Raw genomic sequence first — 104363 nt, forward strand, 5'->3', positions numbered from 1 at the left:
TCTTGCTTTTTAGATTAGAATCAGTCTAAACATGGCACAGACAGAGAACACAGGGGCTAACATCTTCAACATATTACTGGATTAGTGGTGCTGGAAGAGCACAGCAGTTCAGGCAGCATCCAACGAGCAGCGAAATCGACGTTTCGGGCAAAAGCCCTTCATCAGGAAACGTCGATTTCGCTGCTCGTTGGACGCTGCCTGAACTGCTGTGCTCTTCCAGCACCAATAATCCAGTATTTGGTTTTCAGCATCTGCAGTCATTGTTTTTACCATTTGTTATAGTTAACCTGAGAATGTCACTTTTAAAAAAAGTTTTGTGATTTACACATGAAAAAAGTGAAACTATCATGGTATTTGAATAGATGAATGATTCAACAAACAATCAAGGTATTTTTCAATGTATAATTTCAGTTACATCACGCTGTAAACTTTTGCTATAAATTCTGTGTCTTACGATTGTGTCCTCCACAACCACCTGATGAAGGAGCGACGCTCCGAAAGCTAGTGTGCTTCCAATTAAACCTGTTGGACTATAACTTGGTGTTGTGTGATTTTTAACTTTGTACACCCCAGTCCAACACCGGCATCTCCAAATCATGACAGTCCACCCACACAGCCAACCCTCCAGGATCAGCCTGAACTGTCTAGGCCATTGAAATGAAATGAAGGCCGGGGGGGGAGAAACTATGGTTGCTGAAGGTCTATAACAAACACAAAGACTGCTGGAGCAACTCAGCATGTCTGGCAGCATCTGTGAAAGAGAAATCAAAGTCAACGTTTTGGGTCTGATGACCCTTCTTCAGAAACCAATTTTCTCCCATCACTACGTTTTGCCTCCCATCTCACCTGCTGAGCGCCAAGCTTTCCAAACAACCTGCATCATTCCCAGTCTCAGTTGAAACAATCCATCAATTGACCAATCATTCTAACCTCCACTCAAAAAAACCAAACAGCTTCCTTCTTCATACCCCCTGAAAATCAACCAGTTAATGTTTTGATCTTTCTTCAGGGCATCAAGACCATAAGAAATAGAAGCAGGAGTAGGCCATTTGGTTCCTCAAGCCTGCTCTGCCATTCAGTAGGGCCTGTCAGCTCCGACATTTCTTGTGTACACTTTCCTGTGCTTTCCCTTTATTCCCCAACTGATCTGTCTCTCTCAGCCTTAAATATACAAGGCTGTCTGTGGTAAGGAGTTACAAAGACACACAACCTTCTGAGACAAGAGATTCCTCCTCATCAGTCTTATATTGACAATCCTTTATTCTGAGATTATGCCCTCTGGTTCGAAACTGTTCCATGAGGGGAAACGTCCTTTAAGCATTGACTCTGTCAATCCCCTTAAGAATCCAATATATTTCAATGAGTTCACCTCATTCTTACAAACTCCGATGAGCAGAGTCCCAAACTGTTATCGCCTTTGCTCACAAGACAATTCCTCTATACCAGGACTCATCCAGTGAATTTTTGATAAACTGCCTCCAATGAAACAATATCTTTCTTAAATAAAGTGACCAAAACTGCTCACAGTACCCCAGATTTGGTCTCACTAGCATCTTCTATAGTTGCAGCAAGCCTTCCCAACTCTTACATGCCAACCCACTTGAAATAAGGGTGGCGCTGGAAAGGCACAGCATGTTAGGCAGTATCTGAGGAGCAAGAGAGTTGACGTTTTAGGTATAAGCCCTTCATCAGGAATCTTAAACCTGAAACGTTGCCTCTCCTGCTCCTCGGATGCTGCCTGACCTGCTGTGCTTTTCCTGCACCACACTTTTCCACTCTGATCACCAGCATCTGCAGTCCTCACTTTTTCCCTTGAAATAAAGGTTAACATTCCATTAGCCTTCCTGATTACTTGCTGCATCTGTGTGCTAACTTTCAGTGTTTTATGTACAAGTTTCCCAAACCCCTTTGTGTTGTAGTTTTCTGGATTTTTTCTTCATTCATATTGTTGTGTCCAACCCTGGAGGTAAAAAAAAAGGAATCATAGGGGCTTCAAGTCATTTCCTTTGAACTTTCCTCCTTACTAACATATGAATTAGGAGCAAGTGTAGTCCATTCAGCCCCTCAAACGTGCGCTGCCATTCAATAAGAACATAGCTGATCTGATTATAACTTCAAATCCACATACACACACAGTTCAGAAGGAGGGTCACTGGACTCAAAAGATTAACTCTGTTTCTCTATTCACAAATGCTGCACACCTGTTGTGTTTCTCCGCAAGTTTTTGTTTTTGTGTGTTTCAGATCAATCTGCAGTTGTTTGTTTTAGTTTTTTTTTAACAATTCTCTTGGTGAGTGAGAATTTTGAGTCAAATTGGTCTAAAGTTTTCCAATGGTTTTCAGCTGGGTTGAATTCCTCTTTTTGCATTGTTGTATATTTTTCACCTTTTTTTGCAGGTTAGCAATAATTCCTTAAAGCTGCTGTATCATGAGGTCACTTTTGTAGAATGTATGTTCACCTCATACAGGAGGTCATCTAGGAGGTCAGGTAACAATAAATTAAAGAAAGCTAGACACTATTGAAGATCATTCTTATTTAGAGGAGTTGGCATGCTTTCTATTGCACATTGACCAGGATGCAGGCCCACAGTTGATTAACTGTGATAATCAAAATTGATTGAAAGCTGGGTATTTCCTTGGTTCATACAGAAGACCACCCCTTCCACATATTAATCAATGTTTGGGTGTTCTACTGATTGTTATTGAAAAATGTGGTGGACTGCAGATGCTGGAGACCAGAGTTGAAAAATGTGGTGCTGGAAAAACACAGCAGGCCAGGCAGCATCCGAGGAGCAGGAGAATCGACGTTTCGGGCATAACCCCTTCTTCAGGAATGAGGCTGGTGTGCCAAGCAGGCTGAGATAAAAGGTAAGGGGAGGGAATTTGGGGGAGGGACACTGTGAATACGATAGGTGGAAGGAGGTGAGGGTGAGGGTGATAGGCCAGAGAGGGGGTGGGGGCGGAGAGGTTGGGAAGAAGATTGCAGGTCAAGAGGCGGTGCTGAATCCAGGGGTTGGGACTGAGATAAGGTGGGGGGAGGGGAAATGAGAAAGCTGGAGAAATCTATATTCATCCCGTGTGTTTGGAGGGTTCCTAGGCGGAAGATGAGGCGCTCTTCCTCCAGGCGTCGTGTGGTCAGGGTCTGACGGTGGAGGAGGCCAAGGACCCGCATGTCCTTGGTGGAGTGGGAGGGGGAGCTAAAGTGTTCAGGTAGTTGGGTTGGTTGGTCCGGGTGTCCCAGAGGTGTTCCCTGAAACGTTCCACAAGTAGGCGGCCTGTCTCCCCAATGTAGAGGAGACCACATTGGGTGCAGTGAATACAGTAAATCATGTGTGTGGAGGTGCAGGTGAATTTGTGACGGATATGGAAGCATCCATTGGGGCCTTGGAGGGAGGTGAGGGTGGGGTGGGGGGGGTGGGGGGGGTGGTCGTGTGGGCGCAAGGTTTGCACTTCTTGCGGTTGCAAGGGAAGGTGCCAGGAGTGGAGGTTGGGTTGGTGGGGGGTGTGGACGTGACGAGGGAGTCGCGGAGGGAGTGGTCTTTCCGGAATGCTGATAGGGGAGGGGAGGGAAATATATCCTTGGTGGTGAGGTCTGTTTGGAGGTGGCGGAAATGACAGAGGATGATGCGATGTATCCGGAGGTTGGTGGGGTGGTAGATGAGGACCAGTGGGGTTCTGTCCTGGTGGTGATTGGAGGGACGGGGTTCAAGGGCGGAGGAACGGGAAGTGGAGGAGGTGCAGTGGAGAGTGTCGGTGACCACATCGGAGGGGAAATTGCGGTCTTTGAAGAAGGAGGTCATTTGGGTAGTTCGGTAGTGGAATTGGTCCTCCTGGGAGCAGATGCGGCGAAGGCGAAGGAATTGGGAATATGGGATGGTGTTTTTACAGGGGGCAGGGTGGGAGGAGGTGTAATCTAGGTAGCTGTGGGAGTCGGTCGGTTTGTAGTAAATGTCTGTGTTGAATCGGTCGCCCGAATAGAAATGGAGAGGTCTAGGGAGGAGAGAGAGGAGTCTGAGATGGTCCAGATAAATTTGAGGTCGGGATGGAAGGTGGTAGTAAAGTGGATGAACTGTTCAACCTCCTCGTGGGAGCACGAGGCAGCGCCAATACAATCATTGATGTAGCGGAGGAAAAGGTGGGGGGTGGGGCCAGTGTAGCTGCGGAAGATGGACTGTTCCACATATCCGACGAAGAGGCAGGCAGAGCTGGGGCCCATGTGGGTGCCAATGGCTACTCCTTTGGTTTGGAGGAAGTGGGAGGATTGGAAGGAGAAGTTGTTAAGAGTGAGGACCAGTTCAGTCAGTCGAAGGAGGGTGTCAGTGGAAGGGTACCGGTTGGGTCGGCGGGAGAGGAAGAAGCGGAGGGCTTGGAGGCCTTCGTGATGGGGGATGGAAGTGTATAGGGACTGGATGTCCATCGTGAAGATCAGGCATTGGGGGCCGGGGAAGCGAAAATCATGGAGGAGGTGGAGGGCGTGGGTGGTGTCCCGAACGTAGGTGGGGAGTTCTTGGACTAAGGGGACACGACAGTTTCGAGGTATACAGAGATGAGTCTCTACGAATGAAACCTAACACATCATATGCCTTCTTAACAACACTATCCACCTGGGTGGCAACTTTCAGGGATCTGAGTACACGGACTCCAAGATCCCTCTGCACATCCACACTACCAAAAATCTTTCTATTAACCCAGTACTCTGCCTTCCTGTTTTTCTTCCCAAAGTTCATCACCTCACATTTATCCGAATTGAACTCCATTTGCCACCTCTCAGCCCAATTCTGCAGTTTATCCCCCTGCAACCTGCAACATTCTTCCACACTGTCCATTACTCCACCAACTTTAGTGTTGTCTGCAAATTTACTAATCCATCCACCGATGCCTGTGTCTAAGTCATTTATAAAAATGACAAACAGTACTGGTCCCGAAACATATCCTTGTGGCACACCACTAGTAACTGGACTCCAGACTGAATATTTTCCATCAGCCACCACTCGTTGCCTTCTTTCAGAAAGCCAGTTTCTAATCCAAACTACTATATAACCCTCAATTCCCTGCCTCTGCATTTTCTCCAACAGCCTACCATGTGGAACCTTATCAAAGGCTTTACTGAAGTCCATGTACACCACATCAACTGCCCTACCCAATTGTTGCTTGCTAGATGAGTATAAATCTTATCTCTTGTAATCCTTTCAAAAATCTTTCCTACATCAGAAGTAAGGCTCACTGGTCTGGATAGAATCCACTGAGTCCTAAGAATTGAAGCACCTCTTTCTTCGAGGTTGGTTGCAGAAATTCTTCGATGGCCTTCGTCTTTGCATTCTGTCGGGGTCAACCTTCCATTACTGATGTTATGTCTCAAGAATGTCACCTCTGTTTTCGCGAATTCCATTTTATTTAAGTTTATCACCAATTTTGTTTCTCATAGTCATTCAAAGAGCTCTGCCAACTGTACCATGTGATCTTTCCAGGACTTACTAAAGACCACTACATCATGCAAATAGACTGCACAGTTTGTTAACCCAGCCACAACTCTGTTCATGAGTCTTTGGAATGTGGCGGGTGCGTTCTTCATTCCAAAGGGCATTACTTTAAATTGATATAGCCCATTTGGGGTTACAAACACAGAAATTTTTTTCGCCAACTCAAGGTACCTGCCAGTAACCAATCATTAATTTCAACTTAGTGATGTAACTGGCTAGTCCGACCTTCTCGATACAGTCCTCCAATCTAGGAATTCGATATGAGTCCGATTTTGTAATGGCGTTGACCTTCCAATAATCCATGCAGAATCATTGAATCCCGTCTGGTTTGGGAACTAAGACAATTGGTGAACTCCATGCACTCTGGATTGGTTTGATGATGTTCTCGTCGAACATGGCCTCCATCAACATCTGCACCTGTCTGTCTTTGAAAGGATTAAGCCGATAAGTATGTTGTTTTATTGGAGCAGTATTCCCTATGTCTACTTCATGTATTCATCCTCCCCATCTGATTCTTACATATGCCCTTGTACTGTAATAATAAACCTTTCAACTCTGTTCTATGCTCCTGAGACAGATAGCTTACTAATCTATCCCGTTCCTCAAGGACTTCTTCAGTTTTTAATCTACTTTGAGGTACTTCACAATCCACATCACCTGGAATTGATTCCTCACTCTGCAGGGCAGTAACCAACACCTGTTTCTCCAGTTCTTTCTGTCTAGTATAATACAATTTCAACACGTTCACATGACATACCTGAGAGCTTTTTTCCCTGTCTGGCATCTTTACTAAATAGTTCACCTGACTCAACTTTTCCTCAGTTTGATAGGGACCACTAAACCTGGCTTTGAAGGGATCTGCTATCACTGGTAAAAGTACTAACATACAATCCCCTTGGGAAAACATCTGTGTCTTAGAGCTTTTGCCTGCCACCTGTTTCATTCTATACTGTGCCCTCTTTAGGTGCTGTTTAGCTAACTCACCTACTCTATTTAATCTCTCCCTCACCTCCAATACATAATCTAAGTGTGAGATCTCCAACTTTGGTCCTGTCAATTTTTCATTAACTAATTTCAATGGGCTTCTCACTTCATGACCGAATATTAACTCAAAGGGAGTAAATTGAGTAGAGTCATTTGGGGCATCTCTAATGGCAAACAATACAAATGGGATACCTTTATTCCAATCATTCGGGCAATCCTGACAGTATGCAGTTAACATGGTCTTCAGGGTCTGATGCCACCTTTCTAAAGCTCCCTGGGATTCAGGATGATACCCACTGGATTTAAAGTGCTGTATACCTAAGCTATCCATAACCTCCTTAAACAGCCTAGCAATAAAATTTGACCCTTAGACTGAATCTCTCTGGGTAGCCCATACTGTGTGATGAAAGCTACTAACTCCTCTACTATCCTTTTTGCCTTGATACTTCATAATGGAATTGCCTCCGGAAATCTGGTAGACACATCCATTCTGGTGAAAAAGTATTGGTTCCCACTTTTAGTTCTCGGGAGGGACCTACACAATCAATGAGAACCCACGTGAAAGGTTCTTCAAATATGAGAATTGGTAACAAAGGTGCCAAATTTATTACTGCCTGTGGCTTACCTACCATTCGGTACGTATGACACATGCGGCAACATTTAACCACATCCTTGTGTATCTCAGGCATACCTTAGCCTGAGTCTTTCGTACCCACATGTGACCTCCTACAGGTAACACCTCCTGTCTGTATGCTATCAGCAACACCATTTGGTACACTTCTGCCTATTTCTCATGATTTGGAGATGCCGCTGTTGGACTGGGGTGTACAAAGTAAAAAATCACACAACATCAGGTTATAGTCCAACAGGTTTACTTGGAAGCACACTACCTTTCTCCTCTGCACTAACCTGATGTGGTCTCCTTTTCCGTCTGAGAGTTCTATCTGAGATAATAACCCTCCAGAATATATTCTCTGCCTTCGTTTCTGAGTACGCATCCACATATATACCTTTTATCATCTTGTCTTGCTGTTACAACCTTTCAGGATTAAAAACTTCTGTCTGACCCTCTGCCTGTTTAGGTTTTTCCTGCACCATTACGTCAACATGGGTATCCACTAACGGAACCTCAACTCCTTCAGCTTTCTCTTTACTTTTTGCTTCGTGCTCTGACTTATGATAGTGTGATTTGGTTACCACACAGCCTGGGAAAATACCAGGATATTTCTGTTTTGACTTCTCAACTTCTTAGTTTTCCTTGGGCTTTTCCACAACAAGGAGCATCACTCCCACCTTGGATCCTGCCAAATCATTCTCAAGAACAAACTGAATTTGTGGAACTGACAATCTGTCAATCACTCCCAACGTAACTTCCCCAGTCTTAAGTTGGCACTCCAAACTGACCTGACATTGGGGAATGCTACATTTCTGTTAATCTATCCCACAAATTACCACACTCTCAGGTAACAGATCAAAAAGAGTGCATTTTCGCTCATCCCTTACTATCAGAGACTGGTCAGATTCTGTATCTCTCAAAATTGTAACTTTTTGTCCTTCTCCCCCTGTTCTTTCTGAGTAAACTTTACCCACAGTGGCTAATTCTTTGTAGAGATCAGGTACTAACTCCATACCCAGTCCCTGCCTAGGCTGTGTACTCTCCTGCAGCTCCTTGGCTCTTCTTGGGGTTTCCTTTACTATCTTCACTATTGCAAAAGGAGAAAGTGAGGACTACAGATGCTGGAGATCAGAGCTGAAAATGGGTTGCTGGAAAAGCGCAGCAGGTCAGGCAGCATCCAAGGAGCAGGAGAATCGACGTTTCGGGCATGAGCCTTTCTTCAGAAAATCAATCAGGGTTTCCTGAAGAAGGGCTCATGCCCGAAAAGTCAATTCTCCTGCTCCTTGGATGCTGCCTGACCTGCTGTGCTTTTCCAGCAACACATTTTCAGCTACCTTCACTATTGCCACTGGCTTAGCTTCTTTTACTACACCTTTTCCTACAGTGCCTTTCATGAAGGATCAGCACTGTGACTTTATGTGTCCCACTTTACCACAGTGGAAACACCTGAAGCCTTTCACCTCCCGTCCACCCTCTTGGGCTTCTTTTTTATCCTGCGGTAAATTCTTACCAGTGCTCCCTACTCTTGGTTTCATAGTGTAGGATCTCCCTTTCACCCAATTTCTATCCCTCACAGGATGAGATTCTGGCCGGAAGCTTGTCTTATGCACCAACGTGTACTCATCTGCTAATTCTGCTGCCCTTCTCACTTCCTCAACTTTCTGTTCCTCCACGCAAATTCTTACCATCTCTGTAAGTAGGGTTTTAAACTCCTCCAGCAGAATAATCTCTCTTAGAGCCTCAAAGGCCTTATCTATTTTCAAAGCATGCACCCATTGATCAAAATGACTGTGTTTAATTCTTTTGAACTCAACATTAGTCTGATCTGGTTCCTTCTTTGTGTTTCTGAACCACTGTCTATATGCTTCTGGTACCAATTCATAAGCACTTAAAAACAGTCTGTTTAACCTCTTCATAATCTCTTGACACCTCATCTGACATCATGGCAGATATCTCACTAGCTCTGCCTACCAGTTTAGTCTGAACTAGCATTACCCATAAATCCTCAGACCATTCCATCTGTCTAGCCAATTTTTCGAATGAAATAAAGAAGGCTTCAAAATGTTTCTCATCAAAGTGTGGCAGAGTTTTGACATGTTTATATATATCACTACCTTCCCTTTTAATCTCCATCCTGTTAACTTGACTTTGCTGACTAAGTCGCAACTTCTCAAGTTCAAATTCTCTCCCTCTTTCTCTCTCCCTTTCTTCTGTCTCTCTTTGCTCAGCCAAGAACCTTCTGTCTCTCTTTTTCCTCACTCCTTCTCTCTTTTTGTTTATCTTCTAACTCCATTTTCCTCAACTGTAATTTAAGTTTTTCTACCTCTACTGTACTTGTCTGTTTCTCTGACACACCAAAGTGTTTGAGTAATTCCCTCACAATTTCAGCTTTACTTTTGTCCTTGGTTAAAGCCAAATCTAACTTCTTTGCTAATTCTAAACGTATGGCCTTTTTCTTTCTTCCTCAGCTTTCTTGGAAAATTTGAGAATCATCTTCAAATCAAAGAACCTCTTTAGCAATTTTAAGAGCCATTTCTCTCACTTATAATTTAATCAACCCCAAGTCACCAAAATTAAACAAATTATCTCACCTACATTTTAGTTAAAGATCTAGGACACTAACCTGCACGTGTTGGGATTTTTTTGTAACCCCAAATCTGTCTAAACCAGTTCAAATCCCGGACGAGCTTCCAAACTATTATGTGACAGGGGTAAACCCTCCTGCTTAATTTAAAACCAGCAACACAGAAAAGATTTATCTTCTGCAGTAATCTGTAAAAGTTCAAGAGGCCAAGAACTACGTAAAGTAAAAATTAACAACTTTATTTCTTAAAGTATAACAGGCAATAATTAACTAACTATTAACTGAGGAATGGAGAGAGGCAAATGTAATTCCTCTCTTCAAGAAAGGAAATAGGGAAATCCCTGGCAATTACAGACCAGTCAGTCTTACGTCTGTCGTCTGCAAGGTGTTAGAAAGCTGAGTACAGGATTAAGGATAGGATTCTTGGTAGTGTGGAGGAATAGAGGGATCTTGGTGTGCAGGTACATAGATCCCTTAAAATGGCCACCCAAGTGGACAGGGTTGTTAAGAAAGCATATGGTGTTTTGGCTTTCATTAACAGGGGTATTGAGTTTAAGAGTCGTGAGATCTTGTTGCAGCTCTATAAAACTTTGATTAGACCGCACTTGGAATACTGCGTCCAGTTCTGGTCACCCTATTATAAGAAAGATGTGAATGCTTTGGAGAGAATTCAGAGGAGGTTTACCAGGATGCTGCCTGGACTGGAGGGCTTATCTTATAAGGAGAGGTTGACTGAGCTCGGACTTTTTTCATTGGAGAAAAGGAGGAGAAGAGGGTACCTAATTGAGTTATACAAGGTAATGAGAGGCATAGATAGAGTCGATAGCCAGAGACTATTTCCCAGGGCAGAAATGACTAACACGAGGGGTCATAGTTTTAAGCTGGTTGGAGGAAAGTATAGAGGGGATGTCAGAGGCGGGTTCTTTACACAGAGAGTTGTGAGAGCATGGAATGCGTTGCTAGTATCAGTTATGGAGGCAGGGTCATTGGGGACATTTAAGAGACTCCTCGACATACATATGGTCACAGAAATTTGAGGGTGCATACATGAGGATCAGTGGTCGGCACAACATCGTGGGCTGAAGGGCCTGTTCTGTGCTGTACTGTTCTATGTTCTATGTTCTACTATTTATAATTTCTTTTTCTAACATATTTGTTACCTTCCCTTCTATAATACTAGTCCAATAAAACTCCAATGAAGATTTACAAAACAATATTTCTTGTCTCAAAACCAGGCAGCTGTAGGATCTTGTCTTCGGAACTTCTTGTGTCTTCTTTTCTCCTTGTTAGGAATTACTGTGTTACAGGTTACTGATCGAAAATGGACTTTTAAAAGAGATTTTTTTTTCAAGCAGTCTGCATGCTAGCGTTGTGGGGAAAATCATCAGCCTGGGAGTCAGAGTCGGGGTTCAACGACAAAGCTTATTGTACAAGGAAATACCGGAACTCCAGGGAGAGAGACACCAACAGCACAGTGGCCAGCTGCGAGTCTTCTCTCAACCCGGAGAACATGTCAAGATACGTTTATACATTCTGTAATATAATAGATCAGTGATGAGATTTTTGTCTCTGTAACATAGTTTATTTATTGTAAGCATTGCAGAATCATTGATATTTTCAGTGCAGTCATTGTCAGTTCCAGCGTAGCCTTTGTTAATTTCACCGTGTTCGTTGTCAGTTTCAGTGCAGACGTTGTCAGTTTCAATGTCTGCACAGAACTCCATTACTGTAGTAATGGGTGCTAATCGCTTTTCCTGAGAAGGACGATTACTGCAGCCCTGGCTATTAACATTTCATATTGAGTCCATATCAAACTGGTAGCATTTCTATCAAAGGTGTTGGTTGGACCCAGACAATTCAGCGGGTAGTATATGCTATCATGTGTATTCTCTCCTCCACCTGCCTTAAGCTAATCAACTAGGTTATGAGTGCATTGTGCTGGCATCCTGGTTGCCTCAGGCAGTGTCTGTGTTTGCTCTGCCATCTCTACCCATGTTGTGTGTCAAGTAGCCAATTTATGGCTCAGCGGCCATCTTTTGTGTCCATGTGCCTAGTGTCACCCTGACCCGTGCCATCTCCCACTTCAATAGGGCTTGGCAGTTCTCCTCTCAAATATCCAATTTTCCCCAGTCTTATACCCTCAAAACATCAGATTATGTCATTGACTATTAAGATTTTCAATATATTCAATTCAAACTGGATTGGAGTTTGGTATTTTTCTCGGGACATAATTTAAACTGATTGGCCTAATTCAAATCTGTTTTGTTGTTTCCAGGCAACCAAGTTACCTAATCAAGTTATTTGACCAAATTAACATTATATTTCTTTCAGAACACCTGGTTCCATCAGGTAGTCCTGTTGCTTTTAACTCTCTTAAAGGTACAGAATACCCACATCTTCATAACAATAATGTTAAAGTTCATTGTTAATTTTAGTCACAGGTAGATAGGATAGTGGTCAGAGTATTGAGTACTGGAGTTGGGAGGTCATGTTGCAGCTGTACAGGACATTGGTTAGGCCACTGTTGGAATATTGTATGCAATTCTGGTGAGGCTGAGGGGTGACCTTATAGAGGTTTACAAAATCATGAAGGGCATGGGTAGGGTAAATAGATAAAGTCTTTTCCCTGGGGTGGGGGAGTCCAGAGCTAGAAGGCATAGATTTAGAGTGAGAGGAGAAAGATATAAAAGAGACCTAAGGCGCAACCTTTTACACACAGGGTACGTGTATAGAATGAGCTGCCAGAGGAAGTGGTGGAGGCTGGTACAATTACAGCAGTTAAAAGGCATCTGAATGGGTATATGAATAGGAAGGGTTTGGAGGGATATGGGCCAGGTGCTGGCAGGTAGGACTAGATTGGGTTGGGATATCTGGTCGGCATGGACGGGTTAGACCAGAGGGTCTGTTTCCATGCTATACATCTCTATGACTCTATGACTCAGCTCAGTTCTAAAGGGTCGTCTGTTCACTCTGAGGTAAATAAATCAAACTGAGAGTTCTATTCTCTGAAAAAATATACCTTGCTGATATGATTTGGAAAAGACTATGGCATAACAATTTAAATATGACTTTACATAAACTGCAGTACAATTAAAATTCTTTCAGTACAGTATGCAGCATTCTGAAGGGTCTCATTACTCTTTGTTTCATGTAATGTGTTTAATTTTTTCCACAAACTAAAGTGACAGCTTTTACAATAGAGATAGAAGTCACTTGATTATGGTCAGCCATTTTGTAAAAATAGTTTTCTGCAAGCATCCCCCTTTTCATTAAAAACAAAGCTTGTGTTATCATTTGAAATTACAAGTTATCCAAGTTATACATGGATGATCACACACTGATGACAAATTCAGCAAGAACTTTGTTAGAGAGCTCACAGTTCCAACAGCTTTCACATCTATTAGTTACTGCACCTCTTAACTTCTGGAGAAGTCCTCTCACCGTTAGTACATGACTTATGTAACAAAAATAGAAATTGCTGAAAAAGCTCAGCAGGTCTGGCAGCACCTGTGGAAAGAAATCAGAGTCAATGTTTCAGGCCGGGTGACCCTTCTCCAGAACATGACCTATGTACCTGGCTTCAAGTATCTTCCTGAAGAAGGGCTCATGCCCGAAACGTCGATTCTCCTGCTCCTCGGATGCTCCCTGACCTGCTGCGCTTTTCCAGCAACACATTTTCAGTTCAAGTATCTTCAACTGTATCTTCTTGTTCTGCTTTTTGTTTCTTATCAAGCTTTTTCTTCTGCTGTTCTGTGATGACTGCCTCTACTGCTTTTTCTTGCTTGTCATCAGCTTCCAGCTCCTCAGAGCATAGTTTCTTGGTCTTCTTAATGCATTTTTCTGTTTTTCAAAAATTCCTTCAGTTGGATGTGCCACCAGTGTTTCTATCACGTGCTTCAGGCTGGCCTTGAGGGCAGCCGAAACATTCCGAGGCAGGTGCTGATTTGGTCTTTCACTCCCATCTACTTTGAACCAGGAAGATACCCTGTTGAAATATTCTTTTAGGATATAATCTGCTGTCAATAGCTGAGTAGCCTGCAAATCGCTTCTGGCATAGTTAAAAATCACACAACACCAGGTTATAGTCCAACAAGTTTATTTGGAAGCACTAGCTTTCGGAGCCCTGCTCCTTCATTAGGTGGCACCTCCCAAACACCTCTGGTGTATGTTGTCTAAACTTTAGAGTCATTTCAGTTGAACTGATTGGTTTTTGCTTAACATCATTGACATCCCAGAAGCAGAAATTAACCAGGAAATTAAACAGAGGGAGGAACTAATCACGAGAGAATTAGTCCTCAGCAAATTGTTGGAACTGCAGACTAACAAGTACAGGATCTGATGGGGACTGATGCATTGGTTTCCATTTTTCAAAACTCCCTTGGGGGAGCAAGTCCATTAGGTTGCAAGAGAGTGAATGTAACTCCTTTATTCAAAAAAAAGGCAGCTAAGAAGCAAGAAACTACAGGCCAGTTATCTTAGCATCTGTCACAGGGGAAATGCTAAAAGCTAAAGAAGTTATAGCTTTGACATTCTAGCTAATGCCCTGCTCCACTCCTAATTGATATTTATCATATCTATCTTTGCTATTTATTTTCATATGTAATACATTTGGAAGTGGACATTGAGAATACTGAACCAGATAAATAAAAATTGGCACTAAAGAGATCAGAGCTGGAGTTCCAACAAGAAAAAAGGAAAGAGATTTTGGAAAGCTGAGTTTTTAAAATTTCTGTATTTTTGATTGTGCACTCAAATGTGTTGCAGCAAAAAAACTGAGGAAGGGATTGCTGCATTTTCAAAGAGCAAGTTAGTGAAACTCACCGTGAGTTGTGTTTACACTGCTTTTTGCTCAAGTGGTGGGAGAGGTTATTTCCAGGGATGTATTTAGGAGAAAGTGAGGATTGCAGATGCTGGAGAGTCGGAGTCGAAAAGGGTGGTACTAGAAAAACACAGCAGGTCAGGCAGCACCTGGGGAGCAGGAGAGTCGATGTTTCGGGCTTAAGCCCTTCATCAGGAACATTCTTGATGAAGGGCTTATGCCTAAAACATCGACTTTCCTGCTCCTCAGATGCTGCCTGACCTGCTGTGTTTTTCTAGTACCACCATTTTCGACCAGGGATATATACAAAGTGAGATTTGGTTGGCAATAGGTTTGGTGGTTGATTTGTGGAGTTGTGACCAGATGTGATTGCCAAAGGCCAGCAGCTTGGCAACAATTATATGATTGGCTCCTGGGTAACTGAACTTGTGGGTGTGAGCAATACGGGCAGAAGTCTTTGGATCTTTTCTAAAGGGCAGATGGTATGTCTTTCTCTCCATTAAAATAGCTAAAACCTGACAAAAGCCAGCTTATTTTCCCTCATCAGTTGCTGTAAGCTCTCGCCTTTAAGCTGTCACGAAGAGACTTTGTAGTTAGTGTACCGATCACCTTGTGCCACCCGTGAAGAGTGGAAAGAATTCAAGGAAGAGAGATCTTTGGCAAGTAAAAGGACCATCAGAGAGTACAGTGACAAGTGACTGAGAAGGATTCTGGGAGAGATTTTCCTTCTTATTAGCAGCATATAAAAGAAAGTCATACTCTAGCTTCAGTGACTGCTTTGGAGAAGGGCTCTGAGGTCAAAGTGCTGCTGCTGAGGTCAAAGTGTAGGATTTAATGAGTGTCAGGCTTTGCTGAGGAGGGAGAGCAGCATGAAGGTAAGGTAAGGTCTTTTCTCTTAATCCACTAATTACTGGTGGGGTAGGTGTCATGGGAGAAGTCAAATGGCCCTGGCAACTCTGATGGCAGGAAGTATGTCCACCTGCAGCTCTTCTCAGACTGCATGGATTGCTTAGAGTGGCAAATGTGCTCACTGAGGAGCATGGAGGAGGCAGAAAGCTTTATGGATAAGAGTCTCAGAGATGTGGTCGCATCAGAGATTTAGCCAGATAGGTGGGTGACCACCAGGAGGAACAGGCAGGCAGTGCAGGAGTCCCCTGTGGCCAGTCCCCTTTCAAGCAGCTATATACTGTGTTGGATACTGTTCAGGGAGAGATAGCCTCTTAGGGGAAAGCAGCAGTAGCAGCAGTCAGATCAGTGGCACCACAACTGGTTCTGTTGTACAGCAGGGAGGGTTGAAGTGTAGACAGGCAGTAATGATAAGGGACTTTATAGTCAGGGGCACAGAGAGATGTTTCTGAAGTCACAGGATGGTGTGTTGCCTGGGTGAAGGATGTTTGTGAGCAGGAACAGGATATTCTGAAGAGGGAGGGTGAGCAGCCAGAGGTCATGGTCCATACTGGCACTAACGACATTGGCAGGAAGAGAGATGAAGTCCTGCAAGGAAAATTTAGGGAGTTATGTATCACCCTGTTTTAATCTCAAGATTACCTCCAGTGCCAGATGCTAGTGAGGCCAGAAAGAGGAAAATAGTATAACTGACTATATGGGTAAAGAGTTAGTATTGGAGGGAGGGCTTCAGGAATGTGGATCACTATGATGTCTTCTGGGGCAGGAGGGATTTGTACAAGAAGGACAGGTTGCACCTAAACTGGAGGAGCACCAATATTCTGGTAGGGAGATTGACTAGGAACACTCAGTAGGGGTTAAACGAGTGTGGCAGGTGTAAGGTAGGAACTAGAGCAATAGGCCAGCATGTGGAGTGTTTGAGGAGAAGTTAAATCTAATAGGACAAACAGGCAGGGCCACGTTAATGAACACAGAATCAGTGCTAGAACCATAGATTTCCTACAGTGGAAAAAGGAGCCATTTGACCCATTAAGCGTGCACTGACCCTCGAAAAACATGACAGTAGATAAGTCCCCAGCACCTGATGGGATCTAGCTCAGGATACTGAAGGAGGCAAGGGAGGAGATCTACAAATGAGGTCTCAGAAAACTGAAGAATAGTCAATGTTGTTCCTTTGTTTAAGAAGGGCAACAGGGATAATGCAGGAAGTTATAGGCAAGGTAAGCCTTGCATCAGTTTGAGCAATTATTGGGGAGGGTTTACTCGCCTTTAGAGTCATAGAGTCATACAGCACTGAAACAGACACTTCAATCCAACTCGTTCTCACTGACCATTTGGAAAAGAAAGGACTTGTTAGGGGTAGTCAGCATAGCTTTGTACAAGGCAGATCTTGTTATACAAATTTTATTAGGCTTTTTTAAGGAAATTATGAAAATGATTGAGGATACAGTAGTGTACGTAGACCACATGGACTGTATTTGACAAGGTCCCTCCTGGTAGGCTGGTCCAGAAGATTAATTCACATGGGATCCATGGTGAATTGGTAAGTTGGATACAAAATCCACTTGGTCACAGAAGACAGGGTAGTTGTGGAGGGATGAGCCCTGATTCCTGATGAAGGGCTTTTGCCCGAAATGTTGATTTTGCTGCTCCTTGAATGCTCCCTGACCTGCTGTGCTTTTCCAGCACCACACTCTTGACTATAAAAGTTGGCAAGTCATGCTGCAGCTGCATAAAACTTCAGTTCGGCCACATTTGGACTATTATGTGCAGATCTGGTCACCACATTATAGGAAGGATGTGGAGCCTTTGGAGAGGGAGCAGAAGGAGATTTACCAGGATGTTTCCTGGATTGGACTGTATTAGCTATAAGGAGAGGTTGGACCATCTTGTATACTTTTCACTAGGGCATCTGAGGATGAGGGAATACCTGATGGAAGTATATAAGATTATGAGCTGTATGAATAAGGTGGATAGATTGGATTAGATTACTTACAATGTGGAAACAGGCCCTTCGGCCCAACACGTCCACACCAACCGTCCGAAGCGCAACCCACCCAGACCCATTACCCTACATTTACCCCTTCTCCTAACACTACGGGCAATTTCCCATGGCCAATTCACCCGACCTGCACAACTTTAGACTGTGGGAGGAAACTGGAGCACCTGGAGGAAACCCACACAGACACAGGGAGAATGTGCAAACTTCACACAGACAGTTGCCCAAGGCAGGAATTGAACCCAGGTCTCTGGTGCTGTGAGGCAGCAGTGCTAACCACTGAACCACCGTGCCGCCCCTAGTCAGTCTTTTTCCCCCAGAATTTTAACCAGTGAAGTTACACATTGATAAAGACAGAGATGGGGAGGAATTTCTTCTTTCAGATGGTAGTGAACCTGTGGTATTCTTTATCGTGGAATTCTATAATTTCCTGCAATATTCCTGTTGGCCTTCTTAAACAAAGGAACAACATTGGCTATTCTCTAACCTTCTGGGACCTCATCTGTGGCTAAAGAGGACACAAAGGTCTCTGTTAAGGCCCCAGCAAACTCTTCCCTTGCCTCTTTCAGTATCCTGAAATTGGGTTATGAAGTATATTCAAGACTGAGATAGACAGATTTTTCATTATTAAGCGAGCCAAGGGTTATGGGGAAAATGTGGGAAAGTGGAGTTGAGGATTATCAGAGCTGAGTGGAGCAGACTTGATGGGCTGAATTGCCTACCTCTGGTTCTACATCTTATGGTCTTTGTTCCCTTTTGTTATAGTTTCTACCCAAGATATTTCTGCAGAACTGCCTTGTTTGTGAATGAATGTCTGTGTGTGTCTCTGTGTGTGTGTTGCCAAGGAGGTTGGAGGATCTGAGCTACAGGGAGAGGCTGAATAGGCTGGGGCTGTTTTCCCTGGAGCGTTGGAGGCTGAGGGGTGACCTTATAGAGGTTTACAAAATCATGAGAGCCAGTGGACTTCCAGAAGGCCTTTGACAATGTGCCATGCAGGAGGCTGCTAAATAAGACAAGAGCCCATCATATTAGGAGCAAGGTACTGGCATGGTTAGAGGATTGGCTGACTGGCAGAAGACTGAGACTGGGGATAGGGGGGTCTTTTTCAGATGGCACCCAGTCACTGGTGGAGCTCCACAGATACATTAACAATCTGGATGAAGGAACTGAGGGCATTGTTGCTAAATTTGCACATGACACAAAGATAGGTGGAGGGACAGGTAGTGTTGAGGAAGCAGGGTGTAGTGATTATAACGAGGTCAGCCAGCTGGATGTCATAGAATATGAGCCCCCTGATTGGGGCTGGTAATCTGGTCCAATCAGGGAACCCTGGCTGATGGAAAAAAAGGGGAGCGTCAGAGATACTGCCATTTTGATAGTTGACTCTGAAGAGATAGTAGCTGAAAGTGTGTTGCTGGAAAAGCGCAGCAGGTCAGGCAGCATCCAAGGAACAGGAGAATCGACGTTTCGGGCATCAGCCCTTCTTCAGGAAGGGATAGTACTAACATCAAGGGCTCTTCAGGTGTAAATAAAGGGTGTCTGGTGACAGAATAACAGCCTCTGTGGAATTACTTCAGTAGTGATGAGAATAAACTGAAGAAACTTGGTCACAACAGTCATCTTTGTTAGAGTAAGCATTTTTTCAACATCTTCAATAGAATCCTTAAAGTGTGGAAACAGGCCCTTCAGCCCAACAAGTGCACACCAGCTCTCTGAAGAGTATCCCAACCACATCCGTTCCCCTATACTTACCCCTGACTAATGCACCTAACCGACACATCCCTGAATGCTATGGGGCAATTTAGCATGGCCAATTCACCTAACCTGCACATCTTTGGACTGTGGGAGAAAACTGGAGGAAACCCAAGCAGACACAGGGAGAATGCGCAATCTCCACACAGACAGTCACCTGAGGCTGGAATCAAACCCAGGTCCCTGGCACTGTGAGGAAGCAGTACTAACCATTGAGCCACCATTAAGTGCTTTTGTTTGGAAAGCTTGACTCTTTTAACCCTGCTGTCGAAGACTTGGCCCAATGTGAGGAAAGAATGTGTTTTTTTTTCTGGGTAGTGACATTGTGGCAGATGAAAAGTAATGAGCAAATCTCCAGATAGTCTGTGGAGGCGCAGCCTTTTGGTTATTGGGAGCCTAACTTTTGCTGAGGCACCAGATACTAAAACGTTTCAGGAATTGATGGACATGGTTAAGGAATATTACGACCCTAAAGCCTGCTCTCATTCTGGGATGCTATGGGTTTTACTTGGCAATTCAAGAACCAGGAGAATCTGTACCAGGATTTTTAATGAGTTTAAGAAGCATGTGACTTCAGTTTAACCTCTATTGAGATGTTTAGAGACTGTTTAGTATGTGGGAATAATGATGTAATCATGCAGAAGTGTTTATTAGCTGAAGCCCAACTGGATTTCAAACTGTCACGATTACTTCGAGGCTTAACAGGCTGGGACTGTTTTCCCTGGAGTTTCGGAGGCTGAGAGGTGACCTTATAGAGGTTTACAAAATTATGAGGGGCATAGATAGGGTAAATAGGCAAAGTCTTTTCCCTGGGGTCGGGGAGTCCAGAACTAGAGGGCATAGGTTTAGGGTGAGACGGGAAAGATATAAAAGAGACCTATGGGGCAACTTTTTCACACAGAGGGTGGTGCATGAGCTGCCAGAGGATGTGATGGAGACTGGTACAATTGCAACATTTAAGAGGCATTTGGATGGGTATATGAAGAGGAATCGTTTGGAGGGATATGGGCCAGGTGCTGGCAGGTGGGACTAGATTGTGTTGGGATATCTGGTTGGCATGGACAGGTTGGACCGAAGGGTCTGTTTCCATGCAGTACATCTCTATGACTCTATGACTCTAATTCAAAAGGGGCCTAAGGGACAACGTTTTCACTCAGAGAGTGCTGAGTGTATGGAATGAGCTGCCAGAGAAAGTGGTTGAAGCTGGTACAATTAAACATTTAAAAGGCATCTGGATGGGTATATGAATAGGACTAGTTTAGAGGGGTATGGGCCAAATGCTGGCAAATGGGACAAGATTAGGTTAGGATATCTGATCGGCATGGACGAGCCAGACCGAAGAGTCTGTTTCTGGGCTGCATGTCTATATTACTGTATTACTTTGTTCCTTTCTACGTATGTTTGTGTGCATCGAATGTTGAAACTTCATTTGCTTTCTTGGGGTTAATGAGCAATAAAATTCTATTTTTACTTGTAACTGGCTTCTTAACGCTTTGTGTGAGCTAGCTAGTGATATGTTGATTTGTATAGCTGCAAAAGAACATTAACACTTTGTTGTGGGTGTCATTGTTTCCGATTGTCTGCCCCTCTGTTGTGGCTCTGTTTGTGCCCGAGAGTTGTTGGAGATGAAATACAGTGTCCATCAACACACACAATACCCCTTGTGGTGCCCACCTCTCTCTCCAAAAACAAACTGTCTTATCTCCCCTTCCAACTCCACTTTGATTGAGCTCTCCTCCTCTCTCTCTCACCTTTGGTGTTATTGCCTTTAATGGGCCCTGCGTGTAAATTGAAAAGTTTGGAACCACGCCAGATTTAATGGTAAATTAAAAACCGAAAGAACTGCAGCTGCTGTAAATCAGAAACAGAAACAGAAATTGCTGGGAAAGCTCAGCAGGTCTGGCAGCATCTGCGGAGAGAAATCAGCTTTACCAGCAATTTCTGTTTCTGTTTTGTGATGTAATGGTGGTGGTTAATAGATAAAAGATGCCAAAGGTATTACGGTGTTGGTGAAAAGCTTTTTGGTTGTGTGCGATAGCACATCTGGATATATATTAAAGGATTAAATATTTGTTGAAAAGAGGTAAGTTGATTCACCTCTCCTCACTTTATCGTATCACCATCGTAACCCACATCAAAGTGATCTGTGAAATTCCTGATGTTGCCAGAAGACTTGGTGTCCATCTCATACTTCCTATTCACATTATGATGTAGTTACCATTATAAGAGTCACCAATTATGGAGCACCTTTCGAACTGATAATGTGAACTTGTTGGAGATAGATGACACATGACGTACAGTACAAGGCAGCTCATATATCACCGAGGCAAATGTGAGCACTGCAGCTTCTGGAAACCTGGGTCTAGATCAGGGTGGTGCTGGAAAAACACAGCAGGGCAGGCAGCATCTGAGGAGCAGGAAAATCGACATTTCAGGCAAAAGCCTTTCATCAGGAATAGAGGCAGGAAGCCTCCAGGGTGGAGAGATAAATGAGAGGGGAGTGGGGTTGGGGAGAAAGTAGTAAAGAGTACAATAGGTGAATGGGGGTGGGGATGGAGGTGATAGGTCAAAGAGGAGGGTGGGGGCACCACTCTGATCTAAGCTTGTGTATTATGAGAACTCCAAACACACCTTTATTGTTTACACATCATGTTTACATTTCAAGTCAAATAAGCGTTGGTACTTCTGGCCTGACTGGTTGTGGTTGGGTTAAGAACACTGGTTAAGGAGCAGCGCTCCGAATGCCTGTGATTTTAAATAAACCTGTTGGACTATAGCCTGGTGTTGTGTGACTTTTGTCATCGAACCTTCGTGGAGGCTGCTCCACATTTTAATGTGTTTGTCACGATATCTTGGAATGTGCCAGTTTCAACATTTCAGTCAATGGTAACTCTTTGCACTGTAAGGCTACCCAGTTTCAGACAGGTGAAAGAGCATCTTTAACCAAGGTGCTGATGATCCAGCCAGGAGGAGAAGTTTGTAACTTTGAGAAGCCCTGCAATCACACTGGAACAGGAAGGTCTTCTCTTCCAAGATATACTTTATTCTTAAAATTTATGAAAGTGCATTATACAGCAGTTCACATTTGACATCACTTAAAATGAAAAAAAGTCATAGAGATATACAGCACGGAAATAAACCCTTTGATCCAATTTGTCCATGCCGACCAGATATCCTAAATTAATCCAGTCCCATTTGCCAGAATGTGACCCATATCCCTCTAAACCCTTCCTATTCATATACCCATCCAGATGCCTTGTAAATGCTGTAATTGTAACAGCCTCCACCACTTCCTCTGTGTGAAAAAGTTGTCCCTTAGGTCTCTTTTATATCTTTCCCCTCTCACCCTAAACCAATGCCCTCTAGTTCTGACTCCCCCACTCCAGAGTAAATACTTTGCTTATTTACCCTATCCACGCCCCTCATGATTTTGTAAACCTCTATAAGGCCACTCCACAGCCTCCGACACTCCAGGGAAAATAGCCCTAGTCTATTCAGCCGCTCCCTGTAGCTCAAACCCTTCAATCCTGGCAACATCCTTGTAAATCTTTTCTGAACACTTTCCAGTTTCACAATGTCTTTTCTACAGCAGGGAGACCTGACTTAGACACAGTATTCCTAAAGTGGTCTAACCAATGTCCTGTACAGTCGCAACATGACCTCCCAACCCCTATGCTCAATGAACTGACCAATAAAGGAAAGCATACCAAATACCTTCTTCACTATCCTGTCCACTTTCATGGACTCTACACGAGATACTTTATTACTTTTGCCATTAGAGTTTGTCATTACAAAACTAACTTACATTTAATATTAAACATTCCAGGAAGCAAACAGCCCAAGGGAATTTGCATAGTTAGAATGAAAAAAAAAATTGACGCCCATTAGAGGGATACACAGGGTGAAGTTCTAATGAAAGATCATCAGCCTAAACTATTGACTGTTTTTCTCTCTGCAAGTATGCTGCCAGATCTGCTGAACTTTTCCAGCACTTTATGTTTCCATTTAACATTTCCAGCATCTGTAGATTTTTCCTGCTATTCTCTTGAGAGAGTGACGAATTTTAAGATTGGGACTGGGACCCAAATGTAGTCTAAGTGATCAGTTTTCAGATTCCAGCTCTCCGTAACTTTGGAATGCCAGTTAAATTGATCACGGGGGAATCCTCGTTAATCCCAGAACAGCAAAGCTTCCAGCAGTGGCCTACATTTTTTACTTCATTTAAAATTCTTAACTCTCTCCCCGGTTGAGAATGTCACTGCAATTTGAATATGTCAAACACTGATCCCACAAAACTTACTAAACCCTGTGGACAGGGTGGAGATTGTGGTCACTGAAGTTTTGCATGTACAATTTTGCTGATGTCAGTGTAGATTGTGGACAGTGTAGATTGTGGACAATGTGCGTGTCTGTGTGTGTATGTGTGTGTGTCTCAGTGCCCAGCTCAAGTATCAATGTCATCAGTTGCATCCAGGCAACAGAAAGATCCCAAGCCTGAGATTCAGGCCGCAATGTTCACTGGGATTGATAGCAACTTGGAAGGTTACAAGCAGGGGCCTTCATTTCTTTAACAGCTCCTGGCCACTATCTGCTGACCCAGCTGTGATGTGTGTGTGTGTGTGTCAGTATCTGTGTCTGTCTGTGTGTCTGTGTCTTTGTGTGTGTCTGTGTCTGTGTGTGTTTTTGTGTCTGTGTCTGTGTCTGTGTGTCTGTCTGCGTGTGTGTGTCTGTGTGTGTGTGTGTGTGTGTTGACACTTGGTGTGTGCCTTTATCTCTGTCGGGTGGGTTGGGTCTGGAGGGGTTTTGTTACTGTGAGCCTGGACATGTTTGTCCTGCAGCAATGCATCTGAACGGAAAATCAATGAAGCTGAAAATCAGGGAAGAAATGTAAAACTTTGGGGTGACTTCACTGGTATCAATTATTTCATAATCATCAGATGATTTGGCAGAACTCAACAGGGAGAGGGGAAAAAATCTAACAGTGGGAAGAGATCTGCATTTAAGCATCACTAGTTATTGCTTGAGGAGTTGATCCAAAAATAGAAAATGCTGGAGGAACTCAGAACCTCCGTGGTTAGCACTGCTGCCTTACAACGCCATGGAACTGGGTTCAATTCCACCTGCAGGCAACTGTCTGTGTGGAGTTTGCACATTCTCTCCGTGTCTGTGTGGGTTTCCTCCAGGTGCTCCAGTTTCCTCTCGCAGTCCAAAGATGTGTAGGTCAGGTGGATTGGCCATGGGGAATGCAGGGTTACCATGGGTAGGGTAAGGGTAGAGTGTGGCTGCGATGCTCTTTAAGGATTGGTGTAGACTCATTGGGCAGAATGGCCTGCTTCACATTGTAGGGATTCTATGCGGACAGGAGCTGAGCAGACCTCCCAGTCACTGCCCATTTCAAATCCCATTCCCACTTCCTTTCCGACATGACCATCCTTGACCTCCTCCGTTGCCACAATGAATCAGACAGGAAATTTGAGGAAGAACATCAGTAAGGTATTGGAGAAGGTTCCCCATGGGAGACTGATTAGCAAGGTTAGATCTCATGGAATAGAACATAGAACATAGAAGAATACAGCGCAGTACAGGCCCTTCGGCCCTCGATGTTGCGCCGATCAAAGCCCACCTAACCTACACTAACCCACTATCCTCCATATACCTATCCAATGCCCGCTTAAATACCCATAAAGAGGGAGAGTCCACCACTGTTACTGACAGGGCATTCCATGAACTTACGACTCGCTGAGTGAAGAACCTACCCCTAACATCAGTCCTATATCTACCCCCCCTTAATTTAAAGCTGTGCCCCCTTGTAATAGCTGACTCCATACGTGGAGAAAGGTTCTCACTGTCAACCCTATCTAAACCCCTAATCATCTTGTACACCTCTATCAAGTCACCCCTAAACCTTCTTTTCTCCAATGAAAACAACCCCAAGTGCCTCAGCCTTTCCTCATAGGATCTTCCTACCATACCAGGCAACATCCTGGTAAACTTCCTCTGCACCCGTTCCAGTGCTTCCACATCCTTCCTATAGTATGGCGACCAAAACCACACACAATATTCCAGATGCGGCCGCACCAGAGTCTTATACAACTGCAGCATGACCTCAGGACTCCGGAACTCAATTCCTCTACCAATAAAAGCCAGTACGCCATATGCCTTCTTCACTGCACTATTTACCTGGGTGGCAACTTTCAGAGATCTGTGTACATGGACACCAAGATCCCTCTGCTCTTCCACACTACCAAGTATCCGACCATTAGCCCAGTACCCCATCTTTTTGTTACTCTTACCAAAGTGAATCACTTCACACTTAGCTACATTGAACTCCATTTGCCACCTTTCTGCCCAGCTCTGCAGCTTCTCTATATCCCGCTGTAACCTGCCACATCCTTCCTCACTGTCTACAACTCCTCCAACTTGCGTATCATCCGCAAACTTGCTCACCCAACCTTCTAACCCTTCCTCCAGGTCATTTATAAAAATGACGAACAGCAATGGTCCCAAAACAGATCCTTGCGGAACACCGCTAGTGACGGCACTCCAAGATGAACCTTTGCCATCAACTACTACCCTCTGTCTTCTTCCAGCCAGCCAATTCCTAATCCAAACCTCCAACTCACCCTCAATGCCATATCTCTGTATTTTCTGCAGTAGCCTACCATGGGGGACCTTATCAAACGCCTTACTAAAATCCATATATACCACATCTACCGCTTTCCCCTCATCTACCTCCTTAGTCACCTTCTCAAAGAATTCAATAAGGTTTGTGAGGCACGACCTGCCCTTCACAAAACCATGCTGACTATCCTTGATCACATTATTCTTATCCAGATGTGCATAAATCCTATCCCTTACAATTCTCTCTAAGACTTTGCCCACAACAGAAGTGAGACTCACTGGCCTATAGTTACTAGGATTATCCCTACTCCCCTTCTTGAACAAGGGAACCACGTTTGCTAGCCTCCAGTCCTCTGGCACTACTCCTGTAGACAAAGAGGACACAAAAATCAAGGCCAATGGCTCTGCAATCTCCTCCCTTGCTTCCCAGAGAATCCTAGGATAAATGCCATCAGGCCCAGGGGACTTATCTATTTTCACCCTTGCCAGAATTTCCAACACCTCTTCTCTACATATCTCAAAGTTATCCATTCTACTTATTCGTGCCTCAGTATTCATATCGACAACATTGTCCTGTTCCTGAGTGAATACTGACGAAAAGTATTCATTCAGTGCCTCCCCAATCTCTTCAGCCTCCACACGCAACTTCCCATTACTATCCTTGATTGGACCTATTCCTTCCCTAGTCATTCTTTTATTCCTAACATACCTATAGAAAGCCTTAGGGTTTTCCCTAATCCTACCAACTAAGGACCTTTCATGTCCCCTCCTTGCTGCTCTTAGCTCTCTCTTCAGGTTCTTCCGGGCTACCTTATAACTCTCAATCGCCCCTATTGAACCTTCACGCCTCATCTTTACAAAGGCCGCCCTCTTCCATTTAACAAGGGATTCCAATTCCTTATTAAACCACGGCTCCCTCACACGACCCTTTCCTCCCTGCCTGATAGGTACGTACTTATCAAGGACACTCAATAGTTGCTCCTTGAACAAGTTCCACATATCAATTACGCTCTTGCCTTGGAATCTACTTTTCCAATCCACACATCCTAAGTCATGCCTCACCGCATCATAATTTCCCTGCCCCCAGCTATAACTCTTGCCCTGTAGTACACACTTATCCCTCTCCATCACTAGAGTAAAAATCACCAAATTGTGGTCACTATCCCCAAAGTGCTCACCTACCTCTAGTTCTCATACCTGGCCTGGTTCGTTACCCAGAACCAAATCCAGTATGGCCTCACCTCTTGTTGGCTTATCTACATATTGTGTCAGGAAACTCTCCTGCACACATTGGACAAACACTGACCCATCTAACGAACTTGAGCTATAGCTTTCCCAATCAATATCAGGAAAGTTAAAGGCCCCCATAACAACCACCCTATTACTGTCACTCTTCTCCTGAATCATCTTCGCAATCCAATACAGGGAGAACTAAACATTTGGATACAGAACTGGCTCGAAGCTAGAAGACAGAGGGTGGTGGTGGAGGGTTGTTTTTCAGACTGGAGGCCTATGACCAGTGGAGTGCCACAAGGATCGGTGCTGGGTCCACTACTTTTTGTCATTTTATATAAATGATTTGGATATGAACATAGGAGGTATAGTTAATAAGTTTGCAGACGACACCAAAATTGGAGGTGTAGTGGACAGCAAAGGTTACCTCAGATTACAGCGAGATCTTGATCAGATGGGTCAATGGGCTGAGAAGTGGCAGATGGAATTTAATTCAGATAAATGAGGTGCTGCATTTTGAGAAAGCAAATCTTAGCAGGACTTATACACTTAATGGTAAGGTCCTAGGGAGTGTTGCTGAACAAAGAGACCTTGGAGTGCAGGTTCATAGCTCCTTGAAAGTGGAGTCACAGATAGGATAGTGAAGAAGGCGTTTGGTATGCTTTCCTCTATTGGTGAGAGCACTGAGTATAGGAGTTGGAAGGCCATATTGTGGCCAATGGTTAGGCCACTTTTGGAATATTGTGTACAACTCTGGTCTCCTTCCTATCGGAACGATGTTGTGAAATTTGAAACGGTTCAGAAAAGATTTACGAGGATGTTGCTAGGGTTGGAGGATTTGAGCTATAGGGAGAGGCTGAACAGACTGGGGCTGTTTTCCCTGGAGCATCGGAGGCTGAGGAGTGACCTTATAGAGGTTTATAAAGTGATGAGGGACATGGATAGGATAAATAGGCAAAGTCTTTTCCCTGGAGTGGGGGAGTCAGAACTAGAGGGCATAGGTTTAGGGTGAGAGGGGAAAGATGTAAAAGAGACTTAAGGGGCAACTTTTTAACGCAGAGGGTGGTACGTGTATGGAATGAACTGCCAGAGGATGTGGTGGAGGCTGGCACAAGTGCAGCATTTACAAGGCATGTGGATGGGTATATGAATAGGAAGGGTTTAGAGGGATACAAGCCAAGTGCTGGCAGGTGGGACTAGATTGGGTTGGGATATCTGGTCAGCATGGATGAGTTGGACCGAAGGGTCTGTTTCTGTGCTGTACATCTCTGACTCTATGACTCTATAATACCTCATTTTCCGTCTGGTCAGCCTATAGCCCAGAGGACTCAACATTGAGTTCTTCAATTCCAGATAACCTCCCTTTCATCCCCTGACTCCCTTTCCCAGCTCCTCCCCCTCCCTGCCACCTCTCCCTGCCACCAACTGGATTCGTCCCATTGGCTAAACAGATTGTAGCCTCGACCTGTCTTCACCTATCCCCACTTCACCACCCTGCCCCCACCTCCCCCTTTATCTGCAGCTCCCCCTACATCCACCCCCAGTCCTGAAGAAGAGTTCCACCCAAAACATTGACTTCTGCACCTTCTGATGCTGCCTGGCTTGCTGTGTTTGTCAAGCCTCCTGCTTGTATACTTTACACTCGATGAGGTCTTGCAGCATCCATGGAGAGAGGAACAGAGTGAACAAGTCTAATCTAACGGATTTTTTTAAAAGACTAAGGATTCATTTTTGGGTTTGAAATGTTAACACCGTTTCTCGTCCCACCAAGATGCTGCCAGACCTGCTGAGTTTTTCCAGCATGTTTCTGATCTCCAGCATCCACTGTATTTTGCATTCATAGTTGAAGAGTTTTAGTTCCTGATACTTTGCTGTCACTGTGTGGTGATCCTGTGAATTACCTGTGAGAATTAAACTCCCCATTTTGTCTTAACCGTGCCCCTCATGATTTTGTAAACCTCGATAACGTCACCCCTCAGCCTCTGATGCTCCAGGGAAAACAGCCCCAGCCTATTTGGGATTTTCAAAAATGGATTAAGTTTGCTAAGAAGAATAGAAATGGTAGTTGTTGAATAGGGCAATATTTCTAAAAGGATTGATATTGGAGTCTGCAGTAAGATTTCCCTATTGAAGGATGTTATACTGGCATGTGTGAGGATAAGGGCAAAATGAGGAAGACATTGATTAGACCACTGTTGGAATACTGCATTCAGTTTTCATCGCCCTGCTATAGGAAGGATGTTGTGAAACTTGAAAGGGTTCAGAAAAGACTTACAAGGATATTGCCAAGGTTGGAGGTTTTGAGCCAAGGGAGAGGTTGAATAGGCTGGGCTGTTTCCCCTGGAGGGTCGGAGGCTGAGGGGTGACCTTATAGAGGTTTATAAAATCATGAGGGGCATGGAGAGGGTAAATAGACAAAGTCTTTTCCATGGGGTAGGGGAGTCCAGAATTAGAGGGCATTGGTTTAGGGCGAGAGGGGAAAGATACAAAAGAGACCCAAAGGGTAACATTTTCACTCAGAGTACGTGAGTGGAATGAGCTGCCAGAGGAAGTGATAGAGGCTGGTACAACAGCAACATTTAAAAGGCATCTGGATGGGTATATGAATAGGAAGGGTTTAGAGGGATATGGGCCAACTGCTGGCAAAGGGGACTTGATTACGTTGGGATATCTGGTCAGCATGGTTAAGATGTTTCTGTGCTGTACACCTCTATGACTATGAGTGTAGACCTTAGTCTATAGGTTATCTCAGAGTCAGAATAACAACGTCCAATTAATTTTTATCACTTAGACAATAGACAATAGACAATAGGTGCAGGAGTAGGCCATTCAGCACTTCGGGCCTGCACCGCCATTCAATATGATCATGGCTGATCATCCTTAATCAGTATCCTCTTCCTGCCTTATCTCCATACCCCTTGATTCCACTATCCTTGAGAGCTCGATCCAACTCTGTCTTAAATGAATCCAGGGACTTGGCCTCCACTGCCCTCTGGGACAGAGCATTCCTCACAGCCACCACTCTCTGGGTGAAGAAGTTTCTCCTCATCTCTGTCCTAAATGGTCTACCCCTTATTTTTAAGCTGTGTCCTCTGGTTCAGGACTCACCCATCAGCCGAAACATGTTTCCTGCCTCCAGAGTGTCCAATCCTTTAATAATCTTATATGTCTCAATCAGATCCCCTATCAGTCTTCTAAACTCAAGGGTATACAAGCCCAGTCGCTTCAGTCTTTCAGTGTAAGGTAATCCTGCCATTCCAGGAATTGACCTTGTGAACCTACGCTGCACTCCCTCAATAGCCAGAATGTCTTTCCTCAAATTTGGAGACCAGAACTGCACACAGTACTCCAGGTGTGGTCTCACCAGGACCCTGTACAGCTGCAGAAGCACCTCTTTGCTTCTATACTCAATCCCTCTTGTTATGAAGGCCAGCATGCTATTAGCCTTCTTCACTACCTGCTGTACCTGCATGCTTGCCTTCATTGACTGGTGTACAAGAACACCCAGATCTCTCTGTACTGCCCCTCTACCTAAATTGATTCCATTGAGGTAGTAATCTGCTTTCCTGTTCTTGCCACCAAAGTGGATAATTATACATTTATCCACATTAAACTGCATCTGCCATGCATCTGCCCACTCACCTAACTTGTCCGGGTCACCCTGTAATCTAACATCCTCATCACATTTCACCCCGCCACCCAGCTTTGTATCATCAGCAAATTTGCTAATGTTATTGCTGATACCATCTTCTATATCATTAACATATATTGTAAAAAAGCTGCGGTCCCAGCACGGATCCCTGCGGTACCCCACTGGTCACTGCCTGCCATTCCGAAATGGAGCTGTTTATCACTACCCTTTGTTTCCTATCAGCCAATCAATTTTCAATCCAATCTAGTACTTTGCCCCCAATACCGTGCGCCCTAATTTTACTCACTAACCTCCTGTGTGGGACTTTATCAAAAGCTTTCTGAAAGTCCAGGTACACTACATCAACTGGATCTCCCTCGTCCATCTTCAGAGTTACATCCTCAAAAAATTCAAGAAGATTAGTTAAGCATGATTTCCCCTTCATAAATCCATGCTGACTCTGTCCTATCCTGTTACTACTATCCAGATGTGCTGTAATTTCATCCTTTATAATTGACTCCAGCATCTTTCCCACCAACTGAGGTCAGACTAACTGGTCTATAATTTCCTGTTTTCTCTCTCCCATCTTTCTTAAAAAGTGGTATAACATTAGCCACCCTCCAATCCTCAGGAACCGACCCCGAATCTATCGGACTCTGGAAAATAATCACCAACGCATCCACGATTTCCCAAGCCACCTCCTTCAGTACCCTGGGATGTAGACCATCAGCCCCCGGGGACTTATCAACCTTCAGACCTAACAGTCTCTCCAACACCAAATCCTGGCAAATATAAATTCCCTTAAGTTCAGTCCTTCAGCCACTGTTACCTCAGGGAGATTGCTTGTGTCTTCCCCAGTGAACACAGATCTGAAGTACCCATTTAATTCTTCTGCCATTTCTTTGTTCCCCATGATATATTCCCCTGTTTCTGTCTTTAAGGGCCCAATTTTAGTCCTAACCTTTTTTTTGCCTTGCACATACCTAAAAAAGCTTTTACTATCCTCCTTTATATTATTCACCAGTTTACCTTCGTACCTCATTTTTCCTCTGCTTATTTCCTTCTTAGTAATCCTCTGTTGCTCTTTAAAAGCTTCCCAGTCCTCAGTTTTCCCACTTATCTTTGCTATGTTATACTTTTTCTCTTTTAAATTTATATGTTTCTTAACTTCCCTCGTCAGCCACGGCCGCCCATGCCTCCTCCTGGGATCTTTCTTCCTTTTAGGAATGAACTGATCCTGCATCTTCTGCATTATACACAGAAATATTCGTCATTGTTCCTCCATGGTCATCCCTGCTAAGGTATTGCACCATTGAACTTTGGCCAGTTCCTCTCTCATAGCTCCATAGTTCCCTTTATTCAACAGAAGTACTGTCACTTCCGACTGTACCCTCTCCCTCTCAAATTGCAGATTGAAGCTTAATGTATTATGGTCACTACTTCCCAATGGCTCCTTCACTTCGAGGTCTCTGACCAATTCTGGTTTGTTACACAATACCAGATCCAGAATTGCCTTCTCCCTGGTCGGCTCCAGCACCAGCTGCTCTAAGAATCCATCTCTGAGACACTCCACAAAGTCTCTTTCTTGAGGTCCAATACCATCCTGATTCTCCCAGTCTACCTGCATGTTAAAATCCCCCATAACAACTGTAGTAACATCTTTGTGACAGGCCAATTTCAGCTCCTGATTCAACTTACATCCGACATCCAGACTACTGTTTGGGGGCCTGTAGATGACTCCCAAGAGGGTCTTTTTACCCTTAGTATTTTGCAGCTCTATCCACACTGACTCTACATCCCCTGACTCTAGGACCCCCCGCGCAAGGGACTGAATATCGTCCCTTACCAACAAGGCCACCCCACCCCCTCTGCCCGTCAGTCTGTCCTTACGATAGCACGTGTAGCCTTGAATATTCATTTCCCAGGCCCTGTCCACTTGAAGCCACGTCTCAGTTATCCTCACAATATCGTATCTGCCAATTTCCAAAAGAGCCTCAAGCTCATCCATCTTATGTCTAATGCTTCGTGCATTCATGTATAGTATTTTTAATTTGTAACTGCCCTCACCCTTCCCATCAACCCCTATTTCACTCAACCTGACTTCATGATCCCTTTCTGAGTTTTCTGCCTCATTGATACAGTCGTCTTTCTTGACTTCCCTTGTTCTAACTTTCCCTTCAATTTTCTTTTTAAACATCCAGTTTGTCCCCTCCCCCCCGCTACTTAGTTTAAATGTAGTGGTGTTGCAGTAAAAAACCTGCCTGCCAGAATGCTGGTCCCTAACCTTGTAAGGTGCAAACCGTCTCTCTTGTAGAATTTATGCTTGCCACAAAATATACCCCAGTGATCCAAGAATTTAAATCCTTGCTTCCTGCACCAGTTCCCCAGCCACACGTTCAAGTCCATTATCTCCCTGTTTCTGGCCACACCAGCCCGAGGAACTGGAAGCAAATCGGAGATAACCACCTTGGACGTCCTGCTTTTCAGCCTTCTTCCTAGTTCTCTAGTTGCTAATTTGATAAATGTAATTTTTAAAAATTTATTCATGGCATCTCTGGCTAAGCCAGCATTTATTACCCATCCCTAACTGCCCAGTAGGCATTGCCTCAAAATAAGGGGGAGCAGATTTTGGACTGAGTTCAGGAGGAACCTCTTCACCCAAAGGGTGATATTCCCTGTCCAGTGAAGCAGTTGAGGCTATGTCATTGAATATTTTTCAGATGGATAGAGTTTTGAACAGTAAAGGAATTACGAGTTATGATAAATGGGTGGGTACGTGGGACTGAGAACACGAAAAGATCAGCCATGATCTTATTGAATGGGGGAACAGACTCGAGGGGCCAGATGGCCTACTCCTGCTCCTGGTTCTTGTGTTCTTTTATTCAAGAAGGTCAACAGGGATCATCCCAGGAAATTATGGGCTGATGAGCCTTACATCAGTGGTAAGGAAATAATTGGAGAAGATTCTTAGGGACAGGTTTTACTCGCATTTGTAGAAGAATGGACTTAGAGATAGTCGGCATGGCTTTATGAGGGGGAGGTCTTGTCTCAGAACCTTGCTGAGTTTTTTGAGGAAATTATGAAGATGATTGATGATGGAAGGACAGTGGATTTTGTCTGTATGGACTTGACTAAAGCATTTGACAAGGTCCCTCATGGTAGGCTGGTCCAGAAGATCAAATCACGTGAAATCAGTGGTGAGGTGGGAAGTTGGATACAAAAGAGGGTAGTTGTGGTGTTTTTTTTCTGACTGGAAGCCTATGACCAGTGCTGGGACTTCTGTTGTTTGTAATTTATATAAATGATTTGGATAAATATGTAGGTGATCTGATTAGTTGGTTTGCAGATGACATGAAAATAGATTGGGTTGTGAATAGCGAGGAAGGTTGGCAAAAGATGCAACAGTACATAGTCCAGCTGGAAAGTGGGTGGAGGAATTTAATCCAGACGAGTATGTGACAATGCATTATGGGTAGCACTGGGATATCTGGTCAACAGGAAGTTCTTCTGGTTACTGTGAGTGGCAGAATCAGGTGGGCATTGAATGTGAAGGGTGCAATAGGAGCAGGGTATGTCATTAATGAGGGGCGTTTAGGATGATACAACGAGAAATCCAGTTCTTCATTTTTTAAATTTCAGGTTAAAGTCATATTGGATTTGAAATATTAAATTTGTTTCTGTCTCCACAGGCATTTCCAGAAATGGCAGCCAGCAATAAGAAAATAAAGAAATGGAACTTAAGAAACAAATCCTTAACCACCAGCAGAAGTGAAGTGTTGGACAAAAAAAATCACCCAAGACCATAAATAAGAACTAACTGGAAATGTTAGCCAACCACACAAGGTCATGGGTGACTCAAATGACTCTAAAAAAAACATTTAATTATTTCTGGTAAATGGACACCACCAGACATACAATCAGTCAGAGCTAACCAGCATTTATGAGGATACAGTAAGCAAGACGTTTGAGAACATCTATGCTGTTGTTCATGGGGCTCAGCAACAAGCCTGTAGCATTAGAGGAAGAATAAGAGGCAAAAGGCGCCAATAAAATGGAGTATTTATGACAGTGCTTTCCAAAACTTTCCCCACTGTTCCGTGTGAGAGACAGAGATGAGGGCAAGGAGCCTTATGAAAGTAGGGGAATAGGGGTTGTTCATTTTGTTTTAATCCACTCATGGGACATGGATGTCACTGGCTGGGTCCGTATTTATTGCCCGTCCCTAGGTGCCCCTTGAGAAGGTGGGGGTGAGGTGCCTTCTTGAAGCGCTGCACTCCACCTGCTGTGGGTTGACCCACAATGCCCTTAGGGAGGAAGTTCCAGGATTTTGGCCCAGCGACAGCGAAGGAATAGCAATGTATTTCCAAGTTAGGGTGATGAGTGGTTTGGAGGGCAACTTGCAGGTGGTGTTCTCATGTTGGTGACACCTTCCATTACTTTACTGATGATTGAGAGGAGACTGATAGGATGGTAATTGGCTGGGTTAGTTTGTCCTGCTTTTTGTGCACACAACTTACTGAGCAATTTTCCACATTGTCTGGCAGATGCCAGTGTTGTAACTGTACTGGAACAGCTTGGCAAGGGGAGCAGGTCTTCAGTAATATTGCCAGAATGTTGTCAGAGCCCATAGCCTTTGGAGTGTACAATGTCTCCCACCGTATCTTGATATCACATGGCGTGAATGGAATTGGCTGGAGACTGGTGTCTGTGATGCGGGGGACCACTGGAGGAGCCAGAGAGAGATCATCCACTTGGCACGTCTGTTTGAAGATTGCTGTGAAAGCTTCGGCCTTATATTTTCACTGACGTGCTGGGCTCTTCTGTCATTGAGGTTGGGATATCTGTGGAGCCTCCTCCTCCAGTGAGTTATTTAATCATCCTCCACCATTCATGACTGGATGTGGCAGGACTGCAGAGCTTCGATCTGATCTGTTGGTTATGGGATTGCTTAGCTCTGTCTGTCATTTGCTGCTTGTGCTGTTTGGTGTGCAGGTAATCCTGGCTTCACCAGGTTGATACCTCATTTTCAGGTGGTGCTCCTGGCATACCCTCCTACACTCTCCATTGAACCAGGGTTGATCCATTGGCTTGATGGTAATGGTTGAGTAGGGGATATGCTGGACCATGAGGTTACAGATTGTGCTGGAGTACAGTCCTGCTGCTGTTAATGACGCGCAGTGCCTCATGGATGCCCAGTATCTGTTTGAAGTCTGTCCCATTTAGCATGGTGATAGTGCCACACAACATGATTGGTCCTCGCAGTATGAAGGTGGGACTGGGTCTCCACAAAAGATTGCGGTGGTCACTCTACACCACCATGTATAGATGCTTCTGCAGCTGGTAGATTTGTAAGGATGAGGTCAAGAGTGTTTTTCCCCTCTTGTTGGTTCCCTCATCACCTGCTGCAGACCCAGTCTAGCACCTTTGTCCTTTAGGACCTGACCAGCTCGATTAGTGGTGCTGATGACAAGCTACTCTTGGTGTTGGACATTGAAATTCCCTGCCCAGAATATATTTTACTGCCATGCCACCCTCAACATTCCCCCAATGGTTGTCCTGTACAATCATAGGACAAATAGGTTCCTGGGCTCCCAGGACACCCTATAGTCTTGGGAATCTATCCATATTTAAGCTGTAGCAAGCTGCAGCCCTTTTCTAAGGGGGCCAATTCTAATCTGTTTGCTTCTTGCTCAATCTCCCACACTTTGTCTTTGTACGTTCAATGGGAGAAGGGCGGCAGATCTGGGTGTATTCCTGGACCTGGCCGAGGAGGCCATTCATAAGCCCAGGTAAGCATGCTGTTGGGGAGTGGGGTTGTTGTGTCTTACTGCCCACCTTTTGCCTTGCCAGGGTGTCCTGAAAGATGATACATGTAGTGTCTGCCGATTCACATCAGACTGATGGGGGCTTGGGTGCATCATCATCTCCTAAATTTGAATTTCTGAATTTCCTTTTGAATATTTGCTTGTTCTACAATGCCCTTCTGGGGCTGTTGATCCTAATTTTTCTTTAATCCAGTTAATGGTTTATTGCAAAATAGGTGGAAAGGAGGACTGGTGGCAGCAAAGTTATCCTGGGTACCAGCTGGTAGTACCCAGAGCCCAATACAACAGGTGGCACAAAATGGGCATTGGTTAGCTCAGTTGGTTGGAAAGCTGGTTTGCAATGCAGAGTGATTTCAGCAGCATAGGGTGAATTCCTGCACAGGCTGAGATTACTCGAAAAGATTCTCCTTTTCAACCCCTCCCCTTGCCTGAGGCATGGTGACCCTCAGGTTAAATCACCAACAGTTATCTCTCTCTCTCTCTCTTTCTCTCTCTCTCTCTCTCTTTCTCTCTAAAGAGAGAACAGTCCTATGGCCTGATAGGACAATGGTGATTTCACACAACTATCCTTTTGACTGAGAGACATCTTACAGAAACTATAAACATTTTATTTACTTTTTTTGTATTAAAGGTATGTTATTTATTAATCTGTGAAAGCACCAAAAACTTGACTGTCACCGAGGGGAGACTAAACATGAGCAGCAGAAAAAGAGCACAGAATCCAGAGGGTCTGCTCACTCACCTCCTTAAACACCAACCAATCGAAAAAACCAAAGATCAGCAGATGCTGGGAATCAGAAACAAAACTAAAAAGTGCTGGAGAAACTCAGCAGGTCTGGTAGCATTTGTTTTCTTTCATTGAACACCAGCTGTCCAACGTGCGGCAGATTCTTTGGCTCCAATGATTCAGAACCCACCAACTCCATCCCCTCCTTGACTGTGAGGGATGCCAGAGAGGAGGGCTGAAAGTGTGGCTGGCCATGGTTGAGAGATGGGGGGGGGATGTGCAGGAGAGTCGAATTGAAAATGTTGTTGCACTGGAGGAAGTCACGGAGATGGAAACAGTTGTGAGAGCTCTGTCATTTACCTTCAGGCTTTTGCACACGAGGGTGTGAAGCTCATAGTTTTTATAGCAACAAAGTGTGAAAATTAAATGACTGTCACAACTCGCACAGACAAGGTGGAAAAATGAGTGAACGTGTTTGGGTTTAGACCTAAGCAACCAAAGACTTTATAATGCTTAATTCAATGCTCTCCTGCTTTGGTACTGAGCATAATGGACATGTTTTCAACTCGATCCCTCCTGAGTTATTCCACTTCAGTTAATGCAGCAATAAAGGCGCTCTGAATTCGAGATGTTAAACTCAGCCAGAGTTCCTGCTGACCGTGCAGAGTCACTTACTGTGGTGTGGTTGGATATAAATATCTGGTAAAGACAAGTAAAGGTTGAGATGTGACGGTCGGAAAGGCAGACAGTACTCAGCAAGCTCCTGCTGAAACAGCAGCCACTTCAGCAATGTTCCAGTACTTTCCAAATTGTATCTCGGGATATGACCTTATCTGGCAAACGTAGCATTTATTGCCCATCCTTGTTTGCCCCTTGAGAAGGTGGTGGTGAGCTGTCTTTTCAAACCACTGCAGACCGTGTGGTCAAAGTGCTGTTGGGTAGCCAATTCAGACCACACGACATAGGAGCAGCAGTAGACCATTCAGCCCATTGAGTCTGCTCCTCCATTCAATGTTAGATTAGATTAGATTACTTACAGTGTGGAAACAGGCCTTTTGGCCCAACAAGTCCACACCGCCCCGCCGAAGCGCAACCCATCCATACCCCTACACTTACCCCTTACTTAACACTACGGGCAATTTAGCATGGCCAATTCACCTGACCTGCACATCTGGTGGGAGGAAACCGGAGCACCCAGAGGAAACCCACGCAGACACGGGGAGGACGTGCAAACTCCACACAGTTAGTCGCCTGAGGCGGGAATAATGTGATCATTTGATAATCCTCAACTCCACTTCCAATTTTCACAGTCTTGATCCAGTGAGAATGAAGGAACTGCCAATATATTTCCAACAGATTCGGATGGTGTGTGTGACTTGGGCATGACACTACTGTACATTTGTTGCCATTGTCTTTCTGGAAGGACTGAGTCACAGAGGTTCACTTGGTTCCTAGTTCAAGATATTCCCAATGTTTAAATCCCTTCAACACCTTCCCCCGCTGTAGCCTTGTCCTGCCCAGCAAACCTCGAAAATCGTGAAGCTCCTCCAATTTTGGCACCTGCATATTCCCATTTTGACTTGTTCCCTCATTGGGGGCCATGCCTTCAGCTGCTGCGTGCTTGGCTCTGGAGTTCACTCTCCTAAGACTCGTATGTTCTCCATAAGGTGCTCCTTAAATTCTAACTTGTTGGCCCAGCTTTGAATCACATGCCCAATGCGGTGTCTCAGTGGTTAGCACTGCTGCCTCACAGTGCCATGGATCTGGGTTCGATTCCTGCCTCGGGTGACTGTCTGTGTGGAGTTTGCACATTCTCCCTGTGTCTGTGCGGGTTTCCTCCCACAGTCCAAAGATGTGCAGGCCAGGTGAATTGGCCATGCTAAATTGCCCATAGTGTTAGGCGCATTAGTCAATAGAAAATATAGGGTAGGGGAATGGGTCTGGGTGGGTAACTCTTTGGAGGGTCGGTGTGGACTTATTGGGCCAAAGAGCCTGTTTCCATACTGTAGGTAATCTAATTTAATCTATCTCCTTATGAGGTTGACTTTCAGTTACAGTTTAATGATTCATAGCAGATGCATTGGCGATTTACCATGTTTAAGTCACTATATAGATACAAACTGTTGTTATTCAGCTAGGAGAAAGTGAGGACTGCAGATGCTGGAGTACCAGAGTTGAAAAATGTGGTGCTGGAAAAACACAGCAGGCCAGGCAGCATCCAAGGAGCAGGAGAGCTCCTGGTCCTTGGATGCTGCCTGGCCTGCTGTGTTTTTCCAGCACCACATTTTTCAACTCTGTTGTTATTCAGCTGACAATTATGAATGAGTATTGGGATGAGGGTATTTCAGAGAAACTCAGCGTCTTTAGGAGATGGGGGAAGGACAAAAAGAGGGAAACCAGAAATAAAAAACAGGAAATGAGAACTGCTTGAGATTCCTGCACATGGAATAAAGATGTGTACATTGACCTCTTTAATAGTTCCTCTTTAATAATTCCAGTGAAACTAGTTAATCAACAAAGAGAACTTTATTTATTTATGACAAGATTTCCTTGATCCTCAACTTCAGTGCTCAGTACAACAGTGAAGTTATCATAGGATCCCTACAGTGTGGAAGCAGTCCATTCAGCCCATCAAGTCCACACTTACCTTCCGAAGAGCATCCCTCTCAGACTCATCCCCCTACCCTGAAACCTTGCATTTCCCATGGCTAATCCACGTACCCTGCACATCATGGGCAATTTCCCATAACCAATCCACCCTAACCTGCACATCTTTGGATTGTGGGAGGAAACCAGCGCACCCAGTGGAAACCCACGTAAACACGGGGAAAATGTGTGAACTTCACACAGATAGCCACCCGCGGGTGGGATTGGACCTAGGTCTCTGATGCTGTGAGGTAGCAGTGCTAACCACTGAAACACACTCACAGAGGTGACAGGGGAATCCAGAACTCTCCTTTTACATTTGGCCAGGATAGACCTTGCAGCTTAAATTTCTGAATCTGTGATGATTGACTGGGAATTTCAAACTGGACCATGATCGACCACAAATACAATGCTACAGTTACCCAGCGTGGTCCTGACCCTCTGGTCAATGACAGGGTGTCAAATTAATTTCACTGTTCCTTGGGTTTCAGGAGAGATAAAGGGTAGCTCAGGTAGCCTTACATTTCTTCCAGCTTCCCATCATCAGTGTTCCTGTCCATCTTTCCTCCTCATTTACCCTATCTTTGACACTTCCTGCATTGCCCTCTCTATCATCAGGTTCAACTTCCTTCACCTACAGCACTCCATATGTGACTCCTTCCTCCACTTCCATTCTATCCTCCCAGCCCTCACTTGTTCTTGTCCCCATCATACCTCCCCATTCCCATCCTTTATAATTCTCTCATTTCCCCCACCTCCCTTCACCTCTCCCCCCATTCTCCTCATCGCAGTCCCTCTGCTCTTTCCCTTGATATGTTCCTTGCTTTCCTTTCACACTTTCCTTCCAACAACCCCCTTCATCTCAAAAATCCTTTCCCCATCCCCATCTCTTGCCCAAAACCCTTCAACCTGACTCTGCAGCTTAACTTCTCCCACATTCCCTCCCCCCCAACGCAAGCCTTTTTGCCCATCTCCATTCCTGCATATTACTCGCTCCTGACCACTCATCTCCGTGCCCCACCTGGGTATGTTTCAGACACACACCCCTACATCCACTTGCTTACCATACAACCTCCAATCCCAAACTTCCACTCCTTCTTCTCATCCAACATATCCTTCCATGCCACTGGGAAACATAAACCTCCCTCCCTGAGCTCACTTGACCTGACCCCCACACTCTATTTCCTATCATCTCCCTTCCCTATCTCCTCCTCCTTTGACCCAAGGTGGCTTGTAATCTATATCCTTTAGGGAAGGAAACTGCCATCCTTGGTCTAGCTTATATGTGAAACCATACCCACAGCAATGTGATTGATTCTTAATCAATTAGGGGTGGGTAATAAATGCTGCCCTTATCTATTCTCACACCAGTATCTGTACCTTGGCTCCTACCCTGTCATACCCCAGAGCTCTCATTGGTCACAGAATTCTTACTGCACAGAAAATGGCCCTTCTGCTCATCTTGTCTGGGCTGGTCACTAAACAACACTCTACAGTATTCCAGTCAAATTTTCCAGGACTCAGCCCATGTGCTAATAAATTCTAGTCACCCCTTTTCCCTCAACCTCCAGCTCACTTCGTACCTCTTTCTCTGCCCTTCCACACCCCCTCACCTTAAATCCACTCCGCAAACATTAAATCCTACTCCCCCACCCTTAAACCTCACTCTTCCCCCACATTAAATCCCCTCCCCCACCTTAAAACACATTGTCCTCACCTTAAACCCCACTGCAGCCACCTTCAACATCACCACCCCGAACATCAACCACTCAACTTAAACCCCACCCCCTCAAATAAAAACCCACTCCCCTCACCTTAAACCCCATTTCCCACACCTTAAACCCCACTTCCCACACCTTAAACCCCACTCCCCACCTTAAACCCCAATCCACCTCAAGTTAAACCCACTCCCCTCATCTTAAACCCCAATCCACCTCAACTTAAACCAACTCCCCTCGTCTTAAACCCCACTTCCCTCACCTTAAACCCCCCTCCCTCACCTTAAACCCCAATCCACCTCAACTTAAACCCCGTTCCCCATTATCTCAAACCTCCCCTCCCACCCCCAAAACCCTCTCCCTAATTCCTCCACAGTTCTCCCTCCCCCCTCATCTCCCCCCTGTATGGCCCTCCCCTGCTTGCGGAAGGCAGAGGGAGGGAGCAGCGGATTGAGGGCGGCGCACGGTCCGCCCGTTTGGTTAAAATCGGGCGGAGCGGAGCTGGGGCGGAGAGGGGCTGGTCCGGATCGACGAGCGATGATGACCCGGGTGAAGGCAGTGGTTTCTCAGCTGGTGGGGGGCCAGGCGGCTGCTGGCTCCAGCCCCCAGTTGGGGTACAGCCGCCCGGTGTTCCTGCAGCTCAGCCCCGAGGAGAGGGAGCAGGCGGCGGATCACAACCGCAGGAACGTCATTAGCCCCGGCTCGGAGAGCGCCAGGAGGCGGCTTCTACTGCCCTGGGACACGGGATACGCCGAGTGAGTGAGTCTCAGAGCCTTCCCTACCGCCAGGCTGGCTCCTCCAAACACTCCCTGATAAATTACAGGGCATGGGACAGACATAAGCTGCAGGGAGAGGGGTAAATGCAGGAGGTTGGCAATAGGTCAGAGAGCTAGCACGGCCACGATGGACCGGACGGTCCCCTTGTACCACCGTAACAACTCTGAGGAGCAGAGAGCAGGGACATACACAACCAGCGTTAAACTTCCTCTCAGCAATGCCTACAGGCTGGAAGGTTGTCTGAGCACAGTGAAGAGATAAGGAAACTTTTCTCTCTCTCTCTCTGAGGGTTGTGAGTGCTTGAATTCCCTTTCTCAGAAGTCTGAGTCTGTAAAAACAGAAGGGAACTCAGCAAGTCTAACGTAAATATGTTTTAAGGCAGGGCTTGTAGATTTTTCATAGAATCTTTACAGTGCAGATCAAAGCCAGCACCAACTCTCCAAACAGTATCTTCCCCTGAAATGGATTTTTAAATTATGGCTAATCCACCTTGTCTGCACATATTGGGCAATTTAGCACAGCCAATCTACCTAACCTGGACATTTTTAGACTGTGGGAGAAAACCAGAACAATCTCACATTGACATGGTGAGAACATGCAAACTCCACATGATTTGGAGATGCCGCTGTTGGACTGGGGTGTACAAAGTTAAAAATTACACAACACCAGGTTATAGTCCCAACTGTTTAATTGGAAGCACACGAGCTTTCGAAGCGCCACTCCTTCATCAACCACAAGGAGCAGCCCTCCAAAAGCTAGTGCTTCCAATTAAACCTGCTGGACTATAATCTGGTGTTGTGTGATTTTTAACTGTTGTGGTTCTGTTCACCGAGCTGGGAATTTGTCTTGCAAGACGAATTCCCAGCTCGGCGAACAGAACCACAACAACGAGCACCCGAGCTACAAATCTTCTACCAAACTTTGATTTTTAACTTTGTAAACTCCACAAACCCAGGACCCACACACTTGTGAGGCAGCAGTTAGCTAATCACTTTGCCACCTTACTGTCCTGGCAGGTAAAAGGTTATACATGTATGTAGGTAAAAACAATGACTGCAGATGCTGAAAACCAAATACTGGATTAGTGGTGCTGGAAGAGCACAGCAGTTCAGGCAGCATCCAACAAGCAGCGAAATCGACGTTTCGGGCAAAAGCCCTTCTGAAGGGCTTTTGCCCGAAATGTCGATTTCGCTGCTCATTGGATGCTGCCTGAACTGCTGTGCTCTTCCAGCACCGCTAATCCATGTATGTAGGGCTGAGACTAAAATCAGGATGTGATCTTCTAGACTTTGGAGCAGGTTGGGACAGCTAAGTGACCTACTTTGGTTCCTATAATTTATTCCAGGTCTTCACAACTGTGAATGGGTTAACTAAGGAGAGAATGTTTGCAGATAGGAGGGTCTCAGTGACCAGGGAACACAAAGTGAAGATAATTGGCAGATGTTGCCATCTGAAACTTTGCCTGTGCAGTGGGTTGTAGTAAAAACAAACAGATGCTGGAAACCTGAAATAAAAACAGAAAGGAACTTAGCAAGTCTGGCAGCATCTCTGGAAATAGAAATGGTTAATATTCCTCGCCTGATATTACACTTCTTTGATACCTCACTTCTGAAGATGTCATATAGGCCTCGAAATGTTAACTCTGTTTCTCTCTCCAAAGGTGTTGCCAGACCTGCTGAGTTTCTCCAGCAATTTCTGTTGTGATTGGGAAAGTGGGGTGGAAGTAGATGGAATCAGAACTTTCATAAAGTAACTGTAGACCATTAACAACAAGGACAGGAGGAGGCCAGTAAGCCCCTCAAGCTTGCTCCGTCACTCAGTAGGATCATGGCTGCTCTGTTATTCCTAAAGTCCATTACTCTGCATTTTCCCCTAACACTTGATCAAGTATCTTTGTGAGCCTTCAGCAGAGTGGCTCCTGTGGTGCAGTGGTAATATCCCTACCTTTGAGCCAGGAGATCTCGGTTCAAGTCTCACCTATTAGGGTGGCACAGTGGCACAGTGGTTAGCGCTGCTGCCTCACTGCACCAGGGACCCAGGTTCAATTCCTGCCTCGGGCAACTGTCTGTGTGGACTTTGCACATTCTCCCTGTGTCTGTGTGGGTTTCCTCCAGGTGCTCCGGCTTCCTCCCACAGTCCAAAACCATGCAGGTTAGGTGAATTGGCCATGCTAAATTGCCCGTAGTGTTAGGTGAAGGGGTTAATGTAGGGGAATGGGTCTGGGTGGATTGCTCTTCGGCGGGTCGGTGTGGACTTGTTGGGCTGAAGGGCCTGTTTCCAAACTGTAAGTAATCTAATCTATTTCCATGGAACATTTCAAGAAGCGTCTCTGGGGCACCCGCACTAACTAGCCCCACTGCCCTGTAGCCAAATACTTCAACTCCCCCTCCCACTCTGCAGGTCCTGGGCCTCTTCCACTGCCAAACTCTAGCCACTTGATGCCAGGAGGAAGAATGCCTCATCTTCTGCCTTGGGACCCTTCAATCACATGCAATCAATGTTGATTTCACCAGATTCCTCATCTCCCCTCCCTCCCACCTTATCCCAGATCCAACTTGGCACTGTCCTTCCTCCACTCTGACCTATCACCTTCAGTCACTATCTTTATCTACCTATCCCATTCCCAGCTTCTCCTCCCATTTATCTCTCAGGCCCCTTGGGCCTGCCCCACATTCTTAATGAAGGACTTGCGCTCGAAACGTCGACTGTCCTGCTCCACAGATGCTGCCTGACCAGCTGTATTTTTCCAGCATTGCGTTGTTTTACTCTGTTCCAGAGGTATGTATTAACGTCTCTGAACAGGGTGATTAGCAAATAGCTGGGTTTTTTTTTCAAAATACACAAGATCTCACACCCCACAGCTCTCTGGGGCAAGGAGTTCCAAAGACACTCATCCCTCTGAGAGAAAAAGTCCTCCTTGTCTCCCTCTTAATTTGATGCTTCTCTTATTCTGAGTCTCTGCTGTCTGGCCTTAGACTCTACTCTGAGGGGAGTCAGTTTTTGAAGACAGAAAACACAGAGCCATGGGGAAAGAATAGAGGCAATGGGATTTTCAATAACTATTTTGAATGACTGATCAGACATGATGGGCTTTATTGTTCTATCGATAAATATAAACATAGAAGATGGAGCAGGCCATTCAGCCCTTTGAGCCTCCTTCACTTTCTAGATTATCCACCTTGACACCATATTCCTGTGTTATCTCCATATCTCCTGATGCCATTAGTACCTCGAGATCTATCAATCTCTGTCTTAGGTGTGCTCAGTGACTGAGCTTTCACTGCCCTCTGCGGTGGAGAATTCCACTCTCTGTGTGAAGAATTTCCTCACCCCCCCCGCCTTAAATGGCTGGCTCCTTATCCTGTTTCCCTGGTTCCAAGTGCTGGCTACCTGAGGTAGTTTTAGTTTATGTTTAGTTTTTTATGTCAGCATTTTCTGTGAAGTTTTGTTCCTTAGGAAAATGAAAGATGATTAGTTTTCTTTCTTATTGTATTCTTTTATGGAGCGTGGGTAGGGCCAATTTCTGTTGCCCATTCCTACTTGTCCTTGGATTGAGTGGCTTCTTTAGGCCACTGAGCCAGGATTGCTTTCTAGCAGTGGTGAGCACTGCTGCCTCAGAACACCAAGAGACCCAGGTTCGATTCTACCCTCAAGCGACTACCTGCACATTTTTTCCGTGTCTGTGTGGGTTTCCTCTGGGTGCTCTGATTTCCTCCCACAGTCCGAAGATGTGCAGGTTAGGTGGTTTGGCCATGCTAAATTGTACATAGTATCCCGGGATGTGCAGATTAGGTGGATTAGCTACGGGAAATGCAGGGTTACAGAGATAGGGTGGGTCTGGGTGGGATTCTCATTGGAGGGTCAGTGTGGACTCGATGGGCTGAATGGCCTGCTTCATATTGTAGAGGTTCTGTGAAGTACATACAAGACAGGTGTATGATAAGTCGATTCTTGTCAATTAGGAATATGATAATGTGAAAAGATAGAGCTCGGATGGAAAACCAGCCATGACCTTACTGAATGGTGGAACAGGCTTGACGGGCTGAATGGCCTACCCCTGGTCTTATGCTCCCTCTGTGTGGAAAACAATTTGGCCAAATATCCCCCATCATTGATCTGTGATGGAATTCAGAAGGTTTTGGTTCAAGCTACCCTTTGGACTTCAGTTTAGCCTTTAATCTGAACGTTCAGCGTCAGCAACACCCTCTGTTCTCTGAATAATATTCCTGACACTTGGAACCCAACATGCAGGCTTGGTCGATCAGCCTTGGTAACTGCAGATATGGAGTGGGTCTGGGTGGGATGCTCTTCGAAGGATCGTTGCGGACCTGATAGGCCAAATGGCCCTGTTCTGCACTATCAGGAATTTTCTGAATTAAGAGTCCACCGTGCTCTAATCCAGACTGTGTCATGATGCCACATTGCCTTTGCAAAATTACTGGAGGGCCAGCCTGGTATTTTACACGTTTTTATGGGTGAAATCAGGAAGTAATTCTTCAAAGGAAAATAGTGGGAGTCTGAAATTCCTCCTTCCTTTGAAAAAGCTATGGAATCTGAGCTTTCTAGACTGGGATAGGGAGATTTTTGTTCGTTATCCCATCAAAAGATATAAGGGTGGCTTTCTTGTAACAGTGATGATAGCTGTTATGGTCATCATTGCTAAGATTAGCTGTATATTTAAGACTAATAAACTGAAGCTGAGGAGAAAGGGTGAACTGTAAAAGGATGCAGAGATGGTCAGTGTGATTTCAACAGGCTGAGTGAACGGGCATGTACATGGTAGATGTAGTATAATGTGAATAAATGTGATTTTATCCACATTGGGAGCAAAGTCAGGAAGACAGATGATCATCTAAATGGCTATAATCTGTGAGAGAGAGGTGTGTGAAACAAGACCCTGGGTGTTCTTGTACATCAGTCACTGAATGTCATCATTGCAGGTGCAGCGTCTGGTGAAGAGGGCAAATGGTATATCACCGTTCATGAATAAGAGGGATTCTTGCTGCAGTTGTACAGGGTATTGGTGAGACCACAATTGGAGTATTGTTTGCAGTTTTAGTTTTATTATGAGGAAATGGTGTTCCTGCTGTTGAGGGTATGCAGTGAAGGCTCACCAGACTGAGTCCTGGGATGGCAGGACTGATTATGGGGAGAGTTAGAATCTATTTATCAAATTTTTTTTCCCCCAACATATTTCTCTATTATTCCATGTCCATCTGCTTACACATACAGGTAAAACAAAAAGAGTGTCTCATTTAGGTTTTCTTCCTTTCCCCACCTCCCCCCGCCCCATTTGGCATCAGTCTAACTCCCTCTACCAGGATAGTGTCTGAGTTTAGAGAAGTGTATTTAAGTTCGAATAATAGGTTACTGTAATAATCCAACGTCCTGACAATCTTTCTAACCTTGACTGTGTGCTATCCAAGAACTTGGGTTCAACTTTCCAATTCAGCCCTTTTTAAAAAAAAATTAGTACATGGAGTGCAACATTTATTTCCCATTTCTCGTTGCCCCTTGAGAAGGTGGTGGTGAGCTGCCTTCTTGAATCACTGGTCCATGTAGATAGACCCGCAATGCCCTTGGGGACAAATTCCAGGATTTTGACACAATTATTCTGAAGTAATTGAGAAAAAAGCCAAAATAAACCAAAATAGCCATCAAATCCTGTGGTAAAAACAATGACTGCAGATGCTGGAAACCAGATTCTGGATTAGTGGTGCTGGAAGAGCACAGCAGTTCAGGCAGCATCCAAGGAGCTTCGAAATCGATGTTTCGGGCAAAAGCCCTTCATCAGGAAACCTCTTTCCACCCTACCTCCTGCAAAAATGCCATCCCGTATTCCCAATTCCTCCGCCTCCGCCGTATCTGCTCCCAGAAAGACCAGTTCCACCACAGAACCCACCAGATGGCCTCCTTCTTTAGAGACTGCAATTTCCCTTCCCACGTGGTTAAAGATGCCCTCCAACACATCTCATCCACATCCCGCACCTCCGCCCTCAAACCCCACCCCTCCAACCGTAACAAGGACAGAACTCCCCTGGTGCTCACCTTCCACCCTACCAACCTTCGCATAAACCAAATCATCCACCAACATTTCCACCACCTCCAAACAGACCCCACCACCAGGGATATATTTCCCTCCCCATCCCTTTCCGCCTTCCGCAAAGACCATTCCCTCTGTGACTACCTGGTCAGGTCCACACCCCCCTACCACCCACCCTCCCATCCTGGCACTTTCCCCTGCCACCACAGGAACTGTAAAACCTGTGCCCATACCTCCTCCTTCACCTCTATCCAAGGCCCTAAAGGAGCCTTCCACATTCATCAAAGTTTTACCTGCACATCCACTAATATCATTTATTGTGTCCGTTACTCCCGATGCGGTTTTCTCTACATTGGGGAGACTGGGCACCTCCTCGCAGAGTGCTTTAGGGAACATCTCCGAGACACCCGCACCAATTAACCACACCATCCTGTGGCCCAACATTTCAACTCCCCCTCCCACTCTGCCGAGGACATGGAGGTCCTGGGCCTCCTTCACCGCCGCTCCCTTACCACCAGATGCCTGGAGGAAGAACGCCTCATCTTCCGCCTCGGAACACTTCAACCCCAGGGCATCAATGTGGACTTCACCAGTTTCCTCATTTCCCCTTCCCCTACCTCACCCTAGTTCCAAACTTCCAGCTCAGTAACTGTCCCCATGACTTGTCCGGACTTGTCCTACCTGCCTATCTCCTTTTCCACCTATCCACTCCACCCTCTCCTCCCTGACCCATCACCTTCATCCCCTCCCCCACTCACCCATTGTACTCTATGCTACTTTCCCCCCACCCCCACCCTCCTCTAGCTTATCTCTCCACGCTTCAGGCTCATTGCCTTTATTCCTGATGAAGGGCTTTTGCCCGAAATGTTGATTTCACTGCTCGTTGGATGCTGCCTGAACTGCTGTGCTCTTCCAGCACCACTAATCCAGAATCTGGTTTCCAGCATCTGCAGTCATTGTTTTTACCTTCCGATTCATATACACATCCAAATGCCTTTTTAATGTTGCAATTGTACCAGCCTCCACCACATCCTCTGGGAGCTCATTCCACACACGTACCACCCTCTGTGTGAAAACGTTGCCCCTTAGGTCTCTTTTATAACTTTCCCCTCTCACCCTAAACCTATGCCCTCTAGTTCTGGACTCCCTGACCCCATGGAAAAGACTTTGTCTATTTATCCTATCCATGCCCCTCATGATTTTGTAAACCTCTATAAGGTCACCCCTCAGCCTCCGACGCTCCAGGGAAAACAGTCCCAGCCTGTTCAGCCTCACCTTATAGCTCAAATCCTCCAACCCTGGTAACATCCTTGTAAATCTTTTCTGAACCCTTTCAAGTTTCACAACGTCTTTCTGATAGAAAGGAGACCAGAATTGCACGCAATATTCCAACAGTGGCCTAACCAATGTCCTGTACAGCCCCAACGTGACCTCCCAACCCCTGTACTCTATACTCTGACCAATAAATGAAAGCATATCAAAAGCCTTCTTCACTATCCTATCTACCTGCGACTCCACTTTCAAGGAGCTATGAACCTGCACTCCAAGGTCTCTTTGTTCAGCAACACTCCCCAGGACCTTACCATTAAGTGTATAAGTCCTGCTAAGATTTGCTTTCCCAAAATGCAGTACCTCGCATTTATCTGAATTAAACTCCATCTGCTACTTCTCGACCCATTGGCCCATCTGGTCAAGATCCTGTTGTAATCTGAGGTAACCCTCTTCGCTGTACACTACACCTCCAATTATGGTGTCATCTGCAAACTTACTAACCAGACCTCTTGTACTCACATCCAAATCATTTATATAAATGACAAAAAGTAGAGGACCCAGCACCGATCCTTGTGGCACTCCACTGGTCACAGGCCTCCAGTCTGAAAAACAACCCTCCACCACCCTCTGTCTTCTACCTTTGAGCCAGTTTTGTATCCAAATGGCTAGTTCTCCCTGTATTCTGTGAGATCTAACCTTGCTAATCAGTCTCCAGGAATTGCTGAGAAAAGACTCTTCTGTCAGAGCTTTAATCTTGCACTCCTCAGATTTCCACACTTAGGAATTCTATGATCAAAGGTGAAGTTGCCATAACTTCATTAGAGTGAATGATGACAGGTGATGGTTTAACCCAAGGGTCTCGGGAAAAGTTGGGATCTTCATGGTAACTTCAGCCAATGCAGGAATCAAACCCACTCTGTTAGTGTCATTCTGCATCACAAGCAAGCCATCCAGCCAACTGAATGACCTTTACCTCACCACCAATCAGGACAATTCACAAGGAAAAGGGTCAATAGCATTTATACTGTGTGAAAGGAGAATACTATCAGGTAGACTGTGATTGGTTGAAACTTTGCCATGGTGAAAATAACTGTTAACCATAGAATCCCTACGGTGTGGAAGCAGGCCATTCGGCCCATTGAGTCCACATTAATCCTCCAAAGATCATCCCACCTAGATCTACCTCCAAACTCTACCCCTGGTCAGAGATATTAGGGACATTTTAAGTGACTGCTAGACAATAACATGGACGACAGTAAATTGAGGGGTGTGTAGGTTGGTTTGATCTTAGATTAAGATAAATGCTCAACACAACATCGAGGGCCAAAGGGCCTGTGCTGTGCTGTGTAATCCGGCATTTTCCAGGGCTTGGGCATTCCTGGACACTTTGGCATAGCCAACTAATCTATCCTGCACATCTTGGGGCTGTGGGAGGAAACCAGACCATCTGGAGGAAATCCACACAGACACTGGGAGAACGTGCACACTCCACACAGACAGTTGCCTGAGGGTGGAATTGAACCTGAGTCCTTGGTGCTGTGAGGCAGCAGCGCTAACCACTGAGCCACCCCATGATGACTGACAATGGAGAAGTTGTTGGGAAAATGACAGTGTCTTGAGCCACACTGTGTGAAGTGAGTGTTCACATGGCTCTGTTATTTCCCCAAAGTCATTAGATTGAGCGGTGATAAGTTCAGATCTAATCAGTTGGAATCGGTGTTTGTGAGAAGCACTTAGGGTGAGACAGACAAGGCCCGAAGATGAGATAAATCAGGAAGTTGATGCCAATCTTGAATTTTTAATGAGCTGTGGGAGGAAAGAATGTTAATTGAGTAGTTGAAAAACCAGTTCTTTGAGAAATGTGTGAAAATCCATTCAAAGCGACTGAGGCATTTTCATACACCAAGTGCTTGTGCCAATCCCCTTGAAAACAAATTGGACCAATGAAGGAAATCTGATTGATTGAGACATTGGACCCTGATATGTGTCAGTTTTGGACAACAGTTACAAAATTTCCCTAAATATCAGGCAAATGAGGAAGGAAAAGATTCTGGGGCATTGTGTATCAGTCTGTGCCTCGGATGGGCATGAAGCAATCCTCTATTGCAAAATATAAAATGTTGGAATCCATTAAGGAAGTGGTAACCGAGCACAAAATGATTAGTCAGAGAAGTTATTTTAATGAAAGGAGAGCTGTTTGACATGTCTATTGAAAAATCTTTGAAAATGTAGCCAACAAGAGTAGCTAAAGGCTGTAGTGCATTTGGAATTTCATAAAGCATTTGTCAAAGTGTCATTTAAAGAGAAGTTGTTACACTCACGAGTCCTTACATTGGGTAAGATGAATAAACATGCTTAAAGGATTGGTTAAGGAAAATGAAGGTTGGGAATGAGCAAGTCATTTTCAGATTGACAGGCAGATGGTAATGGACTGCTCTCTGATCAGTCATGATGTGTATGAATCCTGCTAAAATTTACTTTCCCAAAATGCAGCACCTCGCATTTTTCTGAATGAAACTCCATCTGCCACTTCTCAGCCCATTGGCCCATCTGGTCCAGATCCTGTTGTAACCTGAGGTAACCCTCTTCGCTGTCCACTACACCTCCAATTTTGGTGTCATCTGCAAACTTACTAACTGCTCGCATCCAAACCATTTACGTAAATGACAAAAAGTAGAGGGTGACGTGGACGAAGATACCATGTGCAATGAATCTAAGTTTGGAAATGATACAAAGCCAGAGGGGAAGAGTTGCTGTGAAAAGGGTACAGATTACGTTACTTTACTTACAGTGTGGAAACAGGCCCTTCGGCCCAACAATTCCACACCGACCCACCCAGACCCATTCCCCTACATTTACCCCTTCACCTAACACTACGGGCAATTTATCACGGCCAATTCACCTAACCTGCACATCTTTGGACTGTGGGAGGAAACCCACGCAGACACGGGGAGAATATGCAAACTCCCACACAGTCAGTCGCCTGAGGCAGGAATTGAACCCGGGTCTCTGGCGCTGTGAGGCAGCAGTGCTAACTACTGTGCCACCGTGCCACCCAGAGTTGGTGGCAGGGGCAATCTTAGATAGCAGAATTGAAAATGGCATTGGATGGGAGTTAGGGCAAATCTGCCCAACTCTCTGGGATTAGGACCATGTGTATGGACTGTACAATGGGATACAGATTGAGCATAATAGGATTGAATGTGTTGATAATGATGTCAAAGCTGTAACTGACCTCCATAGTCACATGTTATTCAGGAGTGACCATATTAGAGTGATAATAATCAGCTCAGTACAAGACATGACTGTACAAATATGACAGTGTGCTTGTCAGTCCGACAATAGTTACTCTTCAATAAGGTAGAGACAGGATGTAGTATGTGAGCCTAAGAACGAGAAACAGGAGTGGGCCATTCAGCCCCTCTAGTCTGCCCTACCATTTAATACGATCATGGCTGATCTCATCTCAGGCTAAGTTCACTTTCCTGCCTGCCCTCCATAACCCTTAAACCTGTTACTAATTAAAAATTTGTCTATCTCCTCTTTAAATTTACTTGATGTATCACAGTCTGGGATTGAATTCATGGATTCCTAACCGTTTGCGAGACGTATTTTTCTCCTCATCTCTGTTATAAATCTGCCGCCCCTTGTCCTAAAACAATGAGCTTTCGTTCCAGATTGCCCCACGTGAGGAAACGCCCTCTCTACGTCTGCTTTGTCAACCCCCTACTGTATCAGATCTACTTTAATTAGCAGATTCTGGGCAGTCACAGTCTAGTCCAAGAAAGCAGCCACTCGACTGCGGGAGTGACGTCCCGTGACCAGACCTTGTTGTCCACAGGATTCGTGAGGAAGAACAACTTGAGGTTAAACCATACAAGCAATTGAAACCAAGAGACAGGCAAAATGAGTGGGAAGGAATGGTGATGAATGGAGGGGGGAAGTGAGGGGTTAATCTATAAGTTAGAAAGAACAGAAAAGCAGAATATTTTTGTATGAAGAGAAAAGTTCAAATGTCACTCTATGGGGGATTCAGAGTTAGTTTGCACCCAAGACATGGAACATTGTTAATGGGTTTATAAACAATTAGGAATGCAAACAGGATGTTGGCAGCTCTTGACACGGGGTAGACTATAACTGATTGCCCGAATGAGATGATACTATGTACCGTTTTAATATAGAAAAGTACAGCACAGATGTACACATCCAAAGATGTGCAGGTCAGGTGAATTGGCTGTGCTAAATTGCCCGTAGTGTTAGGTGCATTAATCAGGGAGAAATATGGGGAATGGGTCTGGGGTGGGTTACTCCTCAGAGAGTTGGTGTGGACTTGTTGGGCGGAAGGGCCTGTTTCCATACTGAAGGGAATCTAATCTAATCTAATCTAGAACAGGCCCTTCAGCCCACGATGTTGTGCTGAGGATTAATCCTAATCCTAACCTACACACCCCTTAATTCACTGCTGTCCATGTGCAGTATTGTTGCAGCTTGAGAGTTCAGTCTACTCCAGGCACGGTTACCTCGTGTGAAGGAAGCTGGGAATGAACAGCGGCTGCACTAGGCCCTGGAGGAGAGCTCAAGAACAGGGAGGAAGCAAGGTTCTGGAGCTATTTCAACACCATGAGGTGAACTATCAGTGTAGCACAGGAACAGGCCCTTTGGCCCACCAAGCCTGCGCTGACGCATGAGGTTTTTCTAACCTAAAACCTTTCCCTTTACGTGGTCCTTTCCCTCTATTCCTTGCCAATCTGTGTATCTGTCAAGATACCTCTTAAACATTGACATTGTATTTGCTTCTACCATCTCCTCTGGCAGTGTATTTCAGGCACTGACTAACCTCTCTGTAAAAAAAAAAGCCACTCACAGCTCCTTTATACTTAGCCCCTTTAACCTGAAACCTCAGTTTCCTAATACCACAAATACTCATGCAAAATAATCAAATTTTTTATGCTAATTTTTTAAGGTTAAATTTATGGGGTCAACTATTACATGGACACTTACTTTTGAGGGGCTGAAATTCATGCTACAGTCCAAAATACCATATCATTATCAGAAGTCCAATTGATCGCTAAATAAATAAGGGAAAAAAATCCCCACGAATCACAGTAATGTGACTTTATTTCATGAGTGCTACAGGGGAACTGAGCTCAGCTGAGCTGCACACAAAGGGAGGTTGTCACCTGACTCTGACTTGATGCGTCTTAAACTTCCACGCCAAATTGATGTGAATTGTATATCAAAACACATAATAGCATGAAAAATATCATTTCCTCATCGTAACATTTAGGTACAGGATAATACTTTGACTCTCAAATGTTGATCTGTTATCTGTGAAGAACTAGGGTTGACATTGACACAAGATCTATGGAAAGCTCCAGACCTTTTGCCCAAAAATAGGGGTGGACTTTTACATGAGATTGACTTTTACTTGAGTATATATGGTAATTGGTTTTTCTATCCTGGGGAAAAGTCTCAGACGATCCATTCTATCCACATCTCTCATAACATTGTAAGCTTCTGTCGGGTCACCCCCTTAGCCTCCAACATTCAAGTGAAAATAAACCAAAAGAACTGCTTAAAATCGGAAACAAAAACAGAAATGGCTGGAAAAGCTCAGCAGGGCTGGCAGCATCTGTGAAAGAAAATCCGAGTTAACGTTTTGGGTCTGGTGACCCTTCCTCAGAACTCATCTTGCATCAGTTTTCACAGTGGAAGATACCAGAACTTCAAGTGAATCAGCAGGCAGGACTGTGAAGTGGCCATCACTCAGGAGAAGGTGCTGGGAAAGGTGAAAGGTCTGAAGGTGGATAAATCACCCAGACCATGGATGAGTTGGATCGAAGGGTCTGTTTCTGTACTGTACATCTCTATGACAACAGCACATGCTTCTGAAAGCGATAGCTGAGGCAATTGTAGAGACAAAAAAACTGCAGGTGCTGGAATCCAAAGTAGACAAGCTGGAGGCTGGAAGAACCCACGGCAACATCAGGAGGTGGAGAAGTCAACATTTCAGGTGTAACCCTTCAGGAGATTGTAGAGACAAGGGTGGTGATCTTTCAGGAATGGTCGCAGAGGACTGGAAAATGGCTGATTATTCAATTGGCTGTTTAAGAAAAAAGGGAGGGAGAAGACAGGAAATCATAGACTGGTTAGCTTGACCTGAATCATTGATAAGACTCTACAGTCCATTATAAAGCATGAGATTGCGGAGTACTTGGTAAAATAGGGCTAAGTCAGCATGACTTTGTCAAAGGGAGGTCATGCATGACAAATCTATTAGAATTCTTTTGAGGAGGTAACGAGCAAGTTAGACAAAGGAGGGCCAGTGAACATGGTCGATTTGAATTTCTAGAGGCCTTTGATGAGGTGCTGCACAGGAGGCTGCTAAATAAGATATTGGCCTGGATGGAAGCTTAACTGACCGGCAGAAGGCAGTGGGGATAAAGGGGTTTTTTTTTCAGGATGGCAGCTAGTGACTAGTGAAGCTCCACAGGGGTCAGGGTTGGGACCACAACTTTTACATTAATAATCTGGTCAAATGAATGAACAGCATTGTTGCTAAGTTTTCAGATGACACAAAGATTGGTGGAGGGACAGGGTAGTGGGAGCAGGGATGTTGCAGAAGGCCTTGGGCAGGTTAAAAGAGTGGACAAAGAAATGGTAGATGGAATACATTGTGGAAAGTATGAGATTATGCACTTTGGTAGGAAGAATAGAAGCATAGACTGTTTTCTAAATGGGAAAAGGCTTCAGGAATCTGAAGCATAAAGGGACTTGGGAGCCTTAGTTCAGGATTCTCTTCAGGTTAACAGGCAAGCTCCGTGAGGAAGGCAAATGCAATGTTAGCAATCATTTCAAGAGGGCTAGAATACAAGAGCTGGAATGTCCTGCTGAGGCTGTATCAGGCTCTGGTCAGATTGCATTTGGAATATTTTGAACAGTTTTTGGCCCTGTATCTAAGGAAGGATGGGACAAAGTGAGGACTGCAGATGCTGGAAACCAGAGTTTAGATCACAATGGTGCTGGAAAAGCACAGCAGGTCAGGCAGCATCCGAGGAGCAAGAAAATCGACGTTTCGGGTAAAAGTCCTTCATCAGGAGTAGAGGCAGGAAGCCTCCAGGGTGGAGAGATAAATAAGTGGGGAGAAAGTAGCATAGAGTACAATAGGTGAATGGGGGTGAAGATGGAGGTGATAGGTCAGAGAGGAGGGTGGAGTGGATAGGTGGGAAGGAAGACCGGTAAAGGGGATGGTGCTGAGCTGGAAAGGTTGGAACTAGGGTAAGGTGGGGGGAGGGGAAATGAGGAAACTGGTGAAGTCCACATTGATGCCCTGGGGTTGAAGTGTTCCGAGGCAGAAGATGAGGCGTTCTTCCTCCAGACGTTAGGTGGTGAGGGAGCGGCGATGGAGGAGGCCCAGGACCTGAACCAGTCAACCACATTGCCCTGTGGTCCAACATTTCAACTCCCCCTCCCATGCAGGTCCTAGGCCTCCTCCATCGCCGCTCCCTTACCTCCCGATGCCTGGAGGAAGAACGCCTCATCTTCCACCTTGGAACACTTCAACCCCAGGGCATCAATGTGGATTTCACCAGTTTCCTCATTTCCCCTCCCCCCACCTCACCCCAGTTCCAACCTTCCAGCTCAGCACTGTCTTCATGACCTGTCCTACCTGCCAATCTCCCTTCCCACTTATCTGCTTTACCCTCCCCTCTGACCTATCACCTCCATCCCCACACCCATTCACCTATTGTACTCTTTGCTACCTTCTCCCCAGCCCCACCCCCTCACATTTATCTCTCCACCCTGGAGGCTTCCTGCTTCTATTCCTGATGAAGGGCTTTTGCCCGAAATGTTGATTTTCCTGCTCCTTGGATGCTGCCTGATCTGCAGTGCTTTTCCTGCACCACTCTGATCTAAACTCTAAGGAAGGATGTGCTGGTCTTGGAGGGGGTCCAGAGGAGGTACACCAGAATGATTCCAGGGATGAAGGGCTTGTCGTATGAGGAGTGGTTGAGGACTCTGGCTCTGTACTCTGTGGAGTTTAGAAGGATGAGGGGGAATCACTTTGAAATTTACAGGCCTCAATTGAATGGATGTGGAAAAACTGTTTCCACCAGTAGGAGAGACAAGGTCTCAAGGGCACAGGTTCAGACTGAAACAATGACCCTTTAGAACTGAGTTGAGGAGGAACTTCTTCAGCCAGAGAATGGTGAATCTGTGGAAATCATTGCCACAGAGGGCTGTGGAGGCCAAGTCATTGAGAGTATTTAAGAATAAGACAGATTTTTGATGATTAAGGGAATCAAGGTAATGGGGAAAAGGAGAATGGGGTTGACAAACACATCAGCAATGATTGATTGGCAGGACAGACTCTATAGGCTGAATGGCTAATTTCTGCTCTTACATTTTTTGGTCTGATGATCTCATGTGACTGACTTGGAGCTCCAAGAGGTTGAAAAGATGGGATGCTGGCTAAATGATTGGGTCTGGTGGTGACATAGGCCTGAACCATGTTTTCTGTGACAGACAGATAGGACTGAGTGAGAGAGAGCTGGAAGTCAGCAATCCTGGTGATGGAGAATCTGGGCTCAGAAACTCGTAATAGAGCACTGAGGTTGTAGGCTATTAAGTTTAGCCTGAGACAGTCGAGACCACAGTGTTTTGAGTGGGGGATGGGCTAGAGAAGATGACTTTGGTTTCCTGCGTTTAGCTGAAGGAGATCCAAGACTAGATACGAGACATCTGACAACACCGAAGGAAACCGAGTTGTTAAGAGCTGGTTAATGCTGATTGTGATTGGTGTGAATATGGATGCTGATTGCCTGTTACCAACTCCAGTTCAGTCTTGTGAAGCTATTCCTGATATTTGAAAAGTGCAATAGAACAGAGTTTATCCAGGGAATGACCTTAATTTGAGGTTGTTTTTTGCAACCAAATATTGGGTTCTGTACGGAGAAGACATTTTGTTGTTTGTGGTGAGGTAAATGTTTGGGATTTTTGAGTATTGTGACAGTTTGCAAGACAATGCGGAGAACCACAATGCAGGCTCTCGGAGTAATGCTGTGGCCACCTTGTTCTTCCCTTATCATTAATTTATTCCCTTCATTGGTTTATAGCTTCCAATTTGACAAGTGCTCCTTAAATTAGGAATAAATATAACTTGAACCAATTCCCCCTCTAACTCCAACTCTATTTTGATTTGATCCTTGCCCTCCCCTTCACTGTTTGATCACACAGCATTGCCTGTTTTGTGAAGGGCACTGCTTGTCACTGGCCACTCGGGTGTTTCCTTTCTTCCTGGTGATGGAATATGAATAAAGATTTACACACTCGTTATTCTTCACTGTGTCCAACACCTGCACACAAACGAAAAAAAAATCTTGAACCAACCTCCCCATCGAGACACAGCGTGTGCTTGGATTCTGTTGGGAATCATCCTCCTGCCCGAATTGTTTTAATAGAACAGTAATTGCCAAATGCAGGAAGGACCCATTGCCTGAGGTCCCTACAGTCTGATCAAATTTCCTGGCAGGTTGGGAGTTGTGAATGGACACAAAAGCAGCTTCTACAGGCCTGATCAAGCGCTGTGCTTTGTCTGTGCGTTAGCCAGTAAGGTTTCTGAGGTATATTTTCTCCGTCTCATACCTTGCCCATCTCCTTTTTAATCTTTTGTGGGATGCGGTTATTGCTGCTAAGGCCCACATTCCTTGCCCTCATCCTTAACTGGCGACAGTAAGTGTGAGCAGCCAGTTGAACTGTTGCAGTTCCTGGGTGTAGGACATGTGTTAGGATTGAGGGAAGGTCCTAAGATTAGAAGTGGGGATGATCCAGTGAGAGTGAAGGAACAGTGATATATTTCCAAGTCTAGATAGTGAGTGATTTGGATGGGAACTTGCAGGAGGTGGTGTTCCCATGTGTTTCTGTCCTTGACCTTCATGCGAGATGAGGTGACAGTCAAGTGAGTTACATTGTCATTAATGTGTTGTACCTCTTGAGTATAATGGAGCTGTGAGCATCCAAGCAAGTGGAGAGTATTACGTTACACTCATGACCTGTGACCTTGATGCCAAGGGCTGTCACTCTCCTCCCTCCCCTCTGGCTTCAGCCCATTTGTCCATGTTTGAACCAAGGCTGTAATGAGGTCAGGAGCTGAGTGGCCCTGGTGGAACCCAAACTGGGCGTCACTGAGCAGGTTATTATAAGCAGGTGCTGCCTGATAGCACTGTTGATGACCCCCTTCCATCACTTTACTGATGGGGCGGTAATTGGCCAGGTTGGATTCATCCTGCTTTTTATATACAGGACATACCTGGGAATTTCTCCATGTTGTCAGGTTGATGCCATTGTTGTAACTGTACTGGGAGAGCTTGGCTAGGGGAACTGAGGGTCTGGAACACAAGTCTTCAGTACTATTGCTGGAATATTGTCCGGGCCCATAGCCTTTGCAGTATCCAGTGCCTCCACGTGGAGTGAATCGAATTGGCTGAAGATTGGTATCTGTAAGGTTGGGGACTGCTGGATGAGACCGAAATGGATCATCCACTCAGTATTTCTGGCTGAAGATTGCTGAGAATTCTTCAGCAAAGAAAAATCAATAAATGGCTTTTCTCATGAATCTCAGAGAGTGCCCCTGGTGGTGTTGGCAACCCCAGGTACCCTCTCAGGATTGGCACAATATCCTGAGATGTGAGCCGATAATCCCAGAGCATTAGCCTGGACCTGTTGGATTGTTAGTTCAGTGACATTGCCACAATGCGACCCATCTTGTCATATTGCCCATCCCTTCTTTAGAATGTGCTGAGGTAGGGTTTTGCTTTGTTGGTGTCAATGAGGCAGGATCGGAAGGACGGTCAGTTAGACCCCTGGCCCAATGATGGAGTCAATGAGACTGAATATTCATTGAGGGTGAAGGATATAAGTGGAGGGAGTCAAACGTGTAGCGCTGGAAAAGCGCAGCCGCTGGCACAGCATCCGAGGAGCAGGAGGGTCGACGTTCCGAGCTTACGCTCTTTAGCAATCCTCACTTGCTCCATCTAACAGGAGGGAGTAAGGGAGTGGAGCAGTGGGAGTTTTGGACTCTACTGGTACTGGCACTGGCTTTGGGTGTTGTGTGGAATAATTAAACCCCCCCCCCCCCGTCCCCACCTTCCAATCTGTTCCCAATACCTCACTCGGATACTACCTCAACCTGTGTCAGCCTAAGCAGAAAGGCCGAGAGTATTTGCTCCATTGGGACAGGTTGAGTAGGTGCTCCATTTGCTATCCACACCAGCCCTCTACTCACTCCCAACCCTCCACCCCCCCACCCCAAATCCCACCCCCTGATCCTGGTTATATCCTCTGAACTTGGTGGATGTTTAATGCGCAGAATGCGAGTGGGCCCTCACCCAGGGTATTGTTCCAATCCCGGGAGGGTACTTGGAATTGCCAATACCACTGGAAGTTTCCAGGACTCCCCATGAGAAAACCATTTATTGATTTTTTTTTTAAAAGAACGATTACCTTTTGATTTTCTTGTTTCTAAAAAGACTGGATTGTGGTTTGGAATAATGGACGGGAATCATTTGATCGAGTGAAGTTGTGTTTGTGTACTGTAAAGCTGGATCTGTAAGAACAGTGCGAGTGTGGTTGGAGGTGAGGGGTCAGGTGATTGAAACCTTCTGGAACATTCCAGTGGCTCTTCCTTATGGCCCATGAGCTACTTCTGACGTAGAGCTGTGATATTGGAAGCATCAGGGGGCAGTAAGGACGGCAGATGCTAGAAGCCAGAGTGAAGCTGGAAAAGCACAGCAACTCCTAGCATCCGAGGAGTAGGAACGACAACATTTAATAGAACATAGAACAGTACAGCACAGCACAGGCCCTTCGGCCCACACTGTTTTGCTGAGCATTTATCTTAATCTAAGACCAACCTAACCCAGACACCCCTCACTTTACCGCTTGTCCAGCAGTCACTGAAATGTCCCTAATGTCTCTGACTCTACTCCCACCATGGGCAGTGCATTCCACACACCCACCACTCTCTGTGTAAAGAACCTACCTCTGACCTCTTTCCCCCCCCCCCCCCCATACATTCCTCCAATCACCTTAAAATTATGAACCCTCATGATAGCCATTTCTGCCCTGGGGAAATGTCTCTGGCCATTTACTCCATCTATACCTCTCATTTTCTTGTACACCTCTATCAAGTCACTTCTCTTCCGTCTTCTCTCCCAGTGTGAAAAGCCCTAGCTCCTTCAACCTCTCTTCATAAGACAAGCCCTCCAATCCAGGGAGCATCCTGGTAAATCTCCTCTGAACCCTCTCTAAAGGATCTACATCCTTTGTATAATGAGGCGACCAGAACTAGACCAAATATTCCAAGTGTGGTCTTACCAAGGTTTTATAGAGCTGTAGCAAAACCTTGCAACTCTTAAACTCAATCCCACTGTTAATGAAAGTCAACACACCATACGCCTTCTTAACAACCCTATCTCAACTTGAGTGGCAGGTTTCAGTCCCAAACCCTTTCAGACATTGACTTTCTTGTTCCTCGGATGCTGCCTGACCTGCTGTGCATTTCTAGCTTCACAACTATTGACTCTGGTTTCCAGCATCTGCCATCCTTACTGTCTCCTGATGCTTCCAATATCACAGCTCTAGGTCAGGAGTAGCCCATGGGCCGTAAGGCACTCTGAGATGTGCTGAGGCTGTGACTCAGCTGCAGTGCAAATGTGAATCCGTCCCCCTTTTCTCTCTTTCCCTCCGTCCTTTTCAGGCTGTTCACTGGGATGGAAGTGGATGCTGACTTACTTTGAACTTGATATCAGCTTGTCTGTGGACGAGGATCTGTGGGCGGCATTCAAGTAATTTAGTGATGGAAAATCAGTTTGCACCCTCCAGCTGCGTGGCTGGTGATAGCAAAGCAACTCTTTAAATAGGTGTGGGAGGATATGTGTGTCTATCACAGGCTGCCTCTCTGAGAAACCTCAATCAGAGGATAGTGTGAGTGAAAGCGTGTGCCTGTTTGTCTTGAACTTTCACTCACCCCGAGTATCACAAAATCGGTTTGGCTGAGGGCAATCATTTAGTTTATATTGACCCCTACATTCAATAAAAATACCAAGTCCAAGAACAACAACTTGCATTTGTTGAGTTGAATTGAATTGAATTTATTGTCATGTGTACTGAGGCACAGTGAAAAGCTTTGTCTTATGAGCAATGCAGGCAGCTTACATAGTAAATAATAGGTAAACAGCGGCAAAACACAGGTACAGGCGAATGTTAAGAGTTTGTGAGTCCATTCAGTATTTTAACAACAGTAGGGTAGAAACTGTTTTGGAACCGGCTGGTGCATATGTTCAGGCTTCTATACCTTCTCCCCGGTGGTAGACGTTCTAGAAAAACATTACCATTGTGGGATGGATCTTTGAGAATGCTGGCGGCCTTTCTTTGACACCAGACCTAGTAGATGGATTCTATAGATGGGAGGTTGGCCTTTGTGATTGTCTGGTTCACCACTCTCTGTAACCGTCTCCGATCTTGGATGGTACGGTTGCCATACCAGATAGTGATACATCCAGACAGAATCCTCTCGATGGTGCACCTATAAAAACCATCATGCCAAATTTCCTCAGCTGCCTGAGGAAGAAGAGATGTTGTTGGGCCTTTGTAACCAGTGCGTCCACATGAAGGGTCCAAGAAAACTTGTTGTGGCTGACCACTCCCAGGAGCTTGACACTGTCCACTCATTCCACCTCTGTGCTGTTAATGTGAGGGGGGCATGAGTAACATCCCACCGAAAGTCAATAACGAGTCCTTGGTTTTGCTGGCATTGAGAGCTAGGTTGTTCGCAGTGCACCATTTTTCCAGGACTTCCACCTCCCATCTGTAGTCTGTTTCATCTCCATCTGAGATTTGATTGACTATGGTGGTGTCTTCAGCTAAATTGTAAATGACATTAGTCTGGTATTTGGCGACATAATCGTGGGGATACAGTGAGTACAGTAGGGGGCTGAGTGTGCACCCCTGGGCGGCTTCAGTGTTGTGTTAGTGCAGATGAAATATTGTCCCCAATCATCGTCCGAGGCCTGTGGGTCAGGAAAGTGAGGATCCAGTTGAAGAGATTGGGGCATATTCTGAGATGACTCAGTTTAGTCAGCAGTTTTGAGGAGATAATAGTGTTGAAGACTGAACTGTAGTCAATGAGTAGGATTCTTGCGTAGCTATTCTTGGTGTCAAGATGCTCTAGGGAGGAGTGAAGGACAAGTGATATGACATCTGACATGGATCTGTTGGAGTTGGTCAAGAGTAGTGGGGAGGCTGGAGTTGATTAATGCCATGACTAGCCTTCATGACCACCGAGGTTAGGGCCACTGGGCGGTCGTCATGGAGACATGCTGCATGAGCCTTCTTAGGCACAGGGATGATGTTGGCCCTCTTGAAACAGGCAGGGAGAGTGGCCTGCTACAGGGAGAGGTTGAAGTTGTCCGAGAAGACCTCTGCCAGTTGATCTGCACATGCTCTGAGTGCACAGCCTGGTACTCCGCCTAGTCCAATTGCTTGTGTAGTATCTTTAACAGTCCTGATAATGTTATTCTATGTGAGCTGACAAATCCTGACACCACGTTAAAAAGCGAGATATTAAAATGACTGAAAACCTGGTTTTTAAAGAGATCTTAAGGAGCATCTTATAGAAGGAGATATTGGTAGGAGAATTCCAGAGCCGAGCTCTGGAAGTGTTAAGAGATAAGAGTGTGTGACATGGATGGGGAAATGTAAGAGGCCAGAACTGGATGAGTCCACAGTACCCCAGATGTGGTTTCACCAGTACCCTGCACAATTGAAACATAACTTCCATGCTTTTGTATTTAATTCCCCTTTGTGATAGACAATGGTATTCCATTAGCTTTCCCAATTATTTTCTGTACCTACACACTAACCTATTCTGACCCATGCATTAGAACACCCAGATCCCTCTGCGTTTCAGAACTCTGCAATCTCTTGCTTTGTATAACATAATTGCTTGATTACCTTGAACTTACAGGTGCCTTTTTATAACTGATTCAACAATAATTTCTAACATTTTCATGATGACGGATCATAAACTGTTTATAGCTAGAGCTTTTTGTCTTGCATTCATGGTGACAGTATAATTAGTCATTCAGCTAACACACAAATGTAGACTTTGGTATATGAATTTTTGTGTTGGTGTGATACCATGTACAGAGACTTTATATCCCAAAGACTGATGGATTTTATCAAACATCATTTCTCTTTAGCTGTTTGTAACACACAAAGTATTGACCATACCCAAACCATTCGCATTTGCAAACCAGTGTCCATCATTAGCTGTGATTCTGCAGTAGGAGACAATTACTGAATAAACCAGAGTGTGTGAAGAATTACACTGACAACAATTTGAGATTTTCAGTTGGGCTCATGATGAGATGTACTTTATGTGTACTGGGAACCAAGTATTTTAATTGACAGGACCCAGTTCTTCACAGGCAGAAAGAATGTATACACTCACTGCTCCTGTTTTAACTCAAAACCTGGATGACAGCATTTCCTTGTTTATTTTTCAGGACATTGTTTAGAGAAATCAGAGACAACCTACTTAGTTTAAAATTTGAACGTAGCCTGTCAGTTAACTGTCAATCTTCATTAATTGGTTCATTCTCCATGACAATGCCTTTACCAATCAACATCCCCTTGCCAACTAATCAACAGACTGCTGTCATGCAGTATACATATTGGTTTTCCCCTTGAATTGGCATTTCTTGTGAATTTCCCTCATGACAATTGTCTTTCTTTCAGCAATACTCAGGTTCTGAAAGGATTAATTTTTCTGCTTTCTACTAATGTCTATTCACAGTCTGTGGTGGAGATGAGAAGTTGTACTCGAGCTGTCAGAGAGAGCAGTTGCATCTGTAAAAGCTCCCTGCCCTTATTTCTGACCAAGGGTGGTGATACTTCTTGCTATCATGCAATGAACCTTCTTGTTATGTAAGAACTGTGCCTCTTCTGTAGATACTCTATAGTGGTGTATCATCTACCAATAACCACTAGATAGGCTCCAGACAAAGCTGTGAACTACCTCAAACAGCCTTTACCCTGCACCACTCACTAATAAAGGTGGCAAATATCACAAGATTCCACAGTGCTAGTTTGGAAAAGTCCCACATGGATAATCCCAGTGTCAGAAGATCATAGAATCTTTATAGTGTTGAAGCAGGCTGTTCAGCCCATTCCATTCAAACCCACCTTATCCTATCCCATCCCATTCCTGCAACCCTACAATTTTCCATGGCTAATCCATCTAGCCTGCACATCCGTGGACACTATGGGACAATTAATGTGACCAATCCACCTAACCTGCAAATCTTTGGACTGTGGGAGGAAACCCACGCAGACACTGAGAGAATGCGCAAACTCCACACCACGAGGGTGGAATTAAACCTGGGTCCCTGGCACTATGAGGCAGTAGTGCTGACCATTGAGCCATCGTGCCATCCCAGCAGCTGGGAAGGTTCTGTTGACTCATTCCTGAGCTTAGGACCAAAATCTATTGGGTTTTGGAAAAATGAGAAGAGATATTCTTGAAGCCAATAATATGGTGAGGAGCCTGCACAGGGTAGATACCAGGAGGATGTTTCCTCTTACTGAGTAAACTAAAACTAACAAACATGGCTTAAGATTAAAAGGTCACCCTTTTAAGGCCAAGAGAAGGAGTATTTTTTTTCCCTCTTTGGGGGTCATTCAAGCCTGAGATTCTCTTCCCAAGAAGGTGGTGCAGGATAGGTCCTTACATTTCATTCAAGGCTGAGGGAGGGAGATTTTTGATCAACAATTGAGTCTGGTTAATGGTGCAGACTGCCCTGAGAAAAAGTATGAGCCAGTGGAGTGGCTGGTGTTCTGGAGTGCTAGATGGCCTTCTCTTGATCCTAGGTCCAATGTTACACTGTCACTGAAAATTGGCCTTTTCTTTCTTTCTTGCTTTTCCATCAGTGCCTTTGTGTTCCCAGACGATAAACAGTGGCATTGCCTCTGTAAAGCCTGCAGTTCCTTTTGGGAAGCTCCTTCTAACGCACGGCTGGTTCGGATCCTGAGTTGTGTGGCTCAGTGCCAGAGGTGGGATCTCTTTGCAGTGCGAGTTGCTGTTACATCCAATAAAACCCGCAGTGAAGCTGTTGAGAAAGATTCCTCACTGGCTTTGTGGGTGTTTGCAACCAGATGAGAAAGGAACAAGCAATAATCATGGATTCTTTCAGAGGATTGGGACTTCATGGTGGATTTGTCCAGGGGACATCTCTTTCCAGCATTTTACTGCAGGATTAAGATGATGTAGGACTAGGTTTTAAGAAGCCACTTTAAAGGGGAGGGGAGAATCTTTAGGAGGGAACTTGCTTGTGAACATTGGGATTGGAAGGCAGTATTGCTCAGCAAACATAGGGGTAATTGGGTGGTTGGGATTTGGTGCGTGTGATGGTTTTTAAAACATTTTTTTCATGGGATGTGGGAGTTGGTGGCTAGCCCAGAATTTATTGCCCATCCCTAATTGTCCAGGGGTCAGGTAAGAATGAACCAAATTCTATGGATCTGGAGTCACATGTTGGCCAGACCTGGCTAAGGTTTCCTTTTCTGTTAGGCATTAGAAGACTGGATCCTCAGTTTCCTGATCCACAGGCCACACTCAGTGAAGACTGGGGACAATATTTCATCCTTACTAACACTCAACACTGGAGGCCCCCAGGGGTGTGTACTCAGCCTCCTACTGTACTCACTGTGTACCCATGACTGCGTCACCAAATACCAGACTAATGCCATTTCCAAGTTTGCTGATGACACCACCATAGTTGGTTGAATCTCAGATGGCAACGAAACAGACTACAGATGGGAGGTGGAAGACCTGGAAAATGGTGCACTGAGAACCACCTAGCTCTCAATGCCGGCGAAACCAAGGACTTATTGACTTTCGGCGGAATGTTACTCATGCTCCCCTACACATTAACAGCACAGAGATGGAACGAGTGTAGAGTGTCAAGCGCCTGGGAGTGGTCATCTACAACAAGCTTTCGTGGACTCTTCATGTGGACGCACTGGTTACAAAGGCCCAACAACATCTCTTCTTCCTCAGGCAGCTGAGAAAATTTGCCAACGTTTATAGGTGCGCCATCGAGAACATTCTGTCTGGATGTATCACTAGGCTGGTATGGCAACTGTACCATTCAAGATCAGAGACGGTTACAGAGAGTGGTGAACTCGGCCCAGACAATCTCAAAGGCCAATCTCCCATCTATAGAATCCATCTACCAGGCCCGCTGTCAAGGAAAGGCCGCCAGCATTTTCAAAGATCCATCCCCCCCGGCAATGTTTTTCTGCAACCTCTACCATCGGGGAGAAGGTACAGAAGCCTGAACACATGCACCAGCCGGTTTAGAAACAGTTTCTACCCTACTGTTGTTAGAATACAGAATGTGGTGGCAGTCTGTGTGGAGTTTGCACATTCTCCCCGTGTCTGCGTGGGTTTCCTCCGGGTGCTCCGGTTTCCTCCTACAATCCAAAGACATGCAGTTTAGGTGAATTGGCCATGCTAAATTGTCCATAGTGTTTAGGGATGTGTAGGCTAGGTGTATTAGTAAATGTAGAGTAATAGGATAGGAGAATGGGTCTGGGTGGGTTACTCTTCGGAGGGTTGATGTGGACTTGTTGGGCTGAAGGGCTTGTTTCCACACTGCAGGGAATCTGTGATTCTAATCCCATTATCCAGCACTTGGCCCACGTTCTGTATACCAATTAGCAGTGGTTGCCAGTAACCCAGCTAATTTTAATTCCAGATTTTTAAGAACTGTATTTAAATTTCAACATCTGTCATGGCAGAATTTGAACCCTTGTTCCCGGAACATTAAACAATAAAAATACCAAAGAACTGCAGATACTGGAAGTCTGAAACCGAAGCAGAAATTGCTGCAGAAACTCGGCGTACTGCTGGACCTCCCTGATCAGTTTCTGTGTTTTAGTTCCCAGACTGTTTGTGTGAGCTTCAGGTTTTATTAGCCCAGTGGCATTTCCCACTGCATCACCGTTGCTCACTGTAGGTACCTGAGGTTTCAGTCAGCTGGGGTGACGTTTGGAAATGGGATGTTCCCTCTGGCCTCTCAAAGAAGACGTGAAAATACTTTGCAGCGAGGGGATTCTGAATCTCTTTACTTCATTCACAATCTTGCTGACTCTGATCCTGACTGACCTATGAGCAGCCATTACACAAGTTGTGCTTTATAACTGCGCAGAATCCTGAACAGAGAAAAACACACACAATCAGGTGCCTGCGAACTTCCCTATTTTCCTATTTTTATTCTTCTGTGTTTCAGTTTCCAATTTCAGAACATGCTTCATTTTCCATTTCTTTATGTAACTTTCAGTCAAAACTGGTCACATGTTTTAATTTGCGTAACGAGTGGCTGTTGCTTGCTGTTTTTTGAGTCCCTGGGTGATTTCCCCCTGGGTTGAGTTAACAAATTGGTTAGTGACCCTCCTGAATATCAGCTGTGCTGTCACCAAGACCACCTCCTGTGTTTCTCCAGTAGCCCGGTGTGGATGAGGATAACTACTTCTGAGTTTAATTAGAAAAGCCTCTTGTATTAGTAAACATGTAATTTATTGTATCCCTCCAACTACTTACACATAGAACAAGGGGGTCATTGTTTAAATCTGTCACGCCTTATACTAAAACCAAACTGACGAAGAATGACTTCTCTTGAAGGGTCACGAATCTGTGGAATTCACTTTCCCAGAGTGGGTAACTAGCAGGGCTTTAAGAAACTTGAAGGAGGTGTTGCATTTTAATTAGTAATGTGTTGAAGGGTTATGGGAGCATGCAGGAAAGTAGAGTTGAGAACGAAATGAGATAGCCACGAATAATGGAGCACGCTAAAGGGGCCGAATGGCCTGTTCCTAGTTCATATAGACACAGGAGATGACCATTCAGCTCCTCAAACCTACGATGCCATACGATTTCCCAACTTATTTGTCTACCACAGCGCTATATTCCTGCCCTATCGCTGTTCAATAATTGGAAATCATAGAATTCCTAGAGTGTGGAAGTAGGCCATTTGGTCCAACAAGTGCGCACTGACCTTCCAGGGACTAACTCACCCAGACCCATTCCCCTAACTAATGCACATAACCTATACACCCCTGAACACTACGGGCAATTTAGCATGGCCAGTCCACCTAACCTACACATCTTTGGATTGTGGGAGGAAACCGGAGCACCCAGCGGAAACTCACGCAGACAGAGGGAGAATGTGCAAACTCCACACAGACAGTCAGTCAAGGCTGGAATTGAACATGGGTTCCTGGTGCTGTGAGGCAGCAGTGCTAACCACTGAGCCACCGTACCACCCAATCTATTGATCCGTGTCTCAATCCTACTCCATGACTGAACGTTCACTGCCCCCTAGGTTGGAGGACCCGGTCTTAAGTGTGACTCCTTCCTTACTCTCCTCAAGCCAACTCTTGTGATGTCATCACACTGGGTGTTGTTTGTGGCACTGAATCAGTATTAACCCTATCAAAGCCACATGCAACACTGAAAGGAAAGACTGGCATTTTGGTAGCACTTTAATGATCATAGGATATCTCCAGAGTCTTTTGGCCAATTTTTTGACATATCATAGTTTTAATGGAAGAAAAGCAGCAGCCCAATTTGCTCCCAGGAAGCTCTCTCAACCAGCAATGTGATAATGACCAGATTCTGGGTTTATCGATGTTGATTAATGAGTAAATGTTAGCCAACACACCAGGGTAACTCCCTTGTGGCTCTTCCCAATAGTGTCATGGGATGTTTTGTATTCACCTGAGGGGGCATGGAATTATTCGATAGAGAAGATGCCCTTTGGCCCGTTGTGATTGCACTGATAAAAACTACTGTAAGTTGAAAAGAAAACAAAGACCAGTGGCTGCTGGAGAACAGAAACAAAAACAGAAATATCTGGGGAAACTCGACAGGATCTTTGTAGAGAAAGCAGAGTAATATTTTGGGTCCAGTGACCTTTATCAGAATTACTCTAAATCTAAACTCATCCCGATTTCCAGCATTTGACCCGTGGCCTTAAATGTTATGACATTTCAAGTGAATCATCCAAGTACCCCTTAAAGGCTGGGAAGTTTCTTGCCTCAACAATCCTCATTCCAGAACCCTCCACCACCCTTTGGGTGAAAAAAACACTTTCTCAAATTCCCTCTAAACCTCCTGCCTTTCACTTTAAGATTACAGCCCCTTGTAAGTGACCCTTCAACTAAAGAAACAGCTGCTCTTGATCCATCCTGTCCAAGTTCCTCATAAGGCCAAGTCGTTATAGTCTGACCAGGCTGCTCCCTGGTTGCAGTGAGAGGACTGGAGGTGTTTAATCTGAGGGTCACCATACCTCCAGTTATAGGAGGGGAGGTTTAAAATAGTGCCTTCATGATAATCTCAGCCGGTGTGGCATCACTCTAACTGCCCATCCAGCCAACTGAGCTAACCAACCCTCAAAGACGCACAGAGTAACCAGAATTTAACCAAACATTCCAGACCATTCTTCAATCACCTCCTGATGTTTCATCCTTTGTAATGGTAATTTCTTATTCCATTTTTGCAGCCATCCCAAGATGCTTCACCTACCTTAGACCGTGATGTGGAGGTGCTGGTGTTGGACTGGGGTGGACAGAGTCAGAAATCACACAACACCAGATTATAGTCACAAGCTTTCGGAGCACTTCATCTGATGAAGGAGCAACCTCTGAAAGTTTGTGATTTCAAATAAACCTGTTGGACTATCACCTGGTGTTGTGTGCCTTCTGACTTTTTATCTTAACGATGCTATATAATTGCAAATTGTTGTAATGTTGTCACAAAAGGTAACCCTTCTGTACCCTGGGATCGTACATCCTAAATGAAATGAAAACAAAGGACAGTAAAAATAAAATACTTCGAATCTTCCCAAACTAGCAGAAATCAACTGACCATATAACACATTGTTAAAAATCTAGTCACGATTTATTTGGGTAATGTAACTAAACAGAAGGAATGATAAATTTGGTGTTTAAAAAAAGTTCTTTTTCATCTCTGTACCATTTTAAGTATGTTCTTATCTTCATACAACCGAAACTGTAACTGATTGTTTATTGTAGACTCTCAGACCCTTGATCAGTCTAAGATTTCTGGTTTCCTTTATTGAATACACTTCATTCGTTTCTGTGAGGCAGTGTGGAAAAACAATTGATAACTGCCCCATTATCCCAGCTAAATTAATTAATTAGTCTGTTAATTAGTCTGTTTAGGGTGGCATGGTGGCTCAGTGGTTAGCACTGCTACCTCACAGCACCAGGGAAACGATTTCAATTCCAGCCTCAGGCAACTGTCTGTGTGGAAAGTTTGGGAGAAGATTTGTAGCTCGGGTGCTCATTGTTGTGGTTCTGTTCGCCGAGCTGGGAAAACGTTTCATCCCCTGTCTGTGTGGAGTTTGCACATTCTCCCCATGTCTGCGTGGGGTTTCTCCAGGTGCTCTGGTTTCCTTCCACAGCTCAAAGATGTGCAGGTTAGGTGAATTGGCCGTGCTAAATTGCCCATAGTGTTTGGTGCATTAGTCAGAGGGGAATGGGTCTGGGTGGGTTGCTCTTCGGAGGGTTGGCATGGACTTGTTGGGCTGAAGGGCCTGTTTCCACACTGTAGGAAACCTAATCTAATCTAATTAGTTTTAGTGCTGGATTGTGTGTGTGTGTGTGTCTCAGATTCCTCGTTCATCCCACTGCTGTGTAGCACTCTGTCAGGAGAGAAAGGTTACCGATTGTTTACCCTGTTCCAACATAAGTTATTTCTTTTGTTATAACAGCTTCCATCAAGGGCTGGGTGCCAGATTCTGCAGTAAATGTCTAACTTCATCATCACTGGCTCTTAAAACCACAAAGTCAAGTGATGAAGCTTTCTGCTTGGAAAGAGAGGAACTAGAAAAGACTAAATGGTCACAACCCATTTCCTTTGTTAGGCTTTGTCAGCATGCTTTGCAATGACAGTATTTACTGGCCGTGTGTATTTTGTATGTCTTGTTTTTGTTTCTTTCCATTTTGCTTGTCTGTCTTCTTCCTTTTTCCATTAATCTCATTTCCTGTCTTTCTGCTGCATTTCCCCCACCATTTTTCACCCTCCATCTCTACTTATCCTTTTCTGTTTCCCTCTATTGCTATTTCAGTCTTACCTCTGACACAGAAGATGGTGATTACCAGGACCACTGCAGAGATGTTAGCGCAAGTATCTGGGCTGGGTCACAATGCAGTGTGGGGAAGTGCTGCACTGTCAGGGGAGCAGGTGACGGATTTGATAGAGTTGGTAGGTAGGAATTTCTTCTACTGTCAGTAACAAGAACTGAGAGATTTAGGATAATTTACAAAGGATCCAGAGGTGGAAATGAGACATTTTCTTGCAGTGTCAGATGTGACGGTCTGGAATAGGTTGTCTGGTATGCAGACAGAGCAGAGTCAGTGAAAACGTTCTAAATGGAAATAAATACAGCAAAATCCACCATAATCCCACTCTCTGTCATTAGAGAGAGGTTATGGGGGAGGTCTAACCTGAGGGTCACCACCCCTAGGATGCTCTACTTCCACAGGAGAGTCGAGAGTCAGAAAGCATAGTCTCAGAATGAAGGGGAACCAATTTAAGGCTGAGATGAGGAGGAATTTCTTCCCAGAGGGTTGAGAGTCTTTGGGATTCCTTACCACAGAGAGCTGTGGGGGCAGAGTCCTTGTGTATATGTAAGGCTGAGTTGAGGAATTAAGGGTTATGGGGAAGGAGGAGGAAAGTGGGTGTGAGGAATGTGATCAGACATGATCCTATTGAACTGTGGAGCAGGCTGGAGTAGCCTACTCCTGTTCCTGTTTCTTATGCCTCAGGTAAGGAGCAAATTGAGAAGGTGTGACCTTCATGGTAACCTCATGCTGTCAGTGTCAGGCTGTATTACAAACCAGCCTTTTAGTCATCTGAGCTAATTGAGCCCAATGGCAACATGTAGCTAGTTGAAACAGATGAAATAGTAGAGGGATTGGGCTAACTGGATTAAAAGGGCTAGCATAAGCATTCTGGACCAAGTGGCCTTTCATGCTGTAAGAGCCGATGATTCAGAAGTGGCTTATTTTACGTGTCACTCTTGGTGTCAATGCTGAAAGACTGAAGCTTTTACAATGAATCAGGGCTCATTGTAACAACAGGAAATGGCCATTAGTCTGTTGCTAATTTTAACCTGGATACCAGATAAAATATCACTTCCTTCACATAGCTGTCCGTAAAAATCCATCAGCAGCTCAGGTCTGCTTTGCTTGTGTGACATCTGGGATCACATTAGCAACTGCTACTTGTGGAACCCCTAGTGCTATCTACTGTGAATGAGTAACCAACTCCCCATGGGGCAAAAGGAGGTTGCATTTATGTAGCACCATTCAGTACCTCAGGCTGCCCCATAGTACTTCACAGCTAACAAACTTGTTTTGGAATGTAGGTGTTGTTTATAATGTAGGAAAGATGGTGGTTCACTTAGTGAGATATTCTCCCCTAATCCCCGCCCAAACCCTGTAGACAGAAACTGTGACTTGGCCAGAAAGATGGACAGACAAAGATGAAACTTGCGGAATGGTGTCACAAAATACAGAGGAGCAAGAGGAGGCCTTTCAGCCCCTCAAGTCTTATTTGTTCACGGGTGGGACATGAGTGTCACCAGTTGGACCAGCCTTTATTGCCCGTCCCTAGTCGCCCCTTGAGAAGGTGGTGGTGAGCTGCCTTCTGGAACCGCTGCAGACCTCAATCTCCGGTGCTGTGTCCATTTTCATTACTTTGTTGAGACTATGGATTGATTGATACAACTGAATGGATCGCTAGGCCGTTTCAGAGGGCAATTGAGAATCAACCCCATTACTGTGGGTCTGGAGTCACGTGTAGGGCCAGACCAGGTAAGGATGGCAGTTTCCTTCCAAGAAGGACATGTGTGAAACAGATGGGTTTGTCTTGGCAATTGCCACATGGTCATCAGTAGATTCTTAATTCCAGATTTTTTTTTGATTAAATTCAAATTCCACTGTGTACCACGGCAGGATTTGAACCTGGGTCCCCAGAGCTTGAGCAGAGTTTCTGGATTAGTAGTCTAGCGACAATAGCATGAGGCCATTGCCTCCCCCCACTTCCCCACCCTGCCTTTTCTGTCACTCAGTTAGATCATGTCCCAGTTTCTGCTTTTCCCCATATGCACTTTCCGTGATTGGGATCTGCCTTTGCCTTTTGCAGGACAGGGATTGTCACAGCCACATTAGATCATAGACCAGTACAGCACAGTCCAGGCCTTTCAGCCCATGACGTTGTGCTGACCTTTTATCCTACTCTAAGATCAGACTAACCTACATACCCTTCATTTTACTATCATCCATGTGCCTATCCAAGAGTCACTTAAATGTCCCTAATGTCTCTGACTCTACCACCATTGTTGGATGTGTATTCCATGCAGCCACCACTCTGTGTAAATAACCTACCTCTGACATCTCCCTTAAACCTTCCGCCAATCACCTTAAAATTATGCCTCCTCCTCGTGATAGCCATTTCCGCCCTAGGAAAAAGTCTCTGGTTACCCACTCTATCTACGCCTCTCACCATTTTGGACACCTCTCTCAAGTCACCTCTCGTCCTCCTTCACTCCAATGAAAAAAAGCCTTAGCTCCCTCAATCTTTCTTCATAAGGCACACCCTCGAGTCCAGGCAGCATCCTAGTAAATCTCCTCTGCACCCTCTCTAAAGCTCCTACGTGCTTCTGATAATGAGGCAACCAGAACTGATCACAATATTCCAAGTGTGGTCTAACCAGGGCTTTATAGAGCTGCAGCATAACCTTGTGGCTCTTAAACTCAATCCCCCTGCTATTGCAAGCCAACACACCATACGTCCTCTTGACAACCTGGGTGGCAGCTTTGAGGGGTCTACAGATTAGCAGTTTGCTGTAATTTCTTTCCTTGTTCCAAAAGGGTGATTAACGCTGGGAAAAGTGTCTTCAATGAAGATCAAGCTGCCCGAGAAATAGTGTGGGTGGAAAGGAGGAATCCGAACAGTAGTACAGCAGGCGAGGTGGTCAAAGGTGACAGGCGCACGGACAAGGTGAGTGATGCTGTTCCTGAGATGATTCGGGGAGGGGGTTTAAACACTGTCCAGCCTTCCCCCATCCAGAAAGACCCTCTACCCTGCCTTTGTTTCCCCAGCATATTGTTCAATCACTGTTGTAGGTGCTGTCTTTTGGATGAGCTGTTAAACTCAGACAATGGTTTGGGCCTTTCTGGATTTAAGAGATCCCAAGCCACTACTTTGAAGAAGAGCAGGAGAACTAGCATCGTGGAACAATACTGAAAAAAAACAATGGCCTGGTTTCTGTCACTTTGCTGTATTTTGGGAGTCTGCAGTTAGGATTTTTTTTTTTGTTACAATCCATTCACGGGATGAGGGGTAGTTCAGCATTTATTACCCATCCCTAATTGCCCAGAGGGCAGTTAAGAGTTAACCACATTGCTGTGGATCTGTAGTCACATGTAGGCCAGACCAGGTAAGGATGGCAGTTTCCTTCCCTAAAGGACATGAGTGAACCAGATGGGTTTTTTTCCTTACAGTTAATTCAAGAATGCTCCTAGTTCCAGATTCTTTATTGAATTCACATTGAATATTCCCTGGGTCTCTGGATTAACATTTCCAGCGATAATACCATCACCTCCCCCTATTAGGCACTGTGTTTATAAAACAAAGAACAACAGATACTGGAAATCTATAACACAAACAGAAATGTGGGTGGCACAGTGACACAGTGGTTAGCACTGCTGCCTCACAGCGCCAGAGACCCGGGTTCAATTCCCGACTCAGGCCACTGTCTATGTGGAGTTTGCACATTCTCCCCATGTCTGCGTGGGTTTCCTCCCACAGTCCAAAGGTGTGCAGGTCAGGTGAATTGGCCATGCTAAATTGCCCCGTAGTGTTAGGTAAAGGAGTAAATGTAGGGGTATGGGTGGGTTGTGCTTTGGAGGGTCGGTGTGGACTTGTTGGGCCGAAGGGCCTGTTTCCACACTGTAAGTAATTTAAAAAAAAATGTGCTTGAAAAGCTCAGTAGGTCTGGCATCATCCATGAGAGAAAACAGAGTTAATGTCTTGGGTCCAAAGACCCTCCTTCAGAATTTTCTAATACAGAGTCACTGGACTCGAAACACTAACTCTGCTTTTTCTATCCATTAATACTGCCAAACCTACTGAATTTCTCCAGCAATTTCTAGTTTTGGTTGCTGAGCTTTCTGTGTGACAGCAGTGACTGCATTTGAAATATTATTTTGTTGCTGTAAAGTGGTTTGGGAAGTCTGAAGGTTGTGAAAGCCACTCTAATAATGCCATTTCAGTTAACGCAGTAGATAAATAGAGAGTGGAATTCCTGTAATAGTTTCAACAAACTTACAATGTCCCATTGTATTTTACAGTCAAAAAGTTACTTTTGAAGTGAAGTCACAACTGTATTGTAGGAAACAAAGCAACCAATTTGCTCACAGGAAGCTCCCAAAAGCAGAACTGTGACAAGCATTCAGATACCTGTTCTGATAACGTTGTGCGTGGAAGGTCAAATGCCAAGGAAGTTACAACGTGATTAGCAAATCACCATGAAAAATAAGTTAGCACTTTTCCACTTTTGTATTTGAAGGAGAGGGATGGACTTGAATTCCATTATTGGGCGCTGTTTGATGGGCACGCGGGGACAGCCGCTGCTGTGATGGCTGCCAGACTGCTTCACCTTCACATCAGCGAGCAGCTGCAAGACCTTGTTGACATCCTGCAAGATGGTGATGTACCACCTCCCATCTGCCTCACCAGCCACACCAAAGGGGTAACGGGAAATGGTGCAAAGTGCCCCTCACACGAGGGGGACTGGGAACCTCCCACCGACAGCGAGTCACGCTTCTTGCTGGAGAAGGAAATATCCCACGAGCATCTGATCATTGGTGCAATCGAGAACGCCTTTCGCCAGATGGTGAGCTTTCCTGTAGGATCTCACTCCCTCTGCAGCCAGTGCTGGGGACTAAGACTTTTTACTGTGTTTTCACACTTACTAGCCCTCACTGATGTGAGTGTGTGAGTGTGTGAGTGTGTGAGTGTGTGAGTGTGTGAGTGTGTGAGTGTGTGAGTGTGTGAGTGTGTGAGTGTGTGAGTGTGTGAGTGTGTGAGTGTGTCTGTGTCTGTCTCTGTGTCTATCTGTATGTGTGTGTGTCTATCTGTATGTGTGTCTGTGTCTGTGTGTGTCTGTATGTGTGTATGTGTGTGTCTGTATGTGTGTGTGTGTGTGTCTATCTGTATGTGTGTCTGTCTGTATGTGTGTCTGTCTGTATGTGTGTCTGTATGTGTCTGTGTGTGTCTGTGTGTGTCTGTGTGTGTGTGTCTATCTGTGTGTGTGTCTATCTGTATGTGTGTCTGTGTCTGTATGTGTGTCTGTGTCTGTATGTGTGTCTGTGTCTGTGTGTCTGTGTCTGTCTGTATGTGTGTGTGTGTGTCTATCTGTATGTGTCTGTGTCTGTATGTGTGTCTGTGTCTGTGTGTGTCTGTGTCTGTGTGTGTCTGTATGTGTGTGTCTGTATGTGTATGTGTGTGTGTGTGTATGTGTGTGTGTGTCTATCTGTATGTGTGTCTGTGTCTGTATGTGTGTCTGTGTCTGTGTGTGTGTCTGTGTCTGTATGTGTGTGTCTGTGTCTGTATGTGTATGTGTGTGTGTGTCTATCTGTATGTGTGTCTGTGTCTGTATGTGTGTCTGTGTCTGTGTGTGTGTCTGTGTCTGTATGTGTGTGTCTGTGTCTGTCTGTATGTGTGTGTGTGTGTCTATCTGTCTGTGTCTGTATGTGTGTCTGTGTCTGTATGTGTGTCTGTGTCTGTGTGTGTCTGTGTGTGTCTGTATGTGTGTGTCTGTATGTGTGTGTCTGTATGTGTGTGTCTGTATGTGTGTGTGTGTCTATCTGTATGTGTGTCTGTGTCTGTATGTGTGTCTGTGTCTGTATGTGTGTCTGTGTCTGTGTCTGTGTCTGTGTCTGTGTCTGTCTGTATGTGTGTGTGTGTGTCTATCTGTATGTGTCTGTGTCTGTATGTGTGTCTGTGTCTGTATGTGTGTCTGTGTCTGTGTGTGTCTGTATGTGTGTCTGTGTCTGATTGTATGTGTGTGTCTGTATGTGTATGTGTGTGTGTGTCTATCTGTATGTGTCTGTGTCTGTATGTGTGTCTGTCTGTATGTGTGTCTGTATGTGTGTGTGTGTCTGTCTGTATGTGTGTGTGTGTCTATCTGTATGTGTCTGTGTCTGTATGTGTGTCTGTGTCTGTATGTGTGTCTGTGTCTGTGTGTGTCTGTATGTGTATGTGTGTGTGTGTCTGTATGTGTCTGTATGTGTGTCTGTGTCTGTCTGTATGTGTCTGTGTCTGTATGTGTGTCTGTGTCTGTATGTGTGTCTGTGTCTGTGTGTGTCTGTATGTGTATGTGTGTGTGTGTCTGTATGTGTCTGTATGTGTGTCTGTGTCTGTCTGTATGTGTCTGTCTGTATGTGTGTGTCTGTATGTGTGTGTCTGTGTGTGTGTCTGTGTGTGTGTCTGTGTGTGTGTCTGTGTGTGTGTCTGTGTGTGTGTCTGTGTGTGTGTGTCTGTGTGTGTCTGTATGTCTGTATATTGTCTGTGTGTGTCTGTCTGTGTGTGTCTGTCTGTGTGTGTCTGTCTGTGTGTGTGTCTGTGTGTGTGTGTGTCTGTGTGTGTGTGTGTCTGTGTGTGTGTGTGTCTGTGTGTGTGTCTGTCTGTGTGTGTGACTGTCTGTGTCTGTGTCTGTGTGTGACTGTATGTGTGTCTGTGTGTGTGTGTTAGCCTTACTTCCTTCGCTTAACCTTTGTATGTGATGCTTTCATTTCTGCCTTTCAATCTCCTGACTCCACATCCCCTTCACTTCACCTGGCTGCAATCTACCTCCCACAAATTGTGTTACCTGATGTGGGAGCTCTTATGGCTAAAGGGATTAAAGGGTATAGGGAGGAAGTGGGAATGGGGACGGAGTTGAAGCATCAGCCATGATCATACTGAATGTGGAGCAGCCTCAAAGGACCGAATGGCCTACTCCTGCCCCTATCTTCTATCTCTATGATTACATTACCTCTTCTAACATTAGAAATGGCATATGGATGTCATGATATTGAAGAATCAATCAAGCATGCATGCATTGTAACAAAATATTGTCAGGTAATTAGTTTCTGGGCTAATTTTAAACTCTAGGTTTACAACAGAGCTTCTTGTACAGTGTTTGGCCTCAAGTGATCTGAGGTAGGATCAGAGATCTTCCTATCTTTAGGTCTCATGCTTTGATGCAGCGAGAGATCGTGAGCATGTCTGTTAAAGGTGTACTGACATACTGTTAGTGAATGCTGCTATAGTCTGAGAGGACCCAAGGCTGGTCTCTCTCATGAGAGACAGACAGACAGAGAGAGACAGTCGACTGGTGACCGTTTTTGCCTGACAGTTACCACTTTACAAGTGAGATTGAGAAAATGAGGCCTTCACAGTGTCCTTGAACTTTGCAGTTGGTGTCACTCAGCATTGCAGATCAGCTGTGCAGCCACCTGAGCTAACTGATTGCGAGACGCGGTGTGTGAGGGAGTTTTTCTTCCTCTCTCCAAATTTCCTGAGCACAGCCCTGGTCCACTTTGCCTGTTTTCATTCAGTGAACAGTGTTCGGTTCTTTTTTTGTGCTTTTGAAGGTGGTTGATGGTTGGTCTCCCTGTTATCAGATCTACACCTGTGAGATACTACAGCCTTGGTTCAAATGTGGACAAAAGCTGAAATCCAGAGGTGAGGTGAGAGTGACGGCCCTTAACATCAAGGCCATATTTAACCAAGTCTGAGATCAAGGAGCCCGGGCAAAACTGGAATCAATGGGGGCCGGGGGAGGACTGTCTGCTGGTTGGAGTCATACCTGACACACAGGAAGATGGTTGTGGTTGTTAGAGGGCAGTCATCCCAGCTCCAGGACATCTCTGCAGGAGTTCCTCAGGGTAGTGTCCTGGGCCCAACCATCTTTAGCTGCTTCATCAACCACCTTCCCTCCATCATAAGGTCAGAAGTGAGAATGTTCGCCGATGAATGCACAATGTTCAGCACCGCTCATGACTGTTCAGAAACTGAAGCAGTGCATGTTCAACTACATCAAGATCTGGACAATATCCAGGCTTGGGCTGACAAGCGGCAAGTAACTTTCATTCCACACAAATGCCAGGCTATGATCATCACCAATAAGACACAATCTAACCACTGCCCCATGGCCTTCAAAGGTGTTCTCATCACTAAAACCTCAAATATCACCATTCTGGGGGCATACAATTTGACCAGAAACTTAACTGGACTCACCACAAAAATGCAATGGCTACGAGAGCAGGTCATAGAAATATATTATTGTTCCTTCTCTATCGCTGGGTCAAAATGCTGGAATTTTCTCCCCTAGTGGCATTGTGGAAGTACCTACAGCACATGGACTGCAGCGGTTCAAAAAGGCAGCTCACCCCCACCCTTTCAAGGGGCAACTAGGGATGGGCAATAAATGCTGGTCCCAACCAGTAACACCCATGTCCCATGAATGAATAAAGAAAAGGGAAAAAAACAGGATAGATAATGATAAATTATTTCCACTGGTTGGGGATTCTAGATCTCGGGATCATAGTCTGAGAATTAGGTCCAGACTGTTCAGGGGAGATGTTAGGAAGCACTTCTACACACACAGGGTGGGAGAGGTATGGAACTCTCTTCCACAAGTGGCAGCAGATGCTGGATCAGTTGTTCATTTTGACTCTTATATTTGTATTTGATAAGCAGAAGGTATGAAGGAATATGGACCAAAGGCAGGTGGGTGGAGTTAGGCCACAGATCATCCAGGATCTCATTGAATGGTGGAACAGGCTTGAGGGGCTAAATGGTCTGTTCCTATGTTCCTATCTCTTCAGGCATGCTCATCTTGAAGGGACATCTCATTATCTGCTAGTGCTTTATCCTGCGACATTTTCTGGGCAGTGTGTGGGATCTTGCTGTGTGCAGTGTGGTTGCGTTTCCTACGTTCGGATTGAAAATTCTTCTTTGGCTGCACATCACCTTGGAAGGGCCTGAGGGTGTGAGAGGCATGGTCGAAATATAATTTACTTTGCATCAAAACGCTGGATTGACGTGAAATCAAGATCCCAGAGAAGTGCGCATTAAAACTGAAAATACTGGAAACACGCTCAGCTGGCTGGTGCCTAGGGAGAGAGACACTGGCAACATCTCCAATCTCAGACTCTGCTCCTTCAGAACTGAAGAGAGATGCAGAAGTGATGGGGTTTATTTTGTTGTTGTGAAAATGGCAAAGATACCTCTGAACAGAAGTTACCAACGGTACAAACCTTTTCGTACACTTTACATACATCTTTCTATGGGTGGAGTTTGCACATTCTCCCTGTGTCTGCGTGGGTTTCCTCTGGGTGCTCTGGATCCCTCCCACAACCCAAAGACATGCAGATCAGGGTGGATTGGCCACGGGATATTGCTCATAGTGTTCAGGGATGTGTAGGCTAGGTTTATTAGTTAGGGGTAAATGTAGAGTAATAGGGTAGGGGAATAGGTCTGGATGGGTTACTCTTCGGAGGGTCAGTGTGGACCTGTTGGGCCAAATGGCCTGTATCCACATTGCAGGGATTCTATTCTATGATGCGATGATTTAGTACAATAATAACCACTCTTTGTATGCCCTTTGACTGGTTGTCATTTAGTCTCCCTCACCTTGTAATGTATCCTTGACCTTGCCTCTTCTTCCTTCTCCCCATCTACTTTCCTCCCCTTTCTGGGGTATAAAACCCATCGCACTAGACTCTGTTTCTCTCTCTACAGATGCTACCAGATCTGCTGAGTTTCTCCAGCAATATCCTAATAATTCTGTTTTTACCGTGGGCTACCTTCAGGAGAAACGAAGGTTTATTTTTAGGGTTGGGAGGGGAGTGGGTTTGTTGCGAAGGGGTTGTGTGTGTATACACGAGTCCGAGTCTGTGGTCTAACGTATGGGTTTTGTTTCTGCAGGATCAGCAGATAGAGAGAGAACAGAAAGCACATGGCTCACAGGGGGGATGCTGTGCTCTGGCTGTCGTGTACTTGCTGGGAAAAATCTACATTGCCAATGCGGGTGACAGCAGGTATGAAATCCTGCTGGCCTTATTGAAATGGATCACGTGTCGATGCTGAGTAGAAGATGGAACTGGAGATTGGGGACAGACAATGGGGTTATAACATCCTGGGAACAAGGAACAATGCAGTACAGGAAGTGGCCCTTCAGCCCTCCAAGCCTGTGTTGACACATTTTGCCCTTCCATACTAAAACTGTCTTCACTTACAGGATCCGTATCTCTCTATTCACTTCCTATTCATGTATGTGTCCAGATGCTCATTGAGTGCTGCTATTGTGTCTGCTTCCCCCACCTCCTCTGGCAGCATGTTCCTTTGTGTGAACAACTTGCCTCGCACATCTCTTTTAAACTCCTCCCCCTCTGACCCTTGCCCTTTGTACCTGTGTCCTCCAGTAATTGAACCCCCAACCCCGGGGTTGGGGGAGCATCTGATATTCCCAATCTGTTCCTTTGGCCCTGGAGCTGACCCTGAGTCTGACCCCATTGAGTCTGAGTCAGTTTCCCCCCCCCTCCATACCTCCTCTCTGACAGCCCCCTCCCTCACCCCTAAGCCCTGTCTCCCCACCTGCTCCCCCCTTCCCACTCTCAGCCTTTCCCTCTCACTAAGAGAGATCCACTCAGTCAGGGAGATCTCACTCACTGAAAGAGGCATCCATGGAATCAGGGACATCCCACTCTCCTGGGAGGGATCCACTGCCCATGATCCACTGCATGTATCTGAGCAGCCCTGTTTCCAAGTGTCGGGATTCTTTGGGAAGTGAGCGAGCTCCTGACCAGCTAACTCCAGCCTTGTGTCACGTCTAAACTAATTGTTGCTTTTCGTCTGAATTTCAGAGCCATCTTAATCCGCAATGGTGAAATTATCCCGCTCTCTCATGAGTTCACCCCGGAATCAGAGCGACAGAGACTCCAGTATTTAGTAAGGAACTGATTCATGCCTCTTTTTCTCTCTACAATCTCTCCCTTTCCTCCTTTGCCTTCCCCATCTCCAAGATGTGTAGCTGTTCCCAATTTGATGATGAACTGACCACGACTCCCAACTCCCAGATCAATGATCCCAGCTGCAAGAGTGAAGGCTGGTTGCAGGATTAGGCTGCTGTGCTGCCTTCTCAGGTTGAATAGTGCTCCAGAATTCTGCTTGTGTGTAGACTCTCTCTCACTCCATGGCACCGAAAATTGTGGGTTCCTGTTTCACTCCAGAGCTGTGACTGCACAGATTGAGGCTGGCAGTGCTGAGGGAGTGCTGCACTGACAGAAACGCTGGCAAATTGTGATCCCTCTCCTCTCTCAACTCGTGTGTTAATAGCGTCACAGCTGAGGGAGAGCAAGTGAATTCTTCCAGATTTTCTGGGCAAGATTTGCTCAAGTAACATCACAAAGAGAGAATGCCTGGTGTTTGAGGGAGCTGTCTGGAGACAGATTGGCTGCTGCCTTTCCTACATTACAACAATAACCACACTTGTGTATTTCCCTGACAATAAGGTATTCTGGGACATCCTGATGGCATGAAAAGTGCTATATAAATGCACGTTTTTTATTTACATGTGGAGGGTGAGCCGATAACAAGCAGGAGCATTTCCGTATTGTAAAAAAACCAAACCATGTAACAGCAATCACCTCCCATTCAGCCAGCTCACCAGAGCCCAGGAATTGGCCTCAGGATTGTTCCAATTTACCTGTTACAGTAGACCATGTGAGGGCTTCAGTCACCTGTGTGCAGTCACGTAGCATGGACCGATAGTGGTCCCACTAAATTACCAACTCCATCATAAAGCTCACCATTTCCAAATTCCATCCTGATATCATCTCTCAACATCGCTCTCACCTCCTCTAGCTCCATCAGAGATCCCCACATGTCCGTGGCTCTGGCTGTGAACCATCTGATAGCCATCACTGCACCGTGGACAGTCATACCTCTGCTATTGTGTGTGTGTGTGTGTGTGTGTGTGTTTTTCTCTCTGTGTCACTCTCTTTGTGGGTGTGTGACACCCTTTCTGTCTTTCCCTCTTTCTGTCTCCGTATGTCTCTCTGTCTCTGTCTCTGTCTCTGTCTCTGTCTGTCTTTCTCTGTCTGTCTTTCTCTGTCTGTCTTTCTCTGTCTGTCTTTCTCTGTCTCTCTCTCTGTCTCTCTCTCTGTCTCTCTCTCTGTCTCTCTCTCTGTCTCTCTCTCTGTCTCTCTCTCTGTCTCTCTCTCTGTCTCTCTCTCTGTCTCTGTATATCTTTCCCTCTTTCTGTCTCTGTATGTCTCTCTGTCTCTGTCTCTGTCTCTGTCTGTCTTTCTCTCTCTGTCTCTGTCTCTGTCTCTGTCTGTCTGTCTCTCTGTCTCTGTCTCTGTCTCTGTCTGTCTGTCTCTCTGTCTCTGTCTCTGTCTGTCTGTCTCTCTCTCTCTCTCTCTCTCTCTCTCTCTCTCTCTCTATCTCTCTATCTCTCTCCCTCTGTACGTCTTTCTCTCTCTCTGTTCTGTACTGTTTGATTCGATCATTGTTCCTGTGAGGCACTGTCTGTCTGCTTATATTAAAAGGTTACAAAAATATAAGTTGTTGTTGTTGTTGTTGTTGCTTAGGGATATTTGCAGCCGCATCTCCTTGGAAACGAGTTTACACATTTGGAATTTCCCCGGAGAATCCAGCACCGTGAACTTGGACGCCGGATGTTGTTTCGGGATTACAGTATGACCGGCTGGTGAGACCTTCCCTCCGAGGGACAGTGGGTAATGGGGCGGCGTGGGGAGGGTGTGAGGGGCTGGGGAACAGCAGTCAGAATTGACACCGTGCTGAGCAGGGAAGGGATGGGCTGGTAGCAGGACCGTCGGGGGGTGGGAGAAGGGGCAGAGAGACTATTGGAGGGGTGTGGGGTGGGGGAGAGAGACCTTCAGGGGGTGGGGGAAGGGGCAGAGAGATCATTGGGGGGGGGTGGGGTCAGAGAGAGGGACCACCATGGGGGTGGGGGAAGGGGCAGAGAGATCACTGGGGGGGATGGGGTCAGAGAGAGGGACCATCATGGGGATGGGGGAAGGGCAGAGAGACCATCTGGGGGTGGGGGAGGGGACAGTGACAAAACTACAGGTGGTGGAAACATCTCTTCCATCTTCACTTTTTCCAGGCCTTTCAATATTGTGTAAGATTCAGTGAGATCCCCCATATCCTTCTAAACTCCATTGAGTACAGGCCCAGAGCCCCCATATGACAAGCCCATCATCCCTGGGATCATTTTCATAAACCTCACGTGGACCCAGCACATTCTTCCTTGGATACAGTGCCCAAAACTGACCACAATGTTCCAAATGCAGTCTGAGCAGAATTTTATACAGCCTCAGCAGGACATCCCTGCTCCTGCATTCTAGCCCTTCTGACCTGGCTAGTGATGGCCACATCCTGCTATCACAGACACTGTCCTTCGGGGCGATGATGAAGCTGGAAAAGCACTCAGTGCCTCCCACCCTCTCATTTTGCTCAAACTGCCTTGAGGTAATAGCAATGAGAAGCTCACTCTAAAACCTCATAAACCACAAGTTAGAGCTGGGTTTGGGAACTACCCTTTTGGAAGGATGTCAGTGCCTTGGAGAGAGTTGTGGAGATTTCCCAGGATGGTGCCTGGGAAGAGGGACTTCAGAGAACGTGGAGAGACCGGAACTGCAGGGTCTTTACACTTAGAGCAGCGGAGATTTGACAGGAATGTTCAAAAATTAATCAGAGATTTAGCCAAAGTAATCCAATCCCATCCGAAGCACTCATCAGCCTAACGGGGAGGCGATGGTCTAGTGGTATTATCACTGGACTGTTAATCCAGAGACCCAGGAAAGTTCTGGGGACCTGTTTCCAGATCCAGCCATGGCAGATGGTAGAATTTAAATTCAATAAAAATTTAGAATTAAGAGTCAATTGATGATCATGAATCTATTGTCAATGGTTGGGAAAAGCCCATCTGGTTCATTAATGCCCTTTAGGGAAGGAAACTGCCATCTTTACCTGGTCTGGCCTAGATGTGACTCCAGACCCATAGCAATGGGGTTAATTCCTAATTATCACATGGGCAATTATGGATGGGCAATAATTGCTGGCCAAGATCCGGTGAATGAGTTTTTTAAAAAAATGACCGTCCTTCAGTGTCGCTGAGTCAACATCCTGGAATCCCCTCTCAAGGGGCATTGTGGGTCAACCCACGCTGGTGGACTGCAGCAGTTCAAGAAGGCAGCTCACCCCCACCTTCTCAAGGGGCAAATAGGGACGGGCAGTAAAAGCTGGGCCCAGCCAGAGATGTCCATGTCTCATGATTTTCCTCTAGCAGGATGTCACCGATTTAGAATAATTGTTGGAAGAAAACATAAGCGGCTGGAGTAATTTTCAGTGAATTGTTGTGATTTATGACATGGCGTCTGAATGCACCAGGAAACAGATTCAGTCACAAATTTCAAAAGTGAATTAGTAAAGTATTTAAAGGAACATTTGAAAGGCTGTGGGGAAGAGCAGAGGGGTGGGAAGGGGATTATACTCGTTATTCATTCACGGGATGTGGGCATCGCTGACTATGATAGGGTTTATTGGCCAGAGGGCAGTTAAAAGTCACCCCCATTTCTGTGGGTCTGACTGAGGGAAGGACGGCAGATTACCCTCCCTAGAGGACAGTAATAAATTAGATGGGATTTTTACAACATTGACAATAGCTACCTGCAACCACTGAGCTAGTAATTTAATTGCCGAATTTTACTGAATTGAAATTTGTTGTTCTGTCATAGTGAGTTTTGAACCCACGTCCCAGAATGCCAGCATTACTAACCCAGTGACATTACCACTACATCACCTTCCCACTAAAGTCAAATCTTAAAATTTAATTGCAGAGTTCGTGCAAGAACCGTCACAGAGCAATTGGCTGAATAGTTTCATTCAGTGTTTTTAAGATTCTGTGAGTTTCCTATCTCAGTAAGGATTCAGTCACGTCTCTAAAGTAGCAACTCACATCCTACCTTCTGACTTGCTCAGAGCTGAGTTGTTTGAGGCAGGAGAGTATTTTCAGATCTACTTTTTGTTTACTTATTACTTCTTGCCTTTGTTTAAATGGTAGGGCATACAAGACCATTGAGGAAGATGATCTGAAGTTCCCATTGGTCTATGGTGAAGGTAAAAAGGTAAGTTATTGACCAGAAACCAGTCATTGAACATTGTAAATCACATAAGCCCCTGTCCAGATCAGTTTCTTCCTAATGCAGGTACTCCATGTATGAAGCATGGTGGGTCAGTGGTTAGCACTGCGCCCTCACAGCGCCAGGGATTCGGGTTTGATTCCATCCTCAGGTGACTGTCTGTCTGTGTGGAGTTTGTTCATTCTCCCCCAGTCTGTGTGGGTTTCTTCTCACTGTCCAGAGATTGGGGGATCGGTTAGGTGGATTGGCCAGGCTAAATTACTCATAGTATCCAGGGATGTGCGGGTTAGTCATGGGAAGTACAGGGATTGGGTGGGATATTCTTTGGAGGGACCTGTATGGACTCAATGGGCAAACTGGCCTGTCCCCACACTGTAGGTATTCTATGTGGGCAAAGAAGCTTTTGTTTAATTTTTTTATAGATGGGCCTTACCTGTTGTTGCAATGTCAGCGTTAAAATCACTGTCTTTTCAGGTAAAAACAAGGACTGTAGACCGCAGATTCTAGATTAGAGTGGTGCTGGAAAAGCACAGGAGGTCAGACAGCATCCGAGGAGCAGGAAAATCGATGTTCCGGGCAAAAGCCCTTCATCAGGAATACAGGCAGAGTGCCTGAAGGGTAGAGAGATAAATGAGAGGAGGGTGGGGGTGGGGAGAAAGTAGCATAGAGTACAATAGGTGAGTGGGGGAGGGGATGGAGGTTATAGGTCAGAGAGGAGGGTGGGGGAATGTAGCAAAGAGTAAAATGGGTGAATGGGGGTGGGGATGAAGGTGATAGGTCAGGGAGGAGGGTGGAGTGGATAGGTGGGAAGGAAGATCGGTATGTAGGACAGGTCATGGGGACGGTGCTGAGCTGGAAGTTTGGAACTGGGGTGAGGTGGGGGAAGGGGAAATGAGGAAACTGGTGAAGTCCACATTGATCCCTGGAGTTGAAGTGTTTCGAGGCGGAAGATGAGGCGTTCTTCCTCCAGGCGTCTGGTGGTGAGAGAGCGGCGGTGAAGGAGGCCCAGGACCTGCATGTCCTCGGCAGAGTGGAAGGGGGAGTTGAAATGTTGGGCCACGGGGCGGTGTGGTTGATTGGTGCGGGTGTCTCGGAGATGTTCCCGAAAGCGCTCTGCTAGGAGGCATCCAGTCTCCCCAATGTAGAGGAGACCACATCGGGAGCAACGGATACAATAAATGATATTGGTGGATGTGCAAGTAAAACTTTGGATGTAGAAGGCTCCTTTAGGGCCTTGGATGGAGGTGAGGGAGGAGGTGTGGACACAGGTTTTACAGTTCCTGCGGTGGCAGGGGAAAGTGCCAGGATGGGAGGGTGGGTTGTTGGGGGGGCGTGGACCTGACCAGGTAGTCACGGAGGGAACGGTCTTTGCGGAAGGTGGAAAGAGGTGGGCAGGGAATATATATCCCTGGTGGTGGGGTCTGTTTGGAGGTGCTGGAAATGTCGGCGGATGATTTGGTTTATGCGAAGGTTGGTAGGGTGGAAGGTGTGCACCAGGGGCGTTCTGTCCTTGTTACGGTTGGAAGGGTGGGGTCTGAGGGCGGAGGTGTGGGATGTGGACGAGATGCGTTGGAGCGCATCTTTAACCATGTGGGAAGGGAAATTGCGGTCTCTAAAGAAGGAAGCTATCTGGTGTGTTCTGTGGTGGAACTGGTCCGCCTGGGAGCAGATACGGTGGAGGCGGAGGATTTGTGAATACGGGATGGCATTTTTGCAGGAGGTAGGGTGGGAAGAGGTGTAATCCAGGTCGCTGTGGGAGTAGATGGGTTTGTAAAAAAAAATGTCGCTGTCAAGTTGGTCGTTATTAATTGAGATGGAGAGGTCCAGGAAGGGGAGGGAGTTGTCAGAGATGGTCCAAGTGAATTTAAGGTCAGGGTGGAATGTGTTGGTAGAGTTGATGAACTGTTCAACCTCCTCGTGGGAGCATAAGGTGGCGCCGATGCAGTCATCAATTTAGTGGAGGAAGAAGTGGGGAGTGGTGCTGGTGTAATTACGGAAGATGGACTGTTCTATGTAGTCAACAAAGAGACAGGCATAGCTGGGGCCCATATGTGTGCCCATGGCTACCCCTTTGGTCTGGAGGAAGTGGAAGGATTCGAAGGAGAAATTGTTAAGGGTGAGGACCAGTTCAGCCAAACGAATGAGAGTGTCAGTGGAAGGGTACTGTTGGGGACGTCGGGAGAGGAAAAAACAGAGGGCTTGGAGGCCCTGGTCATGGCGGATGGAGGTGTAGAGGAATTGGATATCCATGGTGAAGATAAGGCGTTGGGAGCCGGGAAATGGAAGTCTTGGAGGTGGAGGGTGTGGGTGGTGTCTTGAATGTATGTGGGGAGTTCCTGGACTAGGGGGATAGGACAGTGTCGAGGTAGGTAGAGATGAGTTCAGTGGGGCAGGAGCATGCTGAGACAATGGGTCGGCCAGGGTGGTCAGGCTTGTGGATCTTGGGAAGGAGGTAGAACCGGGCAGTGCGGGGTTCCCGGGCTATGAGGTTGGAAGCTGTGGGTGGGAGATCTCCTGAGGTGATGAGGTTCTCTATGGTCTGGGAGATGATGGTTTGGTGATGGGGGGTGGGGTCATGGCTGAGGGGGCGGTAGGAAGAGGTGTCCTCGAGTTGGCGTCTGGCTTCAATGGTGTAGAGGTCAGTGCGCCAGACTACCACTGCACCCCCTTTATCCGCTGGCTTGATGGTGAGGTCGCGATTGGAGCAGAGGGAGTGGAGGGCAGCGTCTTGTGAGGGTGAGAGGTTGGAGTGGGGGAGGGGGGTAGACAGGTTGAGGCGTTTAATGTCTCAGCGGCAGTTGGAAATGAAGAGTTCGAAGGTGAGTAATAGGCCAGCGCGGGGTGTCCAGGTGGATGCAGTGTGTTGGAGGTGGGCGAAGGGGTCCTCGGAAGGTGGGTGGGAGTCCTGATTGTAAAAGTAAGCTCGGAGGCGAAGTGTTCGATGTCACGGCGTCTATTAAATTCATTGATGCGTGGGCGGAGGGGGATGAAGGTGAGTCCTTTGCTGAGGACTGATCATTTGTCCTCAGTGAGGGGGAGGTCTGGAGTTTTACCTGCACATCCACCAATATCATTTATTGTATCCGTTGCTCCCGATGTGGTCTCCTCTACATTGGGGAGACTGGACGCCTCCTAGCAGAGCGCTTTAGGGAACATCTCTGGGACACCCGCACCAATCAACCACACTGTCCTGTGGCCCAACATTTCAAACTCCCCCTCCCACTCTGCCAAGGACATGGAGGTCCTGGGCCTCCTCCATCGCCGCTCCCTCACCACCTAATGCCTGGAGGAAGAACGCCTCATCTTCCACCTCGGAACACTTCAACCCCAGGGCATCAATGTGGACTTCAACAGTTTCCTCATTTCCCCTCCTTACCCCAGTTCCAAACTTCCAGCTCAGCCCTGTCCCCATGACCTGTCCTACCTGCCTGTTTTCCTTCCCACCTATCCACTCCACCCTCCTCTCTGACCTATCACCTCCATCCCCACCCCCATTCACCTATAGTACTCTATGCTACTTTCTCCCCACCCCCACCCCCCTCTCATTTATCTCTCCACTCTGCAGTAACCCTGCCTCTATTCCTGATGAAGGGCTTTTGCCCAAAACATCGATTTTTCTGCTCCTCGGATGCTGCCTGACCTCCTGTGCTTTTCAGCACCACTCTAATCTCGAATCGGGTTTCCAGCATCTGCAGTCCTTGTTTTTACCTTAGCTCATTCCCTTTAATCCAGGCAACATCCTGGAAAACCACTTCTGTACCCTCTCCAAAGCCTCCACATCCTTCCTGGAATGTGGTGATTGGAAGTGCTTGCAGTACTCCAAGTGTGGCCTAACCAAAGTCTTATAAAGGTGGAACCTGACATCCTGACTCTTGTACCCAGTTCCCCTGACCAATAAAGGCTAGCATGTCATATGCCTCCTTTACCGCCCTATCTAGTAGTGTGGCCACTTTCAGGGACCTATGGACTTGAACCCCAAGATCCCTCAGTACCTCAATGATGTTCAGGGTCCTGCCATTAACTGTCTACTTTCCCTTCACATTTGATCTCCCCAAATGCAGCACCTCAGATTAACCTCGATCTGTCTTTCTCCACCCATATCTGTAACTGATCTCTATCCTGCTTTATCCTTTGACAACCCTCTACAGTATCCTCAATTCCCCTGATCTTTGCATTGTCTGCAAATGTACTTAGATTTAATTACTTACAGTGTGGAAACAGGCCCTTCGGCCCATCAAGTACTAAGCCACCCATCTGCATTTTCATCCAAGTCATTTCTATAAATCACAAACAGCAGAGACCCCAGTACAGAACCCTGTGAAACATCGTTAGTTACAGCCCTCCAGCCTGGAAACCCCTCGAACAGTACACCTTTCAGGAGGTGTAAATAAACCTGACCTAGCAGGTTAGCCTTGGACTTCAATTAAAACAGAACCATCCGAGAACAACACTTCCATAAAGCTAATAAAATTCACCAATAAAATTGAACTTTTATGTTGAAGAGAAACTGAGAATGACAGAAAGTTGTAGCTGGTCGAATTCTAGTTTGTTCATCATTGAATTGTCCTGTCTGGGGGAGGTGGGGAGGTGGGGGGGTGGGGGTGGGGGGTGCTACATTACATTCCAATGTGCATTGTTAACAACAAAACAAAACATCCAGATTGCTTTTTGAGAAGGCTTTTACTCTTCGTTCAAAAAGTTTGCCAAAGTGCTTATTTTTCATTTAACGTTTCTTCTCTCTGGATGTGTGGGAGGATGTGCAGAGTATCCACTGGGACTTGCCCTGAGGCAGGTCTCAATGACTGGGGGGTTTGTTACTGAAACTGGTACACTAACTGTAGGCAGCAGAGGCTGCACGCCATGTCTCAGTTTATTATGAGACCCAGTTTATGCAAACTACTGTCTGGTCACATGCATTGGGGAACATGCCAATAGATACCACTTCCCCTATACACACACTCCCATGTGGGAGGACACACAAATATAACGCACGCATATGCAGGGACACAGACACACATGCAAGGACACGCGCTACACACACGCAGACAGTTGCACTAAATGCATGCATACAAAACACACACATGCAGACTCATGCACGCAACACACACACAAACACGCATGCACCCAGACAGAAACATGCACACACACACACCAAATGACCAGCATCAGATTGAACCCAGACTCTCGGGCTAATGTGTGGAGGAGGCGTTGACCTGATGATGTTACCCCCACAGGCTCGTGTTATGGCGACCATAGGAGTGACTCGAGGGCTGGGGGACCATAATCTGAAGGTGCACTGTTCCAACATCCACATCAAACCGTTCCTGTCCTGCATCCCAGAGGTAAGAGCCAGCAGAGAGGGGCTGATCCCTTCTGTAGGGCCCAGTCATGAGGGGGATTTCCAGTCGATACTGAGAGACTTTGTATCTGTTGAAAATTTTCAGCTTGTGGCCCTACATTAGAGTGGAAGGACATTAATCACAAAGTGAGAGTTAGTTGTGGAGGGAGTTCTGTTAGTTTTGCTGATCAGAATTTGTTTGTCTTTTGTCGCAGTTATTTTCCAAGCAGGTGTTTTACCAGTGGTGCGTGGGTGGGAGTTGGAATTTGGTGAGGAGTTACTGGGGGTTGGGGGGGGATAGGGAAGACAGGAAAGTGGAGTAGAAACCATGGTCTTCATCCTCTGAATGGTGGGCAATGCTTGAGGGGCCATTTGGCTTCCTGCTGCTTCTACCTCTCTCTGTTTAGAAACTTCAGAAACCCGAAGATTATTCTGTGGTCTGGAGAAAAGGTTACTCGACCGGAAACATTAACTCTGATCTCTGTCCAGAGATACTGCCAGACCCGCTGAGTTTTCCCACAGTTGGTGACCCCACAGTTTAGGGCTTGGTGCTATGGGGAAAGAGTTGCTTTTAATCAGCTAGATTTGGTGGTTTTAACAATTTCTTGCAAGTTCTGGCCTTAAAGCTGAGGCCCTTTTGTGTTTGTGTGCCCTGCCCGTTGGTTCCCAATCTGGTTCTCACCCCCATGTAACTTCCTCACTTTGTTGCCATGCGCTTTTAAAATTAATTTTACCACATACTTGATTTGGTTTATTATTGTCACGTATACCTGGGTGCAGTGAAAAGTTGTGTTTTGCTGCAGTACAGGCAGGTCATGCCATACAAACTGCATTAGGGTGATAGAACAGAGCAAGGGACACAATGTCACAGCTGCAGAGAATTTGAGCGATCCATTCAGAAGGCTAATGACAGCGGTGAAGAAGGTGTTCTCGAGTCCGTTGGTCCGTGTGTTTCAGCTTTTGTATCATCTGCCCTTTGGAAGAGATTATATCCAGGATGGCGGGGGCTCTTTGATGATGTTGCCTGCCTTCCTGAGGCAGTGAGTAGTGTAGGTGGAGTCAAACATTCCTCGTGTGATTCCCTTCCCCCAGTATTTCGATTAAAGCCTTCAATATGCAGCTTGCCCAAGCACTGGCCCCAGATTTGATCAGGTGAAGTCTGCCCCAGCTGAATAGCTCCCTCTTCCCCAAGACAGTGCCTCATGAATTGAAACCATTGCCTCTGTCCCCACACCAGTCAATGAGCCACAGATTAAACTTGGTAGTCTCTTTTACCCAAAGCCAATGTGCTTCTCACTGATGTACTAACCCTGGGTTCTTACAGTACGCGTTTATTTAAAAAGTAATTTGGACACAAGGAGTAAAGGCTGTGTGGTTCCCCTGGTGTGCAGTGAATTGGGGCAAAGTCAGGAGATTGACATGGGCTAATAGAAGGAGTATATTCACCCTGACCCTTGTGACCTTCCTTCTGCACAGTAAACAATTCTCCGATTCTGGGTTTGGATGAAGTGGAGTAGAAAGTGAGAAGAAGGATGTGTGGAGCCGGCAGCAATCTGATGGGCCGAATAGCCTGCTTTGTTTTGTATTGGAAATATATTAGGGTTAGGGTCACTCAGCTAAGGCTAGGGTCAGTATAAACTGGGATTGGAGTTAGGGTCAGTGTAAGTTAGTGTTAGGGTCAGTGTCGGTCAGGGTTATCATTAATGTAGTTGAGGGTCAGTGTCAGTTAGGAATAGGGTCAGTATAAGTTAGGATCAGTGCAGGTTCGAGTTAGGGTCAGTGTAAGTTAGGGCTGGTATTGATTAGGGTCAGTATAAATTAGGGTTAGGGTCAGTGTAGGTTAGGGTTAGTGTAAGTTAAGTTTAGGGTTAGTATCAGTTAGGGTCAGTGTAAGTGATGCATTCTGAAAGCAGTCCGTTTGACAACCCATCACTTTTGTTGATCATCCTGCAGGTGAAGGTGTACAACATTACAAAGTATGAGCATGGGGTGGACGATGTGATAGTCCTGGGGACAGACGGATTGTGGGATGTGGTCTCGAACCGGGAGGTAGCTGACATCGTCATTCGCGTCCTCTCCAGCTGCCAGCCTGATGATCTGAACAGGTTTGTGGAGTTGTCAGGTTTCTTTTTGTCCTGAAGTCTTAAATGACCACTGTCGCTAAATTACTGTCCCTGGCTAAACCACAGCAATCCAAGCAGCACTTGCTGTAAACAAGTAAAACAAAAATTCCTTTTTATGGGATGTGGGTGTTGCTGGCTAGGTCAGCATTTAATGTCCCTTCAGAAGGTGGGGGTGAGCTGCCTTCTACAGTCCATGGGCTGGACGTAGACCCACAATGTCCTACAGGAGGCAATTCCAGGATTGTGACCCAGTGACAGTGAAGCAATGGTGATATATTTCCAAGTCAGGATGGCGAGTGGCTTGGAGGGGAACTTGCAAAGGCTTGGCATTACCGTGTTTCTGCTGCCCTTGTCCTTCTAGATGGAAATGGTCGTGGGTTTGGAAGGTGCTGGGTTAGGGGCTTTGGTGAATTTCTGCAGTGCATCTTATAGATAGTCCACACTGCTGCTACTGAGCGTTGGTGGTGGAGGGAGTGGATGCTTGTGGATGTGGTGGCAATCAAGCGGGGGCTCCTTTGTCCTGGATGGTTTTGAGTTTCTTGAGTGTTGTTGGAGCCACACCCATCCAGGGCACGTGGGGAGTGTTCCATCACACTTCGAAAGAATCAACAAACATCCATTTGTGGAGTGCCTTTCACCATGTCAGCACATTCTGGCCAATGAAGGTTTTGATGCACAGTCACTGTTTTAGGAAACGCAGCAGCTGTACACAGCAAGATCCCAGAAGCTGAAGTGAGATTGTGGCCAGATTAGCTTAGCGCTGTTACTGGTTGTGATATGAATGTTGACACCAGGATCTCCCCGTTCTACTTTCAATGTTGCCGTGGATTTGTTGACGTTCCCCTAGGAGGAGAGACGAGGCATCGGTGTTTTACCTAAAGAACGGGATTGTTTCCTTCCCCTTCATCTTAAAGTCGTAACTTGGCTGTTGTTGATGAGTCTGACGTCTGTGCACTGCCCCTTTTTCCCAAAGAGGAATGGGTAGAAGTTTTCACTGAAGATTTAGAAACAGCCTTGTGCTCTGAGGTCAGAACTTAGCTATTTAATGTTGTGTTGGCTCTGACCTTTGGAAGCCATTTCAGGGTCACTGTGGGGAGGTGATGGGATAGTGATTGTCCCAGTAATAATCCAGAGGCCCAGACTCTAGGGACACGGGTTTGACTCCCACTATGACAGATTTAAGGAAAACATTGCAAACAAGCCTTACAGTGGCTGGGTACACAGTCTATTGCTATAAAATCTGGCCTGGGTCACTAATGCCCTTTTAAGGAAGGAAATCTGCCTTCCTCACCAGGTCTGGCCTATACGTGACTCCAGACCCACAGTGGTCTGGTTTATTCCCAGTTGCCCTGTGATATCACCCAACAAGAGCAATGACTAAGAGAAACTAGAATGAGCAACTCATCCCAGCCACGTAACCCCATATACCCTCACAGAAAGGAGTTAAAATGTCACCCCCACCCCCGAATGATCTACAGCAAAGACTGAACGCAGAAGTTGAGCTGCGATGGAGGGCTGCGAGTTAGCCCAATCAGTTAGATGCTTCGAAAAGCAGCCGAGCTGAGCACCTGAGAGATCGGGCATTTTGAGAGACGGATTGAGGGGAGATTTGTGTGGAGTAAAAGGTAAAGTCTTACCAGACAAGAGGCTGCTCTCTCATTACAGAGAGATGACTGGAGGGGTTTAACCTGAGGGTCACTATGTCTTGGGCAGGAGGAGAGGGTGAGAAGTAGAGTCCATCATGGTAACCTCAGCTGGTGCAGGAATTGAACCCACTCTGTTGGTATTAATCTGCATTACAAACCAGCTGTCCAGCTCACTGAGCACCCCCCCTCCAACCACCACCACCACCACCCCCCCCCCCTCCCCCCGCCCTCACCCCCACTCCAAAATATCGAGCATAGTGAAAGAACACTATATTTGGCTTAATGGACTGTTTTTTGTGTACACTATAATTACAGGTTGTTTGGTCTTCCTTCCCCTCTCCCTCTCCCTCTCCCTCTCTTTTCCCTCTCCCTCTCTCTCTCCCTCTCCCCCTCTTTCCCCTCTCCCCCTCTTTCCTCTCTCTCTCTCTCTCTCTCTCTCTCTCTCTCTCTCTCTCTCTTCCTCCTTCTCTCTCTCTCTCTCTCTTCCTCCTTCCCTCTCTCTCTCTCTCTCTCTCTCTCTCTCTCTCTCTCTCTCTCTCTCTCTCTCTGAATGTCTGTCTCTCTCCTCCCTACCCCCACCCCTCCCCCCTCTCTTTTCTCCTTCCCTCTCCCCCTCTCTGTCTCTCCTTCTGCAGGTTCACTCTCGCTGCTCAGAATCTGGTGATGAGATCCCGGGGGATTCTGAAGGGGCACAGTTGGCGACTGTCCAATGACAGGCTGGGCTCAGGCGATGACATTTCGGTGTTTGTTATTCCACTGTACGGCCACACGTGAGCTGCTGGAGGATACTGCCACCCTGGAGCTCTCTAAAGACTCAATCACGGAGTGTCACCCAGTCCCTTCGGCAGTTACTTTTTCACCAACCCCCTTTTTTTTCCTAAATTGGCTTCCCCCAGTCCCTCGAGATATAATCCTCCCCAGCAGAAGCATCGTGGAAAACAAATTTGCATTACAGTAGCACCTTCCAGAACCTCGGTGCTGTCGAGCCAATGAAATACAAGGAGTGACTCCTGAACTGTCAGGCACCACACAGCAATGTGCTGGAAATAACTGCGTCCTATTTTATTTTATTATGGTGTTGGTCCAGGGATGAATCTTTAGCCAGGAGATGAATGGGAAGGGCTTAGAGGGATATGGGCCAAATGCTGGCAAATGGGACTAGATTGGGTTGGGATATCTGCTTGGCATGGACCAGTTGGGCAGAAGGGTCTGTTTACGTGCTGTACATCTCTATGACTGTCTGACTTGGGTGAGCTCCCCTGATCTATTTTAAAAATGCTCCCCCCCCCCCCATTCCTTCGACAGCAGACAGTGCCCCAGTTATACACTGCATCTGAAACAGAGCCTCTGCAGCACTCCCTCAGCACTGCCCTGAGGGTGTCAGGCTAGATGTTTGTGATCGGGTCTGGTGAGTGGGGCCTCGAATTGTGAACAAGCAAATGAGCTAGCCTCCTGTTTAACCACAGCCAACACCCTCTGGGACTGTTTGTGTCCGTGGACCTGCAGCAGAACCCAGATTGCAGACTGTTTCCCACTCAGTGCCCACCACACCCAGTCCGATAGTCTGAGTGCAATGTCTCAGCGGGCAATCAGCCTGGTCTAAGTGAGGGTTCAAATGTCAAACGTGCCCTCTTCTTAGAAATCTCTGGTTTCCAACCTTTGATGAAGATATCTATCTGAAACATGCAAAACGAGGAAAGTAAATGTTCTGTAAATGTGAAATGAAAACAGAAAATGCTGTAGATTGGACAGTAGGACCAACGTTGAAAAGACATTTGGATAAAGTCCATGCGTAGGAAAGGGCTGGGGACATATAGGTAAGCACAAATTTAGTTTGGGAACGTGGTCAGCATGGACTGGTTGGGCCGAAAGGTCTGTTTCCATGCTCTCTGACCCTATGACTCAGCACTTAAATGCTCCTAGTTTAAAAGAGAAACTACAACTGGTAAGAGATAGCAAAAGTAATCAAAATGTTTGAATAGAGGGGAAAGGCCAGTCAGGGAAAGTTAGAGTTGATAGAACCTCCAGGAACACAAGTAACTAAACTTGGTACCCCTGTTGTCCATTTTAAAAAAGAACTCAACCATTTTAATTCACTTTACAAACTGGTTACTGGTGGAGTTCATCCTGTTACAGACAACCAGTACCTCTGTCCCAGAACAGCATTTAATTTAAATACAACAAAGAAATGTGGATGCTGGAAATCTGAAAACAAACACAGCAGGTGCCGGAGAAACTCAGCAGCTCTGGCAGCATCTGTGGAGAGAGAAACAGAGTTAATATGTCGGGGCGCAGTGATGTTTCCTCAGAACCAATATTTCAGAATGTGACCATCAATGTGGATTCATTTTTTGTTCTCCAGATTCTGAAGAAGAGGTCACTGGACTTGAAACGTTAACTCTGTTTCCCTCTCCACAGATGCTGCCAGACCTGATGAGTTTCTCCAGCAATTTCTGGTTTTGTATAACTGTTAATGAGGCCTTTGTTTGATTTCTTTGCCACAGTTTGAATTCCAGTCCCACAGGTTCGTTGTGTGTAGGTGATAATCCTTAATGTGAGCAGTTCTTTGGCTGAAGCCTTTGAAAATAGGCCCTGGTGTGTGATTCCTGATGAAGGGCTTTTGCCCGAAATGTCGATTTTCCTGCTCCTTGGATGCTGCCTGACTTGCTGTGCTTTTCCAGCACCACTCTAATCTCGACCCTAGTGTGTTACCAGCAACTTCCTTGTTTGTCCCCAAGAAATAATCCCCTTTTTGAAGGTGTCAGGGGGCTGAGGAAGGATGTTTTGATTCATTGCTGTTTAGGTGGAGCCCTGGAGAAAACCCGCAGAATCCAGATTCCACTCTGAGGCCCATCAGTTCCTATTCCGAGCCCTGAGTTGCTCTTCTTGCTCGGTACATTTTGTTTTCAGTCTGAGAAGTGGATCTCTGTTATTGTTTGAAGGTTTGTGAATATCTCAAATTGTACAGTTCATTAAAAAATAATAAAGAGACACGACACCATTCTGCTGACTGATCCAGTTACTGTGAGAGGGGTTTGTAAGGAATCGGGGTGCTCTCAGTGACTACGTGTGGTATTCGGACATAGGACTAGGAGGTGGCCATTCAGCCCCATGACCTGGTACTCGTCGTCGTCGTCCTCCTCCTCCTCCTCCTCCTAAAGAATCGGCAAAGGAAAACAAAATAGACAAAGGCAGAAGCACAAGGAGTGAATATAGATAGAACTTCATGTGGCCATTTGACCTTTATGAGAACTGTAAACTTGTTGCAGCCCAGAATGAGGCTGTTAGGCCCATTGTGTCTGTGCTAGCTCTCTGCAAGAACAACTTGGATACTCTGACTCATCCCCATCTGGGCCTGAAATTATTTTGGTCAATTGATTGAACCTTCCTCCATCACACTCTCTCAGGCCCATTCTAAACCCAGAGCCAATCGCTGAGGTGTTTGCTCATGTTGCTATGGGCCCTTTCACCAATCTCTTTAAGGCAGTGGGCTCAAACACCAGAGGCCATCTGTCCATGGTTTTGAAAACCACTTTCGGATCACCTCTCGGCCAATGAGAATAATCCCAGCTTCTTCAATCTGTCCACATTCTAGAGATCCCCATCCCCCCCAACCCCCAACACTGATTAGATTAGATTACTTACAGTGTGGAAACAGGCCCTTCGGCCCAACAAGTCCACACCGCCCCGCCGAAGCGCAACCCACCCATACCCCTACATTTACTCCTTACCTAACTACGGGCAATTTAGCATGGCCAATTCACCTGACCTGAGATCATTCTCCCACATCCTCACTGCTCCCTGCAACTCCCCCCCCCGCCCCCACAGTCTTCACCACCTTCCCAAAGTGACAGCCCAGAATTGGACACTATGTCCCAGGTCGGGCTGAACTGATCTTCAGAACGTCCTTCGGAATGTGTGTCCATTTAAAAAGACATTGAGTAAGAAAGGTTTGTTCTCCAATCCATCCCAGCTTTCCTGTAATTGTACTCTTCTGTCATAGATCAATTTTGGAAAATGAGTGAAAACTTGCAGGACATTTTAGAAAAAGTTTTGAAAAGAAATGAAGAGGATTCTCAGTGGTGGCCACACCCAGTTTTTTAATCCATGCATGAGATGAGGGTATCACAAGCTAGAGCAGTATTTATTGCCCAGGGGGCAGTTAAGAGCCAATCACATTGCTGTGGGCCTGGAGTCACGTTTAGGCCAGATCAGGTAAGGATGGCAGTTTCCCTCCTTTTAAGGACATTAATGAACCAGATGGGTTTTTCCCAATGATCAAGAGGTTTTTATTGAATTCAAATTCTACCATTTGTCATGACAGTATTCAGACTTGGGTCCCCAGAACATGATCTGGGGTCTCTGGATCAACAGGGCAGTTATAGTGCCACTCAAGATCTCACCCTGTGAGATTTACACACTCTCCTTGCTGCTTGGTTTTTTTGCTGTGTAACTGCTGAGCTGTAAGAAGACGTCTTCCTGTTAAGAGCCTCCAGCCCCTTGAGGAGGGCTCACACCGAGCCAGATCCAAAAGCCATGTTCATTTCCAGAAGTGTTAGACACTGAGATATAGAGGGGGATGTGAGGAACGGTCCCTTCACCCAGAGAGTGCTGGGCAATCTGGAACTGTGAGTTGGGAGACACCAAAACCCTCATCACACTGAAGAAGGATTTAGATGTGCACTTGGGATCCCAAGGCAGACAAAGCCATGCACCAAATGGGGTTAGAACAGTGAGATGGTTGTTTTTGACTGGCACAGACTCAATGGGCTGAAGGGCCTGCTTTTATGTTGTGTGACATTACACTTTTGAACAGAAAGTAAAGCTTCCTCTACATAGTCCCCATCGAATACGGACAGTGCAAGGGTAGATGCAGAGTAAGGCTCTCGCTACTCTTCTAAGACTGAAAGGAAATGGAAAATGAAGTTCCCTTGATGGGGGAGGTGATGACCCAGTGGTATTAACTCTGGATGATTAATCCAGAAGTTCAATTAATGTTCAGGGGACCTGTGTTCAAATCCCATCACAGCAGATGTTAGAATTTGAATTCAATAAAAATAACTCTGGAATTAGGAATCTATTGATGATTAGAAAATTATTGTGGGGGAGAAGTCCATCCAAAATGCCGTGTAGGGAGGGAGATCTGCCATCCTTATCTGGTCTGGCCTGTATGTGACTCCAGATCCACAGTGACTCACTATCAACTGCTCTTTGAGAAATAGATGCTGGTACAGCCAGCATCCTGTGAATGAATAATACCATCCAGACCAAAAACTCCCAACACAGGGTTAGATATACAGAGTAAAGCTCCCTCTACACTGTTCCCATCAAACACTCCCAGGACAGGTGTATAACTCTAACCTTTAACCTGCAATGACCAATAACATGATCAATGGTTTTGCCCAGGATTTGTATACCTTACCCAGATGGGGTAAGGAAGCTCCTGAACCTCTATGTCCCTTCAATCCTGAGGATTCCTGAACAGCCCATTGGCACTGACTGGCCCCACACTCCCACATCACCTGGAATTAAACTGAGGTTCTCCATGTTAACCCCGACAGTTCAGCACTGCCCACTGTTGTGATGCACTCTACTCCTCCCTCACATCAAGGCTATTCATAAACCCCCCCTCCCACAGTATCTACCCCCACCCTGCTCCCTCCCTTGACCTTGTCCCCTCTCCATCCCATCTTGCTGTCTCCAATCTTCGAGTTCCCAACTTCCTTAAAACAGCAGTTCCCTTCAGACTGAGTGGGTGCTGAGTAAGGATCCCAGAGTGCAGCCCGGTTGTCTGTGTGTGTGAGAGACTATCTGTGTGTGTCTCTGTCTGTCTAAGTGTATGTCTGTGTGTATCTGTCTGTCTCTATGTCTGTTTGAGTGTTTGTGTATATACATGTGTATGTCTCTTTCCAAGTGTCTGCCCATGCCTGTGTGTGTGTGTGTGTGTGTGAGAGACTGTGTGTGTCTCTGTCGAAGTATATGTCTGTGTGTATCTGTCTGTCTCTGTGTCTGTTTGAGTGTCTGTCTGTGTATGTACATGTGTAACTCTCTTTCCAAATGTCTGCCTATGCCTCTGTATGTGTCTGAAGGTCCGTGTGTGTGAGCGTGTCTCAGTGTTGTACTGAAGGTGCCAGTGTGGGATTGAAGTGGACAGTGTTATAAATGGGTCACACAAGTGGCCTGAGCTGGTATCTGACGAATGCTGAGTTTTGTGGATATGGGTCATGTGCCCTCAAGTTTGTGCCAAGTTGGAGGGTGTGTGGGAAGAGCAGTTGGTGAACTGGTGTTGCCAGGTATCCTCTCAGACTTCCATGTCTGGAATTGTCACCATCCAGTTTCCGTCGGGTGGTTGGGAAAATGGGAAATGTTTATCAATGAGGAAAAAATACTCACTAATCCACGTTAATAGCCCTGTCACCACTCATTAGTGAGAATCAGATCTCACTGGTCAATATTCAGCTGGAAATTTGGAATTCTTTTTAATAGAGTCATAGAACATGGAAACAGCCTTCAGTCCACACCACGTCAGGGAAAAGATATCTGCTATTCACCTTATCTATAACCCTCATGATTTTATTAACCTCCATAAGGTCACTTCTCCTATGAAATAATCCCAGCCTCTCCAGCCGCTCTCTATAATTAAAACCCTCAATTTCCTGGTAAATCTTTTCAGAACCCTCTCCAGTTTAATAATACCCTCCCTATAACAGGGCGACCAGAACTGGACACAGTACCCCAGAAGGAGCCTCATCAATGTCCTGTACAACCTCAACGAGAGGCTGAATAGGCTGGGAATTTTTTCATTGAAATGTAGGAGGTTGAGAGGTGACCAAATAATGAGGGGTATATGTATGATGAATTGCAAAGGTTCCAACACCTATACGCAAAGGTCTGAGCAATGAGAGCAAGTGTGCTAAACACCCTCATAACTACCCTGTCTACCTGTGATGCAGACTTCAGAGAGTTATGTATCTGAACCTGTAGGTCTCTCTGTTCTACAACACTACCCAGGACCCTACCGTCAATATAAGCCCATTCCTGTAAGCCCTGTTTTCCCAAAAAGCAGTACCTCGCATTTATCCAAATTAAACTTTGCTCTCAATGGTAAAGGGGGTCCTTGCTGGAAATCTCTCATTATCTCAGTATTGCCCATGTCATTTCAGGGCTGGGAAGATCTTTCCCCTGGAGTTTACAGACAGGCAAACAAGCAAAAACATGCAGGGTGACAGTGAGGATTTAAATGGTGCAGTT

The 104363-nt window shown here is 45.7% G+C and overlaps 1 protein-coding gene across 1 annotated transcript; it reads left to right on the forward strand.

The window, feature by feature from the left end:
* Positions 1–42053: 42053 nt before the first annotated feature.
* Positions 42054–100113, forward strand: LOC140467489 (protein phosphatase 1H-like). The gene is made up of 10 exons (XM_072563903.1): positions 42054–42295; positions 75655–75784; positions 77355–77681; positions 82763–82875; positions 83701–83785; positions 85429–85547; positions 87927–87990; positions 93240–93347; positions 95297–95448; positions 97748–100113. The coding sequence occupies exons 1-10, from the start codon at positions 42078–42080 to the stop codon at positions 97884–97886; spliced, it is 1455 nt and encodes a 484-aa protein (XP_072420004.1). The 5' UTR covers positions 42054–42077; the 3' UTR covers positions 97887–100113.
* The last annotated feature ends 4250 nt before the right edge of the window (positions 100114–104363 follow it).

The sequence above is a fragment of the Chiloscyllium punctatum genome, chromosome 45 (assembly GCF_047496795.1).
Source record: "Chiloscyllium punctatum isolate Juve2018m chromosome 45, sChiPun1.3, whole genome shotgun sequence".
Taxonomy (NCBI): domain Eukaryota; kingdom Metazoa; phylum Chordata; class Chondrichthyes; order Orectolobiformes; family Hemiscylliidae; genus Chiloscyllium; species Chiloscyllium punctatum.

Bases quoted from the DNA above. Each gene is read 5' to 3' on its own strand.
- LOC140467489 (XM_072563903.1), top strand. From the start codon at position 42,078: ATGATGACCCGGGTGAAGGCAGTGGTTTCTCAGCTGGTGGGGGGCCAG. The intron at 85,548-87,926 runs GTGAGACCTTCC...TTTAAATGGTAG, and splicing joins GATTACAGTATGACCGGCTG to GGCATACAAGACCATTGAGG. The intron at 95,449-97,747 runs GTTTGTGGAGTT...CTCCTTCTGCAG, and splicing joins CAGCCTGATGATCTGAACAG to GTTCACTCTCGCTGCTCAGA.